Source organism: Lepisosteus platostomus, chromosome 20 (assembly GCF_059453375.1).
Source record: "Lepisosteus platostomus isolate fLepPlt1 chromosome 20, fLepPlt1.hap1, whole genome shotgun sequence".
In the NCBI taxonomy this organism is placed as follows: domain Eukaryota; kingdom Metazoa; phylum Chordata; class Actinopteri; order Semionotiformes; family Lepisosteidae; genus Lepisosteus; species Lepisosteus platostomus.
In genome coordinates this window covers 14,581,675-14,725,853 of record NC_142630.1, presented here as the reverse complement: position 1 = coordinate 14,725,853, position 144,179 = coordinate 14,581,675, and the positions used below count along the sequence as shown (strand labels likewise).

General features: G+C 41.8%; 3 protein-coding genes and 1 long non-coding RNA gene across 7 annotated transcripts; 3 read left to right on the top strand and 1 right to left on the bottom strand.

The window, feature by feature from the left end:
• Positions 1-43,326: 43,326 nt before the first annotated feature.
• irx6a (iroquois homeobox 6a) lies at positions 43,327-50,768 on the top strand. 4 transcript variants are annotated; one of them, XM_088613923.1, is made up of 7 exons: positions 43,327-44,503; positions 45,700-45,963; positions 46,613-46,722; positions 47,335-47,642; positions 48,177-48,622; positions 49,304-49,409; positions 50,201-50,768. In XM_088613923.1, the coding sequence occupies exons 1-6, from the start codon at positions 44,438-44,440 to the stop codon at positions 49,403-49,405; spliced, it is 1,296 nt and encodes a 431-aa protein (XP_088470049.1). In that variant the 5' UTR covers positions 43,327-44,437; the 3' UTR covers positions 49,406-49,409; positions 50,201-50,768. The 4 variants fall into 4 exon arrangements, with proteins under 4 accessions (XP_088470049.1, XP_088470048.1, XP_088470046.1 ...); XM_088613922.1 differs by having other exon boundaries at positions 49,304-49,418; XM_088613920.1 differs by having other exon boundaries at positions 43,328-44,503; positions 48,177-48,812.
• Positions 50,769-63,138: 12,370 nt separating this feature from the next.
• On the bottom strand, positions 63,139-113,158 carry LOC148644598 (uncharacterized). Its single transcript, XR_015928756.1, has 4 exons — positions 113,005-113,158; positions 105,423-105,476; positions 65,378-65,441; positions 63,139-64,707 (listed from the first exon to the last, which is right to left on the bottom strand). It is a non-coding gene; the product is annotated as an uncharacterized LOC148644598 (long non-coding RNA).
• Positions 113,159-113,281: 123 nt separating this feature from the next.
• mmp2 (matrix metallopeptidase 2) lies at positions 113,282-129,765 on the top strand. Its single transcript, XM_088614392.1, has 13 exons — positions 113,282-113,584; positions 114,321-114,547; positions 115,622-115,770; positions 116,507-116,635; positions 117,232-117,405; positions 119,290-119,463; positions 120,924-121,097; positions 121,383-121,538; positions 121,835-121,961; positions 126,484-126,620; positions 127,031-127,190; positions 127,878-127,987; positions 128,803-129,765. The coding sequence occupies exons 1-13, from the start codon at positions 113,429-113,431 to the stop codon at positions 128,904-128,906; spliced, it is 1,977 nt and encodes a 658-aa protein (XP_088470518.1). The 5' UTR covers positions 113,282-113,428; the 3' UTR covers positions 128,907-129,765.
• A 705-nt stretch (positions 129,766-130,470) lies between these two features.
• Positions 130,471-142,752, top strand: lpcat2 (lysophosphatidylcholine acyltransferase 2). Its single transcript, XM_088614393.1, has 14 exons — positions 130,471-130,838; positions 132,386-132,528; positions 134,425-134,642; positions 135,589-135,701; positions 136,021-136,081; positions 136,792-136,850; positions 137,349-137,383; positions 138,368-138,422; positions 139,372-139,454; positions 140,140-140,265; positions 140,985-141,138; positions 141,413-141,511; positions 141,648-141,789; positions 142,476-142,752. Exons 1-14 carry the CDS (start codon positions 130,731-130,733, stop codon positions 142,652-142,654), a joined length of 1,575 nt encoding a protein of 524 aa, XP_088470519.1. The 5' UTR covers positions 130,471-130,730; the 3' UTR covers positions 142,655-142,752.
• Positions 142,753-144,179: the final 1,427 nt, after the last annotated feature.

Genomic DNA, 144,179 nt, shown 5'->3' with positions numbered 1-144,179 from the left:
GGAGCTATTTTGCCAGCTGTACACAGTCAGCTTTGTAGGGTTTAGAAACAGTAAAGCAGATGTATTTTGTACAGAAAACTTGGAAGGTATCACGTTTCTGCTGTGTCTCCTGACGTGAACACAATCTTGATAGAGTGCATATATAGAAATAATGGTGTATTTATGGCCACAACATTCCACATATTATTTTATCATTATTACTACAGTATATTGACCAATTGACCATCCCAGGGTAGTATACCTATGCTCTGGTGCAGTGGTAAATGTTATAAATGTTCCCCACTGTACTGTTGGCTGTAACCTCCCAGTTAATGACCAAGGCAGGCTGTGAGCCGGCCACACCAGCCTGATGCACAGCCCTGACTCTGTGTGCGTGGGTGATTTATGTGTCAGGTGCCGCTGGTATCCACTCTCCATTTTTCTGCTATTAAAGTGCGCGCCCCAGTGACAAACGGTGCCCCCGCCTAGCACAGCCTTTTAAACTCTACAAACTAATTCAAGCTTTTGGGAACCCACTGGTTTGGCTATATAAATCAAATGGGAACTGTGTGCCGGGGCCTGATTAGAGGGTCAGGGATCTGTAGCGTACCTCAGCCATACCTTCCCCTTCGTATTTTATCTGTTGGTGGGTGATGGATCACTTTCTGCTCCCTGCGTTAACCATCATGGAAATAAAAAGGAGAGGGCTGCTTGGCCTAATTAATCACCACACGAGAACCGTGGTGCAGTGGATTCTGACAGGCCTTTTCATCCTTGAGCCCAGACAAACGAAGTCTATGACAAGGTGTCTGAGACTGGAGTGCATGTGGATCGTGGCTCTGGTTACAAACCGAGGCAGTTACCTCAAGACTCTGGGAGAAAATAATCCTTTTCCTAAGGCTTTACTGAGCCAGGCTTAGGAGTCTTTCTGACAACACATAATTCACAATATCCGGTGAGATTTTTGTTCTGATTTCTCCTTTTATTTTTCCTTACAAACTGAAAGGAATTCATTGCAACTACAGACACGTTACATCAGCAAGTATTGAAATGGGCTGTTCTGCCCTGCACCTCGAGACTGCTGATCCACTTAGTGTGTGAGGCTCTGCTTTTCTTTTTACAGCAAATTAAGTACAATAGCCACCAGCTGCAATAAAACCACAAGGTCACTGTGTCCGAAACTCAGCTGCCATCAATCTTCTTGAGGTTTAGGCTAAAACTAATGCTTTCTGGCAAACTGAGTCCTTATGTATTGACACAAATCAGAGCAGGACCAAGGTATGGCAATAAAGCATCTCTAATGACGTAGTCAAAATCCCTGTGGTGAGCAGGACAGGTTGACAGGACACTCAGTGTTGAGGAAAGAAGGTCTGTGAGACCTCGGGACTCAGTAGGAGAGCCAGGCTTGCACAAGACCCAACCACAGTGACAGCAGCTGAAAGTGAGCAGCACTGGTGACCCAGGGTCCTGTCCCTTCTGCACATTTGCAGATTTAAGTCAATAGGAACTCCCCCAATCACAGGAACCCAAGCTGCTTCTGCCAGGTAACTTCCCTTTACCACAAGGGGAGGCTCTTCTGGTCATCCCTATTCAAATAAAATGTACTGTACACAGCTGGAAAATTTACTGGAGCAATTGGAGGGAAGGACCTTGCTCAATGGTACAGCAGCAGTGCATGACCTAGGTTTTGAACCCACACCCATTCTGGTGCAAATCCCAAACCCTGACCACTGCTCCACATTGCGTCTGTCCTGTACACCAGCATGCATGCAAACAGCATTGTACCAATCCCCTCAAAGCTCCAACCAGAGCTTGTAAAGCTTGAAACAATTGTCACACTTGACCTTCTGTCCTAATGTTTAGTAGTTCTATCAAGGGAAGAGATTGAAACCCCTCTCATAGGTCACTAGTATCAGGACAGACTCTTGGCACAACAACTGTCTCAGATATGCAGCTCACATACACATTCATAAGCCTTTAAGCCTGTATAAAGCATCCCTTACCCTACAGAACAGGCTGACAAATGTATTTATGACCCCATATAATATACACAGCTGTCATTAAAGAGAGTTTAACAACACTGTGAGAAATGCAAGGTCCATTAATCAAGAAATCTTCAGGTCAGCGTCTCTGTTGCTAACTGTCACTCAGGCCACACTGCTAGCACTAAAAACACACATCTGGTCATTTCATCTCTAAATTAAATTGCTGCTTTCAGCAATAACAAGTGGACTGAAACATTATTCCACAGCGCACTCTGTGATATCCAAGTTCAGCAAATGCAGGCTTAGAGTAGGCATGGAGATTTATTCAGGCCTTTTGACATTCACAGCGCAGTGAAACAGGTGTAGAATAAAAAGCCCTGTGTGGTCTGAGACAGGTTTTCCAAAAGCAATACTTTTTATATCCTAAGAAAAGCTGTGAAAGTATTCAATACATTACATGAATAGATTGAAAAGCCACTGGCTGAAACTAAACTTTGACTCTTGCTTCCACTTTCCAAATTAGACACATTTTGTAGTTATTTTCTGTCTTAATTGATATCTCTGGTCTTCTGGTATTTTGGCTTTGAATAAATACTGGGCTGTAAAATACAAAGGCTGTCCACTGCATGAATATGCAAATGTATTGACTGTGTTTTAGATGTATATCCTTTCTTCTGTGTTTTATTGCTTCCATTTTCAAGTTATGACACTGAAATGCTTTTCTATTTAATGAGAAGGGAAGGGTTGATAGAAAAGGCTTATTACAGTTTTCACATGTGGGAACATTTTCAGTAGTATCTGCTCCATATGTTGGAAGTTAATACCAAGAACAGGATTCTGTCGTGACTTCTTCTTTACTGGCAAATCAAGACTGAACACCAAAAGAAAGCTGACACTTTTCTGGGAGGGAGCTGTCTTAAAGGAATTTCTTTTGATTGAACAAATATCCTCTCTGAAGTTACGCTGAGGAAGAATCTGAAGGCAGGGCCGTGATAAATCCGAGAGGGAGAGCCTGTAAAAATCGATCAGATAACGAGAATTTCCTATCAAAATCACGATATATCAGATATACCTGGAAAAAATAAACCTAATAAATTCACCTATGAATGTCTATGAAATGCCTTTTAAAGTTCTGGTAACGGCAGAGTGACTCTTTAGCATCTAGTATCAACAAGTACTAGAAGAAAGAAAACTGGAATTTGGCTATCCATAATCCATACAGTTGCAATATTTTTGGTCTTGGAGACCCATGAGGTTTTATTCTGGTCGGTTTCTTTTCCTTCTGTGTGTTAATATTTGTGTTGCCAGACGTAGCAATTCAGCTTGACTGTGGATCTCCATGACAAGCTGCTCAAGAACCTGAACAGAAAAATAAAGAATGTTGTTCAGAGAAGTGACCCTACTTCCCAACCACCTGTTTATATACTGTAATAGAACGATTCATCTTCATAGAATAGGAAAAGGCAGAACAGAAATATTGATTTGCTTTAGTAGTAAGTGTTTGGCAGTATTAGTCCTATGAGTTATTAATTTTTGGATTTGTCTAGTTTTATTTTATCCTTTATTGCCATTTCCAGATAAGAAACACTCTCCCTCCACCTCAAAGAAAAACTTCAAATGTACAGGGTTGCCAGTTTACAAGTGGACAGGACAACGTTTTAAAACAAAGCACAAATACCAGTTTGAGAGGAAGTCTAGACTGGTTTACAAAAGCACAGCGGGAGCTTCGTTTTTCCTCCTGGCCTGTCTTCTTGTGAGCACTACAAGGGCTGAGGCTGGAGGAAATGCTGTCCAAAAAGAAAGCCAGCATTAACCTTTTATCCTGCAGATGTTGAGCACAGCCCAGTGGCAGAAAGATGAGAGGGGAGAGAGAGCAGGAGTCTGGCGAAGGCAGTGAGCCAAAGGTCAGGACAGAGAAAGTAAACTTTAAGAAAAAACCGAGGCTGGGGTGATAGATTTCACCCCAGCACGGATTCCTGTAGAACACTAGGGAACTGCAGCACCAAAGGAGGAAATGTTTAGAAGTCCCAAATTACAGCATGTTTGTATTGACTTCCAAGTCAAAACTAATGTCAAGGCTGAAGAAGAAACGTATACATCATTTGTAAAGGAGAAGCAAATTGATCAGTTTCTCTTGCTGTAAAAATATGATCTGGAATAATTTCAATTACAAAACAACTATATATCATTGGATGCCATGCTACGGTCAGACAACCAATCCATTTTTTCTTCTTTCACAGCTGCTACTTAACAGTAAATGTATACCCCTGGAGCATCCACAGGAAAAGAACAAAGGGACTCCTGTTAAAATAGAACATACTTTCTCTTGATATGAGAAAGAATTTTTAAATAACTCTTAATGCAGTATTCTAGCGACGGCAGAAAACTTTCTACAGCAGAGTTTTTCTTCTTTTTATTTAGGGGCGGTGCGATGGCTCTGTGGCTAAGGATCTGTGCCTGTGGCTGGAAGGTTGCTGGTTCGTGTCCTGTGTCTGGCAGAGGAATCCCACTCTGTTAGGCCCCTGAGCAAGACCCTTCACCCCAACTACTCCAGGGGTGCTGTATAAGTGGCTGATCCTGTGCTCTGACCCCAAGCTTCTCTCTCTGTCTGTGTGTCTCATGGAGAGCAAGCTGGGGTCTGTGAAAAGACAAATTCCTAATGTAAGAAATTGTATATGGCCAATAAAGTGATCTTACCTTTTTTCTTTTGATTCTGTCTCACTTTGTGTTGTCATTCATGGGCACTCATATTAGGAACTTAAAAATGACTTATTTCTAAAAAGTACAGCTAAGTAGAGCTAAATACCTTTGTCATATTCTGTAGAGAAATGTTTGCAATCTTTCAATTCAGCTTTACTGCTGCCTCTGATAATTAAACCCTCCCTGTCATGTTGCTTCATCAGGGCAGACTTTTGTTGTTCTTCATCTTTCCGATGTCCTTCGAGATGTCAGTCAGCAGGAACAAATACTGTATCGCTCAAATATAAATACTTTCATATGTCAGTGTTAATAATTTTACATGTCAATTATATTGCACCATTTGCTACCCCCAAAATGTTGCATAGAAAATAAATTATTTGTTGATTCTGCTGAATAATCATTCCTGATTATTTGCAAGCCACTGGTCGGTAATGATCACTTTTTTATAAACTTGCTTTTGCCAGCTATATGCCTCTTCTGAATTATATGCCCCCCTTTGAAATTGCCTGTGGTCAGTGAATCTACCTTTCCTACCACAACCCTTGTACCAGCTTGGAAATATGAGGACAATGCACTGTCAGAGCCACAGCCATTTTCTCAGTGCTAGCCATGTGGTGTTATAAATCAGTAAGCACTGATGGGAAGAACAATGTTTCACCCACTGACATCATTGCAATTTCACACGCTGCTGCTGTGTCACAGAGGCTGCTTCTGGGTGATGCACCGGTGGCACAGTAGGTTGACCAGTTCAAGCACACCTGGCATCAGCAATACATGATCGATTGAGCCTAGTTACTAGAAGTGAATCCCAGCCAGTTTATGACAAATAGGAGCCTCGTATCAGGGGTGGCTACTCTAGAACTGCCCCATTTGCAGCCCTTCGGATCTTCTGCAGAATTTCAGCACAACCGGCTCTTTCGCTGTCCATAAGCCACTTATTCCCGGTAAGAGTCACAGCAACTCTGAAGCCTGTTCCAGAGGAAATCAGAAAACCTGGAGAAGCCCCACCCCACAATGGGGAGAAAAACACCAATTCCTCACAGAAAGCACCCCAGGCTGGTATCGAACCCGAGAACGAGCTTTGTGCCTCACAGAGCTAAGCTCCGCACCACTTGCCTCCTGGCAGAATGAATGGAACAGTGGAGATGCTTGTAGTTTCAAAGCACAATGGAACAAGAACTACCTGGCCTGGATGGCACTGCTTGGGCTGAGCTCTGATCAAGTGCCTTAACTGGCTGAGCCCCTTGGCTGGTATGTTGTAATCAGGAGCTGAATGAGGCAATCTGTCAAAGCTGTAAATGTTTTCACAAGAGGAGACAATATAATTTCTCATCTGGCCGTGGAATAGTTTTAGTTTAATGTGTGTTTGCAGGGACCGAGGCATGAACAAAGCATCACTGAAAATGGGAATGTGTCCTAAATTATTTGACCTATTTACGTAAATAAAAACACTAATTGATAAGAGTCATGATGAAAGGTGTTATTTCACACAGTTACATTCAATTGATTACATGTTTTAGGCGTGTGAATTTCCATTTTAAGCAATTACTTCTACAGCTCTCAGCATAAAGCCGCGCATCCAGTTTAAAACGAAGCAGAGCCCAGGCTGAGAAGACCAGAGCCCTTTACCAAACAAGAATAAAATAAAAAATAATCGTTTTTTTAATTATTAATAATTATTAGAATAAAATGATTTCTTTAGAAAGATGTCATTCGGATCACCAGAATCTAAAATAGCACTATAAAGGCAAAAAGAGAAAGCATGCGTCTTTCCTGCAATTGCCACATCACCACAAATCAATTCTACCTTGTCAGTGCACGCTGTGTAGACAGGGATGCCACAAGGATGAAGCCACAGTAAATAGTTTAGCTTTTCCGCCCCTCAACCAAGGCACAAAATAAGAGATGACTGGACGTTATCAACTTTGCTAAGTAGGGTCACACAGCTGATGACCTCCTATATACAGTATCCCTGTGCTCTCACCAAGACTCCTCAATCTCTCCTAACCTAATCCCGCTGCAATAACGTTTCACACCAACATGCTCCAGGGTCAGCCCGTCGAACAAAAGGAATGTATAATGGAAAGCGTTTACAGCACAACTGTACTGTCACACTTCAAGCATGCTATTGAAAATACATTTCAACTCAATTCCTACTGTGTGGACCATACACAGGTTCGCAAAAAAGGATAAGGAAATGCAAGGGCTTTGGAGAAGTGATTTTACCACAATGCCACACCAAGAAGTATTTGAAGTATAAGGTCTTCCATTTACAGGGATCCTATCAGTTGCAGCAGGATATATTTCACAGCAGTCTGGGAAAGCTGAGACTCACCTCTTCGATTGTCAGAAAAGCAATATGCCAAGTGACTGCAATTCTTAGAAAATACAGTCACTTTTGTCACACAGCTTCTAACATTGTGTGCACATACACAGGACTGAAGGCCTCACGGTACTCCTCAACAGATTCTAGAAATCCAGTTTGCATTCGTTTCTGCCCATGGGCTGAAGGCAGAATTGGAACCTCTCGGCCTGGAGGACCTCTCTGAAATGTTGTATTGAGTCCCAGCCAAGTCTGAGCCTTTTCCTCTGGATGGAGCCAGTTGTGTCGTTGCTTTGCAAGGTATTGGGAAACAACACCACAGTGAGGGCAAGCTTTCAGTCCTGATGATGGGAAACCCAGTCAACATCCTCTTACAATGAAATGCCGGCTACAGCATTTAGGACCATATTGGGAAAGGAAATAAGGGGAAAGGATAATGACCCTGCAACTTTTACAGTCAGCTGAAACAGAAAGAAAATGGCAGCGTGGCTATTTCTGTGAAAAATCCTCACAAGGCAACATCAGTCCTTAGAACCAAATACATTAAAAGTAAACATGCAGTTAGAAAAATGACAGACATTCAGCCTAGCTGCTTGTGTGAACTATTATGAGAAAGCACCTTAATTCAAGGAAACCTGCAAACTACAGATCGTATCACTTGCTCTCTGTTAATTCCTTCGTGTGGTTTTCAAATTTCTACTGTCGAACAGTGTTCCCAAATAGAGGGTTCAGAATGAAATAGAAACACTGTGACTCACCACATCCCGTACTAATCAGGGAGGAGATCCCAGATAAAGAAGAACTGGGGTCCAGCCTCTCAGATTCCCGCGTGCCTTTGGTAACTCATTTAGTTATAAGATTTTCCTATTTCTGACTATATCTTCCGGTACTGATAAAAAACAACCCAGTACAGACTCAGCTCCATTTTACACTACACCATTTAAAAATGGATTCATTTATACTTGTTGTTGCAAGTTGAATACCTTTGGGAATTTGTAGGAAGTTTTACCACCCTATGTGTCCCAAAGCAAACAGACTTAATCAAATCACAAAGAAATTGAAAGATGGTGGGAAGACAGTGATGTATTAATTAGCTTATTGTGACATTTCAGTACTTACTGTACCTGCTTAACAATGAACAAAACCACAATCCGTGAAGTGTGAGCTTTTCCGAATAGTCTAGATAGAATAAAACTCAGGCTTTCTTTATCCACAAGAACAGAAGCATCTAAACTCAGCCAGAGGGAGTTTTCCAGCCCCACCCCACGCAACACCTGGTGGCCACAGCAATCTGGCACAGCCCACACCTGACTCCCCAGCAGGGAAAGCATCTCCGTCATAAATCAGGATTAATTATTGCCAAATCTCTTCTGTTCATCTATAAATTATTATTCACGGGCTGATTGTGATTAATATCTGGCCTTGATGCTGTTGAGGATAATTATTATTATTGTTTACAGATGTAATTAATAATAAAGTTACATGTGCTGCATAGCACTGGCATATTGAAAGAATGAAATATTTATGTGTACATTTTGATGTTTAATAACCAGTTGAAGGGTTTGGGATTCTAAGCAGAGATAATGTTGCCTGAACAGGATACATCCTCCTTGCCCTTCTGGTGTCCCCAGTAGGGGATGTGGAGTCAGAGCATCTTGCTTGTCTTAGGAAGTGACTTCTCATATCAACAGGGAAGGCAGGAACCTGGCTGTGTTTTCCTGAGTTTCAGAACCGTACAACCTCATTAGGAGAATATGGAAATCTCAGTAAGACATTTCCCCACGCATTTTGGGAAAGAGCAACAGAGAGGGAGAGGGAATCCTAATTAACACAACAATTCCCTTAAAAGAATATGCATTCTTGCTGTGTGGAAAGAGGTTTTTGTGAAAATGGTGTTTGAGAAATGCAGGTGTCAGGGGATGATGGATGATGGAGCCCGTGAGCAAAGCCCTAGGACCTGGCCTTGTCATTACACTTGGCTTGCTCTTCCTTAGTCACTAAGTGCTCTGTCAGATTCATGCCAAGGGAAAAGCATATGCTACCAAATCCCAGGTGTGCAAGGAGCAAGAGTAAACAGGCATGTTTAATGGTACCACGCACTTTCATTCTGGTGTGTCGATTTTCTCTTCAAGAGCTGCTTTTCTTTTGATTATTATTGGTGTTTATTGGGAGGTTGCTGAGAGTGTGGGCAGAGCTCATGCTTGTTTAAGAAAAATAATTTTGTAAAAATACAGTGAAAACTGAAAACGCATTGTTTCCACTTCCTAGTTTAAAATATTGTTTTCTGGCCAGTTATGGGCATGGACATCAGACTGTATATTTTCATTGTGTTTTTCCATTTCTGTCTTTTTAAGTCAGAGGCAGGTTATACTGTTAACATCACAGCATGAAGAAGTACACTCTGCCCAGAAACTCAAAAGGAGAAGAGTCAGAAAATAGCCCCATTTAAATGGGTTAGTAGGAATACAGGATTTACAAATATTCCCAAAGAACTTGTTGCTCCCAGTCAATACTGATCAATTTGTTCAGGGTAATGGACTTCCACAGAATTATAAATAAGGGGCATTTGTTTCTTTAAGCACCGTATCCCTGTAGTGGTTTACACATACAGAAATAATCACACCAAAACTGATTTTCATGAATATGACTACAGTTATGGCCACAACTACATTGTCAACCTGTACTAGGCTGAACCGATTCCTGATGAGTTTAGTGTTTTATATCTATATATAATGCACCCCTGTGGTCTATTTAATTAAATAGAACAATGGTTTTGGCAAATGCAATGAAAGTTCAATTCCTTCCCCTCACACAGTTTTCATGTCAATTGTTATACCAAGGCCTTCCGATATTGCCACAAATTGTAAGGTTTGGGTTTAAATGAATAGAAACATGCTTCAGCTGTCATTATACTGATCTTTGTTCGGCAAAACACAATTCTGAGTACAAGCACAGTGGTTTTATGTTCCATTACACTTCTGCAATTAGTTCCCTTCCCTGCCTCAGAATGCTCAGATCCACAACAAAATATGGACTTATCGCAGAGCCCTTAACCCTGTGATTGGGCTTTCACAGCACAGTGGAAATTATAACACTCACAGAAAGAGAGTGGAACCGATCGGATGCTCAATGGAGCAGAAATAACTTTTGAGGAAGGCTCCTAGTTGTAATGAATTTCTTCTGGTGATAAATATATCTATCCATTCATCCATTTCCTAATTGCTTATCCTTGGGGGTTTCGGTGGTAACAGGCTGAGCAGGGCAGACCAGACTTCCCTTTCCCCAGTAACAGTCTGCAGCTCGTCCTTTGGGACTCCCAGGAGTTCCCAGGCCAGCTGAGAGATTTAATCCCTCCAGCATGTCCTGGGTCTGCCCCGGGGTCTCTTCCCAGTGGGCCATGCCAGTGGAGGCGCCCGAGGGGGAAACTCACCAGAACCACCTCAACCGGCTCCTCTATATCCAGAGGAGCAGCGACTCCGCTCCAAGGTCTTCCAGGCCCGCCAACCTCCTCATCCTGCCGCAGAGAGAAAGCCCAGCAGCCCTACGGAGAAACCTAATTTCCACCGCTTGTACACACAATGTCATTCTTTTGGTCACTATCCAAAGCTTGTGACCACAGGCGAGGATGGGGATGTACTATAAATCGACCTGAAAACCAGTGGCTTTGTCTGAAAACTCAGCTCCCCTTTCACCAGCATAGTTCAGTTACACCACTCTGCTGGTCAATCTCATGATCCTCTGTACCCTCATTCATGAGCAAGACCCCCAGGTACTTCCACTTGGGGCAGCTAGCCCCCACCCCTCCCCTGGAGCAGGCAAGCAACTCTTTTCTGGGAATGCCTTGACCTCTGATTTCCAGAGGTGCTGACCCTCGTCTTGACCATATCGCACTTGGCTGTGAACCTATCCAGTGCACCAGAGATCACAGTCAAACGAGGCAGAGATGCAACCCTCAGGCTCCCAGACCCAATAAACTCCACATCTGTGCTGCTTCTTGATATCCAGGCCATGAAAATGCCGATCAGTAGAGGAGACAAGACACAACCTTGGCGGAGTCTGATGCCCACCTTGAATGGGCTCAATAGTCGAGAAGGCAGACACAACTCTTGCTACACAAATACGGGGCCTGGATAGCTCACAACTGCAGCTCCCACACCACATAATCCTGCTGCACCTCCCACAGGATACTACAAGGTTCAGATGCATAAGCCTTATCTTAGACCACAAAATGTGAAGAGAGGGGAGGCCCATTCCCATGCCCCCTGAAGTATCTGTGCGAGGACAAAGAGTGGGTTAGAGCCGTGTTAACCGCAACACCCCAAAAACATCCTGCACCTTCAGCATTTCTGGATGGATCTCATCCATCTCTACTTAATCCGCAGCTGCAGCCCTCCTGGGATCATGACCTTGTCACGGTGAAGACGTCTGAGGAGCTTGAGCACTACAGGGAGCCTCAGAACCATGTTGTCAGGAGTTTCGCGCTCCTGGTAGGGATACCCTTGACAAACTGGTCTAAGGTGAAGGGCCAGACAAAGAAGGATCCAAACTAGACTACCATGATGGTTCCTTCAAAAGCTGCGAGCACCCTTCCCAGATGAGGGAAACCGAGTTTTATCCCTGGAGCCAGGCCCTGGGGTGGGCTTCACCGGCATGGGCTGGGTGGCTGGGCTCAGCCCGTGGAGCCGTCGTGCAGACTCACCACTTCGCAAGGCGAAGGATGGGGGTCTGGTGCGATGGCAGACAGAAAGTATATCTAAGATAATGCAAAAGGAGTGTGTTGTCAAAGGCTAACACAATCTGTATTCCAGACATCTTAATGTTAATTTACAGCATTGTTCGAACTGGTACATCAGGACCAGCATTTTCTCACTTGGAAAGCAGGCTGAGTGGACCTGGGAGCCGTCTGGAAGGAATTAAAGCAAGCTCCATCGCTTGCCCCTACCTGGGATTAAACCCGGGACCTTCCGGTCAGGAGCTAGACACCCTTGCCGTCTGAGCTACCACGACTCCCCTTAGAAACATTATCTTCTATAAACCTTAGAAATATTTTCTTGTCCTCCCAAGTATGTGATTGTAGAAATCATGGCGAGGCCTACTAAAAGAAATTACTTAGAGAAAAAAGATCCCTTCTTATGCTTTGGTAGCATCCTTAGTGAAGAATATGTGCTTTAATTGCTGCTTCACCTTTCAGAGTTTCTGCTGTTGGAATCACACTGACTAAAAATACAGAAGATACATGTGTTCCTCTGCGGTGTGCTGACACTGGCTGAGTTCCTGGGAGACTGCAGTGCATTTACTTCACAATAAAGTGTAATGGTCACTGAAACGATATAAGCCCTGAGTTTCCACAAGGATCAAACAGACTATAAATAAGGATGACTTGTGGGCCATAGCCAGGCTCTTTGAAAGGTAGTTTCAATTCTCCTATTATTTTGTTTTGCTATCCTTTATTTTATTTTTTATACACATGTATGAGGATTATTTGATACCAATTGCTGAAGAAATACAATTTCCCACAACCTCTGATTTTGCTGAGTATGTACTATATTTTGTATTATAACAGAACATATAATACAGAGTTGTTGTATCCTTACATATAATGCTGTTTTTCTTCGGTTCAAGGATACATAAAACATAAGGGTCAAATTTAATTGCAGGGTAGAGAGGAGAGGAGACAAGACTAATTACTTTTATGGCCTGACAGTAATATTTTATTTAACTTAGCAATAGCACAGCCCAACTTTGCTGGCGGGTGTGAGTGAAGGAAATTTATCCCCATAGGAGTCAAACGAGTTCATGTGGCACCTTTGATTTTCCCAATAGCTAAAACGGCAGAGATAATTCAAGCGCATGATTTATTCATGGTGTTGTTATATTCCGGGCGGTAGAACACAAGAGGCTCAACTTTCTTTCTTTCTCTCCCTCTCCTTTAAGACGTGTTGCGGAGGCATTCAGAGCAAGCCGCGTGCTGTCTTCGGAGCAGGCGCACGGACGCCGTCTGCGGTTCGTGGGGACAAACGGGACGATCGATCCAGGCAGCCCGAGTGGAACGGGGCATCGGCTGATGGGGAGATCCAGCAGGAGAGAAGGAGCGCCGGGGGATGCGAGATACAAGGGCAGTTGGTGCTATTGAGCAGCTAGAGTAACACTTTCCGTGATTTATCAAAGAACACTTGAAAGCACTTCTAAGGTATTAAACAGGCATGAAAAAGGGTTCAGAGGGAGAGGGCCAGGCTGACTGCCATGTGAAGCAGAGGCTCACAGGCCTTCCCCTGTCTGCCTAAGCCAAAGTGAAGCACTTGACAAGCTTCAAAGAATACTTTCAGGGCGAAGGTTGTGAAGATGTGGATAATAACCAGTACTCTAAATTACGAACATATGTAAAACAAAACTGTTTAAAACCAAAGAGAAAAAATACAGCCAAGAGTCTAGTATTACTGGTGCAAGGCCTTTTCCAGGGGAAAACTCTGCCATTTCGGCAAAGCAACATTGGAGAAACTCAGGAGAGGGGTGGGGGGTTCAGAGTATCGCAGATTTGTCCCTAGGAAGCTGAGGGAGGGTTTGTGAAAAAGTGTTCCTCTGAGTTCGTTACGTCTCCTCCTGGGTTATTATGATATAGGGTGATGAGGAACCAAGGTTTCCTGTTAACCATATCTGTTCTTACTGGACAGTATAAAGTCTGGGACTATGTAAGACCCAGCAAACCAACTCTGCTCCTCTGAAGGAAAAGACAGGCACACATGCCACTGTGTTTGGGCTTCTCACATGAAAGAAAAAGAGGTATACTGCTTAAACAGCCAGCACTTTCTTTCATGAGTGTTAAGCCCTCACCGGAGCTGTACCACTGGAGGCTGGTAGAGCTGGGATACTGCAAAGCCCAGAATGAAGAAGGGTACTCCAGATAGCTGTTTTTTTTTCTTTAGGATTCAGCACATTACTATTCTATTTTAAGACGAGCATCTCTTTGAACCCAAACCTTTTGGGGTATTATCAAGCCTACAGCCAATTATCTAAATCCCCACCGATGGGAGGATTCTCAGCTATATCAAAAAAAAGTATTGTCCCAAAGTGGAAGACCTTCACAACAAGAGCAAAGTAAGACCGTAAGGCACAGGGCAGTCTAAACAGCAGCTGATCTAACTCTGCTGTTACACAGGCAGAACGCTGATAAAATAATTCTTCAAGAATTGACATGGATAGAATAGAATTTAGATAAAGCATTTCTTGTTGAGTGAAATCAATCAGTGGAATGAGTACCTTCAGTTGCATTCTTCTGAACTCCTGTGAGCGACAGAATACAATTATTCAGAAGCCCCAATGGCACAAGTGCACACCCCGTTTCTAAAAACTTTAATGAAACTTTCAGAACAGCTTACAAAATCTCTAGTGTTAGAACTTTGTTATTGTCTACCAGCCCATCAGGGAGAGGCATTGGATATTCTGCCAGCTTCAACCAAACTATGTCAGATTTAATATTCAATCATTTCCAAAGAGTTTTCTTTTGAAAAGTTCTCTGATCTTCCACTACTGAACCTGATGACTTAAGTTTTATGCATTTAATTGGTTGAGTGAACATGGAGCAAGCCTAGTCTCAAATCCTTGAGGAACTCTAATATGAAAAAGTATGGAAAAGTCTGTTTGAGTATTACAAACTCTACAAAGATTAGAACCTTTGTTCCCCCTTTTTTTAAAAAATGGACATTGTAGGACATTATGCAGGTTTTGGGATTGTGGGAGGTGCACTTACAGGCATCTGCATTTCTTGATAGAAGGCTTAGTATTGCATAGGGACAACACTCCCTGAGCATGCAATTACTCATTCTTAAAGCACTCCAAATAAATGAATGAATGAAGAGAGTATGTTTTGTTGTATTATTTGATTTTCTGTACAGTGGCAGCCCTTTAATGAGATCTGGTTAGTTGGCAGAAAAGGCACAATATCTCCCTGACAGTAATATTGCTGTAAATAAGAGGCTTTGAACAGTACAGTGTGTAAGTGACACCCTTGAATCTTTATGGACGTTTTGCTCTGTACCCCTGTGTTGCCACACAATCATTACAAATTGATTGCAAAATAGCTAACAATCATGATTAAATCATTAAATTCTTGTCTACGCTTCAGAGAATGGGGAGAAAATTAACTTCCCACCAACCTAATTTTTTCCTGAACATGAAATAATGATTTTCTGCCAGTCTAATTACAAAGCCAACATCTGATCAAGCCAGCATCCAGAGGGGATTATCACATGCACGAGTATTAGACCTCATTACCAGCTTGAGTGCAAAATTATTACATCTTGTAATTGGATGGTGAGATTTATATACAGATCGGGCCGGTTTCTGTAAGATTGTAATTACAAGCTTCGTTGGTTAGCTACTTATCACTCAGCACAGGAGAGAGGAAAATAAGCAACAGAAAGAGCATTTCATTAACCCATAACCCTATCAAGGGAGAACCACTGTAACTTCCATGTCTGCATTAGGGAGAACAGCTAAACTCACACACGAAACAATTTATTACTCTTTGGCAAATAAGGCTTTATTTTGTTTAACCCCTAATGAACTATTTTGGTAAATTGTATAAATAAACCATCCGTTTTATCGTTGACTAGGCTCAATTTTCTAATTATTGGAAGTAACTGCCTGGAATAAATACTCATCTGCTTAGTGCTAGATGATGGTATGTTACACTGTAGAGTGAAGACAGGGACTGGCTTTACACCAGCTATGACACGTAGTGGCTTAAACATATTTCTCTGAATACCCACGGTAGATCTATTAACAACACTCTCAAACGTTCCACGAAACCTAGAGCACGGCACCTCCAGTCTCTGTTGACTCCTAAATACATTAGGTGATTCAGATAAATCAGTCATAAATTACCATTTTAAAATAAGCCTTTAGCTTTCTGAATTATTTACCACATCTTTGGAATTAATTAAAGACTGCTACTTAAGCGTACTGGTTTCATGACACAAATCTGCCAGCTTTTATTAGAAGCAGAAAACGAGTTCTACTTCATTACTAGAGCTGTGAGGTATCCCTAAAAAAAATCTAGAAAAAGGGATCTATCTTTAAGTGCTCGATCCATTAAATCACTTTGAAGGAATATCTTTACCCTCCTTGCACGTATGTATCAGTCACATAGCTGAAGGAAATAATACACAAACTAAAACCATCTTATAAAATAATGATTCCTTGGTCACACTATACAAGCACAGCCTGTAAAGAACATAAATAATTCCCCCTTGTAACTCAAGGCTTCTAAATCTAGTTCAACGGCCAGAAATTATAGTCACTCTCAAGCTCACCCGCCCTTTGGAAATGCAGGACTTACACATGAGTGCCGTTGATTTAATTTCTTTTTTTCCGTGTGCGTGTGCAAGCTGGCAGGATGACATCAGCTCTGCTGTCACCCATCACACACGGGCGCACAGGAGAAAACCTCAGCACCTCTGCGATTAAACAGCATTACAACTTTCCTCCTTCTGCATACCCCTCTCGACAATCAATACTGGCTTACATTTTATGAGACAAGGAGTTAACTTGTTCAATTACGCCGCAGACAGCTCTATTCTTTTGTAACAAGTAATCTGGGTAGTGAAATCGATACTGACAGGCCCGCTGCACGCCAGCTAATTTCATATTACCACCAGCCAATCACAGTGCCTGGAGTAATGGAGCTGTAGTTCCAGTTCATTATGGCAAGGGGGGATCGATATCTCCACAATGAGAGGACTAGCATGCATCTGCAGCACCAGCAGCCTGAAGGGAGGGAAAGTCCCCAATGAAGCAGACAGCTTCTAATTTACATATCCTCTCGGACCAGAATGCTTCAGGGCACTCGCCGCTCTGACCAACAATTAAAGATGAAAATTTCAGAGCAGCGAGGACTGGCGATTCCATTTCCTCTCTCCTCTGCTCCCTCCTTCTTCTTCCTGCTAGCCGACTGGAAACTCCGGACAGGGTAGAAACAGAGTAAAAACCCCATTATCGGCTTTGACCAAACAGAGGATAATGCCGAAAACGTTCCTGCTCCTCCTCCCATTCCTCTCCACAGAACAGGGAATGACTGCAAACGTTCTAATCTCTTTATTTGGAACGTTTTGAGTACTGAAGCTTCTGAAGCAAGAAACAGTTTGTTCTTTAAGCTCAAATAAATCACGCTACGGGTAAATTAAAAATCCTTGCCTCTCAATTAACATCCTCATTGTGCTCAGAATGATGGTGCCAGGTAAACAAACTACATTCTAATTAAAGCCAGTAAACTTGTATTCTTTCATTCATGATGTTCTGTTATAAAATTCAGTCTTATTGCGCTCATTAATAATATTTACTGATCCGTTTAGCTAATTTTGGCAGCAGTAACATTTATTTTAGCATACGGTATCAAGAGGGCTGGCAAATCATGAAAAATAAATCAGGTCTTGCTCAAAGCAAGCTCAATTACACCAGAACGAGTTTTGCAATGAATCATGAACTCTGTGGCATCTGATCCTCTTCTGCGCTCATGTCATATCACAGCCTTTCAAATTATCCTAGATAGGGGCTAGGGCTTTTGTCTTCCTGCTTCTTCTTTATTTCCCTGTGTTCCACTGTAAAGCTGACTCAACAGCTGTCAGTAATTCATAAAAGGTAAAAGATATGTTGATTTTGAAACAAATGCATTTGGAAAAAAATATGCTGGATTAAAATGAAAGTTGTTGAAACAGGACATTGCTGGATTGTTCAAACTGTATGGCTGTTTTAAAGAAGTCGCCCATGACTAAACCAATCGGAGAGTACCATCCACTAACAAGTGCTGGTGAATTGCCCGTCTTGATCAGATTCCTCCCTTAAACGCAGTGTCCAGTCAGAGAGCAAGGGTTTTTTTTGGCAGCTAGTGCAAAGCTGCACTATTTTTTCCATTCATAGCAAGACCCAGAAACAAGCCTGTGACATGAGGAAAACGAGGTGTAACACTGACAGGAGCCCATCACTTCAACACCCAGTCTGACCGAAAACTTTCTCTAGTGAAACAGGGATCCAAGAGACAGGTCACCCCTGGATGGTGAGAGAACCTCAACACAATGTAGCCGCTCCACTTTGAACTACAGTGCCAGCACACTGCAAGTAAATTGTTCAGATCGATGGGACTTTTTTTCCTTTTGTTGTCATTCACTTTTTTACCATTTACGTTTCAGCTGTAAGTCTGTCTGTGTCCCACAGTGAATGGAGGATTGCTGCTGTGAAGAGAGCCGCTATCAAAAGCCAACTTTGATCGCTGAGGGTTTTTTCGAACATCCAGGAAGCAAAACCTCTTGGCTTGAAAGCCCTTCTTTCCTCCTGTTCTTCAGCAGATCTGTGCTGAAAGCTGTTCCCTGGTGTTCCAGCGAACCTGTATCATCTCCACTCTTGCAGGGTGACGTTCAAAGCTTTTATTGCTCTCAACCACAACTCTCTTTTTCTAACTCAGGAGATACTGCAGATGATTTAAAAAGAGAATGTTTAAGTGATAAAATGCTCGGTTCTGTCTTGTATCCCTGTTTATTTTGAATGCTTAAAGATTTTAGAGTTACTTCCAGGAATGCTGAATTTAATTGTTCTGCAGACCATCTGCAAATAAGATACAACACTGCCTATATCTCATTTCGTTATCACAAAGCTCCATCTGAAATTCATGTTCTTCAGCAATAAGGTTTTTTTATTTCAAATGTATTATATACTAAACTGTTCTGAACTCAATTTCAGTAATAGATTTCATTCAAAATACAAAAACAGTTTGAAAAAATTTCTGTGAGGATGATCAGTGTTAAAACTCAAAAGCAATTTTTTAAGAATTGCCTTTTCCACTTCTGAGCACCGCAGTCACATGAAAACCTAGTATTTCCAGCACGTGTTTCTTCTTTTCCTCTGTGAAGTTTTCTCCTCCTGGTGCTTCCTTCACCTATTGATTTATTGACAAATAAATCAACCTGATATAATTGCTCTGAGAGAGGGGAACAAAAAGCTAGCATATTTAAAATTTCAGTTCACTCTTTCTCATTTTCACCTCACATTATGTAATTACCTTCACATTTCACTTCCATCAGCGATATGACCTGAATTTTTCCTGTAAAAAAAACTGTTCGGGAGGGGGCTGGGTAGCAGGACTGGTGTTTGGGGCCATACTGAAGGTGATAAATCAGTCTTCCCATTAGCACTGAAAAGGCTCATCGCAGCAGCTCGAAATCCAGGATTTATAAAGATGTCTAGGCCATATAGCAAACTTGTGGACACCATAATAAATTCATGAGCACATTGCCAAGGCAAACTACTTCATTATGTGGAGGGCTGCTGGCCATTAATCTAGCAGAGAGCTGAGATTCCGGAGGATAGCTGGGCCTTGTGTGCTCTCAGGAAATTTATTCAGGCCTAGAGTTACCCATTTCATTATGGATTCAATCTGTTTTTTCTCTCCTGCCACTTTAAAAAAGAAAAAAAAAAGGCAACCCCTTGAACTGGAGATGTGATGAGGGTTTAGCACAGTTTATCCCCGTGTCCTGTCAGTTATTAGAGTGTTCGTCCAGCGCAGCGCAACCCCGAGGAGCGAGAATCACAGAGCCATCTGCAGGCGCCCAGGCAGAGAGGTGCAAAACTGTGGGCAGGCCGGAGCCTGGCAGCCTCTCTTCCAGCTGAGCCAGAGGAGAGCAGACTACAGGTGGGCTGAGTGAAGTCAGTCGCCACTGCAGAGCCTGTCGATATCTGCTGCTTTTCAAACAGAGGTGATTTCTGCTTACGTGTTACTTAGCACAGGCGCCCTGCTATTAAATTTTTAATGTAAGAAAACTTTGTGAACATCTTAAATACGCATAGATATTTATACACATGTCTATCACCCTGAATCTCACAACTGGCAGCCCACTGAAGCTCAGCAGGTGGGAGCCTGGTCAGTTCCTGGATGGGAGCCCTCCTGGGAAAAACTAAGGTTGCTGCTGGAGGAGGTGTTACTGACGCTCACCCTGCAATCTGAGTGGGTTCTAATACCCCAGTATCGTCACGGGGGACACTATACTGTAAAAAGACAACGTCCTTCAGGTGAGATGTAAAACCGAAGTCCTGACTCTCCACAGGTCATTAAAAATCCTAGGGCCTTTACCAATTATGGCCTCCTAATATTCCCCATCTCTGAACTGGTTTCATCACTCTGTTCTCCTCCCCACTGAGAGCTGGTGTGTGATGAGCGAACTGGAGCACTATGGCTGCTGTTGCATCATCCAGGTGGGGCTGCACACTGGTGGTGGTTGAGGAGAGTCCCCATTACCTGTAAAGCGCTTTGAGTGGAGTGTCCAGAAAAGCGATATATATGTGTAAGAATTTATATTTATATTTGCTGTAATTGGAATCTCAGTAGTGTTTTCACTGGGTAAGAAGAATAAAAGTTAAAAAGGTTAAAAATACATTTTAACAGTTCACCTAGAAAACATCTCCTAAATGCGGATAATAATATGTGCATTTAGCTTTAACAAAAGTTTAATGCAAAAGATATGGACGTCACCTATTTCATGTCCAGCAAAAATAAGAATAATGAATGACTAAGGATTGCAAGAATCCAATTTATGTATATAGTATATACTGTAAATGGGCTTCATCCCAGTGGGCATTCCTAGTTAAACACTTTTCAAATAAATAAATAATTAAAACTGTGTATTCAGTGTAGCAGCAAAATCCTGCGACCTAAAGTCCCAGAGCAACCTGAGTCCTTAACTCGAATAATTTGCTTCAGCCTGGGCCTCGCTCAAGCCATTCAGCAAAAGATTATGGGCCTTTAAGTACCATCCAGGCCTGAAATGTGACTCTAGGGCTTCAGGCTGTCAGAATTCAGAATTACTCAAGAGTACAGAAGCCAAGGCGATGTGAAAGCGCCGTGACTTTTAATCAAACTCCAGCGCCAGGGAAGATAATGCCAGTCTGCGTGGCTTGTGTGCGGTGGGTAAGAGGAACCTGGCCAGTCAGCAGGGCTTCATTCAGCCTGGGCCAGTGGCCTTCAGAACAGATCTTGATAGCCAACTAGTTCTAGCAAGGACCATTACCTGACAGCCCGCACTGCTGCACTATGTGTACACATGTGACAGTCAGAAGCAGGTCCGTTTCTTGCAGTGTCAATTTGTATTTGTCCTGAAGTACACACTTGAGCTCCCAGACTGACTGCGATTCAGCACTTGCCCACCAAGACCCCTGACAAGGCCCTCTGAGGGATGACCTTGTATCTGCACGTACGGTCACGCGGAAAGAGAAATCCGATCTTCCAAATTTGATATGGAAGTATCAGCTAGCGAGACGTGCTGTCCAGTCATGTTGTTGAAGCCGATACCCAGGTGTCTTTCAAGAAGACTTGACTTGTCCAATACATTCATATTTATATTGGGCAATACAACTTTTTTGTGTACTGTTCTGTTCTGGTTTGTTCTTTGTGTGTTCTGGACTGTGAGTAACTGTTCTTAATGCACTTCTCACTGTACTGATTCCATTGTATGTATTGTATTATTATTATTGTATCATTCGTTACACTGTTGCTGTGTTATCTGTGTTAAGCTGCTGTTGCACTGCAATTTCCCTCACGGGATCAATAAAGTATCTATCTATCCATCTATCTATCTAAGAAACTGCTGCATAAGATCATCGTATCAATTAGTTACTAACTACCAAATGGGCTAGGTTGGCTGAATTGCCTCTTTCAGCACCGCCCTCTACTCCCCTGTGCATGACAGGGATGTTGGCCGCCGGCAAGACCCCTGTTGAGTGGCGCCGGAGACCCAGGTCCGACCCTGAGGCAGAGGACGAACTGGAGTGGTAAGGGAAGAAACCCCAAGAACCCAAATTCGCTACAATATCACAGGCAGCCTGAGGGTGTGCTGCCATCATGCACACACAGCGCGACATGAAAGATCAGCCCTTTAGTTAGCTGCACTCATTGATAAGTAAATAATTCGCTCTCAACACAAAACTTGACAAAGGAAACCAAAATGTATAAAACATGCACGTGCAAAGTTAGCATGACATTTCCCCATGTGCCCTGCTGGATAACAGGTGCCCCTGGAACAAGGGCAAGGGTACCAACACCTCCTGCCTGAAATATTGTGCTCTGGAAGAAAACAGCGCAATTAAATTCTCAGAGTTTCAAAACTGTTAAATATGAATTTAACCCTTGAGAGCTTAGCATGGGAGGTGGAGTGGAAATCCTTTAATCTGATAGCAGAGGATGCACAGGGGTGCTCTTAGAGTTAATGATTTCCAGTTTTGCTTTCATGTATTTTTCAAGAATGTTTAACTGCTACAATTACAACAATTTACACTTACGCACTGTGCGATATCAGAATGCAGGTTTGCAGCAGAAAGGCCCCAGCTGAACCAACCATTGAGCTCATGCCCTGTGGGCTCACCATCTCGCTCCTAACTCGGAAGATTGATGATTTGAAATTATAGTGGGCGTCTAAAGGAATTATCGTACATCAGGTTCACTGGAATAGCATCAATTCAGATAAATCAGCACTGTGTGAAAGACTGCCAAACGTGACACTGCTTAACTTGATATTCGGTTTTGGAGGGTAACAATCATTGTGACAAGTACACCAAATGTTATTTTTTTCTGTTTGTGTTTTCAGCACAACCCATGCTGTTATTATGTGCATTGACTTCTAGACGCAATGATTTAAGCTGCAAAGTTGCCAAGCCTCACTACAGGGACCAGATGGACAGACCAAAAAGAGCTTTTGGCCTTTAAAGGTTAAAACTTTGCATCTCCTGAGATTTCAGACTGAAGGATACTCTAATATATGGTCCTGTTAAGGATGACGGAGAGAGAGACTTTAAGTCAGGTCACATGTGAAGCCTTTTAAACATGCCCTGCATCCTGGCTACATCAGCCCCGACAGCACAAGCCTCAGGACTGAGAGTGAGTATTGATTAATCTATTGAGTTCCTTATCGACCTTTTGGGAAAAGAGCTTGATTTCTCACTCCAAGCTGTATCTACCACACATTATGCAAATGAAGAAATGAAGTGTAAGTGCACTAACTGTACATGTCCTTGATCCGAGCTTAAGATGTCTGCAACAGCTAGCTGCTTTTCTTCATTTCTGCTCCTGTGCCACACCACCCAGGAAAATATTGTTTGAAAAGAAGCAGAAGGGAAAATCTACGCCTGCACTGTTTCAGCTTAAGTACAGTAAAAAAACAGATGAACATTGACTGATATACAACATTTTGCAGCAGATTTAAACAGAGAGAAACAGCTTCAGAAGTGCAAGTATTGGTCTAAGGAAATGTAACATACAGTACGGCACTATGGGCTACATTTCTCCCTCAGAGTATTGATAAACTTCTAATGTCAGTAATCTGAACTGCAATAAAGAATGCGATAGTGGCTTTTTAGAGAGGCGTTAGAACTCTGTAACTAAGCTCTGCACACAGATCTAAATGACAATTTCTAATAAATTAATTATTGGAGTCAATAATTATTGCTTTCAAATTTAGACTCATACTTATATGCATTAGCTGTATATAAATTTTAATGAAAGATCATTAAGCACTTTAGCATCTTTACAGTTTCTAGTTAATCAATTAATGGTAAAACACTAAAATATAAATCATGGTCTATTGATATTTGATAATTTTTGAATCAATATTAACACCAGATGTACCTCTTCTTTGATCACTACAGAGGGTATTGAAAAGGCCACTTCAGCCACAGATACAACAAAACTACCTATACTTCATTTAGAATATGAAAACATAGGTTTGCCCAAATACTATGAAATATTTAGCTCTAGTCATGTACTGCAACTTTGTCTACTAATACAGTGCAAAAACACGAAGTAAAATCACAATTAAAATCTAGAAAGTATTAATTGTATATTAAAAATATGTTATTTTACAGCTGAAAAAAGAAATATAAGCCTGATGTAAAGTACTTTCTTCTTTAAACATTTACCAATTGCTGTTTTCCCCATGAATAAAAAGTCCTAATATACAGTAAGGTCATTGTGTTGGAAATGCTGTTACGTGTTTTTTAAATGAAATACCTGTTTCTCCATCCCACTACCAATTCTTCTAGATTGTGAAAGTTCCTAACTTTATAAGCTAACAAAAGAATCAACTTTAAATAAATGTTAAAAACATTTTTGAGAACAGATCGTTAATACAGGTGGCACTAACCCTTTCTACAAGGAATTTTATTGTAAAAAAGAGGCAGGAGACAGTACTCATATTGTATTGAAATGAGCTACAGTTTGAAGCCCGGAGTGATATTCTTCTCTAAGTACAAAGTTTCACCACAAAAGCATAGGCTGCCTCTTATTATAGGCTATCAATTTCCCTCCTCCTCCAAACTAATTACTAAAACTACTTCTAATGAAAAAATGTCAATTTTGTGAACTCAAAATAAGACAAATATTTATCACCATACTGTAATTGGCGAGTCTGGCAATATAATTATTTTAGAAGACTGAGGTGATGTGTACAGACTGCAGCTCTAGGAGCAAATCTGTGTAACTTTGAATAATTTAGGTTTATTGAAGTAATTTCTCTTAATATCAGACTAAAAAGAAAAGATTAAATATATTGCCTTAGCCTTTCAAATAAATAAGTCATTATTCGGTGGTGTGCCAGTTATGTGTATTTCAATGGGATTCCCTTTACTTTCCCTTGAGGGAATACTGTCTGGAAGATTCAGAAAGACTTCTAACAGACGCAGACCTTTTTTTAATTTAGTGCTACGAATGATAGTGGAAGGGACTGATAGCCAGGAGCTACAAAAGGAAAAGCCAGATTCCACCTGTCAATGAACAAACTGTCCACATTCAATTACTATATAGTGAAACAGGCTCTTTTTGTCTGAGAGGAAGGCTGTGTTTCCAATTAAGATCAGTACTCACATTACATGGCAAGCAGTGGAAAAACATTTAAAAAACATGAGTATCATTTGAAAATAACAAATTATGAAAGGCAATATAGAGTATCAGATGTATTCCCTTTTTTTGCACTGCTGAAAGTGTGATGATGGGGCAACACTGTTCATTGGCAAGGCCTTGTAGTAGCCTATATCGACACTTACAACACCAACGCTTACTGTACAACTACTGCAACACACTTAAAAACCTGTGAAAAACAAATTTATGTATAAACGCTGTTTGTAACTTGTATACATGAAGAGAACACACCGTAAATGAAGTGTCAATAACGTGGGAGGAAGTGATCCTTACTAAAAATGAAACACGTTGCTATTGTAAATAGGCTTATAAATAATCTTTTATAAACTTCTATTTACTTATCTAGAGGGTCTTTATGTTATCAACTGCAATTGTTTGGCACTTATAAAGTGTGTTTTACTCATTTGTCAATTTCTTTTGAAATCTGTAAGATTTGGCCATTTTTTTTATTTTTTAAAAAGGTCACATACACTTTGACTATTCACAACCAATAGTGCACACCGAGATTTTTTTTTTAAAGATTACTTTTTTAAAAATGTGCTGGCATTCATTTCATTTTCTCCTCCTCTTTCTTCAGACTGCTGACAGAGAGCCACGTTTATGCCTACCGAGGGCAGCGAGGGCATTTCTTCACAAGGAAGAGGGGGTGTGAAATTGGCACTGTGCTGGCACACTGACAGGCTCCTCCCATACTGACTGAACCCTTTCAAGGAAGTGAAGGGCAGCAGAGCGCCCATGTGACACCCAGGACCAGGTCTAAGCGCCAGGCTCTCTGGCACATTCTGGATGCCTTGTATCGACAGTAGACCTCTGCTGGAATGGCCATACAGGAGAGAAATTCGGAGATTCCGGAGAAAAGAAGGATGACACAACAGGCAATTGAGCCCTCCTGCACAAAGAGCTCAGAATCAAACAGCAGTAGCTCCCCCTGTCACAGGAACACCAGAGATCACAGCCCTGTTTATCCCTGTGGCTGTCTCCACATATCAAGAGAATGTCCACCTGTTTACAATGTCTGCTGTTTTCTTTTACATCATTGAGTGTTCCAATCTAGCCAACCAAATCTCAAAGCCAATCTATTTTGGGAAATACAGGTTAAATGGTATATACCTACATTTATTACAGTAAATACAGAACATATATCCAGGAAATTGCAGGACAAAGCAAGTGCATGGCAAATATTTCAATCCCACCTCAAATAGCACGTAATATGTGAGGAATGGCACTTAATCCCAAATACCTCATGAGATGATTATGTACAGTATGTGTTAAGATTACAATATGTAATTTGTTATTTTGTCTTTCACAAAGTAATTACAGCCAGCGTTAAAACGTTTTGACATGCAGTACCTACCGCAGTTATACAAGCTGGCTTATGAGTTGTAAATACAGAGAGAGAAATCAATAGCAGGCAGTGAAGAAGAGATGAAACAGATAAATATGAAATACAGCATTACAAAATGGTATAGATTTCCAATTACATCACATGATTGTGACTGCTTTGAAATGCAAATATTAAATTATGCACATTGCCCTTTTTTATGCAGGAGTCAGTATTGATCTGCTGAAATGAATCGTATTGATCATTGAATATTTAATAGAAATAATGAATTCTTCCAAATGTTCAATACTTTGGGCACCTAGAATTACAACATGCCCCATCAGGCTTTTTGAACTTTTTGTAAGTCAGTGTCTATTTCTCCAATTTCCTGGTCAATTATAATTTACCCTCCCCAATCTAGGTGTTCAGGTATCAACTTGCTTCAGAACTGACAGTAAAGTGTGTCATAATGTGATCCAGCAGAATGGAAGAATCAAACCAGTGGAGTGCAGCTAGTCAGTGGGTTGTAATGTGCCAGTCTGGTAAAGGAACAGCAGAGCAAAAGGGCAAACTACCTGGGCAGCACATGAGCTGCTCCAAACTCACCCCTGCCCACAGATACACACTCACTTTATATAAGCATACACATACAGTTGAACGCTGGAGTTCTGCCTTCATAAGTTATTCACTAATACTGTATGTGTTGTAAATATGTGTTTTTAAAACAACACATACAAATGAATAATACATCTTCTAAACTTATTGAAGACTCCTTATCTTGGCAAATATTTATTCTAGTGGATTAACTAATTCAGCATATAGTGAGCTTATATTATGCATAAAACTATAGATGGCCATATCTGTGTGTTTATATGCATGTTGCAAATATTGCATAGTTAATGCAAATGATTACAGAAGGCATCTGCATTAAAAAACAGTGCTGCTTTGTGTGTATACTGTATATATACTGTATATGTGTGTTTCAGAATGTCATATGACACTGACTTTCCCAAAAGACAGCTTTTTAAATGGATTCTGGCACTGGAATTTTAAAAAAAAGCAAACGCAATCTTCTCTTTGTCAAGTGACATAATTTATGACGTTAAAAAGCTTGGAAACAGGAAAAGGTTGCTGTAGAAATAACATTAGAGTGAACTGTAGACTGCATAGGCCACTGTTAAACAAAGTGCCAATCAATAGCCCTTTTATTAGTGGCCACAATCAATGTACAGTTGACAGAGCAAGCCAATTAACGCTATCGACCAGCTGAGGAGCAGCAGGAAGCATTTTTTCCTCGCTTTTGTTTTCCTTACCCTGGGTGAGAAATGAGCTCCAGGTTTTTATCACTGGATTCCCACAAACTGAACCACAGGGGGTTCACAACGAAAGACACGCTGACAGAAAGCAGACACGCGCTATCTCCTTCTCCAGGAACCCTGGGTCAAGCCAGCAGAGAGACAGGGTGAGAGGTTCAGCCTGCACACTGAGTGGTGAAGGTGGCCTGAGCTGGGATCCTTGCCTGTCTCTCACCATTAGGCCAGAATGCTAATGAGGTTAGTGCAAGGAGCTGCCCTTTGGAGAGGGGACTGCTGTGTTGCCTGCGCACTTTCGAGAAAATTTGTTTCTTTGTTTGTGCTTTCTCTGGCTCCTCAGTTCACACCTTTCCTATCTCTGTTATCTTGGCTTTGCGTCTCACTTTTTTCCTAGTCATCCTGTTCACAGGCTAGCTATCAGAGGAAAGTAAAAAAAAACATAGGGACAGAAAAAACAGGGTCTGCATCGTATCAGTCCATTTTGCCTAAGGTTATCGGGGTCCCATGATATTTGACCTCGGCTAGACACGTATCCAAATTTCCTGGTGAAAGCTGCGATAAAGCCCGCTTGTTGTGAGTAGTGTGCAAACAGCGAAAGGAAGTGTAATCTGGGATTCCTGGATGTGACAGTGTTCTGAGCGCAAAGATAAAGCCGGGCTTGGATTCTGAGCCACCCGCCGAAAAAAAGAGGTGTGTATGGATTGTGTCACCACTTAGATTCCACCCATGACGGAAACTGCCTTCCACACACAGAAGCACGGAATGTGACACAGTTGTGACGGCCGGGCGCAGGCTGCCGAAGAGGAAGTGAGCACGAGCTGGCGTCTAATTAGGAAGGCGGTATTTCCTTTCCATGAGTGCCGAGCTCATACGGTCATGCGGCTTTCAATCGGGAGCTCCTGCCTCAAAAACCGGACTCACAGGCCAGCTGGAAATGACAACACCAAGAGAGAAGAGTGGACATCTCAGTGTTTCTCCGGCTTGTTGATCTTGTTTGCTTTTAGGACGCAGCGCGTACAGTAGGTCCATTGAGGCTGAGATATCTGCCTCCAGTTTGCAATCGGGTAGTGAGGCTTCTGCGGCAGGAACCAGCGAGCTGGCCAGAGAGTCACTGGGTAAAACGTTTCCAAGTAGCAATGGACACCTGTTTCTATTATTTGTGTCTGAATAAATAAGGTGGGAAGGTCCCTCTTGACATCACGCATGTGCAACTGTCCATTATATGGGCCCAGGGAGCCTAGGAAAAGACTGTCCTAGATCCTTGTTGGCCCAGCTAGACAGGTTTCACATATGGGAGGAAGAGTGCTTGGGAGAATATGGGAGTGCTTTTCTAGGTCGTGTTAATAATTTTAATTATGTGCCATCAGCGATATCACCCTGCAAGTCATAACTGGCAACCCATTGAAGCTCAGTATGAGCCTGGTTCGTACCTGGATGGGGGGTCTCCTGGAAAAGCTAAGGTTGCTGCTGGAAGAGGTGTTAATGGGGCCAGTAGGGGATGCTCAGCCTGCAGTCTGTGTGGGTCCTAATGTCCCAGTATGGTGATGGGGACACTATATTGTCAAAAACAAGGCGCTGTCCTTTGGATGTGTCATAAAACCAAGGTCCAGACTCTGTGGTAATTATAAATCCCAGGGCACTTCTTGAAAAGAGTAGGGGTGTCACCTTTGAGTGAAGCTTCAAGAAAAGTGCTATGTAAGTGTAAGGAATGATGATGATAATGATTATTATTATCACTAATACTATTACTATTATTATTTTTTTCCCCAAAAAATACGATGAGGCTTCTAGTTTTTCTACCTGATGTAAACAGAAGAAAGGTCTTTGAGCTTGCTACCTGTGGAATATATTGCTCAATCCCCATAAAAGTTTAATTTACACCTCATTTAGGAGGTAGCTTTGATTAATTAATGACGTTTTTTTCAAAGATTTCAAAACCCCATCTAAAGTTTCAGAGTTCATTAAAAGTTTCATGTGCAGGACCACTCTGTTCTCAAGCAGTATATGTACCAGGGGTGTCAGGCTCAATTTTATAAGGGGCCGCTCTGTAATCCGATACTGGATTTGTGGTCCACCAAGAAACCATTAAATGGTATTAGTATTTACTTATTTATCTTCTGTATGTCTTAGGGATTTTTAGAGGCACATTGATTACTAGTGGCATGTGGAAAAACAAAATATGTAGCTCCAAGAGAAAATGCAGATTTTAATTATATTCCACTCGCACCCAACACTATTACAGCACCGGATCTGATTGTACACCTCATCTGAGAGCCCATTACCTGCTGGGATTCCACGCGCAAATATTTGGAGAAGAACTAAAGGAATTACACATACTAGGAAATCAATTTCTTGAGGCGGCAGAAGACTTATTCCAGTTAAAGTTCCAAATAAAATTCCATACATTGTCAGGATTTTGTATTGTAGTGTCGAGGCTCAGATTTTAGCGGTGTAAAAGTTCTTAGCTACACGCGCAGGCCAAAATATGACACACCCGTGCCAAATAATTTGTGTTTGGCCTCTTTGATCTGCAAGACCAACTTGAACAAAAAGTGTATTACGCAAGGTTCTCCCAAACTAATTCCTGGGATATTCCTTATTCTTCCTGGATAATCCCTTTCAGCTGAGGTTGTGTTGAGGGTAATAGTGTGTGGGACAGACCTGTATATTCCACCAGTTTTCAAAAGGACTGAGATCTAGGGGTCTGTCATGGTCATTGGAGGAAAAGGGAATTTATTCCATGTTTCTGGCCTGACACTGGGAGAACCTTTTTTTTTTGGGGGGGGGGGGGGTCTTAATATTTTCCTAATAGAAGGAGCTTTGGAGGAAGATAAAATCTAAACATGTTGGCAATCAGAGACATAGTGTGATTTCCTGACTCAGATCAAATATTCTGACCTTGGTCATGTTCCAAGGTCAGCAAAGTTTCCATAGCCATTAAACATAAGTTGATGTTGTTAAAGACTGGTGATTCTTCTCTTTTAAGGTAAAGTGAAATTAATGAGCTTTGTTTTCTGCAGAAAAGGGTATCCACCTGCTCTGTACTCTACCTTTCTCAGTACCATAGTAGCTTTCTTGTCTTTTCTTTACAATGGAATTTTAATAGATATAACTGAACAATCAAATGCAATTAAAATTCATTTTAAAATTAAACACCAAAAGACAACAACAAACTATGTAGGACGGGAGCAACTTTTTGGGACAAAGGCTTGCACGTGTGTGGAACAAGCTGCCCAGCCATGTTGTTGAAGCCGAACACCCTGATTTCTAACAAGAAACAGCTGGATGAGATTTTATGTTCTTAACATGTTTGTTCAAAATGAGTACATAGTGTCCTGTACTTTGTGTCTAACACTTCATGGTACAAATCTGATCGACTATTTGATTTAAAAATTAACCAAAATGTAGTTTGGAATAGCATTTAGAAATACAAGTTTAATTACAGCATTTTTTTAACCTGAGGCTTGACTTCCCAGACAAATGCCTCCTGCTTATACTGTATCAATTCTAGTGCAAGAGCACTGCATCCACTTTCAAAGTTTTAATTAGCGGCCTGATTTAGTATGCCTGTGGTGCTGCTCCTTGTTAATGGCAAAGACAGTCCCCAGGAATGGTGCAGAATTAAAAACCTAATCCATGGTGTCAATTTCTAGCATACTTCAAAGGTCACCCCTCATTTTCCTTTTTTTTTTTAAATGGGACACAGAGAGAGAAATCGTCAAATGTTTCAGGCCTCTTTCTGAGTCCGCTCCCATTTTCCCCCATAAATGTGAATAAATACAGTGAAAGTCCACATCTACATAACGGATGCCCACAAATGATGTGGCTGTTTCTACTGCAGCCTTAATACCCATATAGGCAGAGTTATTCATGCTCATGTGATCCTTCCTGGCACAAGTTCCACTAGATGCACCTGTGCACTGCTAAGTGAGCAAACAGTCTGGCCCTAGACCCAGTAATTCAAGTGTCTTCAAATGTAAGCACTACCCATTACATAGCAGTACAGTACAGTACATAGCAAAGGTATCGAAAACATCAATAAACTCATATTCTTCCTAACACAGATGTTACATGAGCTGCATTTCCTAGTCTAAAACCTATAAGCGTCACAGCCTTCTTTCTCCTTTTTATAGCTCACAGTGACATTATACTGAACTATACAGAAGTGTCCCCTATCCATTTCTTTAATGTTTTTTTTTATTTACGTTCATTCAGTATGTTCCTGTTTCTGAAGCACTTCTGTATAACAGTGAGGGGCCTGCTGTACAAAAGGATTGTACATGCTTTACGACTCAAAAATGTGCTGAAAGATGAAACAATGGTGGGGGTGATGTACTAAATAAGAGCAGTGAGAGGAGCAATTTCCATTTTTCAATGTAAATTTCGCAGATTCGTCTTTGCATCTAATCCTTTGAGGAATAATTAATTCTGGGCATTCTTTTACAACCAACGCCGGTCCTGGATGATCCAGATATGAGTATCCAGCCCTGGTCCTTCTTATCCATTTAATCTTATAGTTTTTAAAGATCGGCAACACCTTCAAGCTATTGAAGAATCAAGCAAGTAATCTGTTCAATTAAGAGAATTCTGACCCTTGTGAGCTGGAGAGTACTTATATTTTCGTCCTAAATGATCTCACAATACTTGTTTTTAACAAATCACCCGTTTAATTAATCGCAAAGGAATTATTCTATGGCTTTAGAAATGGAGGAGTTAATGGTGACCAGCAAAACCTGCCAGATTGAGGCTCTGCATGACCAGGGCTGGTGAGCTCTGATCTAGAAGGTGAGCTGGAATCTCTCACCCAGAGAAGCTGCATCATCGTTGCGATGGTGAGACTCTGCACGTTTGCCTTCGAGGGGGACTGTTGCAGCAGTAGCTCCAAGTCAGCACTGTGTGCACCAGTTGTGTGCAATGCTTCTGTCAGATGAATGCACCAGCTCCTTGTCTCCATTAAAAGCAGGTTTGACTTCTTTGGCATTTCTGGTTTCCCCTGTGTACTGTGAGCAAACATGCTGCACACATGTGCTGTGCTGCCATCCTGCTCCTTCTGAGCATGTGTATAGAAACACGAAACACACCTATGCTGTGAACGAGCAGGTGGTGTGTGGTTTACATTTAATAATTACACACCCCTGAGTTCAGAATCCTGGGTTAACCAGCTGAGGGAATATGGATCACTCCTCAGGAGAAAATCAGAGCTGCGTTTTCCTGCCTTCCACTTCACTGCCAGTGCCAGGCTGTTGCCCCAGTGAGGCAGACTGGGACAGTGTTCCCTAACACTTGTGCTTCTGTTCGATTACACCTGGTGCTGCAGGAGTACCCCAGCGTGGTAGACAAACCACAAGTCACCTACCCCTATTTCGAAAGCTATTACATCGTGCACACACTGCGATTGAAATGTTGCAACAGATGCTTAAAATAGCATATTGCAGCTTAGTTTACTAACATTTTCTCATAGTACATAGAATGCAACGTTTATTTTACAAAGTGTTGCAACACAAACGCTGATTATGCTGTTTGTGCTGCGATTGGCCTTTCTTGCTACATCTGGCCCTGAGGCCTCTGTCAATTTGCTTTATGCTTTGTTGTTTTTCCTCTTTCAGATGAGCCTTTAAAAAAAAAGTCATTGCAGATTAACCGGGGGATCTAGTTCATGGAATATTTTAAAGGAATACATGCAACAGCACAAAGGATGCCATCAATCACTGCAAGATCTCAGTGCATGAGAGATCAATCTGTTCTAGTGCTGGCTGCACTAGCTGTAGTTGACCTCTTGCATATGACAAACATTTTAAAAAGTCAAACACAGTATCACCTTTCAAAGCAAAAATACAAAGACAATTATTTTGATTTGGCTATTTTAAAATAGCGCAAGAAGCCATGAAATTTTATACAAGCTAAAAAAGAAAGAACCAGATATTCACAGCGTCTCTTTCCTTAACATCAAAAATTAGCACTAACAATGATAAAAGCCGATACCCATTTTGAAATTTAATGATGTAATTGGCATTGTGAATGAGGGCATAGGTCACACTGCAGCAATGTTCGGAGCTCGTTTACAATAACCAGTAACTAGAGCAATCAAAGGTATATGATTTCACCTTTTATGCATTTAACAAGACCTTTGATGTTTCAGACTCCATAACATCTGCTTTCGAGTTCAGCATGCTAGACTGAACAATATTTTAGGCAGATCCAGACTCTATAAGGGGGAAAAAGGCATTGGTTCCCCACAGGTAAAGTCCACTTGGTTTAATGGACCTATTAAGTTAAGTATGAATCTCAGTAGTTTATAAAATGTTACCACAGTAAATATGCAGTCTTCCACAAATTTCCCATGCTCCTCCTCGGCATTTGCTTCAATTCATTATTATTTCCTGCCAATTGCATCATGTTTTTCCTGTCTGCCTTTTTCTTGGCTGTGCTTTTACTGTAACTTGCCTATGCTTTATTATACTTTGTTATTACTTTTATTACAATATACAGTACCACAGTATATGAGTGGTGAGCTGCAGCAGTGTGCAACTGAACCTAACATGGTATTGGTCTGAAAGTGTATTGCTGGCAATCTAACACTGTTTAAATCGTGATTAAAAAACTAAAAATCAGTTGTTTTATTTGTAAAGACTTCACTTCAGAGCTCACTAGAAGTCCATTCTTTTCCGGGAACATGACAGGCTTGCGAGACCTCTGGCTTCGGGCAAGCAGAGAAAAAGAGAACCAGCTACACATGGACATCTAATTCCTGAAAAGATGGTATGAAAAAACAAACACTAGATCTTTTCTGTTCAAAGCCATAACCACTCCTATTTCCTCCACAATTAGCTGGAAGTGATCTGGGCTGCTGCTTGAGGCAGTAATAAAAATATACTGTTTCGAATAAAAATGATTGACATACAAAACTCAGCTTTCGTTTAAGGAAAGTAAATGCGAAGCATGTGATTAGCTCATCCTGAGTGCCTGACTCCTTCTAAATCACAGCTAGGATCAGCCATTCTGTTATCAGGTAAAAATGATCTTGTCGTCCCGAATGGCTACAGATTTAGCCCATTAGTTTAGGACAAGCCCTGGAACGCAAAGGTTTCTACCAAAACGCGGTAATAAAATATCATTAACATACTGCAGCCTGACGTGACAGAGAGAAAGCTGTGGCTGGAGAGGAGGGAGAAGTGTTTGAAACAAAGTAAAAAGTCACAAAGGGTATATTGAAGCACATCTGGGCTGCATTTGCAGCCGGTCATCATAAGACCCTCAGTGTCTGTGCAGCAAATGAGTAACAGAGGCCGCAACAATCTAACTGTCATCAGCGTAAATGCTTCAACCGACAGAGTAGTGTAAGGCTCCAGGTCTCTTTGCGAATTTGCTTAAGTTGGTCTGTTCCGAATTATCCTCTGCCAGCTGAAATACCTAGAGATGAAAGCAGCCAGGTCAATTTACTTAAACCGTAGAATAACCACGGTTAAGCAATGATGAGTAGCAATTGAGTACTTTAATTTTTGGTTTTCAATTTGGAGTTTAAAAAATGGCAACATGTGCACGGTAATGTTAGATCAATCAGCACATTTTCCTTTCTCTCTTTCTGTAATTCGTTCCTAATTCCCGTCCCACAATGACGGTTTGCCCCCTGCTGTCACCGCGGCCTTTACAAGAAATGCTGGAGCGGAGCAGGGAGAAGACCCGTGCCCATTTCAAACATCGGACTGAATTCCTTCTTGACCCAGAGTAGGTTTTGCATGTTCCGAGAAAGCTGAGTTTTGCTGTAATGGAATACTTTTTAACTTAATATTGTGCTTTTCCTGGGCCCTTCCCCTCTTGAATTGCATCTAAATTGAAATCTAAAGGAAACGCAGCAATTTCACAAGAATTCACCACCGGCTTCCCAAAATTCACGGCGTCCCCGCACACTCGCACGCCTCCCTCCGGGGGAGTCATGTGCCGAGGATGGCCGCGTCTACTGCACGAGCACAAATTCGAGATGGGGAGAGGGGGCCGAAGAACCTCTGCTGTAATTTGCGCCCCACACCGCTGTCGGCTCGGTGAGGTCCGATCTCCATCCACTGGCTCCTGCCCCTTGCGAGAAATCCCTAAAAAAAACTCCTCACGAAGCTTTCAAAACAATTTATGCAAACAAACATCAAGTGGAGCTATTTGTATTGGCACCACTTTTCACTTAACCACCCTGAACAAGGAACAGATGGTCCTCGTTCTGGAAGCAGCTACAAAGAAAACAGTAGGCACAGGCCCATCAGAAGCACTTCTTCCAATTTAGCAGAGATTACAGGCTCTCCCCTGTTTATTTATTTAATTATGTACTTGTTTTATGTCACCAGAACACATCTCCCTACCCACTTTTGATTTAAGGATTCCAACTGAAGTAGCTTAAAGGACAAGAATCCTGGCTGAATGAGCATCCTGCTCTTAAAATAGACACTGTCCTTATTGTAAAAATCAGACATCTGCTATCTGTATAATATTTATAAAATAAAAGGGCACCAACGCACCATGGGGGAAAACTTCTCTTTTTTTTCACACCACTGAAGGAGGAAGAAATACCCCGGAGCTGGTTGGCTGTGGCCGAGGCCTGGGTGTGGCGTCAGAGTGCAGGGCCTTACAGATACAGCACAGCCCCACTGCGGCGGCCTTGGGGTATCTCGGAAGGGAGGCGACGCGCGGTCTTCACCCTTCTTTCTGGGGCAGTAGAGCAGCTGCTAGTCATTCTGCTGGACGGCCACCTCTCTGGAGGACTGCAGCAGAGAGAGCAGCTCCCCTCCTGGCCTCACAGGAAGTCTGCGCGGTCCACATGAGCACCACTGCCAACCCCCCCCCTGTGACATGACCCGCTATTTCTAATGGCCCTGCCAGCGTGTCACTCTGACAAGTTACAAATCCCTGCCACTCCCCATGAAGCACGGCTTCAGATGACTCCTGCCAAGAAACATTCCTCTCCAGGTTTAGAGCAAAGCATATCTGATTACGCTCAAAAGCCCTTCACCTCGCACAACCAGAAGCAAGAAAACCCATATTGAACACTCCCCCAGCACCTCATACATAATCCTTTTTCTTAGTTTAAAGGGTCTTATTTCCCTTCCAAAGTAAGGTCATTTGTCATTTACCTTCTAATTTTAACCCTTCTGTTTTCTTTCCTTTCACTGATTATCCAGGTGAATGAAATTCTCTGCCACTGGAGTGCTGTGACATTTTCCTAAACTGTGGATGATGGGAGTAGAGGGTTATATCCTCTGTGATAACACAATTATACATGAATTCACAATGTAATGATGTTATTGATAACTATTATTACAGCATTTGGTTTCACTTCATACTTACTGATCTACAGTACATAATTGCCACGGAACATCCACAGGTACTTTGCATTATGTTTAAAAATGAGTAATAATAAAAGAATCTAAAAAAGATATTTGCACATCGCTTCAGTGGAAAACAACAAGTAAGCAAAGCATATCCATTTTTTTTAAAAAGGGCAAATTATACACGATATATTCTGGATATAAATCATCAATTTGAGGGACAGCTTGTCACAGCTGAAGACCCAGCATGAAGTCTCAAAGGCCTTTATTTCACAGAAAAACGTATGAATTTAACGATATCTGCAGTTATTCTGGTACAGTATATATGTTTACACTAAAACTACCACTCCAATTCAGGCACACCTCGAAACTATCACAAGATTTAATACTGGTTTCAAACTGATTGCAACAGCACGTGACAGCGAATGTGCTTCCCTGTGTCAGTGGGTGAGGGCTGTCCTCCATTGCGAAGCCAGCAGGACACACAGCGGTATCACATGAGTCCACTCTACACACTCGCTGGACACAAACAGAAAAGCACAGATCCTGCAAGTTCCCGCAAGCTGGAGTCATACGCCAGGAAACTCAGTTTTCTCTCTCTGTACAGAGGACAATAGGCGATTCAATCATTAAACAAGACCGTTTTTCTTAGGAAAACCGACTGCACCGCCTGCAATCTTGTGAAACAAATTCGTTATCACTGCACATTTCCTGCTGAAAATAAAGGAAGGGCCACTATTCAATATAGATGTCCACCTCATCAGATGAGTGACTGAGACTCGTCCGTCCAAACAAACTGGGGGTGACTGTACACAGCAGGGATTTGGACGACTTTGACAGCTGCCTACAGTTCCTCCTGCTCCAACACCAGTTTGGAAAATAACTTGATCTCTCTCTCATGTTTTTGTTTTGTTTCAGGATCCTAGCATTCATTTCCAAAAATTCTATTTATTTTCCTCTCTCCTCTACATTTATTTTCCATCTTTGGTAAGCTCATCAAGGTGAACAGCGTTCCAGTAATTTGCAATTAATTTTAAAAGTATTTTTAAAAAGTATTTGCAAAATTCACATACAAAACAAAGGGGAAATACAATATAAAACATATCTTACCAATGGAAGGATAGGAGGTGGTGGGAAAATGTGAGAAGAGGAAAAGGAAAAAAAAGCAACATAATCTCCTATATCATTATCAACAACATTATTTGTTTAATTATATTATATGCTTATATTCCTTATTTTTTCCCTGCTCCACATCCCAGACCTCCCAGACAGGTGGCTCCTTGGCCAGAGAAACAGTCAACAACACACTTAGAGGAATTTGGCTTTGTCTCTGGAAGTCCAGGGAAAACAAGATTGGAAAGAAATGGAATTTGTTTCAGTGAAATAAAACTGCCAGGCTGGCAGCAGTGGTAAATTACAGGTTCTTCCAGGAAACAATGAAAATGACCATTTCTTTATCAATATAAAAAATATCCCAAATCAGAAATAACATCAATAACAGTAATAGGCTTAGTTTTATACTCATATGAATATAACAGCTTTTGCAGGTTTTGTCTTTTCATTGATCTGCTCCTATTCACAGGCTAACAGAAGTCTGTATTAAATTTAATTTGGCAGTAGCAAGGCAGTGCTCATAAGACGTATTAGTATTGGGGAATATTAGGGAAGTTTTCATTAAAATATTTATTACTTTCACTGAATTTCTGAAATTTTAACAGAGAGATAAATCCTTGCTAGTAGGACACCTTCTTGAAAGCAACCCCTGCAATAATCCAGGATCACTCACAGGAATATATCAATCCACACTAATGAGATTGTTCACTTCAACATTTCAGCACATTTTTTTCCCTCTTTCTTACTCCCTTTCTGTCGGTCTTTATTATTATTTCATAAAAGCCCTGATCTATTTTATGAAAAACCAGGAAACCTTTGTGAAATTCATTACATCAGCATGAAAAATGTATTATATAAGTAAATTGTGCCCAGCACTTCTTTCATGCAAATGGCCTTTAAGCAAAGCAGGAAACTGTGTTTATTTAACCTTTCAGGAGCCCTGTTTTCAGTCATCATGGTCTAAATAGCAGTGAGACAGTAGCACAGGCACACAGCCTACCACAGCAGGAACAGGCACGCAGGACCAGTTCTCCCCTTTAAATGAACCATTAGATTGCACAACTGGTAAAAGCCTAACTTGATCAGACTATTGTGGCTGTATAAATGTGGTTGAGGTCTCATTACCAGATCACATAATAATCCACACTCTTTCTCATCCAGGTGCTCCATTTGTTCAAGCACATTTTTAAACAAGAGAGTATTTATCTCTCTTGAATTTAAAGACTCTTAAACATGCCATCCTTCCCAGCCTTGTACAGTACCTGCACAACCTCATGAGACACTTGTCTCACACATCTTGTCTGATTTATCTTAGAGATTTTTTTTTTCATTTTAACAGCAGATTTTGTGAAAAAAGCCAGGACAAATTATTTTGTTAAACTGTAATGAAAAAAACTGCAATTACAATGTAATTAACCCTCTAAACCATGAAATATCACAAAGATAATTCCTCTGCAAAAAAGGAAACCAATATGACTACACCTTTCATGAGAGCACTGCAGAGTCTTTTGGTGACCCTTTATTGTTGTAATAAAACTGTAATGCATAATAAGTACATTTTAATTTATTTTTTACTGTTGGGAATAGTCTTTCCACTAAAATGCTATAGCACTTAATTTGTGTATGAGTTGCACAACAAATAGAATTGACATGTTCATCACAGCCATGGGTACCTGAGTCTCATGATTGAGATTAGGACGACTTCAATGACAATATGTACTGTTTGTAAAGTACAAGGAGCAGGTTCAGGACCAGAATGGAGACTGGGGCAGTTGTGTAGAGACGGTTGTGAACTGGAAACTCCAGTGCTGGAGAGATTATCCCCTGATATCAACTCCCCATCCAAATCAGGATGATGATTCAATTTTAATATTCCTTTTTTTTTTTTTGCATTTACTAATCGTTTCAAAAGATCACAGCTTAGTTTCTGGGGTGTTAAATTAAACAAACAACTTGTTTTTAATAACCATTCATAATGTAGGTGGTACCAGGCATGGGAACACTACCTCCAGCCCTATTCCTTTACCAAGGTTTCTCACAAAGGGCTTTAAAGCTGCAAATCTGGTGCTTTTTCATGCTTCGGTGTCTTGTACATCCTTGCCTTGCCATTTACAGCTGGGCAGGCACTTTGACACATTATTATGTAAAGAAGGAATTCTGGGGCGAGACAGAAGAAAACAACAGAAGATTCTATACATTGCAGAAACCAGAAATCAGGTATCAGAAAATGATTTTCTTCCAAATTGAGTCTGCTGTGGGTGGACTATGGGCCTTTCAAAGCTGCACATTGGTTATTAACACCTTTTAACTAACCACAAAATGCCAGAAGTGGTACAAGGGTGCCCGGCCTCACTGCCGGTCTTTAAAACATTCGGGATGCCCCGACAGCCTGCAGATTGTACAGGGCTGCAGTGGTTAAACGTCATGGACTTTAACCAGCTGAGACAAAACTGTGTGCAGTTCTCATGAAGATTGAATAAATACAGGCAATGCTTCAAAATTGTTACTTTTAGACTAAGTGATGCCTCTGGAATTAAAAAGTTCCCTAAGCCTATGTGTTTATTAATCATAAAGTACATTTTCAAATGACAGAAATGACTTCCATATGTTTTCTGACATATTTCGGTGACATTTTATAGACTAGGCATCTTGCATGCAATGTCATGAGGTTAGTTTTAGCAATCCTCCTCTCTAGATGCGGTTTTTGTATGTCAGCTATATTCCACATACAGTCTTGCCATTTAAAGAGACGTGCTGAGGGGATGGCATTGTGCTCTGTCAAATGTTTGGAAAAAATGCAGATATAGTAAACGTTTATTCATGTTACAGGCACAGAATTACTGTTTTAACGATTAGTGATTCATGGTGCAAAGAAGGAAAATATAAAACAATTAGTTATAATGTTATTTCAGCATACTTTTTTAAATTTGTGAACTGAAGGAATGAAACAGAATTCGTATTTTGTATTATGAATATTTATAATCAACATTTTTTGAAGTATAAGCAAACTTCAAAGCTAGACAATGGTTGTGAAAATTCCTTGTAATTACAATGCTTTTTGCAAGTACGGGATAGCACATTGAATTTGTAAGATACCTGTATATCACACTGAATTTCAACATTAGGACGCTGGATAAAGGTCCCTGATGATTAGTAATTAAACAGCAATTAAACCTTTAATTATAACCACAAGTTAATCAAATATTTTATTTTTAATATATATTTGTTATAAAATTCCGTCTCATCTCCACACAGAAGTACTTTACCAATAGTGACAAACTGCATCCTAACAGGTGAAAAGACAGTACGCGGAGAACTGTGTAAAACGCAAATAGCAGGAAAACGGCAGGTTAATTTTTCGGATGACACCTACAAATAGGTCAGTTAGGTTTGTCAAAACAATTAGCGTTAATTTGAGATTTATTCCGTTAGATCTTCAAGACTGTTGTATATAAATAATGCATTCAGTCAGCCCAGATGAACCTGCGCAATCATGCAATCACTTGACATTTTAACAGTACACACTCCGTACATTTAGTCTATATACTGCACAAGGAACGCGGAAGACTTCTGCTTGGATAAAGTGTGCATTTCGGTGCTTTAACTCACTTTAACCACGCTGGTGTGTTTTTTTAAGAATTGTTTTAAACGTTTTAAATAAAAAAAATAAAAAGCTTTTATTAGGATTTAAAATAGGTGTTAATGTGTATTGACTCTCCGATTTGCGGTAGTTCAGCGTAATCTAAACCTCTATTTATTAGTTCTTTCCACAACAATTAGAGTGCAGTGCCAGGCCCCGGAAGCTATACAGTGGCTTTAGAAATGGTCTGAACAGTTTACAATCGAGTGTGGTACCATTACCTGTTACAGGCTGTTTCGGTGTCCCTTATCTCGTGCGTGCGAGAGGCCAGAAAACGGCTCCTGTAATTTAATCTTACTCTACCGAAACTGCGGTACACTTATCCAACTTTTCCCTCTTGTTTGCACAAGAGATCAGTTTGAAAACGGTCTGATTTTACTCTCAGTTTAGTGCAGGCCGTATTTGTAAATGTAAAGCAATGATTACAATTGATCTATCCCATTGATTCTTCCTTCAACCCTTTTCTATGGAAATGAAGTACCGGTTCATTTTTTTTCTTCGTGTCGGAATTTTGCTCCTGCACACGAAAACTATCATTTCATGTGGCTTTTTTTTTTTACTTTCTACCACGTCCTGTACTTGTTATACTATGGGCAGTTATCTACTTAGCTATGAGCCCTCGATCTCTGTCGGAACCCGTCCACACGCAACGGGATTAAACCGCTGTTTGGAGAGCTGCGGCCATTATTTCACATCACTATTAAGTTTTAGTGAGTGACAAGACGTTTACACTACAGGAATCTAATCTTGCTTTTCCATCTAAACATGGGATTTCTCCTTTACTCGCAGCTCTCTGGCGCCACTCTAAGAGAAATCCTACAACCGCAGACGAGTCTCTAAGGATTTATCAGGCTTTTCATCAAGGGCTGAGGAGTGAAATATTCCCCGAGTTTGATCCGCCTGTAAACCGACGCTAGTGCTAAATTAACTGATTCCAAAAGCGTGGTGTCGCCAAAATAGCTAACGCCCTGGGGTTACCGACATTATTATTATTATTATTATTATTATTATTATTATTATTATTATTATTATTAATAATAATAATAATATGTTGATATTGTGGTGTGACTATACATTTGTAAAGTTTATTACTACAATTATATTTAGTTATGTACGGTATTTCTGTAAATTGTAGAGCAAAGTGTTAATCATTTCGAACTAATTCTGTGTACTAAATAATATTCTATTTATATCCGCGGTGATTAAGTAATGTGCACGGTAATTTCATCTGGTTTATGTAAGAACTAATAAGAAGACAATTATAAGCTCCCCTCCTTATCCTGCGCACTGAATGAAGGTAAAAGACGTTTTGTACTGTCTCCTTATTTAAAATTCTCTTAATTGAAACTTAATTCCCATTGCCTGCTTCTCCTGGCGCATAATTAGACCACAGCATTCGGCTTAAAGCGATATTTTTTTTTCCCTGGCGTTTCTTCTCAAAGGCAAATCTGCCGTGTGTAACTCGTTGGTTAAACAAGGGCACATCCATTTGTTAATTGATGCAATTACGCATAACTCGTAATGGCCACGTTGGTCTCGAGGCAGCCATCAATCACTCTTCTATCGACCTGCCAAACCATTTACATTCATTCCTGTTGGGACCGTTTCTAGCTCTAATAGAGAAAAATGGGTACATCATCGTCATTAATTAGGGGCGGGACCTTTGGCCAGAGAACGGACGCTACCAGAAAAAAAAACAGGAGGAGAAATTGGAAGGTTCGCTCAACACCCCAGAGGGACTTCGACAGTGTTAAATAAAACTTATTTATTGCTTTCATGAGGATGTCCCGAGTCTTCGGCGAAAATTAAGCGCGCTGTTTCTCCTAGGCTACTCTTAGCTGCCTCCACACGGGCTCCGCGCCGATTCATTTGAACAGCACCGCAGTCTCCACACTTTCATCTGTACTTGATGCGCCCGGATATCTTCATAAGAAACCCCCTCTCCCCGCCGTCTTGAAAAACAACAGATCGATCCCGCTGGCGTTAAAGTACGCGTCGAGGAAAGTTTGTGTGCCTGCGCATGTATGTACATTGATTGTTCACCTGCGTCATTCCCACTGAACAATAAAGCCAGAAAACGCGCAGCTGCTTTCATATAATGACCTAAAAAATTAAAAGGATTAAAGGACAGGTTTAAATGGGTTGAGGGTGTACATCTCTATTTTCCCGCACACGAGAATAAACGCATACAGGCTGACCAGTTTGGCTGTGTCCGTGTGCTAACTTAATTTACTTAATTCAGTACAAAGCACACCTCAGCTATAATTACTTCAGGGTGGAAAGAGACCGTCAAAACCCTTTTACAGATCCTGTCTTTTGTGCTGCAATGTACCACAGCACAACCGGACACGGGCGTGCAGAGCACACCTAAGGAAAGGCGATGTTAGATATGATTGGCAAAGACATTATTCTATCCTTGCTATCCTGCCGTTCCGGGATTACTGTGACGTCACATTGATACCCTTGCATGGATGAATGCTAAAGAACTATAGAGGCACAAATAATAGCACGAGAAGAGCCCATATCTTGCAAGACTTACGTTATCGTTTTAACCCTCTTCAGCTAAAGCACAATATCAGTATTTTTTGTTACCGTTTTCTTTTTTTTTTTAAATTCTACCTTTTATTATTTCCTTCGGTGGATCAAAACCTCCTTACTGCAGTGAACTGTATACTACATGTCATGCTAAGTCTTCTAAGTGCAATGATGTATTATTGAGCAAAAGGCCGTAGGTGGAAATGTGTGTAAGAAGGTGCTTTTGAAGTAGATTTGGTTACAATCGATCGGGGGAAAATAATATTGCCGATGGTCACGAAAGAAGCAGCTATGTCTTTCTCTCAATTCGGATATCCTTATAACGCAACTTCTCAGGTAAGAGAGTCATCAACATTTATCTTCCATTACCTTGACATCTTTTTCACTGTGTTTTTAAGAACCAGTTCAAGAAATACAAATCATGTTATTGCTATTAATATAGAGTTGTAGCATAGTAATCTAGTAATCATTTCAAGTCCACTCCAGCCAGTGTGGTTCAGCTGCAGGTTTCACTTATATAGCTTTAAAAGCTCGGCATCAGATTTCAGTGAAATATGTTCAATACATATTTAAACTATTTTTGTTTTGAGAGTGGGACATCTGTGCAACGTGCGCTATGTTCTGTTTATTGCTGCTATATACAATATATTTTCTTATTTAATGATCTCTCATTGCTTGTATTATTAATAGTCTTATTTTAATATTATGGCTTCTGATATAAGAACGATTTGTTTGGCTAAAGATGTACAACAGAGATGTAAGTGACCACCAGTCTTTCGAAGTTCTTGTTGGTCTTCTTTATATTCGCTCGACTTTTTCCAGTAAAATAAAATAAAAGATAATGCCACAAAGCTTCCATATCAGTTTTCCAGAGATAGGTTTCGAGCCGTGTACACTAAAATAGTTTTAAGTACGGAGCAGATAGTGTTTTGAGAAACTATGTTAAAGACATGCATGTTGAAGTTTCTCACAGTTGATGTTGAAACGAGGTCCAAGCAGGAACGAAAATACTGTATGACTGTCACAATAACAACACCCCGAGATTAATTTGAACAGGAAAACGGTAGAAAAGAAGAGACTTACTTTTTTCCCGAGTTTAAGTCTCGGAATAACTTGCCCGAGTTTAAACGTTACACTTGTTAAATCTCAGACTGGTTTCATTCAACAAGATCGCATTCGCTGGGTCGTTTATTTCCAATATTCTTTGACTTCAGTTTCGCCAAAAGTCATGTTGGCTTAGTATATTCTGTTATTTCCAAACTACCGTTACACTTTTACACGCACAGAGCTCATAACCAGGCCATGTTCAAATACATCCCAGCTCACATATTCATACAGTTCTCTGATACACTTAAAGTAGCCTGTGTATGCATTTGTATTTCATGCCCCTTCCTTTTCATGCAATGTAAGTCAAGTACAAATCTAAATACACTGTATTTGATAGATATATATATATGTGCACAGTTCTGTGCAAGACTGTTATACAAGCCTATATCTGAATGACAGTTCTGTCCACACTTCTCTCCTCGCAGTTTTTCGTGTCAGCAAACTCCAGTACGACTTGCTGCGATTCAGTTTCCAGGTCGGTATCGGAAGGGTCCACCAGCTCAGCGCAAGCTGCGGCGGCTCTCTGCTGTCCGTCTTACGAGAACCGGCTGCTGGCGAGCACACGGACCGAGCTCAACGCGGCTCTCGGTGTGTACGGTTCCCCTTACGCCGCGGCGGCTGCCGCCAGCCAGAACTACGCCAACTACTTCTCCTACAGCCCGGACCCCGCTGCTCTGTACAGCACGCTGGTACGCTCCGCACCGTCTCATAAAGCCAGCGCTCAGCGATTTCGATCGATCACTTCAAGCCAGATGTTTATTGATCCTCATTGTTTTTCCGCGAGTCTGTTCTTCACATGAGCTACAACACAACTAGGCATGCATGATGTCTGGAGCGCTGTCTTCTCGTTTTCTACCCTTTTTTGGTGGAAAATTCCAGAGTACTTCAGTTTACCGGCAACCCAAAAGGCACAAAAGCTAATTGTACAAATTTATTATGTCCTTCAGACTTCCCTAAGACTGCTGTTCTTAAGGGTAACAACTTATATGGTGTGAAACAACTCTCGCAGAGTTAATGCTGAATAACTACAGAAGCCTATTGTATTTTACATATCTAAAGGTCAGTGACATAATAAACTAAAACGGTTAAATAGACTCCAGATGTATTCTGAAATAACACAAACGTATGTTCAATACCACGTTATATATAAGAAAAATATATTTATTCCCCATAAGTAATATATTGAAAAGATACATACAGTTAAAGTCATAAGATTAACGGTATGCATATAGGAACACCCGGCTCGTGAAAGACGAGTCGTTGTGCTTTGTATATCTGGACAAGTTTTTCGCTCGTCACGCCTGGGTATATTCTGACTGGTGTCATTCTTGTTTCCAGAACCCTCAGTACGACATCAAGGAAGGAGCTGGAAGTTTGCACTCCGGGATCTCGCAGTCTGCCGCCTATTACCCCTACGAGCACTCCCTGGGACAGTACCAGTACGACAGGTACGGCCGTCTCACAACACAGGCGACCGCACCGGCTGCTGTCCAGCTGCTTTTTCCGCCCGCACCCCACTACAATACTTCTCCTTAATTGTGTCAGGAGGATTTACATTTTGAAATGGAAATAAAACAGTCTCGTTTATTAATTTCATTCAGCGCTGTTCTTTAACCTGAAACTCTAAACAATCACCCTCTATGGTGTATTCATCGATTCACATGGGGCGATATTAATATGCATGCACTGTATATTTATTTACTGGTATTGTCCTACTACAAAAATCCCATCTCAAATGACGTGACGTGTTGTTAAAGATGGATTTTGTGCAGACACAGAACTCCAGTAAGCCCAGATTCGTGCAATGTTGATTAATGCCCAAACAATGACTTTTTCAAAGTACTCAACGTTAGAGGAGTCCTCACAGATTTAACAGACTCGTTCAGTTTAGGTATTTCGGATGAAGCACTTTATTTATTTATTTTAAATCGCACACTTGGTTCCTCGAAGGAAGAAGAAAAAAAATTGTGTTATTATTCCATAAGGAAAAAAAAACATGCGAGTATTTTATGGGAATGTTTTTCTGTATGACAATTAATATTCCTTGCCTTTATGCCCAGGTACGGGCCTGTGGATTTCAATGGCACAGCCAGGCGAAAAAATGCCACCAGGGAAACCACCAGTACCCTCAAAACCTGGCTGTACGAGCACAGGAAAAACCCGTACCCCACCAAGGGGGAGAAAATCATGCTGGCCATCATCACCAAAATGACCCTCACGCAAGTGTCCACCTGGTTCGCCAACGCCAGGAGACGGCTAAAGAAGGAGAACAAGATGACCTGGTCTCCCAAAAACAAAGCAGGAGATGAACGAAAAGAGGAACTTGAGAAACAGGACCATGAAAATGACCTGGACTCTGTCAACAAAGGTATCGGTTCACTTCGCTATGGGTCTCTGCATCTGTGACACCGAGAGTGATGCGCAGATTAAGAATAACACACTAGCAACACCAAACATCAAAAAACCTCAGTAATTGCATTTTAGCGGATTTTTTCTATTTTAAAAAATTATACTTTACCCTGTCACCCCACATTATTTCACACTCAACCCACACGGAGAAGAAGAAAACCTTTCTGAGAAGGGAAGCTGGGAGCTGTAACTAAAACTTGTCAATGAATAGAAAGGTCTGATTTTTTTAAGGTGTGGTATTTTACAGACTCCAAATGCAAGACTCTTATGAGTGGTAGTAGCATGGGGCTAAAGAAAACACTATGAAGCTTTCACGGCAACACAGTGGGATGGGGAACTCAGGATAGACTCTGCAATACCAAATACTGTATCCAAGGAATAACCAGGTGCCCCGAGGGGGGTGGGGGGCTGTGAAAATGACAGTATTGGCGCGTGTACTGGAAAGGTGTGCCGTCCGTCGTCTCTCTTGTAATTCCTGCTCTTTCAAACGCAGATGCCAAGGAGTGTAAAGAGGAGAAGGATCTGAGGCTGAGTGACCTCGAGGACATGGACGACGAGGACTGTGACAAGCTGGACAGCGACTGCGAGAAGGCGTCAAGGGGCGAGCCAGGTCTCCGGAGAGCCCTGGCCGCCGAGCCTCCAAAAAGAGACTGCAGCCTGGCCCTGGCCATCCCCAATAACCTTCACGCATTTCCGTGCAATAACAAGAGCCTCGGAGCTGTGGCGTCAGACTTCTTGGAAAGTCCTGTGACTAAACCAGCGGGGGTCGTCCCCACCACTGGTGTAGCCCTGTCGCATTTTGAAGCATCGGAGAAGCCCAGAATCTGGTCTCTGGCCCGCACGGCGGCCACCAGTGTCATACTGGGTCCCACCCACAGCAGTAGCGAGGCCAGGACTGGTGGCATGGACTGCCAGCTGCAAACCGGAAGACTTTCCATGGTGAGTGGGGGTCAGTACAGAGAACTGCGGTGCCTTCAGGACCTGCCGAATTCTGAAACGTCGTTTCCAGATGCACCTCACTCCCACAGCAAGATGTACAGAACTCCAGGGCTTAATTATAAGCCCCTGCAGCTCCACTGCTCCTCATACCCAGTGCTACCCGAAACCTGCCAGTACTCGTCTCTCGAAGGTACCCGAGCCTTGCTAGGCGTTCTTAATACACGTAGCACACAGGAGGAAACATGCTGCCTTTGCAGTTGCACTGTTGCTGTGCATATACTGTGCATTTCCACTCAATCTAGTCTTTTTTCTTTGCTCATTAATTGCAATTACAATTTGGGGATTAAAGCCATGTTCATTATACATATAGGAACAAGTTAAACTTCATAGACCTGCATGAAATGAGTTCGATTTTGTATGCAATTTGTAGACCATAATGGGGGAGAGTGCTACCACACAAAATAGCGTGCAGCAAAAAAAACATTTCCACAGTCCAAACAGACACACATACCCAGATGCAAAAAGAGAGATGGGGAATCTCCAGTTAAGTCTCCTTCCCTACAGAAACAACAGAGTAGTGATTCTGTGTATGCTTGACGTGTCTGTAAGTGAACAGCTGTGTGCTTAATTGTTTGTTTGCATTGTCTTGTGTTATTTAACACAGTCAATCTCTTCATCCAGGCTTTGGAAGAAGCGCAAAATCGGAGCCAGACTCCACAGACCTCAGAGACGCGTGCTCAGTGCAGCAGGACGACAAAGTCACTGCGTTCAGGCCTGTGCTGAAGAGGTGAGGAAGGTGAGAGCTGCTGTCCTAATCGCTGCGTTCGCCAGACACCACCCCCATGTGAGAAGTGCAAAGATATGGAGTCTGATTAAGACTATGTGAGCATTCAACGTCTGAGCATTGTCTCGGACTGGTGCCTGGATTTGCAAACACACACACAGAAAGATCATGTATGAATCAATTAGGTCAGATAGGGCAGATATAAATCAATTCAACAGGGTTTAATGAAGCTTCTTTCTGAGCTCTGCTTGGTTGTCAATGTACCCCAGTCTTTTAGACCTGTGCAGAATAAAGATAGATCCTTAGTCTTTGTTAGAATTAAGCCAAACTCAAGAATCACTTTAAAACAATCCTGTTTGGGGCTATTTGTTTAAAGTTATTATCGCTTCTCCGTTTCGTCTACTGATAATTAGATACAAATGTATTTTGTACATTGCAAAGAAATAACCCCCGGCCATTCTTGGAGGTTTGTTTAGCTGCAGTATCAACTGGGGATTGCCAATTAATATTTTTTTGACCATAAGACGTTTTTTTTTTGTTAAGTTTCAAACTGCCTGCTAACAAAAAAAGTGCGAAGTATTTTTATTTAATACCATGGTTAATGGCCATGTGAAGATATTAAGTTATTCAAGCCGTTCACAGGCTAAGCGCTTTGTGCGCCGGCATTAATTCTGTTATGTATTTTGTAAGACTGTGACTTAAGATTTGTATCTTTTCAACTCTTTTATCTTTGCGAATGTGCTCAACAGTCACAGTTAAAAAGCTTAATAATATGTATTCTTCTATTTTATTAGGTTGACAGAGGTGTAGCCGATAACCGCTGGGAAAATCGTGTAACTTCAATAATGCACTAAGAATCTGCGACAGAGAAACTAAGCTCCGAGCTGTCAGCTGTGACTTCTGCGACTTTTTTAGTCACCACAGAGACTCTAGAAACTGTGAATGCAGCCATAGAATTTTTGCACAATATTGTTTATGCTGAGGGCGTCTGTATGCAAGTCTTAATAAGAATGCAACGGTTTCGGAACTAGAACTAGTTTCTTATTTATGCACTGGGCAATCGTAGCGTAGAATTATAATTTATTTATTCTTTCGTAATTCATGTGTCTCCTCAATGACATCATCTGATTATGTTGCAAACGTGTTATATGTATTGCTAGATGTCATATTTTTATGTTCAATTAAAAAAAATGCTTAGCGTTTTTATAGGTCGTTGCGTCCAGAGAGGAATCTTCCGGAAAACATTGCGTGTCGTTACTGTAAAAATACAAAATACACCGTGACTTTTCTCCGAGAGTTTGTGAGATTTTTCTGTCATGTATAAAATATTTTATAAGAATGCAATTAAAAAATGTTTCTGAGTCCCGATTTCCAGTTTGATATACATTCAAACGGCGAATTAAAATGTTGCTAGTTCAGCTCTTGATCAAAGTTTATCTTTTTGACTCGATTCATAAAAATGGAGCATTGTTAGTAGGTCATAATTCAGTCAAGGGCATTAATGAACTTTACAAGACAAGGAAGAAAGAGGACAGCGTCTCTCCATTGTCTTTATTTAATTAGAAATGGCATCAGACACTTTCCTACTGTTCAGACTAAAAACGAGGCAGGAATACGGAATGAATGCATCTTTGTTCCCTGTGTCGAGGAGCCGTTGCAATAATTCAATAATTGTGGTAACTAAGAGGTCACTTATAGATCACACCGATAAGGACCATTCTCGTGGTTCATCTGGGTCAACAACCGCTTTAACTATTTTGTGGTCTCTGCAGTCTTACCCAGTAACTGCCATTATAAAACTGCTGTAAAATAAACCCACATTAGTATGCCATTGTATGTTCGTGTATTTGAGGCTGTACGCGTAGTCATCGGAGTTTCACTTGTGGAGGACAAATGAGAGGAAATGGAACGTTATATATATAACATTAAAAGCATGCTGTAACCGCACACTAAATGTTTTTGTTTTATGTATGGATAAAGTATGAGGCGCGGAGAGGGGGTTGTTTTCAAATCTCTTCCATTTTTCTAGATTTTAATTAAAAAACACCTATGCACAGATTTTGAGAAACAACGATGCTGCTACGCTGATCATATATATCAATTTTATTGTCTTGCTAAAGACAATACGGAATAGATGATCCTGAACTGCAAAGTCTTCCCGTCTAGTAGTTTCTAGTAGTAGTTAAGCTCACGTTATAGAGGCCTGATGCAGGTTAATTAATATCAACCGTACATTAGTGCACTGAACTATTAACAAAAATTGTGTTCTCAAGTACCATCTGACTGTAACAGACCTGTTATGGAAATACGTTAGAAGTCTACAACAGGACATTAGCTGAAAAGTTAAATTTTACAAACACAGGGAAGCAAAAGAGGAAAAAAGTAAAATAAAGACATTCGTTTTACTCTAGCAATTAATTTCACGTGAAGCCCAAACTAATAGCGGCACAGCATCTGAACTCTCTTGGAAACCTCTGAGATGCCTTAGGGCGGTGTTTGCTCAAAGTATACGAGGGGCTTACTCAAAATCGTGCCCTCCTTAATTGTTCTGAACACCCAGAAGTCCCAGCTCTCGCGCCTCAATTTTAACACCACCGCACAGTTAATGCACTTGGAGCAAGTGCAGTGGAACATGTCTTTCACTGGCCTGGCACACACGTTACTCTTACAGTTACAATTCTGTAATTATTCATGAGGAAGAGAAGGTTTTTGCTTATCTCGTAGAACGTTGCATCACAGGCTACGGTAGCCGACGTGATTATTATTTGGCATGCGGGGGTCATTCAAGGCTTACGGTATATAAACCTTATTTCATTATCGCTCGTCCTAAGAAAAGGCAATCTTTTGTACCAGCATTTTAGAAATGGCACAGTCTGTTGCGAGTGACCCGCAGCTTAGAGGCAAAGAAATTAAGCTACCAAAAGATAAACATTATTTCAGGTCGGATTTAAAGGATTAGTGCTTGTAATAAAGAGTATTAGGCCCACTCACAGGTGTCCTGTGCTAGTCTGCTTGTGCCTTTTCTCCTCAGGGGAGTCTCGACATAGATAAAAATATCAAAATAAGATACGCTCCTTATTTTGCATTGCAGTAACTTTTGATTGTGCACGGAATTCCCTGCAGTTCTCCAGAAGATCACAATAACAAGCGGACAATCTTGTATTGTATTTATTGCAATAACTTCAGTTTGTACTGGCTGATTATACAGATAAGAGCGGATCCCCTCGAGCCGCCGGCCCAGCAGTGAAATACTGGCAGAGATTCTATCAGTAAGAATTTCTAAAGCTTCTAAACTAGGTCACCAGGTGTTAAACTGCAGAGACAGAGAAGGTAGTTTAAAAGAAATGGCCCTCTTGTAAATATACTATCGCAGTTGTCATCGGATGTTTTTTTTTTCCCGCTTTCAATTTTATTATTAAGTTGTAATTCATGAAAAAGTTTAATTTTATTTACGTTTTTTCTTCGTAAATACAGCGCTTGTTCGGAATACAACCAGGCATCCCCAAATGTAACAAAACAAAGGGCCTTTAGGTATTAGTGGAAAAGGTGCTATTTATAACGTAAGGACTATTTGTTTAAATATCTAAACGAAATTAGCAAAAACCCTTCCATGTGTAGAAATCTTCGCCTCACAAAAGACCACACCACCCATTTTCACAGCTTGTCTCACCTGTGTTTGTCTGCCTGACTGCTTCGCCACAGGTCTGCCGTGAAAGGGACAAAGACAAGGTGTCTTTCCAGATCAGTAACGACTACTGTCCGCCACACACAGAACAGCAGCAACCAACACAATCTGCCGGCACGCAAGTTATTGAACAACCATTCATTTTCATAGTGTTTTCCGAGATTCTAACCCCGAACTGTTGTTCTCATGCACTTTTATAAAGATATCCAAAAAAGCAGATATTTTTATTCACGTATTTCGGCAGTCAATGCAATTGCACGAATTCTCATTTTCAACGACACCACCAAAGCATCCATTTACACAGCAGGACACCGGAGGAAGTGTCGTGAAAGTACAGCACTCGCGTCCCGCCCCTAACTAGAACCGGCAACAGCCCGATCCGAAAGCCCATCCACCACTCCACCTTTCACTCATGTTTTTCAACAGCTAATTTTAGGTTTTTACAGTATAATTTAAATACATAAAATAATATTAAGACTGAAGAACACAAATCCCATTTTAAAATCGCTTTGAAGAAATAATATGAATATAATCTAATAATAATAATAATAATAATTATTATTATTATTATTATTATTATTATTATTATTATTATTATTATTATTATTATTATTATTATTATTAAACTTCAGCCTTATTTATCTCCAAATCGTACAGTAAACATTGATTCTCTTTATGCAAATATGTCCTGGACCGTATGCAGGTAAAGGGAAAGTTCAAAAAGCATTTTCTGTACAGCTGTTATATAGGTCTGTATATGTCCTCTCACACCCTGCTGTTTTACCTGGGAAACATTTCTTGCAAAACGAAGGATTAAATTCTACTTTCTATTTTCTTATGAGCAAACAACAAAATTAAGGTGACACGCTGGGCATATTTTAAGAGTTATGTGGTTTTTCTTTTTATTAAAGGTCAACCGACCGTGATTCAAGATTATCCGTCTAGATCAGCAATTCTACGCAATCTGTCATACAGGCAAGATATGTATCGCAAATCTCTCCTAATATAATCTTTTGGAATCGTATTCTGAATACTGTTTTGATTAAAAATCAGAGCTGGGCATGATGGCGGAATAATATGAAAAAGGAATTTAAGAGCACAGTATTAACATTTAATGAAAAATTGGGTTCATCCTGATTTAAAATAGCAAAATCGTTGCAGGGAATTGAAGGGAGGTCTTGGGTGATCTTTATTATGAATTATACATCTAATATTAAGAAACTGTTATGACAATGGTCTGTTCGTTTGTTACACACTCCTTAACAGCAGAATCATAAAAGGTGTGATTACATGAGGTCCAATGAATCAATTATATAATAATGATATTTTAGAGGCTTGTTATAATTAACATTTTTAACAAAACAGTTTTGGAAGCTAAATTGATACTTCAGGAACCGCCGCATCAATATTTTATGATTCTTCGAGATTGTCCAGGACAAGCAAAACAGACAGTAACATCGTGAAAAATAAGTATATTGAAATGCAAGATCTAAATAAATATGCGACGGTATTAAAATATACTGTATATTAAATTTAATGCACTTTCCCACACAAACCTCATAAATTAGTTGAGTATTGTCTCACATTAATATTCAACAAGTTTAACTGATATTTCTCACTGCATGTCTATAAACTCTATGTGCTTAACACTTTTAATATGTTTTTCTAGTAAGAAAATAAAATACCAACTCTCAATCCTGTGTTGTTAATGTAGCATTCAGTGTTCCTGAGGTACACGGCCGTTTTCCGTCAATATTAAATATTTATAGTTGGAAGGTTAATTAAAAGTTCGATTACAAAGAAAAGATGCCAACCACTGAAAGTAATGGGGAAAACGCAACAGGATTACAGAGAAACACGATACCTGAGGGGAACAATGTCGTGGAATTCTGCCATTTTTCAGCACAGTTGCCGGGCAGCTATGAGATCAATTAGAAACCTTTTCCTCGAATCGTCCTCCAGGACAGGCGAAGTGACTGCTTGCAAACACTTCCAATACAGCAGATGAAAATTTAAGCAGAGACCACTACAACAGTTTGCCAATTCTATCCCCTCCTTACAAAAGATGCTGTGCTGTACTGTATGTCTATGGCTTGTAATGACACAGACCTAGATGTTACAAACGTGTATGAAAAATGAAAATTAAACACCCGAAGTTACATAACATATCATGGATTTCTTTGATGAGAGTTGCACCAGTAGGCCTCCAATTAGCTCACAGTAGACGTTCTGTTGTATTATTTTATTAATTTATTTTTTATGAACAGGTGAAAAACATGCAATACAGTAAACCAAACCATTCTGTTTTTAAAATGTAAATCTTTGCCTGATATTTTTTTTTTTTCAAATGCATTCACCAGTCAAACACTACTACAGTAAACGTAAGAAAATGCAATTCATTAGAAATAGGTCAGGGAAAATCACAGATTTATCTGGGTTTGGATGGTAGCAAAACCAGTCACTTGTACTGGAATAATCCCTTATAAGAGAGTCTTATCTCTCAGTGTCAAGAGGGGCGAATGTTTCAGATGTAGCACAGCCTTCACTAACAAGCAGATTAGATAGACTTCTCATCCACAAGTGTACAGTCAGACCTCCTGCTGTCAGGTCAATGTGGCTGTAGGGACTTGTAATGTCAGTGCTGTGTAATGACTTCTTAAACTTTTGGGTAGGGATGGGACCCTGTGCTCTAAGAAAATCACAGCCATTATTATAGGACTCTTTTTGCCCCATACCAACTCCGACAAAATCTACTAGGAAAATAAAACAAATCATTCTTAAATCGTTTCATGCTTTTACCCAAAACAACTAACATTTGGATGTTACCCAAAGCAACCACAGAAAAAAAAATGCATTGCTTAAGGCTACAACGCCAGTGACCCATCTCTGATTTGAGCCCACACCTTTCCAATTACAATCACAGAGGTGCTTTGCTTGCTTCACAACAAAACAAAACCATTTTTTCAAATCGTGGGCAAAATCTGAAGGAAGATATGAGGTGGAAGTTATGCCAAAGTAAAATTTATGTTCTGCTGCTATTTACTTTACAACTTGAAACTTTAGTGAAAGCCTGAACCTTTTACAGTATGTGGAGCTATTTTCTTAGTTAAAAAAAAAACAGTTAAAAGCAAATGACAAGATGCTGGTCTGATTTACAGAAACCTAAATGATATTTGGTATCTTCTTTAGGTTTATGTGTGTTATAATTTAATAGCTTCAAAGGAAAACTTAAACACTTAAACGCTACTGCTGCTGCCACTACTACAGTATGACAAATCATCACCAGAACAACAATAAAAAATAACCAAATTAATACAGTGCTGCTCATCTAACAAATGAGACTAAATGAAGTTGGTGACTGATGTGTCCCACGCTGAGCAAGGAAGTTTCTAAAACAAAGTTTTCATGCCGATGCCTCAGGGTTCAAATGTTGATGAGGGGACAATATACACACTTCATTACATTTTGTCAAAAGGCGCAATGAAATGTGTGTAGGATATTGTTCCCAAGCATGTATTTTTCCCTGGTATTTCTGGTCACTGATGTCTCTACAAGTCCCTACTAATGAATTTTGTCAACGATAATTATCAGTTCCAAAGAGCTGCCGCAGTGTTGATGAAGAGCTGGCTTTGTGTGTCAGGGGGATGTTGTGTTATGACCCTGGTGCTTCCTTTGGCCTTGCAGTGACCTGCGCGGTCTCTGCTCTGATATTCCTGGGCTAGTGGCGGGCTGTGTGGTGTTGGGGGCTGTCCTGTCCCAGCATTGCCTACCCTCCTCCAGCGGCCCACAGCCGGGCAAGACTGCTCCCCAGCCTGCTCCAGATCTCTCCATGAGACCATCGGTTCTCCAGTCTACTTAACAAAGGGGGCCCTTCATTTAAAATAATACATACACAGCACAGTTCATACTTCAAAACGGCACGCTCTTACTTCTGTCATACCAAGAGCAGACCTTAATTACCACTGCTTTGAAAAGCTCTCTCACAGGACAGCTGCACTTTCTTTCTTTTAGAAAGTTATCCATGCATTCATCCAGGATCATGAAGCGTCGTGGCCACCCAAAGCCTACCTCAGGGACGCAGAGCTCTAGGCAGGACACAGACAGACACTCAGAAGCATCTAGGGACACTTAGGTTGCACCAATTAAACCAGTCAGCATGTCTACCTTGAGAAGCGTGAGGAAACCAGACCATCTTGAGAAAACAAACACAAAGGGAGAGCATGCGAACTCCACACAATATCGCTCCAAAAACTGCAATGACTTTTGCTTGTAAGCAAACACAATGTTGAAAGAACTCTTCCATCTTTAAAGAGAATTCTCCAATGACCTGGAGCAGAGTTTATTTGTGCACAAAAGGCCTGAACCTTCAGATCTCCACAGCGCACGGGCAGTTATCTTTATATTTAAATATCTTTATATTTAATATTAAGAGTATTTCCCTCCTAAGAAAACAGATGTGAGCTTGTCTGTATAGAACTATGGTGGCCCTGCGCTGACCGAAACTCCACGCTTTACAGTATCCAAATCAGCAAATGCCTTCATGCATTGTGCAGGGGCATTCAAATAAAGTTGCTGTTACAGATCCACTTTGACTGGCTTACCCTTGAAATCAGCAGACATTTAACCTGAGCTGCGGTTACAGAAAAAGACTAAGCCGAGAGTTGTAGTTGTTTGAAAAAGACTAGTTTGTGCCTCTGCTGTCCTTACCCACAAGAAAAAAAGCTCTTCTCTGTTGTGCTGTGAATGGGCTATGAGAACTCATGGATTCCACAGCTGTGTTCCTCAATACTTCTCTCCCGTCCACAAAGCACTCTGCCACTGTTTAATTGTCTAAATGACACCAATCGCTGGACAGAAATGACACCATTAAGGTGAGGGTCAACCATGTAACAAATCCTAATAACTTCACTTTCATCTCCCAAACGCTGGCTCAGTCACAAGAACACCAGCCCCTGTCCTGACTGTGTGCTTAAATCCAATGACCAGGGCTGGAGTGCACTGTGAAATGAGCTATAGTTTGTCCTTCACTCCACTGTGGAGGGAGTCTCAGTGAAAAAAAAACTGTTTGGATAACTCTTTCTAAACTGTAAGTGATAGAATTTTCCAATGAGATAAGGAATCCCAATATTCTTAGTTGTAGTAAAGTGCTGTGCAATAGGTTGAATTAAGGTAATATCAAAAATTTTAATTGACTTAAAGCTTTTCAGGCATGGCATACCTTAAAGATCCATGAGGCTGCTAATAAAGAGAAATCAGCAGAAGAAACACGAATTTTTTAAGAGGCATCTGATGGACTGCAACATTACTCCTTCAATGGAAAGAGGGTCAAAGTAATGATCAAGCTGTGAAGAATTTCACAGCAGGCCAACACCCTATGCACTGTGCTTCTTGTGGCAATTGTCTTTCAAAAACACAGGCAGCATTTGTTTTTCGGGAAAATATGAGTAAGCCACATTGCTGAGAAGAAAGGACAATGAGGTTCTGTCCTCTTATAATGAAAAGATATGATCACATCTGTCAAGCTCACTCTCCTTTTTACTTCACCCCCCTGCTACAGTTCAAGACTTAGGAACAAATGCTTGTTCTGGCTCAGGAGTGTAGTTCTGTACCTGTGAAAGATTGCGCACATCACCTTTTACATGTGTCAAATATCTTCCACATTCTGTTTAATAATTGCACTGGAAAAGACTGGAAAACGTGAATAAGAAACAGATAACAGGCAGAGGTTTAAAACACGTGTGAAGTCTACACATTCTATTAGCAGTTCAGAGGAGAGGTTAGAGCTTTGGGCTTTGTAACTCAAATGGGCTTTATAACTTCAATTGTGAGTTCAAATCCCAGGTGAGACTCTTGTACCCTTCAGCAACGTAATTCACTCAGACTGCTCTAGTAAAATACCAGCTCCATACATGGGTACAAATGTAATTCACTTTGGATACAGACATCAGCTAAATAAATTAATAATAATGGCTCTATTATTGATTTGCTTAGCATATATTGATATATATATCTGTTGTCTCCTAATGGCATATTTTACAATGTGACCTTCTACACACATGGACAATGTCTATATAATCTTTTGAGTCATTTTAAGAGTCATTTTAATCCTCTCATCTCTTATTTAATCTTCCCTTCATGCCTGCTTTTCTTCCCTTTTATTAGTGAGGGTGGATGTATTCTGATCAGACAGTCATCTGTTCATTTAGTTCAGTGCCCACTGTTAACTTTCCCACAGATCATGTGCTCCGCAGGAGCATTACAGGCGATTTCGATATAGCCTGACAGTGCCACACTGCAGGACTCATTCACGCTTCTGTTCAGCATTTAAAGCCAGGCCCACACTGTCAGTTGAAGTCTGACAGAGCTCACGAGAGATGCCAAACTCGTCGGTCTATCTTTTGATCAACTTAAAAAAACTAATACCACCCCTAAACCTCAAAGAAAAACACTTCCTCTTTTACAGAGCTGACCTCTGTACATGCATTTTCATTGCATTCAGTGAAGCCACTAAAAATCAAGCTGGTCGATCACTGAACATGTGAAGTTCTCCCCACATCCTTTTTCTAAACCCTTCATCACGAACCACAAAATGGACATTAAAAAAAATTATTTCTAAAGCACAACCCGAACAGAGACTTAAAACACATCTTAAAACCCACTTTGTGTGTAAATCCTATAAGAGAAACTGGGATGCTGTGTGATGAAACCCTTTTTAAACATGACTGCAAAATGTTTAATGTTAACTTACCCTTAGGTCTCTGCATTTGAAATGTAACTCTTATATAAAAAAAAATTAAGTATGTATTCTGTCACTTAGAAAGGCAAGAAGTCAACACATTAAAGAATTTGTTTTCAGATCTTAACCAGATACTGTTGCTATGTTTAGCAACTCTGAACTGAATTACAAGCTTTTTTCAGCTATATTTGTATAAGAGGCAGCCAGTTTTAAATAGCAGAAGACAGTAGTTAATGAATTGCCATGTATCTGAGCTATGGGGATAATTCTACTGGTGTTCAGCATTATTGTCATGTGTATAGAACCACCATCTATTGGCTTTTGATAATATAATCAACACAGAAAGGCCTAAAACATCTGTTTCTATTGCCTATGACATATACTGTATTACATTACAAAAATATATCTCAGACGCATTAAAAAGTGTAACTGGCTTTGTCATAATTCTGTTAAATCCTTCTCAGAGACTACATTCTGTATTATTTTCTGTGTTTGAGCATCTTGCAGTCAAGTTTTTAATTTACAACAAATGCAAGGAAATGTTAAAATATTGTTTCTGATATGCTGGATGTACATTTCCACCAAATCATCAAATGAATGAAAAAAGAACACAAATTCTATGCAACCACTCGCTCACCAGTGCATGTATTTTCATGTAAAGGTATAATTGTTACCGCATAATATGTAGATCCTGCCATGACATATCAGCAAAGGTGCACAACAAAGCACTGCTATAGCATTGTTAAAGCGTTTCAATGTAGTTAGACCTATTGTATTTCAGAGGGTGGTGCAGATTAAGGAAGTTATTTACCACTGTTCTGAAAGAGGACAATCATGGTCTCCTGTTTAAAAAGGAACTAGATGCCTCATTTTAAAGTGTTTCTCTGCAAACTTCTTCCAAGGCTTTTCTTTAAGACAGAATGTTTCTGACTGGGGTTTGGCACAGTGAAGTAGGGCTGGGGCCCTGGGTTCTGTTCCAGACCTGGGGTGCTGTCTGTGTGAAGTTTGGATGTTCCAGTGTTGCGTAGGTTTCCTCCCACATGGCTGTGTCTTTGTGTGCCCTGCAATGGACTGGCAGCCTGTCCAGAGAGTTTCTTACCTTGTGCCTGTTGCTTTCCAGGATAAGCTCCAGCTCCCCTCGACCCTGTACTGGGGCAAGCTGTTAGATGTGTAAGGTATTGATTAAAACACCCATTCATCCATTTTGTTTTATGTTAATTTTCTCTTTGGGGGGAAAAAAAAGGATTCCTGGAATCGCATAGCCCACTGAGGGCAGGAGGTTCTTCAGAGGACAAACGTTTTTTTGATAATGAAGTTCTTTCTTACTCGAGATAAGGCTGTGTTGCAATGCTTGCATGCCAGTCATGACACAGCTGGGAAAATATCTACTTCTGCACAAGAATCATCTAAGGACGGCCGTCATAGCTCACATGCTCACATTCTAAAGCACAAGGGTAAACACAGGCCACAGGTTTTCAATCTTTGCTCTCAAACACTAGTGTCAAGCCACCTTTATTCTGGTGGACAGTTTTTTTCTCAGAAAAACAACAGACCCCCATGCTTCGTCTGCTAACAAAGTGGCACAATAACTGAATTTTTTATTCAAGTGGGGACTAAATTCAGTTTGTAACAACACGCGACCCTTATCAATTCATTTGAACACATTAATGTGGAAAGTGGGCTGAAGTCTGACTCTTTTGCATTTTCAAGAAGGCCTGACAAATATTTCCCTCCTGATTCCAGCCTCACCTCACACACACATTACTGTAACAAGTCATTGCTGAGGCTGCTGATAGGGAAACGCTCCATTTCTCCTGTCTAGTTTTCTCTGTTGAAACTTTATTTGGCAAAAACAAATCTGATAAAAAATCAACAGTTCCCACACCTGTCAGTCCATTCCAGTGTTAGATGGGCCAAAAGAGTGTACCAGCCCTTTACTGAAAGATTGGCCCTGCCTCGGGCCTCCTGGTAATCTCTGCAAACTCAAAAAGAGTGAGGAGTTTTTTTCTATAACAAAAAAATATTGAAAGAAACTGTCCTTCTCTAATCTGATCAGTGCTTCCCGTTGCCAGAAAAAGGAATGTTAAAATGGATACTGCCCTCTGCAGGACTGAAGTGGTACTACAGCCTCCATGACCTGAGCTTCTGCACTCAGTGTTAAATTTGGCTTTCGAGTTTCTCACAGATTGGATTCATTAACGCTTCCTTTTTCATAAAGAGATATATAAAATCGACTTACATTCCCTTTTGCTTCTGGGTAGTCTGCCATTCCTGGTGTAGAATACTTATGAGCCAACAGCTTTGACTGGCTGTCCTGTTCCACTGACAGCGGGCAGCCCTGTGTGACTGACGTGGCCGTACAGATAAAGCAGAATGGGCAGGGGGGTGCAGACTGGGATTTTTTGGGGTGCTTATCTAATTTCACTGCTAGCAAAGTGGCACAAAGTGGCTTCAGGCAGCTTCCTGGAATATTACTGTAACACACACTTGCCTTAAGGCCCTCTGAGATGGTCAGCAACTCAAAAAGGCTTGTTAAAAAACAAAAAACGACTGGTGGAGTCACGGCCAGTAAGAATCACCAGCGGGTTCAACATACAAGGCACAGTGAGGCAGAGATCTGAGGTTTTCGCTTTTGCTGTTATCTCCTGTCATTTGTTTCCGCATTATGGACCTGGTGGACACTGCACTCTGTTTCTCTTTACATACATGAATACAGGGGCCAAAAATAATGAAACAGTTCAAGTAGCAGTAGGTCAATGTAGTGAACTATGATTTAAAGCTCGTGAGTGAGACATGGGGCAGGATAGTGGGGCAGTGGTCAGCATCGCTTCCACGCGGTGCTGGGGCCCTGGGTTTCATTCCAGGCCTAGGGTGCTGTCTGTGTGGAGTTCATATGTTCTTCCCGTGTTCAAACGGGTGTCCTCCAGGTGCTCTGGTTGCCTCACACAGTCCAAAAACATATCTGGAGGTTAATTTGCTTGGGGTAAAACTGGACTCCTAGGTGTTTGTGTGTCTGCCCATGTCTTGCCGTCACTGCTTGCTGGGACAGGCTCTAGCTGAACTGACCCTGAATTGAAAGAAGCGGTTAGAAAAGGGATGGAAGGATCTAGAAGGATACTGTATCTCCAAGTGCACCCCGAGACCATCAGGTGAAGGCTCAAGCCCCCTAAACTGCACAGCAGACGTGAAAACCTGCGCTCATCTTGTTCAGAGCGACGCACACGGCATCCGGAGAACCAAACCGCGCAGGAGAAAAAGACACTTCACAAAATAATGAGGAAAACTGTTCGCAAGGAGACAAATTTGCAAAGTAGAGATAAAGTACTTTTAATAAAATTACAGGATTTTATATCAAAGGTAGGTCCTAATCCTTCTCGTTCATTTGAATGTTTTGGAATTTGTCTAATTCTAATCCAGTGACTTGTTTCATGCTGTCTGTTTTTGCAATGTAGATTTATGACACCAATATGTTCTTTTCCATGGTTTAACAGACTAGAAGGCATCATGGGAGGGTAAGTTATTGCAAACACACATTTTCCTGTATTAGGAGTTATGAGAATAGCCATTCTTAAAATGAAAGCCATAAATCATATTTCCAACTATTATGCCATTAACAAGAGCATGGTTCTGTCGTTTAGGTCATGCTAATAGTTTTGTCTGGAGTTGTGGGTATTTAAAAGCAAACATAAAGAAACGAAAGAAGGATGTGTTCAGTTCTCCCAGTAAAGAATGCATTGTCTGAAACATTCTGCCTCACTGGTGGTCCCTGCACACTCCCCTCCTTGGAGCCAGCCTGCATCTGCTATACATTTCACTCTCCTCTTATTCCTGCCTCTCAATTTGGATCCTAAATTCTGCCTCGTTGCGGTTTTCCAGAAAGACCCCATGACAAACTAGTGCTGCATTTCTTCACTCTTTGTGGCATTGGATGCCAGTGCAGAACATATTAAATTTGTTACTAATTTTAAACTTGGCAGAGCAATTCGTATGTTAGCAGCGGAGTTAGTGAAGGAACTAAGTTCAACCCCAGCTTGACCACAACCACAATACAAACAAAGCACAAGGAACAGTAGCTCCTATTTTTCAACCGACTGTATAGACAGTACACAAGCAGAACATATATATACACACAGAGACACTTTATCAAGAAAGTGAAATTGCTTTGGAAAGTAGCTGTATATTTTGTAAACGTGGATTTAGATTTTTTTTAATTTAAAAGAATTAACACTGTAAGGCTGGTGTCTCACCAGCATTTGATGAACTGCACCAGGCTGTAAGGTTCCAGCTGAGGTCTGGAGCACGGGCACCTGTATCTGATCAGGAGTTTAACACCTCCTGGCACAACGTGTCCAGATAAAGACTACAATCAATGATGTGGTTGTGGCATTATTGACAGCAAATTTATAAGCTTACACAGCCAACAAGGAAAATCAGGTTGGTGCAACTCCTGTTCAGTATCTGTTTAAGAGAGGCAAAATGGGCATTTTAAAAAACTCACATGCACTCAGGGTAGGTTGTCGGAGTATGGCGCATCTAGCTGCACAGTAATAACTGCTTGCTCATTCTGCTGAATCAACTACAAGCCAAGCATGTGCAGTGGTCAGGCCCTTCATTTCAACTCGTCCGTGCTCATCACAGGAACATAACCAGTCCAGCCTCCCTGGACTCATCATCTGCGAGGAAGTCTGTGTTGGTGCTCTCTGCCTCCCTACACAGTGCATGGTGCCAGCCAGCATGTGGTTTGCACAGCCACCCGGGCTTGTTCTCCTCCGCTGCCAGAGCAGCTCCGGTGTCCTGTGGGTCTGTTCTGGGGTGTGTGAGGCACCGTGATGTGCGCCGAAGTCCCACGCCAGGGACTCCAATCAAATTCTATTAAAATCCTGCAAGCAAAAAAAAAAAGATGTTCTGGCTGCCCCCAGCTGGATTCGGTGTTTACTTATTTATCCTTCCAGCGTTGTGTTTTCGGAACATTTTGTAAGTTGCAGATGTTTTCGCAAATGTTTTACCACAACTGCGTGAGTCTGAGCATTGTTTTCAGAAGTTTTTCAAATTGCAGCTTCACATGTTGTTAAGAGAACTACTAGCACAACTGGCAGCGTGCCCTGAGGATACCACAGCCCCCTCTTGAAGCACTTCTTGACAACGAGAATTGATTTTTTAAGTTGATTGTTTTTTCTTTCATTTACAATTGAGCATTATCACAAATGAAGGGCTTTGTCAGTTTGTTCTAATTGTATTTAGGACAAATTCTCTTCTGTTCAGAAGCAGTGCTTGCAGGGCAGAGTGAGAGGGGCTCTGTAAGGGCAGTGGGTCTGCTCACTTGGATCAACACTGTTTTTTTTTCCTAAGCAGTCACTGGTTTCCTCTATTTTTGTTGACAAGGTCAGAGAGATGTTCTTGTTTGCTTATTCTCTCTCTCTATTTGACAGAGTGCTGTGAAGAAACTGTTGTTTTTTTATCTTCCAGAGTTTTTTCTATTGTCTCAATAAATGTGTTCAACTCAGTGCTCCTGGCTCTGACTGTATCTGTCACATGTGGAACTGCACTGACCTCTAGAGACCAATCCATCCACACGCGATCTGGGAACTCCTGTGACAGCTCTGGCACACTGCACCTAGGATGACAATGTGTAATTATGCCCAGGTTGAGCTGGATCTCTGGATAAGTGTATGCTCTGATGCAAAAAAGGGAACTGCACAGCTTTTCTACAGGCAGTTCAGACTAAAACCTTTGTAACCACAATGAAACAAAAGAGCACTACAAATTATTCAGAGCAAGATATTTCAGCTTCATCTTGTACCTTTACAAATGTTAACGTTTGTATGTTTCACACTACATATACACAATATATCCATTGTAATACTGAAAGATTAAGTTATTTTATTTGCTATTTTCAAGCTATTTATAGACCACCTTTGAGAATATTGATATTAACCATGACAGTTGGGTAAATATGTGAAGTACCCTGCTGTAATCAGCCCTTAGTTTAAAAGTAATATTCCTGCTCAGTAAGAAATGTATAATATCTGGCAAATCTGCAAGTATATATTTCAGAAATTCTAATTCTAAGAATGTCTGCAGGTTCCCCACCACCAATATGAGCAGGAACCGGGATGTAAAAAATGTTTTTTTTTTTAAATATCATGCTCTGGAAAGCTTGTTAAAAACCATTGCATTGTGCTGTGTGAGGTGTAATATGATTAGCACTGAGCAACAAATACTGATATTAATAAAATATTAAAAAATGACCAGGTCTGATAGTCAAGCAGAATTACTAAGAAAAGACTTTAAAAACACAGCAGACATGCTAGCCGAAAGCCATGAGTCTTCTTCAGCTGGCTTTAATGTTTGTTTCACAGACCTAGGATGGTGCCCAATTTAGCTCGGTCAACATTGCAGGAGCATTTGGTGATACAAGCTTCATTTAAAAAAATACTTAGATCGACAATTATTTTGTGTTAAAGGTTCAACGGATTTGGAATCGGCACTTGTGTTTCAGTAGTTTGGTTAGATCCTGATTCCCCTAGCTGAGGGAAAGGCAGTCTAGCTGTGAGGATCAGGCTGCCCAAATCCCCCTCGCTATTGAGAGGAATGAGCCAGGGAGGTGCTCCAAGAGTGTGGTTCGGGAGGCAGGGGGGATGCAAGAGTGATATGAGAAGGGCAGTCTTGGGGCGTGAGGCTTATATACCTGGGCGAGTGGAAGAGTGCGAGAGTAGGATCTGACCTTCCTCCCAAACGTCTGTCATAAACTTAATTTGAACGTTTCAGCACATCGCTATGAGTGCTGTGACTGACCCCAGGATTCGGCCAACGTGGGGAAACAGAATCAGAATCGTAATTGGAAATCCTGGTGGGAGAGTAGCAGGACCAGGTCAATCATGTGCATATCACTAGTCGACTAGGAATGGGATTGTAGAGGTGTTGCTTGTGCACGGACGAGTGCCTTCACTGTTTGATCCACGCAGGAGCCCCGCTTCTTTTGTTTCCTGCAAGGCTGTAGACTTTTCTCGTCCTGGGCAGTACAGGACGGTTCATGTTTCTTCCTTAACTAAAAAGGCTGGGATGCCAAACATTCCTGAACCAGGAAGCAGACACATTACACGAAAGTACATTACAAACTGAGAACAACTGGGCACGTCTTTAGCTGAAGAGTTGTGGGAGTGTGGCACAATCTACCGAGCCATGATATAGAACCAATACCCTGGCTTCTTTCAAGAAATGGCTGATTGAGATCCTCAGATCATTTAACCACTAACTACCAAATGGTCCAGATGCCCCTCTCATTTCTAATTCCTCAAGTTCCTATGCTCTTATCTTCATCAGATGAAGACTTCAAAGTGGCAAGCACACAGGTGGATGTTACAATTGAACTGTGAAGTTCTGAAAACATGTGTGATGTGAAACTTGGCATTGGAACTGATAACTGCCACAGGGTTTCAAAATAAGCACTTTAACATTTGGGGACCACAAGCAGAGAAAAAATCAGGACTGGTCAGCAGATGTGCAAACGTATACTGTAGGGTCTCACTCTTCTTGTTCAAATTGAAATAAAAATCACGCGTCAGTATATCCCTTGCACTGAGTCATATCCTTTTGGGTTGTTAAGTGATTATTACTGGCCAATGCAGGAAACTATAAAACTAACATCACGCTATTGCTGGTAAAATAAATATTGATAGGAAATGTCTGTAATCATCTGATATAGGAACACTGCCCCCACAGCATCCCATTAATAATCCCCAGGTGGAAAAAACATTTTTCACCAAAGAGATGTGGTTCAATCAGAGATGAAGGCATCTTTTATATCAGTGCATACTGCTTGAATTTTCAAAAAAATGTTCTTACAATGTACTGGGTTTTCACTTTTGCCACCCTTATTTATCAAGACAAAATAGAAAAAAGAAAGAAAACTCATTTGAAGATGTCTGTCTTGATTTGCAGATGCTTCTACAGGAGGGGCTAACAGGATGTGACTGCCCAGAATCCAACAATGTGCCAAGTGAAAGAAAAGAGACTTCTGTACAGTGGAATAAGGAATAAATAAATTGTTTGTGCCACATTTAGAGAGAATTATGCCTTGCCCATTTTCATACTTTTTACACCCACATTGAAGAAAAGCAAACAGAGACCTTCTACTAGAGAGTCAAGCATCACTTTGGAATGCAACTCTCGTCCCCCGTTCAGTACAATTTAAAATTTTTAAAAGTTCATGTAGACTTAAAACCTACTGTAGGACATTTTATCACCAGCTGCTCTGTAGATCAGCTCAGCGCAATGTCCTTCACTGCCTAGTACTGCTCAGTGAAGATGAACAATACTGCATTTTATAAAATACACATGTAATGTTTTACTTTCACAGTGCAAAAGTAGTCTTTGAAGCTTCCCACAGAGAAGGAATAATACATCACAGGCATTATGTTGTAAAGGTCCATTCAGGAGAGCCAATACCAAAATAAAGCTTGTATGAATCTCCTTTTTTATAAACTATTTAAGGCGTATTGGAAATTTTCCCAACTACTTTTTTCATGCAGCTCCTCAAAGCAGAACACAGAAAGATCATGTTTTTTTAGTTGTAAAGAGACGATTAAGAATGATGTATTAAAATACACACAATTGTTAAATTATGACAACATTTTTATGCACACATACTGTATATCTTCAACTGCTCTTGTGCATGAACTATTTGAAAACATTGTCACTGTTGTATTTTATCACACAAAATAGTTATTTTGTCTTCCGTCGGGATGTGTGTTGAGATGACCTCTACATCCTGGAGGAGCAGAGTTGGACAGTGCCTAGATCACACCTAACCTTGTCTTGGTTAGCCAAGCTCTGTGGAGACGGTTCTTGCTTTTGATCCATATTAGTTAATATATAATTCCCTGTATTTCTATCGGGATTTTCCTAAATGATCCCAAAACGCTTCACATTTCACAAACAGGGGGGCATTTCATCCGTCATTGAAGGGCAGCACCCACCTGTGTGATGAGTAATGTTCTACTGTATATGGTAGTCACTCTGCACCAGCAGTCCCGCTGTAAAGCCAATCAGGTGGAGAAATTAAAAAGTTCTGTATAAAAGAGAGAATTTAGGGTGGGCAGATTGTGCAGCCCAATGGGAATTCAAATAGGACACCAGGAATAACACCCCTACTCTTACAAGGAGTGCCAAGGAACCTTGGACCAAAATGACTCAGGATCTTCGTTTAACTTCTTATACAAAAGAGATATTTCTCCAATAGTACATTGTACCCAGTAACCACAATGAGGCCATGGTTTAGAGATTCCGGTCTAGAGGAAAAAGTATAATATCCCATATTGGTCCAGCAAACCCAATAGTTGAGCAGAAACCTTGCTGTCCTTAGAGATCTCTCTTCCCAAACTGACCGGACCCAGCCTTACTTAACTTTGGGCAAATCTGCTAATGGGATGACAATATTGGTAGATGCCTTCTAAACCCTCTTATGTATTCCACAAAGGTTATAGACCAACAATAAAAAATGAATTGTGCTAAACAGGGTTTGATTTAAACTGGGTAGTCAAAAATTACTGACCCTGCTCCAAGGATGATATTGAAAACAGGGAGTGTTTCAACAGTGTTACGAAACATGAATCAGAACTATCACAGCTTGTGGACATATTTTTAAAATTGCTTAGTTCCACAGAAGTCCCTTTAGTGCTGAGCGGACTTTAATAAAATTGATTTTCTGAGTATACCCTTTTAGCAGCTATAAGCTTGAAATATGAACCCTTCATTGTTGAAAGTGTTTCATTTTTGCCCTGTAACTAATGATCAGAGGAAGGAGTGTGTTCAAAAATTCTCCACGGCTGCCATTTCCATAATTAAATACTGCTAATAATAGAGCTTCCACAGACTTTCAACAAACTGGCACAGAATCGGAATGTGGTTTGCTCTTTTCATTTAGAGAAGTTTACAATTAGCGCTTAATGAATAAGTCCACAGCTGCAACGAAGTCTACATTTCCACTTCTGGTTCAGAAAAGAACAAATTGTGGCATTTATTTTAATGCAATGTTTTTTTTACCTGTTTCTTTGCTCAGTCTACTAATTAAAGGGATATTATATGATACAATGAAATGCTCAGATGATGCAGTTTAATATTTTTAGTAGAATTGTTTTTGTGGCAAGACGAAATAGATGCTTATGTGAAAAAACACTGTCAACTATTTTAAACCACCACTTTGACATATAAAGATTAGATCACAGAGATATAATTAGGTATTCTGTACAACAGCTTTATGACAGCGCATTCAAAGAGAATGTGAGTTTCTCTGTGGAGCTGTTCCAATGGGAGATTTCAATTTAGTTTTAATTCAGGCTTCCAGACCTTAACGACATCACCGTCTTCCACAGATCAGCATGTTATTGTTTAGCCCTGCCATGGCAATAATTCTGTAACGACAGAAATGAAGCCGATAAAAATGTGTCGAGGAAACACTTCTATTTGAACTTTTATTAACCAACGGAAGATGTTGTTCATCATCTCAAATCGCGAGTGCTCCCAGTTGATTGTTTTAAAAGGTGAAAATATCAAATGAGGTTTAATATTATTATTTCTTTTACCTGGGACTTTAGCAGCTCAGCCTCTAATGCAGGTTTAGATGTCAAGTACTGTCTTCCATACCTCTGAATAAGATAGGAAGAGAAAGAGGGGATGGCTGATATTTTGCTATCCTTAAATTGTGCACAGCCCATCGTTTGCAAAAGGCAAGCCTTTGAAGGTGATGGAGGATTAATCCCTCACGCACTCTCCCTGAATAAAGTCTTGCAGACGAGCTCCAGGCTGAGCAGTGCCTGTTTCTGTTCAGAGCTGTGCAGCCAGAGCTTCAGGACACTGATGTGAGATGTCTGTTTATTGGACTGGTCCTGGTGTTGCTTTAACACAGAGACCTCGGCTCTATTGTTTCCTGCGCCCCGACTCTCCTTGTCCAATTCGTCAGTCCACGACAGCAGGCTGCCGCAAAAAATAATAAACGAGGAAAAGGAAAATTATATATGGAAATCGGCACTGTAACGAATTTGTTGGGGAAAAAAACACGGAAATGAACGGTCCAGTGAAACGCACATTTAGTGTCCGCAATTTACACATTAACAGCTTTTAAATTATTAAATAGATTTGAAAGAATAATTGACTATATACTTTAGCTTTTCTCTTTTTTTTTTGTTCAACAGCTAGCCTGAGGTATTTGACATTCACAAATGATTTGTAATGTAAATGACATAATTGTATTTTTACATATTTTAACATCAAACAGAATGATTGACTACAGAATTTCAGATGCCTACAGGTGGGGGTCAATTATCATTTGAATAATCGTGCTGCCACAGTAGAATCGTGTGGCCGTGAAGTGTGACATATTTTTATCTCTATGCATTTCAATGAAGTCAGACTGGTACATAAAAGGTTATCACCTAGGAAACATATTTTCCTAAGCACAAGTTAAACATGCAAGTGAGATCAGCATAGATATTCAATTTAGCCAGTCAACCCTAACCTATAAATATTTTAACAAAATCCAATGAGGGGATTTTATTTTTCTTCTTTGATCCCATTTCATTTGAGCAGCATGGAAAAAAGGGTGGGGGTGAAGAGGGAGAAAAATTAAAAACAAAATAGTCAAAGCATACTGAATGAGCTTATATATTAAGTGGGCTGTTTAATGTATCTGGCATTTCTTCGCCCAGGGGAAGACTAGGATAGATTTAACAATCAAGAGCTCCGCACTTGTGGCTACAAAGTTCAGGAAACATAAAATAATCTATACTTCTATGCTGACAAATCTCGCCTGACACCCCGCTCCATCTCCCTGAGACTCTGAGATCAGCATTAATCACACGTTACATAGAGTAAAATGAAGGTAAATCGGGCCAGGCTGAAAGTGGAATGGAGGTTATACAGGCATGGAATTTAATCAATAATGTACCATATAATACCCAACATCTATCCACTCCTTAAACCTCCTGTTATATAAGACACGCAGACACCTTAGAGAAACCATACAGGACAAATGCACAAACAGACACAAAGGTGCTTCTCCTTCCCTCTTGCTCTCTCACTTAATTGTCTGTTAGTGGCAAAGACATAAAAGCAATAGCTATTTCCTTCAAATTGCTATCTGTGCAACAAAAAAAAGGTACACGAAAATGAAAAGACAAGCCCAGTGAGTGCAGTAATGACTGTTTTTGCTTTTTGAAAGCTGAGGCATGAATGACTCCTTGAAATCTGAGGGTGTTTAAGGAACAAATATACACAATCCCTATAATTAAAAAAGAAGAATTATATGCGGCAGGTAAAGAATGTATAATTATGTTGTTGTTTTTTTCCCCCCCAGTGAATAACGTAAAAGTGACAATATATAAAAGGCAGGACCACTGAGGTAAACGATTTTCAGCAATGCAATTTGACAGGAGTCATGACCTTCCACTTCGTACAGAAATATACTGGGCAGAGGGCTGAAGAAGGGATTTATAGGCCGAGTTTGTCATTAACTCATGAATGATTGTTGTGTCTCCTGGTTAGAGAAAAACCGAGACCCGTCATTTGGGTCAATGTAAAACACAGACCTGGGATCATGTACTGTAACTCCCCTCAGTCGGACGTTTCCTAATCTGGGCATCACTAGCAAATTCCACTCTCACCCATCTTGGCCAAAAGGTGAGAACATATTGAACAAAAACCCTGCTGGAGTGCTGGGGGTTTAATTGGAGAATTGACATTGCTTTCTCAACAGCCACTCTGTTCCCCTCCGAGCTCTGTCAGCACAATGGAAAGCAACAGTTTTGTGAAGCAACGCCGCACAATGCTTTTGAACGCCTCATCTCCCCATCTCCCGTGACTTGCTTGTAACAGGGCAATGAAGTAATTCAGAAACACTACACCAACATACAACTGACAAGTTGCTCAACAGGGACTTGCATATAAAGAATTTTCAAAAGAAACTAAGAGCCAGATTCTCCAGGCCTTATTTTTTTTTGTTGTTGTTCAAACAATCCACCCATAGAGACCTCAATCAGCACTGTGGCCTGACAGTGGAGCTGTCACTCCTCGGATACAGTAACTGCGCTGAATTACTGGTAGTCTCACTGTACAGGCAGGCAGCATGGCTTGGGGTAAAAGCTCTAGCTATTTGTCAGTGTGCTACCCGTGTCAAAATGTCAAGCCCAGGGACAATCTCAGCAGAACCAGTGTGCAGGATGAAAGACATGGCTTGTGTTCTTACCAGAAATGTGTTGTCAGGGTCTTACCCAAGCTGCCAGTTAAGTGTCTCAACTGTGTAACTTTTACTGCTCCGGCCTCCTCTTCATTCACATCAGACAATCACACCATGGAAACCGAAATCTAAAAGTTTAGTCTGCGCTTGGCAGGTCTCTAATTTTGCACAAGCATTTATAGTCACGTAGTCCAAAGAAATATTAGCTTTACACAGATACAGCGGTATGCAGCACATATTGTCTTAGAACCAAATTTCACTGTAACAAAAGCATGTCATGTTACGCAGCTGCCATTTCCTATGTCTTAGTCGGAAATATTTATTTCTATTTTCTTCATCTGAATCCAGCATAGAAAGGCAATATTAAAAACAAGCTGAAAACAAAAACTAACAGAACAAACCTGTCAAGTGCAACCTACTGAAGCCATTTCTGCATATTATTTAAGCAATTGAGACTGAGATTGACTCCCACTGAACAAAAGCATCACAGTGGAAAACTCTCTATACTGTAGGTCAGACTCAGAGCCAGTGGTTAATGGCAGATTTAGGTCTTTTCCCCAGAAAAATAAAAACACACAGCTAGATAATAGTTGATTTGGTCACATTTACTGAGTCACCAGAGATTTAGGGATATGTTGATGTTCTGGTGGTGCTGCCATTGTCTGCCGAGCTTTTATTTCCCTTTTCAGCTCTTGGTCTTTCTTTTTTTTTCCCCTCTCAGCGTCCATCTGTTACCTTTGCTCTCCTCAAAACAGGAGCTCTGAGAATTCCCTTGACTAATTACTGTGTCGACACAGAAGGGTTCACACTTCTATGCACGTCTGCCATAACACATACAGGCTCCTCAGATCCTCCTGAGGCCTGTTGTTGACAAAATAAAAAATAAAAACAACTGCTGGACTGGAGGGACAGGCAGAGGAGCATGCTTTGGAGGGTTCGTAAAAATGTACATCTCACGTGCTCCCAATCAGCTCTTCATTTTAGTCTGGCTTATCGGTAGGCAAGACGCACAGTGCGTTTCAGAAAAATTCCAAAAATTCTTTAACAGCATCTCAAAGGGAAAATATTTTGAATTGTTTATTTAAATGACAACCGTTTATGTTTATTGATCAGAAGGAAAGTCAGCATTAGCCAGAGAAATAACAGACCCCACACTCCAACTCTTACTGGATGGATTAAACAATTAAAATGACACAAGTGTGGAAAAACTGTTCAACAGCTGCTAAAATTTTAGCTGACAGTTTTTCATGCAACATTCAGTGAAGTGTCATTTGACTGGAAGCTAGACCTTTGGTTGTTGTTTCAACCTATGCAGACAAAATAGACTGTATGCAAATGTCTGTATAATACAATCAACATCGATTCCTCTGTCTCAACATCCTGACCACCACAGAGACAGAATTGTTATTTTCATTTTGTAGTTGTGAAGTCTGAACATTGCCCCCATGCCACAGCTCGTCTCAGCACTTCCAAGAGGCAAAGGCGCAGTGTGGATGGGAGGTGAAAGAGTTGTGCTCAGTGGAGAGACCCCAGTAATCCACTGAGGTTTGGGGACTGTGGAGGGCAGTGCTAGAAGACCACCCCCAGATGGTTGCGTTAGTGAGCCTCTACAAGGGGGGGGGGGGGGGGATGCTCTTTGATCTGCCAAGCCAAGACCCTTGAGGAACAAACCAGTTTAAGATGTTAATACGGACAGCCTTTCCGGTCACCTCCGTCTGGGCTGTGCAGGCCGGTGAACAGCCTCTCCCAGCAGTTCTGACTGGCCAGGCCACCAAGGCATCTCAGAAGAGACTCGAGATACAAACCTGGTTCCAGGAAACACTACCACGCTCCTTCAGTCACTGCTAATAAAGCAGAGTCTTTGAAGCCCAGATTGATGGTGTAGGTACAAAGAGTCCATTATCATTGCATCTGCAGAGAGGGTGGGCTCTCCTGGGAGTGTGGGAAGAGCAGAGTTTAGGAGCCCACCCAGGCTGTGGTACCTGTGAGAGCTAAATGGAGTGTTTCAATCCCCAGCCCTCCAACTTGTCTCCGCCCTCCCCAACCCCACCTTCTCTTTCCTGCACAGCAAGCTCTCTGCAAATCTTTCTTCTTTGCAAGTTTACGATGATTATTTGCATTTGACAGTCTGTCCAAGCAATAATTGCCCATGAGCAAAGAAAACCGATTGCAAAAATAAAAACAGGATGCATGGAGAAAAGAAGTAGTTCAATAACTATCCCTCCCACCCACCACCACCACCCTCTTTTCACTACTTGAAATACAAACCCAGACATCAATCATTAACGAGTTAATGACAAACGCAGCCCATAAATCTTTCAAGTCCTGGTCAAAAGAAACCAAGGCAGTTCCTGTCCAACAGCTGGTTAAGCAGAGCTGCGAAGTGCCTATGTTCCTATGATGTTCCTGTGATGCTTGCCAACACCAGCACTTTGATCTCTGCTTGTGTAACAGATAGCTCTGGGCCCAGGTCCTTACTGCAAACTGATCCAAATGACTTTACAAAAACAGGAGGCTTGCCTGAGCGGTGCCGCAGGAACAGCCTGAAATATTTATCACACTCAAGTGGCATTGATGACACACATTTCTTGTTAATAAGGACACCTACAGGTTGTTTCATCCCATGTTTTTATGTAAAAAGGAAGCTGAGGGTTTCAACAGTCAGCTCAGTGGCTCTGCCTGTGATTGGCATCATGGCAGAATCCAAGGGCTGCCTCATTTCATCTGTTGGCAGGGTTCTGAGCTCCAGTAGCAAGTTGGGTGGCAGCACTAGTAAACCGAGAGGATGTAGCTATCAAGGTCAAACTGCAAGAAGCCCTCCTTTCCTGCTTTTCCTGGGACACCTAAATCTACCGAGATCACCCCTCATCTTGTGGACCATGTCCTTTTAGGTTCAAAATGAAGAGCTTCACAAATTAAACAGCAAGGCAATTTCTAGCTGCGAAGTTTTAAAACACCATTCAGACTCTCCGAGTTTCATAGCGCATGTTTTTGCTTCACCTGCTCAATCCAGGTGTGGCCTGAGCATCGTCCACGTATCCAAAAAATCTCATGTCACATTACCAGACCTTCCAATTCATCCCAGCATCCCAAGGAGAACGACCAGCGCTTTCATGTTTTAGCATAATAATGAAGCCAAGTACTGTATGTACAGTGCTTGTTCATCTCATGCTGGAAGAGATTAAATTCTCTCTGCATTGACTGCCCTGCTTTACATCAATCAAATGCAATCGCTAGTCAATAATATCATATAATATCAATGTTAATGCGGCAATGTAGTAGACTGAAAATAATACACTATTAACATGTATTATCCTGTAGGATGATTTTTGCAAGCCTAGTTTAAATACTAGCATCTACATTTTTTTTTACTTTTGCAATGTTATTTTTTTTCTCACCGAATATATATATATTGGCCCAAATTGAACAAGAGAACTATGTGCCCTCTGCCTCTGCTGATGAAAAGCAAGCAGATTACCTCTTTGTATCTCTGCGTCAGACCACATTCAAGCTGCTTCTCTCCAGGGCCTGCTCAGGCTGCTGGCTGGGGGAAGCTACTGTGCATGTAAATACTGGATTTTCTTTTTCCTGCACAGAGGTCACCAATTAGGAAAATAAGGGCATTAACAGTGACGAATCTCAGAATGGCTGGTACCTAGGGTATAATTTGCTTAAATATAAACTGAAACGGTTAAAAAGAAGGCCGGAAAAAAAAGAGAGCAATCCTACGACAGTCAACCCAGCCCTGGGGAGGAGGAAATTTATGGCAGCACTTTGCTCATTACACTGGGGAATAATCAGCCTTAAACAAACCTATAATTTCACAGCCTCTGAAGTCGACTAGAAGCCTATTCATATTATTTAGCTTCATCCTTTGACAGTCTGAACCACCCACACATATACCACTAACTGACCTCCCGGCACAATAATAAGGTACTTATCTCATAGAAACAGATTTATAAGGACAAGGCACTTGCTTAGCGTGGCCAGCAGAAATGACAGAATTAAACAGATCACCTGCCCGTGAGACCCTGGCAGCACAGCAGGCCTGTGCAGCTGTCCAGCCCACATGTCAGCCCTGGCTGACCCCACGGAATGCCTTTGATCTCCAGGGCTGCCACCGGCAGGCCTGACTGTCAGCGCCCCTCCATCGCCGAGCTGCGACTGTCTCGCACCTGTCCCCCAGTACAGGTGTCGGCTGCCGCCCCCTTCCCCAGCGGATTCGACAAGCTGATTTATTTCCAATTTACAGAGCCGCAACATCCCAGAGAACAGCTGCAATTACTCATGTGACAGCCTTAATGTTTTCTGATGATTCTTTCTGAGCTTCTTCTTTCTCAGTTCTCTGCCTGGTCTTCCCGTCATAAGCCTAGATGGGGCTGGTGTAATCAGCCCAGTCTTATAAGAACTATGGTATCTGATCAGTCTCATATATCTCCTCTCTGGTGAATGGGTGGGTGATAACGATTAGTCCGCAAGGTCTTATTTTTAATTACAGCTCACAAATAACCTACAAAATATTCATTTATTTTTGATCAATTTAGAAAGCAAAGTGCTACTGATATAGATGGCACCAACACTATAGAACTAATTGAACATATCCTCTGCTTTTGCCTAAATTTTCCTTCAATGTTTTTGCAACTTAATCCATTGGCAGAGCAAACGAATGTTTATTTAGATAAGAACCAGTGCCCACATATCCTGTACAAGCCATTTGAGAAAAAAATAATTGTATCATTAATACTTTTATTATCCTTATTTTCATAAGGAATCTCAAATGCACTATATTTTGGGATAAGAAAAAAAATCAGCATTGATGAGTGTATTTCAAACCACAATGAAAGTAAAATGTGCACAGTAAATTGTAAAACCTCCAATTTTACATCACAAAATGCACAGCGCCATGTTCTGGGATTCAGAACGAGGCACAAAACTTTCCAGGGACGTGAAGCAGCTTGTGAATGCATCACTTTTAACCCAACAGAAATATTGCTCTTGACTTGGAGACTCTTGCAAATAAATGGAACTTACTTTTTAACTGTTTACGCAGATCACATTTCTGCAGTGAAATACATGTAGCACAACCTGTACTTATTCACTCAAACACTGCATTACATTAGTGATTACAGTGACTAGTGAGCAGGAAGGGCCACATCACATCACAATTCATGGGAACTCTTGCTCTAGCCCATGGGGAGACCAGGGGTTTGTGACAAAATGGCATCTTATGGCACTTTCACAAAGTTCATGATTTGGTGCTTAATTCAAAATTTGTTAAATTATTCTGTACCATCAATAAACTGTTACCAAGATTTAATAACCTGTCTGAGAAATTGGGACTGCAGTTTCCCTTTAAAAAAATAATTTACAATTCTGCCTTTATACTGAACACATTTTAAATGTTTTTGGCATTATTTTCATTAATTGAGAATTCGAGACTAACCATGACACACTACAGTGACTCTGACACTACTGCTCAAGCACTAAACCACCTTATTAATGGGAGAGGGGATTGGGAACAGGTGAAGAGGGGATTTAACCTGCTGAATGCAAAGTCTGATGAAAAACAAGAAAAATACTGAAAGCCACCAGTAAACCCATATGTGTGGTGTGGTGAGCCACCAGTAAACCCATATGTGATGTGTGGTGAGCGTTCTGGCGCACTATGGCTGCCGTCACATCATCCAGGTGGATGCTGCACATTGGTGGTGGTGGAGGGGAGACCCCATTACCTGTAAAGCGCTTTGAGTGGAGTGTCCAGAAAAGCGCTATATAAGTGTAAGCAATTATTATTATTATATGTGTCATCAGGTTGTGTAACCTCAGGTGGGCTCACCAGTTGTGGAGACCAGCTCAGTTTTGAGATTAAATCAATGTTTTTTTGTAGACCAATGTGATGGAGTGAGTGTGTGGCACAGACATGCAGAGAGGTTTGCTAAATGTCATGTACAGCAGACTAATCAATGTGATGGTCTGGGCAGGAGAGTCTGGTCTCTACATGGCTCCTTTTATAGCAATCGATACCAACCTGGCTGCACGGCACTGCATTCACCAAGATCGCTGCCCTTCCTGTGGGCTCATCCTAATATGACAGCACACATCCTCGTGCTGCTTGTGTAACATCAACACCTTCCTGTACTTCAACATCAAGATTTACTTTCCTGTAAATGAGAAAGCTGTACTTTCATGGGATGACATGTGGCATCTTGGGCTCAGAGACCAGTGAACATGCATGTTATGAGAGGAATGCTAAGAATTCCAAGACACATGATGCATGAATCTGATATAAAGCTTGTTTTGCAGATGTATGGTTTGCATTGCTTCCAGTGGTGGCCGCACATGCTACTGGCCTGCGACTTTCACACAGTAGGTCCCCTGTTGATGACAAATTTTAATCAGCATAACAAATTGACCCTTGTCATGTCTTTTCAGTAAAACGTCTCTGCACCTGCGACAAAAACCAAGTGCCGCGTTCCTGATGATAGTTGTGAATTTCCTACAGTTAGATGTGATTGGTGTCTTTCAATGCACAGTATGTTATAAAAGCCCTTCACAATCTGTTCCACAGCCTGCCCCTCTGTTGGTGAGGCAACCCCAGTGAGAAGAGAAAACCCACACACATTCTTTTAATTCATAAAGGAAATCCGACTCTGGATTCCAAACAAAACAGAAGGAAACGGAGTTAAGAGCAAATCAAAGGGCGAACGATTCTGATTCAAGGGGATCAGATGTTTCCTTTATTGCAGGTTGCAGACCCTCAATCAGGCCGATGAAAGACTGATCTGTGTGGAGGTACCTGGCAGGCAGCAGGAATAGCCCTGATCAGGTGTAGCAGGCTTGGGTTTCACCATTTTTGCTGACAGATGAGCAGGTAGCCTATGCCCAGCCCCCTTCACCTGGCAGTCTGGGGGCTTTGCAGCACACAATATAGATATAAAGCAGAGCAACTGGCTCTTATACTGACACCACGTCCGTGAACCCTCAGAAAAGGTGTAAATCCATGCACATGAATAGCAGTATTATTATTTTGTAGGACTGATTTAATATTATGACAGTAGCTATAGGGCAGATACGTGGAGTATGTAGATTTTGAAATCATTTTATTATAATATTGACACTGAGGTATTTTCTTAGTCTTTCAAGATTAGGACAATAGCTCTGGTCGCCTATGCAATCTGGCAATGCCATGTTTGTATGTACACAACCGTATCTTCCCAGTTCGTGCTTTCGGAATCGAGTACAGTAAGGGCAGGCGCAGGGAGTCAGGAACAAGCGCTCTTTTCAGGCCCATTCGAGCGACACGATTCATGAAATCACAAGCAGAAGTTTGTGCCAAAACCCCGGCTGGTCTCCTGTTTGAGAAAGCACAGGTACACAATACATGGACACCAGCTATAATCCATACACAGAGCTCAACACTAATCCTTTCAAAACACACAATAGTATGAATTACATCTTTTTTTTCTTGGCTCTTTCTTTTAAGTTGCGTTTCAGAGAACAAAAGCATTTGGTTACGCGCTCAAGGTTATTTCTCATTTCGGCTTGCCAGTTCAGTTTATGATGGAAGCCAGGACAAATCATATTAGCGTTTATCTAAAGAACACGAAACCTTTTGGCTACTTTTGAATGTGGTTGTGCCAACAAACATTATTAAGAGGGAAGAAAAATGCTTTTAGAAACCTCTGCCTCCGCTGAGAATATAAATTAGTTCCTTCATGTGGCCTCCATCATGGATGAGCTGTGATTTGGAAGCTGTTGGCATTCTGACAGACGATTACTACTTTAATGTAAAACAAGCCCAAGAAGGCAGCTCAAATGACTGCTTTGTTATGAAATAAATGTCACTGGTAACAAAGTTTACAGAGATGCATTTGTCTACAGCTTCACACAGTCAAGGGTCATAGCTGCAGCCTGTCAGGAGTGACAAAAGCCGAGGACGGAACCAGGGTGGGAGTAATTAAACAAAAAAAGATGAGCTGATCTCCTTGCATCCGTTGTTCTGACCAAAAGAGGACCAGGAGGCAGATTTTCATGACTCCACCCGATCCACTGTGTAGAGAGGCTCAGAGAGCACATAGTCGGTACTGTGCTTCACCCAGACTGGTGCTGTACTTCAGTGGGTCTCATCCTTTATACTGTACATGATACACTCTGGGATTCTTAGAGATCAGAAGCTCTACATAGAGACTAAATAGCTTGATATGCTACAGTGCCCATTCACAATGACAAGTCACTCTCAAGGGTTAAGTCACTCAGGTAAAGCACAATATCAGTTAAATTGGATAAAAACTATGAAACCTCGACATTTGCATTTCTTCTCGAAATGTTTACTGTTGTCATATAATCTCCACTGCAATACCATGCGATTATGAATTACATCATCTCAGAAGCAGGGTACTGCTTAGTAGATCGTAAAATTGTCTATCGATCCAGTGAAATGCCCATGTTACCACTTTAAGATTTAACTCATGTTATTACTGTAGTACACACTGAAATTAAAGGCTTGAAAACAACATCTTACAAAAATGACAAAAACACCCATAGCAGTTTTTACAGATTTCTTTTTTGAAGCTAACAGGGTGTGAACGCCCCAGGCAGCACTTGTGTGGGACTGAGACTTATTCATCAGATGCTGCCTTTTATTCCTGCAGTTGATTCTGAAGCCGCAGAGAAGAATGCTTCTCGGTTATGAAGGGATGAATGAAAAGGTGCCAAAATAAAAATAAAAAATTGTCCACCTCGTGCTTGCTCAGTTACATCACTCAATCGTCTTTCAATCGCACGACACCAGCCACCTAATTGTAAGTTTTAAAAAATGACTTTCCTTTATTTAACGTGATACCTGGCAGGTTTATGCATACCTCCTCAAAAGGCAAGTAGAACCATTAGATCAGGCAATTCAGAAACAGCATTAATCTTTCTTCTTTATCTCCTGACACATGAACCGGGCACACCCAGGCCTTGAACCAGCTCTGCTCTCCGCTGATAATATCTGTGCCAGGGGACAGGCCTGCCCAGAGCTCCCTATTAACACAGATATCAGAGCTCTTTGCTAAAAGGCAACAATTTGGACTGACTGTGAACTGAAACCCTACTTCTTGCTGACAATCTGCCTGATTGTAGTCAAATGCCAAAAGAGAGAAAACAGCTCAGCAATCACTGCAGACAAGCACCCTGAGGCACTAGACAACAAAGAGATGTGAACTGGAGCGCTGAACGGAGAAGGTAGTCAAAATCATTGTAATGTCAACAAAACTCAAATGGTTTCTTCATTTTGCGTTGAAAATAACAAGCATTTAAAAAAAAAGAAATCCATTGATGTTCAAATTTATGTTATACACAAATACAAGGTACAAAACAATCCCTGGAATATAAAATTATATCCCAGGATATGAATACATACCATATTATGAAATAGAATGGAGACTAAATGTTGGTTGTATTTAAAAATACTATTTATACTCTTTTCATCTCTTTTCATTTCCTATATACTGTTGTGTAAAAAGCTTAGTCGCTGCCAAATTCTACTCCTTTCACTTGTGTTTGCCTAGTAACATTTTCTACTGTGATTTTAACCATTTTCTTTTATGCTAACAGTTCACCCGGACAAATCTGTATCTGTGCAGTGGAGAAAGTGATTTTCACAAGTGTAGAGAGAAACAAATGATGTCAATGAGTCAGATAGATCTGATTGGTGATATTGATGGATTTACTACTACAGCTCTTCTTACTGGCTGCTCCTGTACATTTTACCCACAGATGCTGTGTTGGCATTTTTGAAGACTGCAATCCATGAAACAAATCGTTGGCTAAATGACAAGCTGAGTTTCTGCTTACCCAAACCAAGCTGTATTTAATGGAGTTCATAACAGAAGTTCAAGAGGAACATTTGAACCTCATATCGCACACTCCCCTTCTCCTAAAAGCTCCCACCAAAGATTTCTGTTCACATATCTGTCTCACTGCGATGGACTGCCATTCCCTCAGCTGGGTGAGTCACACCAGCTACTCTCTACATATGTCATCCTTCTGTAACAGTCTAACTGAAGTGCTGAAATATCTTTGTAATAATAACAGGTCACTCTGTGGGATACTGTGAGTGAGTCTGTGATTCACATATATATACTTTAATTCTTGATTGTATCTATGCAAACAATGTATATGCAGTATGTAAGATGTGTGTTTCCATTGGCTGTTGCTGGAAGTAAAAGTTTGAGAAAAAAAATTACACCTCTTCAATATTTTGCTCTTCTATTTCTGAGGAATTTCTCCTGGTATTTTAGCACCTGCACACCAGAAGCGGAAAGCTGCATACCCTAACAATTACGGGGAGAAGTCAGAACCCGAGCTAAAAAACATCTTTCCGAGTTCCAGGATCTTCGGTCCAGGGCACAGCGCTACAGGGGAGCCCTGAGCAACTCTGGGTCTGAGACATTCTGACGCAGAGCACTACTTCATGATCTGCAGCGAGATTTTCAACTGCCCTGAATACGTACATCGTGAAAGATCATGACTGCTATACCACACCATGGAAAAAGCAGACTATTCCCATGCCAGAAATATTCTATTAAGACATCTTATGGATAGGATCGAGAGTTTAACATGGAACCCAAATGAAAGATCTCCGTACAGAAGGATCCCACTCCATCCATTGCGTCTGTCCATCTCCTTCCTCACCTAAACATCATTGGAACCTCAACCTCATTCCTGCGAAACTATCTTTACAATAAGCTTCTCTAAGGAGGGAGGGAGGTGTCACTCAGTGGGATTTAAATGAAAAGATAACGCAGAAGCCATAATAGACAACAGGCTGTGAGCACAGTCTTTTTCTGGTGTGGTGATGAGATGAAGGAGGGGTGAGAGTGGGGGGGTGGAGCACCAGTATATTTAACTAGGACTTAGGGTGCTTGTCTCCCTTTGCTTTTAATCAAACCTGTTGATCGGGCCAGATTAGTGCATTCTGCGCCGGTTGAGCACATTTGGTGGTTTATACCCTTGATCTCTGTTTAAGGAGGCTTACTTGTCTCTGTTTGAGGTGGCTTACTGCCACAGATTAGGCGAGCCCCTATTTTATTCACATCGTTCCAGCCCTGTGGAAGCGACACCCCACTCTGCTCTTTTCCCAGTGAGGTTGCCAGTCTTGACATTACAGCCTGCATGAGCAGTGATCTCATGCCCACCCCAATGCACCTGTCCTCCGATCCTGAGAGAGCTGGGAGCTCATTGCTGAGGTCCAGATAAACTGCCACCACCCATGCACAATCGTCCAGAGGCACTATGTTTTATCAAAATGCACCAAGATACCAGATAGTGTCGCGTGTTTTAAAAGTCTGCCTACACCCTACGTACCCATGATAACACCATTGTAGAGACTCAAACTCAAGTAATACAAGTGCTTCAGACTTTTGTTCAAAAAGGTAGAAGAGGTACATCAGTACTCATTATAATATATTACTTTTGTCACAGAAGAGGTGACAATATGCATTCCGTTTTGGGGTACTATCATCAATACATACGTGCCTGTTGTTTTGGGGAAATGGCTGCGATTATGAATGCTATTCTGTAGTCGTTATTTAGCCTCTGTGAAGACGCTATGCTAGCTGTATAGCACTGCGTTCAAATAAATGGCCTGCCGCCATTTTGCACGTATTGAAATGTAAAAACAATAAGAAGTGCTGCTCATATCTTGCGTACCTAGCTACCAAGCAGTTATGCAGAATCTGGGAGCATCAGTCATGCCAATGAGTAAATCATTATCTTAATCAGGGGTCTGCGCGCGTTGCATTTGATTTATCTTTTAAAACAGGGGCAGAGTGAGAAACATCAAAGGGGAACTGGGATGCTGCTAATTTTCAGCCCGGGCGAACGTGGAGGAGTGTTTGGATTTGCGCCTCTCTGCACTTCAAAGGGCGGCGCCTTTAAAGGTCTGGGTTTATTTTGACATGGATTTGCCGAGGTGAATGAGAATCAAGCACCCGCTCCAGACACTAAAGAACTCCGACTCCTTCCCTCACAAAAAGAAAGAAACACGAGAAAATTCAATAATGCCTCCGAGAGGGAGGATTACCTGAGGAGATGGTGCAGACATCTACAGTGCGCAGCTCAGGGCAAACTCTCAAGTGCCCTCTACAGAAAAAGTCTAAAAGACGGTACTCAAAATGCACATCAAAACGTGACTTTGAAGCAATGGGAGGCAATTAACCCCGTGAGCTCAAAATTACCAATTGCTGCGATGTGGCACTTTAAAAAAAAAGGGAACATCTTTAATGAACTGATGGAAATGTGAGACAACCTATTTATGTCAGTCTCTGAGTTAAGTAGGATAACCCCCACGAGAAGCGTCAGCTCCACCGCAGGAAATGTTTGCGATACATTATTTGTTCTTCTTCCTACTTCTGAAGAACACACGAACAGCACAGAACAAAAAAAAAAACAGGCGTTCTGGCTCCGTCAGAATTTTAATTAAGCCGCGCAGCACAAAGCGTGATGAGGTTTTTCCCAAATTTTAAACGGGTTGCAAATACATTTTTCTCACACTTGTGTTTTTTTTCTGGGGTTTTATTCCCCTAAATGCAACTGAAGCAAATGCAATAAAACGTAATTTTGAAATATAAACCCAAATCCAAAACCCAAACGAAAAAGGCCTTTCAATTTGACGTTGCACATATGCATACACCTGTGAGCACAGGTGAACTGGATTTCATTTTGATTCCTATTTGGTCAGTGTCATTCGTTTTTATCGTTCACTTTTCAATATTTGCGTTTTTCAAATACATTAATTCTTCCTTGCTGTTGTAAAAAGCCTTTCTGGTATTTTACGGAACATAACGTAAATTCAAGAATCTTATTTCGCCACTTCGTCTAATCTCTTCAAAGAATCGCGCTAATTGGGGTTACGATGATTGCAGGACTAGCGGTACACCTCCAGAAGTAGCTCTTAAAGTCTCAGAAGGACTTATCCTCCGGAAGCACAAATTCACTCTGCTCCGGGGTGATATTGTGGGAACGGTAGCTCTGCTCGCTCAGTCAAAGCTGAACAAGCAAATGGAAAAGCAGACGTGTGCCTTCACTTGTCTTTGTTTATTAATCTGCAGGTGTTCGACAAAAAGGAGTGTTTCCATACATAATTACTTTTCCACCGTGTCACCGAGGCGAGAGCACACCGTCGTGCCGTGATCACCGTTCACACACGACTCCCAGCTCAGCCATCAATACCTGCCTGCTTCCGCGACAAAGACCAAGGGAATCGTGCTCAGTCAACACCCCGGGCTGTGAGCTGTACAATTATGAGGGAAACATTGTTTCACCAACAATTTTGTATCTTTTACTGAAAACCCATGATTCATTTCACAGAAGATTTATCACGCCTTAATCCTGCAGGATAAAGTTAAGATTCTGATCTTTTCAAGATATTGTTTTATGGAGGGATTTAAACCAGTTCTCCCACAGCAGACGCCAAGATTACACAGTGATTATAAGCAACTCAATATTGTATGACAGCCCTTCCGTGTGAGGGACTTACAATCATGTTTCATTAATTCGGCTTGAACGAAGCCTCATTTCAAGCCTTGAGAAGCTTAAGATTTATGTGAAATTAATAACATAACAGATGTCTTCACAATTTAGTTCCTCTGAAAAAAAAACTGATTACCTCAAAAACTTCAATGCTTTAAAATGCAGACAGAGGAAAGCTATACTCCTGGGCAAAATGTTATTCATTTAAATCATTCATACCCAAGGACTACCAGGAATTAAAATGTCAGATTTATATTAAAAGTGGTATTCAACCCTGTTACATTGTTATAAACAGAAGCGCGCTACACTTTCATATTAATAAGCTGTGTGTTCGATATTTAAGCTTAACGTGTACAAAGATAAAATCTATCTTTTGATAATCACTTTGAGAAAAAAAGCAAGGCTCTGGGGAGCATAGAGGAGAATATGCAGGAAGCTTTGTTTCTGATAATTTAATCATTTTTTTTTCCTCAAAGGAAAACAAAATGCATCTTTGCTTGCACAAATTTCAACACTTTATAAAAGATCTGGGGCTGTCTCCACCGCACAGAACAGCCTCAGGCCAAATGCTCTTCTTTCTCTGTGCTGAATAAGGTGCTTTAAGCACTGACTTATTTCAAAATTCAATTCCTTTATCTTGGCTCTGGCAACACTAGGTGCTTTACAAGATGAATTTTAACGCATGCATGAGTAAGGTTTATCTCTTCCCAGATTGTCTCTGCTATTGCCTCTGAAAGTAAGAAACAATAATTGAAAGAAAAATTATCTCTTAGCTTGCTTTTTGATCCGATATGCTGAAGGGCATGAAGCACAATACTTTCTTTCTAATTTTTTTATTATTTTTTTTTATTCAAACATTCAAATGCAGGCGATCGGGCAAGCTCTGTAACAGTTTATGTATGCAGATTTATCACATTAATTCTGGAAAATTGACATGACATATGCCTATTACAAGCAGTGGATTATTAGAATATTTGCAGCAATGAGCTTTTTGATTGCAGTGGAGATGGTTCACTTAACATCTGAAATATGCAATTCTACTCCATTTTTAAACCAACAGCTTTGTGTTACTTGTTCTTTTTTTCCAAACTGCTGCCTTTGTACCTAGCTAGCAGCTTTTTGTATGAATTGTTTTAAGAATGGATTACAAAGAATTAGGCAAGTCCTTTAGTTTAGGCACACTGCGAGGAGGCAAATATTTTCATTTGCACTATGGCTGTATCAGCAAGTGGCTTTATAAAGGCAGGAACCATTTATACAGCACCAACGCATGGGCATTCTCTAAAGTGATGGAACAGGGACCGATCTGTAAGCCCTTCTGTCTTTGATTGTTAAACTGAGCTCTCCTGCAGTTTGTGGTTATGAAACGGAGAGACGCTGTTCAAAGGGTGTCTAAGAAAAGTGAAAATATCCAGATGGATGTTGAGCTTGTGCCCTGCGGACTGTCTGGAAGGCGGGGGCTCGAACCATTCCAGCACACTGTAAAAGCTCCTTGGAAAGAGTTAAAATGGGGAGCCTCACCCCTGAATTGGACTCGACGGTGCATCACTCATGGGGCCCTGCCACTCAGTGGGTCCCCTACCTACCCTCATTCATTTCCTTTTTTTTTAATTATATAATGTTAGCATGCCCAAAGGGGTTGGGCAACCAGTTGACCTTGGACCCCTAGAGGATTTCTTTCTCCTTACTAAGGAGTTTTTGGTTCCTCTCCTCCGTTGTCTTCTGGTCTTCTGTTCTGTATTGACAACATGTATGGTTACTTGCGTTGTTAAGCGCCTTGGGGCAACCTTGTTGTGAAAGGCGCTATATAAAAATACATTGAAATGAATATGTAACACTCAGAGGGACCCTTTGGGATAGAAAAGAGCCGTAGGGATGCAATGGAGTGCTTCATTTCACTACTCTTCATCACATCTGGATAAGCTAAACTGCTCCATTCAGTCAGTGGGTTGAGCTGTGGAACAACCGACACTGCTTTGCTTCCAGTGTAAACTGGGATATAACAAAAGTACAAAAAGATTCAACTAAAGATAAAACTAAAGTACATCAAAATAAAACTGCTCGTGTAGGCATATGAATACAGAAAAAAAAGAGATGATCCTCTGTATAATAGACCTTACATGTACATTTGGAACATGATCATAAAAAGGAGAAACACCTCTGAACTGGACTCCGTTGCTAGCTGCTAAATAAATATCACTACATGTGCCTTTGACTCCTTTAGTTCATTTTTCTATGTTTAGTCATTTGTCAAACATATTACATACAGTATCTTTAGTCAAAATCTGGATTTGAGTTTTGAGTGGCCCTCTCTGTTATAGCTCTACTGTAGTTCTTTCCTTCAATCGGTGGCTAGATAGAGCATTTTTGATGTTTAACACGCTGAAAAATGATTCACTGTTGTATAAAAGGGCCGTTTTAAAAAGTCTAATTTTCAATAGTTGCTCGGTGGAATTCAATTAAATATTCTCTCTTCTTTCCTGTCGTCCAGCTGTAGATTTCTATTTTCGCTGCCTTGTTTCAGCTCGATTGTTGGAGCTGATTCGTTCCGTCAGGCTGCCCAGCGTCTGAATGACGAACAAAAACCACCATTCGTCTTTTAGCAAATGAGAGTTGCTCTGAAATTTAAAATCTTTGAGAGGCCTAGAAAGTCATCTATTAGACGAAAACAAAGAAAACAGAGGGATTATTAACATGGATGTTGCTGTAATGCATAATTTAACTCTTCTCAATAGCTCATCTGGGAGCACGTGGTTCTAAGGAATCCTAAGCACTCCAATAATTTGAAAATGAGACAAAAGTTTTATTAGTTCATTGTCAATTCAAAAATGAATCAATGGACAGATAAAGCAGTGTGTCATTAAACATTTTTATACATATATATATTGAACTCTATTTTGCTTTCAGTATGAGCCCTGTGTAAAAATAGGCAATCCCTTCTGAATAATAGAATCCAAGTTAATAAGCTAATAAAATAAAAAAATGGCTCTGGGACATTACAGAGCATAAATGAAAAGCCCTGAAATAGTTTCTAATTCAATCAAAATCTGAAAACCTTTCAAAGGTCTTGTTGCTTTCTTTTTTGCTGCTCAACACTCCAGTGAGTCTATTATCCAGGAAACTCGCACTGAAAACTGCCCGTGTCCTGTGAAAGTAATGCATGTGTTAGAACGACCTTCAGTTCATTACAACTGGTTTGTCTATTTTTTAAAACCCAAGAATGTAGGAAATCATGGCGACAATGTGTTGTACAAGGCTTCACACCACTCACACCCAAGTCAGGAGGACCTTGTGGTCCCACACTTCAGAAACTGGGCAGATGTCTGTGTTTATTTTATTGTTCATGAGGAATATTTCATTTCTCTGGCTGGTGGTAACAGTGTTTTGTAGTTGATGTTTTGATATTTCTCCTAAATATTTATTTCTGCGCATGTATTTGAAATTTAAACTTACTGAAGAAAGGAAGTTTCGGAGCAACAGAACTGACAAAGCTGATAATCACATTCCAACACTCTCAGCTTCCCGTTAAACCATTGTTATTGATTTTTATTGATTATCGACTGATTATTTCAGGCCGTAAACATTATTGGACCCTTCTGAGTCTAGGATTTACCTACTGCACAAAGGTTCTGGCTGTGACGAACTCATAAGTATTTGTATAAAAATCACCAAAGAATATTCCACTCCATTACATTAAACAGGACAAGAATAAAACCAAAGCTCACACAAAAACCCAGTCCCTTATCATCGCAACTGGCACGATCTTTAGAAATATAAGACAGGTTTCCAAAGGAAAGGAGAAAGATGTTAAGGGGGGCAATTGAAAAAGTAAAGAACGGTAAAAAAATGCATCCTTCATGAAAGGCAACCCAACAATATATTAAAAAAATGTTTTGCAGTCCTAAAAACATTTTGGCAGTCATGTCCTACTGATACTTAATTAGTTTCTATCCTGGAGGCTCTGTGAACTGTTTTGGAGAAAGGACTGGGGGGAGTCTTATCTCTGTCAAGGTGTTCATTTACTAATAAATGGAGGGTAAGAAGAGAATTATATTGATGTGATAGCTGTGGTCAGGGCCTGAGGGGAGATCTCCGCCACAGAGAGTGGAAGGGCTGGCCTCTCTCCAGCGTTAACTGTAGTTATTGCACTCATCCCATGAAGAGAACATCCATCTCCTGCTCTGCTCTGACACTTCATTTATTCCCACATTCATTTGTCATGTCCCCAATCACGAAAATGAATAGAAACTTTCTGGCATGATGGATAGTGTTTCTAATTAAGACTAAAGAAGAGATCTGGACTCAAGTAGAGCTGCGATCTTTCTCCTCTTTTTTTTTTTTGTTCTTTCTAATAAGAAAGCGAGCATAGCCAAGTTCGTGAGTAATGTCCCTTGAAGACATCCGCTGTCTGCTGGAGGTCATTTGACCTTGGCTGGGGGGGGAGGAAGAAAGGGGAGGCAGTTTTAAACCCAAGATGTTTTTTCTGGTTTGTTTGTTTGTTTGTTTGGTATGTTGTTCGAAACACAGACCACATGGTGCTGAGAAATGTTTTTGAAGAAATCTCCTAAGAGATCAGCCATTCAAATAGGACAAATTAAATGACCATGTGAGAGAGGATGGGGCCACTTTTCATCACGAAACTGCAGCATTGTTTTACATTAAAGAGCCAATGAAGATTTTCACTGGTGTGGCTTACAGTTAATATACAACATATTTCCCCTGTGCCTAAAGTGCTTTGAGGATTTCTCTTTCGCATTCCAAGTCATTTTTGCTGACGTTTTGGTCTTCAATTTACAACATATCATAGACCCAAAAGTTTTTAACATAATATGTTAATGGTTTATAATATCATTACCGCGTCAGCTTCCATGTTTTGGAATGAATCTGTAATCGCTGGGAAACGTGCAATGTGTCTCTCTCAAACAGCGGTTTCAGGTGCAGTGCCAGGCACTCACAGCAGAAGATACAGGCCAGGCCCAAAGCGACATCTGAGAGGTAGTCTGTCCTCTCTTGGCTGCGATGAAAACAAAAGAAGATGCTGAGGAAATGCAGTTCTCGTTCTCATCATTAAACCATATTATCTTAAGGTGTCACTAAAACCTTTACTCGATTCCAGGAGTGGTACCTCCTTGCCACCTTCTAACACGAGATCTCAGGAGCCCAGCCCAGCCCAGCCTGGTCAGTACAGGGATGGGAGAGCTCTAAAGAAACCCAGGTTGCTGCTGTAAGCAGTGGTGGTCCAGTAGGTGGCGCTCTTCCCCCTTCCAAACCAATGCACTAATATGGTGACTGAGGACAATGTGCTGTCCTTTGAATCTGACATCTTAACTATTTGATCTTTAAAGATCCCATAGCACTAAACATAAGAGTAGAGGTATTAACCTCAGAGTCCTTGCCTCAATATACTGTATTTTGGGCTTGTATAATCTGGCTTTAACAAAGTTTCCCATGCAATTTCTTACATCCCCCACCTGATGGTCTGTGCGGTGGGGCTGCTGATGCAGAGTAGATGTTGTGTGTCACCCACATGAGAACTGCACTGCAGTAGTGGATGAAGCCCCTTATTCCATGGGTGAAGAGCTCAATGTAATTATCAATAACTAGGTACACTACATAGCCAATCTGCATTGCCAAACCCCCTCTCTTTTCATCTGGCAATTAAACTTCAACAGCTGCACTTTTTTTATGGATTCACAGTCAGCGTTACACAGTATGTAACTCACATGTGTTGCACGTGTTATTTGCCACGGACAGGATATCAACCGCACACCGTATCCACAGGTAGCAAAGATTCCACAAGCCTGTTCCTGAGCTCATCTTTTCCCAAGCCTCACAGCTGGGAGCCAGGAGTCTGCGGGGGGAGATGATGCTCCAGGTGTTCGGCAGGGTCCTCAAGCAGACCAAAACCAAGCAAAAGCAGCAAACACAAGCCTGCTACTTATCTCTCCCTCCATATGGTGCATGCTGCAGATCCAGGAGAGGTCGTTATTGAATCAGGCAGAGGTAATAGGCCCGATTATACAATGTTAATGTGCTATACTGGGGAATATGTAGAGGTTTTCTTGAAGACTGGAGGTATGTGTGGGGATTAATAGAGCTCAGAAATGAATGAAAGCATGAACTCAAGCATTAGCAATGAGAGGAAGAACAGGCAGGCCCAGAACTTGAAAGTTAATCATTTCAGAAGGTATGGAGAGGCAGGATAATATTAGAGAAAAGAAGAGTATTTACGGAATTAAACAGAGTGTGACGCGCGGGCTTTGTATTTTCAACATGCCAGAAGAGGGGAAGAATTGACAGTATCTGGGACATTAACAGCAGAGAAAAAAAATCAATTACTGTGAAATGATCCACACTACTCCCTGGCCATCCAATCCAAGCAATAGGATAAACAAGCCTTTTAGACTTCTTTCCATTATTGCATTACAGATCATTACAAATAATAAAGATAATTATGTGTTAAAAGATAAATCTGCGCATTCTGTCAAAATTAACAAAGATGGAAATTACTCCTTTAAAACTATCTCTAAGGGCTTGCCAGTCAAATATATATATTTTTTTTAAATATCAATGCTGAGAACTGACCTCCAAGAGCCTCATTTTGAGATAGAGGTCGCAGATTACAATAACATCAACCGCTTTAGGTTAAGCCCCATCCTTATTCACAAAGTTCATGGCTATAAAATGCAGAAATAAATATGACCTCTACTGAGCTGTTTTGTAACCTGCTATTTTTCCTCTGACGGAGCATTCCCTGAGCAATTGTGACATGATGGGACAGGAGCTTGCTGAGAGTGACACATGGAAACACTACGCTCGGTAAACTAGGGATCAGAAGGGCAGGTGGTGCAGTTTTCAACACACACCTTCGGTCTGCTTTTTAAGTTAGCGCTCAGATCTGCTGTTACTGCTACAGAGGGCTTATCACATATCTTTACATAAATATTTATGGGCCAACCTAATGTCTATGTTCATAACTAGTCATTTTCGAATTGTAATAAAATAACACATCCACAGTATAAAATCATTGCACAAGGGTATAAAGCATGTCAGTGAATCCATTTTTTAAAAAAATATCTGCCATATCGCTCTGCAACTCACAACTAGTAACCCCCTGAAGTTAAGCAGGTGTGAGCCTGGTCAGTACCTGGCTGGGAGACCCCCTGGGAAAGCTAAGGTTACTGCTGGAAAAGGTGTTAGTGTGAACAGCAGGGGGTGCTCACACTGTGGTCTATGTGGGTCCTAATGCCCCAGTAAAGGTGCCGTCCTGATGATCTGTGGTTGTTAAAAATCCCAATGTTTTTTTCTAAAAAAAAGTAGGGGTGTTACCCCAGTATCCTGGCCAAATTTCCCCCTGGTCTTTACCAATTATGGCCTCCTAATAATCCCCATCTCTGAACTGGCTTCATCACTTTGCTCTCGTCCCCACTGATAGCTGGTGTGTGGGGAGTGCACTGGCGCACTATGGCTGCCGTCACATCATCCAGGTGGTGCTGCACACTGGTGGTGGTGGAGGGGATCCCCATTACCTCTAGAATTCTTTGAGTGGTGTGTCCCGAAAAGTGCTATATAAGTGTAAGCAATTATTATTATTATATTTTCGTTATCCTTTTTGTAATTTCTTAATGCTTCATAAAATAGCATTAGGCCCTAAATAAACTATGTAAAACACATTAACAAAGCCTTATAACCCAAAGAGGAGAGTTACATTGTTTACAAATGGTAGTATATCAGAAAAACATTTAGAAAGTATAATAGAGGTAATGTAACAAATACAATATCTGAACACACCTGGCATTCATTTAAAGCAAAAACTGTATAATTTACTTTTGGTGGCTGACACATGGCCTTATTTTTTGTAAAATGTTTTAAACTTGACAGAAGTAATAGGAACTGAGGGTTAGAGAATTTCTTCTGCTGAAAGGCCCTTTTGCACTTTTTATCTTGAACACCACCTAAAAGAAACCACTTAGTAAAATAAACTATTGTAAGGTTCTTTATAAAGAATGCCACTTTTCTTCAAGTAAACTGTTACTAGAAAAAAATTCAAAGGGTAACTTTCCAGACCTAATTTGCATAATCATTCAGTAATTCAGTATATTGCACATAGCATAGTACAAGAAATGCTAGTGTAAATTCACTTTGTAGCATGCACAAATCAGCCCCATCTTTCTTTGTTTAGAAGCCAAATAAGAATAATATGTGTCACATTGAAGCAGCTGTAGGCAGCTTACCTTTGGACCTAAAAGTTCATTAAATATGTCCACCATAGTAAACCACAGAATTGACCTCAATTGGAAAAAAAACCATTTCAGCAGGTTTACCACCAGCACAGCCCCCTTAATCCAATGTTCTGGCAGATAACATGGAAAAATGTACAATTTGTTTTTCTGATGACAATCTGTTTACTTTACCACAACAAGGATACAACAAGGATAAGAACCTTCTGTCGCAAATATCCAAAGAATACGTGACTGCCCCGAATAATTCTTGAGTGTTTACAGCTTGTAAGCTTTGATTTGCATCAGTCTCTTTCTTTAACACTTGTTTCTTTGACACTACTTGGCCTGATCAAACACAAACATCGCTGTTACACATCTCATACATTTCCTAATGACACTGTTTGTGCGTGTACTGCAGATAAAGAACAGTGCCCTTGTAATACCATTGATAAAAAAAAAGATTTTTTTGTAGATTGTACAGATACACACAAAAATCTTGTCAGAAATCTCACAGCTGTAGCATTGACCACAGACTGCAGGCCTGTTCTCACCATTTTAATAACACAAAACAGGAGGTTGCGGTTAAGAGCAGAAATTCTCTTGGAGGCACAAGAATGGGTGAAATGTAGCCTCTGTATAATAAATAAACACACGCTAATGTATCAACACCCTTTAGATGAAACATCAGCACAGGGCATTATGGAGGATAATCCTTCTCTCTCCGCTACATAATTTGATCATTCTTATTGGCTTACCTCTGTCACATAAAACAACGAATAGACTGCTCACAATTGATGACTGTATAGAAATGCATATTAGCAAAAAGGTTTCCATTTAGTGCCCTAGTCTCCGTGTTAAAGGTGACAGACATGATGGATATGACACTATACAGTAAATTTATCTTCAAAATGGGGTAATTACACACTGAATGCATGGATGACAGTCTGCTTTTACAATGATAGCTTATAGGACATTATATATATAGATGTCTTATTTGCCTGCTGTGGAAGATCCTAGCTTCTGGGAGCAGGGTCAAAGGACACTCACACACAAACGCTTATTGTGAAATCCTGGAGGGTTCCTTTTCTTTATTTAAAGAATGACACCTCTCATCAAAAACAAAACACCTCAACATAGGTGTTTAAAAAAAACGACTTAGAGCAAGAACTACCCTTCAACTACCACAAAACCAAATATTTTAAATTCCAAGTAAGATTTCTGTCAAGAACTAAAATTCCGTGCTAAAGTACTACAACTTCCCCATGGTCCTGAACAGCCCTCCTCACCTCACTCCCCCTCCAATAAGGAACCCATTCAAGAAGGCACATTTCAGCTAATTGATCAATAATAAAATTAGTCAGTTTAACACACCACCAGGTGACACAATTTGGACGCCAATTTCTTCTGGCTTGCAGAGGCAGGGTCATGGTTATTGCAGTCTTACCATGGGAGCCCTGCCACTAAGCACCAGTGGCCTTCTTACTGCCAGTTCTGGAGCGTTCGGAAGTTGGCCTTTGTCTGGAAATCTGCATTGGAAAGGCAGAAATGGAAGTGGGCTTGAGAACCTCTCAATGCTTCAGAAGGGAGAGTTGAACTAACGCAGTCATCTTAAGGTTATTGTTCCAACCAGGTTCTCAGTCATATAGTCATGTAGCATATTAATTATACAACTAATGAATTAGTTACATGATACACCTAACCAGATTTACAGGTAACCATTCCTTGAGGTGAAGCGAATGACTTGTGTAATCAACTGTAAATGACCCTAAGTAAATCCTATGCAAGTTTAATTTAAAAAAATAATCAGGTTAATTGTTTAATTGACAGTTTAGGTCGGAACGGAAATCAGAAGATAAGACTCTCCTGGAACTCCTGAACTGGTGCTTGTCCTCATACTGACAAGTCTTGCCCTTCAGAAGAATGAGCACCTCTGCAGGAGAACCCCCTACACTTTGATCAAGAGCCAAGAGCCAATGTCAGTGCTATGATTTCGTGTGAAAAGGTCACACACAAGCAACTTCCTGTTTACGTAAAGAAACCTATTGAGAAAGGTTATTTAAAACTATAGTAGTTCAGGTGGGGAGCTGCGTTAGCATGCGTACGCTGCAAAGGAACAAGTAACAGGTTTATTCCATGCTGATAAGAGAAGAAAGAAAACACAACAGAAACGTTCCTCTTGTTCCTATATAAAACTATATATAGTTTTATATAGGAACTATATATAGTTCTTAGGGTAAGAGATGCTTAAGTAATCACATTCTTTCTTCTTCTGACTTAGGGGCTAGTCAACCAACCAGGAATGTTCTGTTTAAATCTGACCTGTCTAAGAGACAAGTAGACACATCCATGAAATTTGCTCTATTTCTGTGGGTTTTGAAGGGACATCATGTTTTTAAAACTAAAAACAACCTACCTAAATATTAATTTCTCATTCATTTTATTGCAGTTGTATTTCCCAAACCAATTTGATAGATACCACCCCTGGAACTGCCACCGATTGCATGTTTTGGTTTATATTTGCCCCGAATCCATCTCATTCCCACCTGTCGCAGTCCTGTGACCCTGCTGGAGATGTGGAAATTTCACAGCTCGGGGATGACCTGATGGTGCATACATGGGGCACACTAGAGACTGCATCCAATTTCAGCCTCCTCACACATTCATTAAAACCTCTTTAACAAATCCAAGAGGGGAAACTGTTCATGTGATTGGGGAAGCTGCACTCTCCCACATACATGCTGCCCATCGTGCTATCAAAGAGGAGGCGAAGTCCACTTGTGCATCTATTCACATTCATGGGCATGGAAGCAGCAGCTTCCACTGAAATAAACAAGTGAGGAAGACTTACTTCTCAGAGAGTTTCAGTGTACCATTGGCACACCATGGTACCCCCCCCAACAACTCCATCGTCACCTGTACCTCCTATCTGACTGAGCCTTTGAAATCCTCACTTAATTCCTTAAGTGACAAATATGGAAAAATGGTCTTTTCCACACAGACAGCACCACAGCAAAGGAAGCTGGTACACTCACCATATAAAGTACATACAAGTATGTCTAGATTGAGAAACTTGGAAAATACAGCTTTCAAGCCTCATAAGAGCACAAGGTGAGAGGTGAGAGGAGGCCATGCCACAACACATAACCCAGAATCAGCAGGTTAAGACTGTGTTTCAGTGGTCTGTCCCTGCACCTGACCCCTCCAGGATCTTGTGATGTACTGGTGGTCCCCTTTCAGAGAGGCCTGCACAGTCTGATTTAAAAAAAACAGTCTATCACAGAGGTAGCAATTAACAAAATATCTTCTGTTCCTCTTCATCTCCCATTGAGCCTTCAAGTCCTCCGTGATGCCCCAGGAAGAACTGGACCTGCAGAGCTCCTGAAAACTCCATTATTCCTCCTTAGAAACAGCTATCCACAGTACACCCAGAGACTCCCTAAACCAGGCTCATCCTTCAATAACAGCCAGGCTTCCCCTCTGATAGGAAGATAAGTCCCTCATTTCCTCAGAGACCTACTGGCACACTTTACACAACTTAACCCTCGACACCAGGTTACCAGCTATAGTCAGCACTACTTAACACATTCTCCATAGGCTCTGCAGACTCAAGTTAAATCCAATAATACTTGGTAGTGACAAAATGCTAAATTCAATCTGGATCTATCATTGATTGACTAAATCTAGTCCATAACAAAAACAATCCTTGCAAGTTTCTTCCATTGACTCTCTTAAATTCCTCAATATCTGGAAATAGTAATAAAGGCTGACCAGTAATGTTTAAGCACAGGAGTAAAGGATTTAAAGGTACTCTATCTACAGTACACTCCTTACCGATTGTTTATTCCCAACTCCCTCCCTGTACTGCAGGATCTTAGACACAGCCCCCAGCCCTCTGCACATGACTGCTAATTGCTATCCCAATTGCTGCTCCTGTGGAATGTCCCAATGTCCAGTGGGCCAATCACATAAACCCCATTTTCACCTGTGAAATCTGCCCATCAGCCAATTAAAACAGTTGTGTCCAATTGATTTCCACCAGGTGGAGGTTTCAGTCAAGCTTCAGTTGGCACCATTGCACACTGATCTTGCACATTTGATTGATAAAAGCTTATTGATTCAAGTGTCTCGACTCCCTAGCTGAACATACTTAAAGTGTGTTCAGTACAGGTGTAGGTCTTTATATCGAGTGTAAAGAAAATCGAACCCAGTTGGAGCACGATATTGCCCCAACTGACAGCTGTAGATTCCAGTTTTTCTGCTCACTGCTAGATATACGATATTATAGAAAATGCTGTTTCCTCTGATTTTATTTTCAATGGAAATACAGCTTTTAAACTTCCTCAGGTTTGAAACGCTTCATCATATATCTTCTGGGATTGTGGATTCTGCGCCTGCTGACTGAAATTACCTTTTAACAGCTTTGTCAGGTTCAATGTTTAGGTAAATGTGACAGTCAGGATTTTTTTTTCTGCACTGTGATACTGTATGTGCCAACAGAAGATTGATCCATAAGTAGGAGAAATCTACCTCTCAATGAATCCCTTGTAGCACATTTAATTCCCTAAGGAACATGCACTGGAAGAAAGCCTGATCTTGGAGAAAAGAAAGAAATGGATGTGCAGATTAATATTATAAACTGTAATATTCCCTCTGCAGCATCTGCAGGCTCAAGGGATTATATGGTTCCCCAGTGATTACTCAATGGGACAAGAGGCTGCAAGTCCAAAACCTTTTAATCTTCACAGAGGGCACCCACCACACCCCTCCTTCAGTGGGTATCTGGCGTTGCAAAATGCGAAGAAATATCTGTGCAGTCAGATCTGCTCGTGTGAAAGGGTTCATTCTAAATTTGCTCTTTGCAGAGAGATATCTGTTGTGACTCTCAGTGTGTGGAGTAACTGCAAAAATGGGGATAACCACTGTCAATAATGATGTGCCATGCGTGGAAATGTTTGTGTGAGTTTTAATCATATGCAATGATCCCTCCTGGATACCCATTTATGTCAACACCAGAGACTGACCAAGGTTGGACCCAGGTTATAAGAAGCCTTTCAGGATGCCTGAAAAACAGGAAAATGCACTTTTGAGTTTTATGGAAATTGGCTGTTTTGTAATAAATGAAAACCCCTTTCAAACCTTCACAGAACTGCGCAGTGACTTCATGCAACCCTTTACACTTCAAGCCCTCTCCTAACATCTGGATGTTCTGGAAATCCTGCCCAGAACGTACATTCAGCTCCATGATAAAAAAAATACAGACATCCAATAAAGAAGCTTCAAAGGAGGAACAATGTGACTAACAGAGTGAGACATTTTTTAAATCAAGATCCAACTAAAAACATCCTGAGTGGAAGGCGGAAAACTGTTTCCAAACGGCCCGTGTACCTTCATGTCAGAAAAAGAACAAAGCCGAAAAGTCCAAACTGATCAGCGCACGGATAGGCGCCAGCTACTCGCCATAGTATTTTCTTGTTAGAGAAGCTGGTCACCTCACCCTCACCATTCCGAGATCTCGAATGCAAATGAAAAAAGGAATCGCACCCCCCCGGGCAAGAAAGGGTATTTTCGGCCGGTGAAGTGTCTTTAAACAAGTTAGGGTTTATTGAAACAAGTGTGCCTGACAGATACTGGGGTGCAAGCCTGAGGAATGGACACCGGGGAACCGGCTGAATTCAGCCACCGCGCTTCCGCTGGCAGCAGGCAGACGCCGGCGGAGACTCGGGGGAGGAAGTTTCAGGGAGAAGTCATTTTACGACGGAGGACGTGGCGATTTCCTCGGCACCTTTCGCGTAACAGAAAACAAACCATTGACTTCGTCAGCACGCGATAGCAATAAGGAGAGCTAATTAAGGACAGACCGTGGAGGGAAGCAAGAACTGACTTTATCAATGAGTTAAAAAAAAGTGAGCTGAATCAAGCCTCTCATGTTGAAAGTTATTAAAGAGGAATTCGCCTCCGACATGCTGTGCTGTTGAACTTGACTTCTTTTTTTACATAAAAATGTAGCACTGTTTCCATTTCTGCCTCAGCCAAACTCTCACACAGTGAAGGACTGAGCACATTTGTATAAAAATCAGCGGGGTGTTTCCCTGCTTTAAAAATAATTGTTGCCTTTGTCGACGGCCATGGACTCCGGGTTGATCTGAACACGGAGCAGGAAGGACTGCTTAGCCCCCGCAGAGCTGCAGACTGGAGCCGATCCTGGTTCAAAGGGGAAGGGAATTCTCTGACGGGATGCCCCTAATGAATTTTCCAGTGGGCTGCTTCCGATCTGCGTGTGCTAATCGTCAATTAAGCCCACGATGGGTCGCGTTCAGTCGCGCACAAACAAGCGAACGCACTGTTCAGAAATATCAAACGTCAAAGGGCATTTACCTAAAATGAAACTGCGTTTCCAAGTCCAAAAACGGGCCTGTTGTTCTCATTAACTTGTCTCATTCGGTTCAGATATAAAATGTGTACACTTGAAATCATTAATAAAAATACAATCTAAGTCTCCTGTTACATAAAACCCAGATCTTGCAGTTTATTCCTGTGGGTGAAGTTTGTTTTATACCACCAGATGTGCTCCTTGCAAATGTCTTTACCTTATAAAGGTCATTTTGCAAAACTGTCAAAGATAAAATGTTAGTCATGACCCTTTAAGATTGATAGCAAAAAAATAATCCGTAAGATTATATTTGTGTTATTGAGAACTACGAAGGGCGCAAGTGACTGGCTAACGTGTACAGAGAAAGTGAGACTCACTGATCTCTTCTCCTTGCTTCGTTAATGTTGTTCCCAAGTTTTTGAGTTAATCTAGTCAAGTACAGTACAACACGAATCTCCATTAAAATCTAGCATCCCGGCCTGTGATATATAGTTACTTCGCTACAATTCAGAAAGCTATTTTATAATCGTTTTAAATCAATCTAAAACCTTACAATGTTTTTTTTGCTTTTCCATTAAGAAGAACTCTGCCCTTCTCCTCATTTACATGAGTTCAATACAATTATTGTATAGCCCTGTTATGCGAGGAAATTTAAAAACCGAGATGAAGCAATCAGTTCCTGCATTCTTACCAGACTCTTTTTCACCCTTTAGATTTATTCATGATCTTTAAGTTGCGTCTAAATGAGAAAGTTTTTCCTAGGCATAATGTTGCACTGAATGTCAGAAATCCTGTATCGTACATTTAGAAAATTCCTCCAGATCACATTACTTCCTTTTCGATTCTTTAATTCATGTATTTGCCATGAAGTGCATTCCGTTTTTGCTCCTGCTATAAAATAACGTTCTCAGTAAAGCGCGCACTTTGATTGGAAAGTGCCCGTTTTCTCTGTGTGTAATAGCCATCTTTGTGATTATGCGTTACAAATTGCCCTTTACTGTTCGAAAAGATTTCGTGCAGGTGGCAGGACCCGTCTGGAGGATTAAAAAGGGCAAAGCGATTTGAATCACTTTCTAAATAACATTTAAGCACCATCCAGGAAACATCCCAATTTATAATCCTTGAGATATATCATTATTGGGATAATACCGCAGATGAATTACTTTGCATACACTCGCCGTCAGAAGCTGACCCGGCACTATCCAGGATGACACCTTTCTGAAGCCTGAAGAATTCATTTTCATTTTCCAACTCAACACCTCTAATCAACATGCCTTATTGTGACAAAGAGTTCATTGTTGCTGTTCAAATTGCTGTTACTGCTGTGCTCCGCTATTAGAAATCAGGGACACAGTCAGTGAATGGGAACTTCGGGCTCGTAACATGAAATGTAAAATGAACTACATAAATTAAATCTATCATTATATAGGGGAAATTAATAACTTTGACAAATCACAATGTCATCTTTACACCTATTAAATGCGAGCTTGCTATAGCCAAGAAATGTGAATTAAGTTAATTGCAGATTTTTGCTTGATTCATTTGTGTCGTTGTTAATATGAGACCCGCAGATTGTAAACTATCGCCGAGGAAATAAAAACATTTCTTTGGGGGAATAATGTGTATTTCATAGACTAAACTTTTATGAGTTATACCCGTAACACTGTCATGCTTTAACCAAGTGAGAGATGTTTTTCAATCAACAATCTTTTTCAAAGCCTGAAAAGAGCTTTGTTATAGTGTTTAAAAGAAGCTGTTTATTTCAACAAACTCTAAACGAACACACAATTTTCGCCACTGATTTCGGGTGTAATCAAAATACGCGTGTATTTTTGTGCTTGGTTTGCGAGAAACTAACGTTAAGGAAGAAAAGAAGATTAGTTTCACCTATATCTGGAACATCAGCACTGTTCTCAGCACACTGCTTTTCCCCAAGCCTAAAAATGCTTCTGGAGAAAGCAAATGTAGAAACACAAATATTAATACAGAGAGGAAACACGCGTCAACTACCAGCCACGCATCACTGTTCTATAAGGCAAAACACCACGGATGTGAGCCGGGGCTGTGTTAATGGTTAATATGGAAAAAGCCCAGCGATTCTTGGAAAAGTAATCACCACAGCCTTGTTACCAGGGACTGAATATGGGTCAACAGCTGCATTTTGGATGGGTATCACTTCTTAAATGATTTAGCACACTGAGCAGAGGACACGATGCAATTTCATACGTCAGTGACATTCAGAAACCAGTACCTGTCCAATTTTTATTCTGCACAGCTCGCTGTCATAATCACACAGCAAGACAAACATTATTCCTACTGGGAGAAATAAATGTCCCTGATATATTACAGAGATATAAAAATAATGCACGGGATTATATTTTGATACTAGTTGTTATTTACTCATACTTGTATAACACAAAACACCTGCCTCCCTTTCCAATGCAATCCTAGGATTAATCTTACTAAGACTTAATACATACAGATGGTCAAACAGGAAAAATTAGAAAAAAATATGAAATATTAATATATTCTTCTTGTATAATATGAAATATGATTCATCCACTAAAAGATTATAGCTTGATGTATTACTGTACTTAGGAAGGAGACAAAGTTAATTTCTTCCTAGGCCAAAATGTTATTGGCAAGATCCTAGGAATAATAATAATTCTTCTGAGAACCATATAAATTAAACTAAAGGCCTCTGTTCTCTTTGCATATTAATGGTGTAGGTTAGAGGAGTCACCCATTCACACAGTCACATTTTTTACACCGCAGATACAATACCAGAGTAACAAAACCCCTTGCATCTCAGTGTGACTGGCATCTAATTTTTTTCTTCTGAAAAGAAAAAAGGAGAATGCTCAAACTATATCTAGTAAGAATAAAAAAAATCAAATGGATGCATTTCAGCAATGCAGTGCATGAGCACTCTGTATCTTGTTCTTCTGTGGTCCTGAAAACTCTCCAACCGCAGTTCAAAAACCTAGAAATGCCACCGGGAATACATTTTATTTTAAAATTGTCCAAATTGTCAGCTGAAAGGAAAACCGATACTGTAATTTCGTGCAGTGATTCCCAGGTCTCAAGAGGGTTAAGGTGCCCCACTTCCTGACAGGGGTCTTTTTCAATATCCTGGAAATGTGCATTGCTTCAAGAGGTAGTTTGTTGTCTGGCACTTAAAAGCTAAAAAGCACAAGACCTCTAGGCAACAGGTCTACGTCGCAACAAGACCCAAGATCACAGGCCAGAGAAATGAGGAGAGGCAACACAGTAGTCCAGCAATCACATGACTAACTCAGGCTGACTTCCAGACCAGCACTGGTACTACCAGGGCTCTGCTACAATGTGCAGTGCTGTCAGCTACAATAACACTAGGGAGGGTTTCTTTGACAGTCCTATTTTGTCCCTCTTTGTCAATCAAATGTAGCAGAGAGTCAATAAGAAGCGCCAATACTTTTTGAGGAAGGTGAGTTGACTCTAGGGCATGTTTTCTTAACATGACTTCGACATAATGAAGCTGAAATATTCCCCTTGGTGTACAAGATCAGGTGGCAGAGATTATTCTTTTTTGGGGGAACACATTTAAACTCATGGGAGACCAAAGGCACTATAATAGCAACATTTATAAGCTGTACATAAGCATTTGGGATATGTGGAGCCACATTAAATCACAACCTCGACCTATCAGCTGAACATAAATCTCTAACCAAATAGTCTGTTTTTGTGTGATGAATCTTTTTGTCACTGATTAAGCTCCAGGAAGGCATTTATAAATTGAGAGGACACAGTTTCTCTTTTCCAAGGATAGAGAATTTTAAATATATATTGCATATGTGAAATGTTACGTTAAAGTATTAAAAGCCTGTGGTCAGAAACTGAAACATCTCATTATTTTATGTATTTGATCATTTCATTTTACTTACAGGATAAAAAATCTGGCCTGTTACGATCTGAAGACAGGAAATAAGTATTTATAGGGATCATTCCCTATGTAACTCACGGGGCTGCCATATTTAGGATTAAAAAAATTCCTCTTTCCAGGAAGTGGTTTAATAAAGTGACTGGTGGAGCTTGCTTTAAACACTTCACATTTCGGTAAAGAGATTTAAGTTTAAAAAAACAGCGTCAAGCTCATATTGAACCCAGCTGTTGAAACTTGGCATTTGATGTAAAGCGGATGTGCTATAGATACACATCAAATCAAATCAAATTTAGCCCACATTGTGTTCACGTCCAAAGCAGATTAGCAGTGCTTACCTGAATGTATTACACTATCCCTGAATCCCAGCAATCCAGCTCAGCCGCAAGACTCTGTAAGACATTAAAACAACCTGAGAGACAGGCAGCAGGTCAGAAAACACTTATTTACTCTGATGAACTCATCTAAGACTTAGGAGAGACAACATGCTATTAAGCTACAGCTTATGATTTTAATAAATTAGTGCCAGGCAGGTAATAAGGTGGACAGCAAGGACCATGTTTCCCAGACAAACTCCATTGTTTTCCACTTAGGATTCTGGCTCGAATGAAAAGGTCCAGAGAAAATCCCTCTCACAGAAATGAGGCCAGCAGGACCTGAAGTCCATATTTCAGAATGAACGACCAGCAGACAGGAAGTGCCATTTTTCTTACTATTGGCTCTAGAAAGAAAACATTCACAAGATTACAAATGAAAAATGTTGCCATCGTGTGCCAAATTAGGCTATCTTATTTTGGGTCACTAAATATGTAGCATTTTCATTAGGATGAATTTCATTAGGATTAAGACATGAGTACTGCATTTGGCTTTTGAACCTTATTATAATGGCTCTGCTCTCCTCCCCGCTGAGAGCTGGTGTGTGGTGAGCATTCTGGAGGACTATGGCTGCCGTCGCATCATCCAGGTGGGGCTGCACATTGATGGTGGTTGAGGGGATCCCCATTACCTGTAAAGCGCTTTGAGTGGAGTGTCCAGAAAAGCGCTATAGAAGTGTAAGCAATTATTATTATTATTTAATTACTGATATATGGCCTTAAAAATCAATTTGGAACTTATTTCTTATTTTTAGGTCACGCCATAAGTGTCTAACAAGTGTCTTTTTCAGGGCCAAAGAAAAGTAGAAAGAATAATAAGAACAGGAACAGGAACAAGAACAAGAACAAGAACAGCATTCTCCCTTATGTATGTAGAAGTAAGGACGAGTTGTCTCCCTTATCTATCACATATACAATAAACCTATTACTTGTTCCTTTGCAGCCTACGCATGCTGATGCAGCTACCCACCTGAATAAATATTGATAGCCTCACCCTCAGTTTCCAAGAAGAAGATATTTTAGATATTGGTATTCATATCTAAAATAAAATAATAATACATTTTTTTTTTACTATTGCCCAGAAATAACTCATAATCTGAACTACCTTAGATCTAATTGTGTAATTGGTTACTGAACAAACGAGGTGAAATTCAGCTGGGGTTCCTATAGAGAAATAAGTGTGTGAGGTTTTGTTACCGCTAGGAACAAATCCTGCATCCAGAGAAGAACAGCCCATTCAATGTAGGAGTGTGTTAAGAATTGGGGTCATGCATTTCTGTGATGAAGATAACATGATGGTAAACCACACTGAAATAAATGATTACTTTTATACAACCAGTTTCCACAAAGCCATAAAATGTAATGATTTTTCTAAGGTTTTTCTTTAATTCCTGGAAATTCCTAATACAAAATGAGCTATCATGTGAAGGGTAATCAGATATTGTGAGAATCCACTTCAATATTTCAAGGTAGCTAAATGCAATAGTCTGGAGTACATACAGTATATAGTCTGGAATATATATATATATTTCATGCCAGCATGTTTAAATAGTTCAAGATACTCTACCTTGAAACTACCAAGTACAAGATGTCTTATCTACATAAGACATCTTGAAATATAATCAAATTTTAGGTATAATGACTGAAACAGCATATACTGTAAGTCACATTTACTCCACTTCATTTTTATACATTGGGTTTTTAAACTGTGGATCAATTCAACTTCTATATATTTCCAATACATACTTTTACTATATATGACATATTTACTTTTTAGATAAGTAAAAGAACAAACCTATCTAAAAAAATGCTACTGCTTTTATCCAGAATAAAAATCTTATTTTTTTAAAAAGATTTTGGCTCCATCTTAGACTGAAAACCATTCCTACCTATTGCTTATGCGATTTGAACTCCATCCAAGCATTTCTTTTATTTTCCCATTCAAACTAAGGACGTTATAAATACCAATGCATTCAGATACAGTAATGGTGCTAAACGAATTCACGAACAAAAGCACATTTACTTTGCATTTCCAGTGCGCTGCCACTGTGTGGTGCCACCAAATTAAACTGCAAGTGCATCTTATAAGACGCACAAATCATTTACATGCTGTTCTCATCAAAAGCATTTCTTTTCATTCCCTCCGAGATTTTCTGCTGATCTGAGTTTCCAATTGCATTTTGAAGTACTACAGCTAACCTTTTCAATTGCCAAGAATGTGATTAATTTTTTAAATACAGCTGTTGACCTATTATTGAGAGAACGGAGCAGTGCCACAGGAGACATGAATCTCTTCATAGAGTAGAATGGAACTAGTTATTTCATCTGTGTTTACAACCTGACATTAAAAGAAATCCAAAAACATAAATAACAAATAATTCGGCTAATCTTGTTTTGGGGCAGCATTCTTATGCAAATGTCACTCAAAACTTGTGCTTCCAAAGCTAAAATCGTCTGCTGCCTCTTCTCTTTCTCTGTCACTTCAGAGAAATAAGATACACCACAATCTAGTATTGTACCACGAATTACAATGTACAGCTAATGTTGTGTTTGCCCAGATTCCTAATGCACTAATAAATAAAATATGCTAAAGATAATGGATTTATGTTCAATATTTTATCATTACATTAGTGAAGGGTGATATAATATGCATCATGCCAACTGGTAACAAACTACTTAGGAAATGTAAGTTAATTTTTTAAATGATTTATTAGTGGAGATAATGCAGCCCGTCTTTCTTTAGCAATTTCCATTCTGTATTTTCTGTCATGCGTTATTGCACACTTCTTGTTAAACCTGCTGGCATTAAAAAACTGTACGACATAATGGCTAATTACCATAAATGATGCTTTGCTTTGGCTGTCGCTGTGCTAACACACTCTATCTCCCCTTGCAGGTGGCGCGGCTCATGGCATGTCACTCCAGAGTTTAAACACTCACACCTGCTGTGCTTTTGCACCGTTTCTACTGAACATATTGCACTCATATAGGAGACCTGCTGTGATTTACATAGCATTCCCAGGGACTCAGCGTCCTGAATCCAGCCCTGCTAGAGAGTGAAGCAGCAGACACTGGGTGGCGTCATTATGCAGTATTAGCCTGGTTTGTCCTTATTTTCATTCTTTCCCCCCATTGCTAATACTTGTGTAATTTTACAGCTGATGATCTGGTAATGTTCTCTGAAATGGTGGTTTAACTCCGCAGGCTGTCCTGTGTGCCACAGCTTGATAAACCAGGCTGCATCTCACTCGCAATGGATGGGCAGAGAAAAGGAGAAACAACATCCAGTGCTGTTCCCAGCATTCCCAAAAATACCCATCATACCCTAGGGAAAATACCCATCAAAGCACTGGAGACCAGACCATTCGCCTGGGTATCAAGCCTCTCCTATCTCCCCACTGTGCGATCACTACACAGTACAGGACCAGGCAGAGCTGGGATACATGGTCACCCATCAGTGCTCAATCGTCCTGTGAATGGAGCACTTCAAACTGCAGGCAAGAGCAAAACAGAAGGGTATAGTGTAGTGGGGAAGAGGGGTTTGCAGACAGTGATTAGACTGAGCTTGTAAAATCCAGGTGTGGATGGGCATCTAAGGGCTGACCAGTCAAAGCTCTTGGACAATGACTGCAGAGTAGGTCTGGGTTTAACTGCGAGAAGCTGGCTAGAAGCAGAGTCACACACAGACAGAAGCACACACACTCCAGAGCATGTAAGTCAAGCCTATCTAAAAGATTCCAGGCAGTCAGCAAAACAGAATAAAGGAACAATTTACATGCAAATCAAAGTTTACCATTTCAATCTCTTTATGTCTGTTCTCTGTAAATTTACATTCATACCCACACAGACATTCACTTAGCGGGAATCAACTTTATACATTCTAACATTTTCAATTTTAAATGAAAGTATAGATGTACATTTAATCTGCAGCTGGCCTAGCTGCTCTCTAAAATCAAGAAAGATTGTTCTGTGTCAGTTGAAGGAAACAACAGCATGTATCACAGCATGAAATAAAGCTATTCTCTGCAGTGACAAGTCTAGGATATTATAGTCAAATAGATATTACATTTATTTTGAAGTTGCAACAGCCTGCTATAAAAAATTAACTGTTCTCTAAGTCAGATTGGGAATTAGGTCTTTGAGAGATACTGCACAATCTTGTGTTGCAGTCATTCATCTTCCAATTCTTTCTTATTTCCATGCTTTTCTAATTAAAAGCTCACATCAATATTTTATCAAGATTAATCCTCCATAATAAAAGAAAAAGAAGACAAGGGGAGTCCAATCTGATTTTTTTTCTACCTCAATAGATTCATAAACTGAACAGTAAATACAACAGTAAATGTCATATTCTACCACAGGAGGGCAGTGTGTTAGATCTGGCTAGCTCTCTTGATCAGAGTTTATTTCCAGCATTCACTTTCTGAATCTATTGACTTATTTTCTGGCATTTGCCCTGTAACTCTCACCACAGCTGGATAATACCTCATTTTTGGGATGTTCTGTGAGCATATTAGACATTTAAAGAATTGATTAAATCAGCTTTCAGGTGAAGAAGCTCTATTTGATCAGCCCAGTGCGGTGGGGATTATACTAAAGCAATTACTGTGGAGCATAAAGACATAAAGCTGTTATGGCGGCAAAGTGGCCAACATTGCTGCCTTGCAGTGCTGCGGCTCTGGGTTCAATATCTAGGATGCTGTCTGTGTGGAGTTTGCATGTTCTCCCCTTGTTCGTGTGGGCTTGCTCGAGGTGCTCCAGTTTCCACCCACAGTCCAGACACACTGGTAGGTTAATCGACTACTGGGAAAACTGGCCCTGGAGTGTGTGTGTGTGTGTGTGTGTGTGTGTGTGTGTGTGTGTGTGTGTGTGTGTGTGTGTGTGTGTGTGTGTGTGTGTGTGTGTGTGTGTGTGTGTCCAGGGTGTACTCGGGCTTGTGCTCATTGCTTGCCAAGACAGTGTCTGGCTCGCCCACAAGCCTGAATGAAGAAGGGGTTCGAAAATGGATGGGTGGATAAAAACATAAGATAAGATCACTTTATTAGCCATATTCAATTTCTTGCATTAGGAATTTGTCTTTTCGCAGACCCCAGCTTGCTCTTCATGAGACACACAGACAGGGAGAGAAGCTTTGGGTCAGAGCGCAGGGTCAGCCATTTATACAGCACCCCTGGAGCAGCAGGGGTTAAGGCCCCAAGGAAGGTTAAAAACAAGATACCTAACCATGACCTAACCGATTCAGTAGATAGTAGTTAATTCAATTGAAGATCTCTTCCAGCCTTTTCTCGAAAGCAGCTCATCTCAGCAGCCATATCACCTTGCAACTCACCACTGGCAGCCCAGGTGTGAGCCTGGTCGGTACCTGGATGGGAGACCTCCTGGGAAAAAACTAAGGTTGCTGCTGGAAGAGGTGTTGGTGGGGCCAGCAGGGGGCGCTCACCCTGCAGTCTGTGTGGGTTCTAATGCCCCAGTATAGTGACAGGGACACCATACTGTAAAAGAGGTGCCGTCCTTCAGATGAGACATTAAACTAACGTCCTGACTCTCTGTGGTCATTAAAATTCCCAGGGTGTTTCTGGAAAAGAGTAGGGGTGTTACCCCAGTGTCCTGGCCAAATTTCCCCCTGGTCCTTACCAATCATGGCCTCCTAATAATCCCCATCTCTGAACTGGCTTCATCACTCTGTTCTCCTCCCCACTGATAGCTGGTGTGTAGTGAGTGTACTGGTGCACTCTGGCTGCCATTGCATCATTCAGGTGGGGCTGCACACTGGTGGTGGTGGAGGAGAGTCCCCAGTACCTGTAAAGCACTTAAAGTGGAGTATCTTTAAGCTTTTGTTGAAAACTCTAAGTTGTCGTTTAGTACAGTAGTTGTCTAGTAGTTGCCGTTTAACTTAGTAGTCACACTAAGTTGTCGTTAGCTGCAAAGGAACAAGTAATAGGTTTATTCCATTCTGAAAGGAGAAGAAAGAAAACACAACGTTTCGGCCGTGGACCATGGAATAAACCTGTTACTTGTTCCTTTGCCGCCTACGCATGCTGACGCAGCTCCTCACCTAAGCTGTCGTTATGCAGCTGCTGAGATTTCGCTGGTAATGATGCCATAAGGCCGCCAGATGGCACATCTGCACTTTAAAATATTTTCCTCCAGTTTTAAGTTTTAGCTTTTGATCATCAGGACATCACCAAGCCCAGATCCTAATTATATTTTGAAATGCCACAGTACAAAAACGTACTTATTTATTTTAGAAAGGGCGGGTGACAATTGTCCCAAATTTTGATGAAAAAAAACAATACGCGGCTAACTGCTTCTGTCAAGCTTGCTAACAGATGCCAATTAAGCCATTTCATAATGGGCTCACCAGACTATCACTGGAGATGACTACCTGATATGAGACTAAACAGTTAATTGGTTGTTTTCAATATTGGTGCCGATGTCGGCGGTCAGGATCGTGTTAGTGGATGCTGCACATTGGTGGTGGTGGTGGAGGGGAGTGCCCATTACCGGTAAAGCGCTTTGAGTGGAGTGTCCAGAAAGTGCTACATCAGTGTAAGCAATATAGATTTTAAACTTTGCGCAACACTAAGTAAACTGAAAAAAAATCAGAACAAAAAACGAATTAGGAAAAAAAAAGTACGGTGCAGAAAAACCGAGCCCGCTACGTCCACGCTGAAATCTGATCCACTTCAACGCCTGAAGCCAAAATTCAATCAGTAACACATTTTTGGAAGAAAGAAGCTTAGTTTTTCTCCATGACAACAGGCTCTCCATCAACAGCAAGCAGAAACACTGAAGACTATACCAGGGGAAAATTACTGGGGAGCTCTGGGGAAGAAATCTAATAAGAACGGTGTTTAGAGACGCTCTGTTTCAACATTTGAGTTGCCCACTCCTCGTAGAAACGCAGCAGCATTCCGTGTTCAGACATCAGTACTCAATCCTACCGGCCTGGTGTGAGTTTCATAACGCGGACAGCAGTAAAACAAACAGAAACAACTGCCGCAAAAAAACTGAGAGAAACGTCTGCGGAAACTAGTTATGCTCTTCTGTTATTCCTAATCAAACTGTCCCGATTCCCAATTTTACTTCATAGCTGGGTCTTTGTTTATTTTTACAGACATTTCTCTTTGTTTCCAAGTGCCTACACAACTCTTCCTGAGACATCTACTAGTAAGTGCTCTGAATGTTTAATTAATTATATTGTAGGGCGAATGAAACTGTATTCCAAGACCACAGGCCGAGTCGAACCCGAAGTTTCACGACTACATATCCCAGAACACCGCCTGACGTTTTCTTTAAAAATAAGGCTGCTGGTGGTTACGCGTTGTCAGTGAATCACTGCGGCCCGAAAAAATCTCCATTCAAACGAATCATGAAGGCGGTCTATGATATGTTTATTATTTGACAGGATAGTAAAAGTAGTTACTGATGTGTGTGGGAGGGGTCACAATTAAAATTTCCGCCGTTTTTGTTTGGGGCTCCTTAATCAAGTCATATGCTCACCCTAAATCGTCTAGAAAGACATCGCTTTGCTCTGTATTCTTGCCTTTTTGTAGTTGGAGAAACGTCCTGTTTCTGAAGTCATTTTTCGGCGGTCAACAGCCGCGGTCGTGCGCTGGATGCGCTGCAGTGCAGCCTGGTTTTCCTCAGATAGGCACTTTTCTTGGCCACGGCTGGTCTGCATTCCCAAATCTCCCGTCCCTGGTGGCCGCGTCTCCGATTTCATTCCCCAAAATTTTCTGGGAACTGGAGACTGCGCAGTGAGGGCATACTTTGTCAAAGCTTGCACAGCGGGGAAAAAAAACTGCTAATGCAAGCAGAATTGGGTCAAATCTCGCAATAACGCAGGATGAGCAGATAAGGAGAAAGGGCGAAAAATACAACTGCAGAACCCGAAAAGACCGTCGCCCGGAGCGCACTGCGGAGCAGACCAGCACCCCAGACACGGTCAGAGTCGCGGACAGGCAAACATGAGGCGCGGGACCCCCCTCAGTAACAGAAACTGTCTCCTTTTGGTGCTTTTTTCCCTGTTCATCGCCTTTCAACAAACTTCAGCTGCGCCTTCGCCAATTATCAAGTTCCCTGGGGATGACACGAGCCCGAAAACGGACAAAGAAGTTGCGCTGGTAAGTTTCCTTGGACAAAACTGAACAGAATCCTGGCGTTTTTATCATTTATGCAATTCTAGATTAAATCCCAGACGTGAACTGTTTGAAACGAATAATGCAATCCTATCTTTTCTAATACGATTTAACCCTTAAATCAGTTTAAATAAATGCTTAATAAGTAGTACTTTTACCAAGTGGGGAGTGACAAAATGACATTTTTCCAGTCAGCTCCCTGTGAATCTCTGTATTTTAAATACTTCATCTCTGTAATGAAATGTACAGAAAGTTATGGTTGTTTTCTAAGCTAGTCTTTTAAATTATGCTTTCCGAAAACGCGCAGGCTTCAAAAATAGCTCGTTATGTTAAAGCTCTCGGATCAAGGCTTCTATAGTTTGAAAAGGGAAGAGAGGAAAAAAAAAACACGAGGAAAAGAGTTGACTGCGATTTCTACTGAGAGGCGAGTGAGGTCGGAAAGCTGTTTGAGGCAAGAGGTCTAATCTGTGCCGAGCACGGGCTGAGCCTGAGTGACGAGCATCGGGTACGACAGCCAGCTGTGCGTAATGTAAGGGACGTCCAGATTTTCCGTAAAACGGAATTCTTATAATGAAGCAGTAATGCAGTGTTGGCAAGCCTTACAGGAGGTGTGCCATAGCAAACACTCACACCAGAGTGAACACGGAGTGGAGGGTGGGGGGGTGTTGGTTCTCCATTATCCAAAGTGCACCAGGGCCAACAAGTTCTTCTTCCCTTAAAGCACTATCTGAACAAGTTCTATGGATGCCCCAAAGACCGGTGCAACCTCATGGTCCTCAAAGACACGCTGAAGAAGATGCAGAAGTTTTTTGCCCTGCCCGAGACCGGGGAGATCGATCAGAAAACTCTGGAGGTCATGAAGAAGCCTCGCTGCGGAGTCCCGGACGTAGCCAATTACAACTTCTTCCCCCGCAGGCCCAAGTGGGAGAAGAACACCGTCACATACAGGTAGGGGACCCCCGGGCTGTCCAAGCTCCTGGACTGGGTCTAAGACTCACAAGGAAGGAGGTGGAGGACAGTACTGCCTTCTGGCCCCCAGACTGAGTTCCCTTAAACAGTGAAAACCACCCTTGCTTGCCGAGCTGAAGTTCAGTTAGCTCTGAACCCTTCACATGAATCTGGCAAAGTATCGTTCCCTAGTTTAGCGTGGCAGCAGAACTCTACAGCCCGACTGTACTTCCTGCTTGAACAGTCAACACTTCTACTGCCTCCACAGCTGCTGTTGCCAATAGACACTACAGTGTGCCGTGTCCTGCTTTCCTCATTGGACATGTAACCACACGGGCCTCCCAGGGCGGGACGTGTGTTTTGTTGTCCAGTCTGTGGCCAGAGTGGATTCCTTCTGGCTTGGTTTCCAAAGCAGCTGAGAATTAAGTGAGCCCAAAGCCCAAAGACATTGACACGTGGAGACAGGGCAGTGCTGGCATTGTGTGCAGAGTTGCTCACGCAGGACTGAATCAGAGGCTGCAGCCAGACTGTTTCCTGTGCTCTTTACCAGCATCGCCTGCAGCTCGGCACTCAGCACACAGCCAGCTGGGGTGGTGAAACAGCCTGGTTAGTAGCAGTTTTACAAACAGTCACTTAATATATAGTGTGCTGATAAAAACTTCATATGGCCACATCCCTAAAGGGGAAATCAGAATTAACCTCACATCTAATCCAGCAGTTTCTCTTCAGCTAAGTGCACCACTCTGAAAGTCGTTAACTGTCCACAGTCTCCGCACCTGGTGTTATTGGGTGCCATTACTTAAACTGTTCATGTTAAACATAAGAACCACCTAAACATATCTCTACAAGTGAATATTCTCTTGCCTGTTCCTTTCCAGTGTCGTTTGAGTCAGGTGAAGACTTTGTTTTTGGTTTTCTGACAGTTTGTATTACACAAATGCATCCCCTTCTCCAGTGGGAATTCTCCCCCTATGAAGTCATGAAATCATCGCAGTCTTGCAAGAAAGTGCCTGCTGGAGATTTCAATTTCTTTTTTTTCTCCCTCCCCCCACCCCCCCACCATTAACCCCCTAGAATCTTAGGTCACACTCCAGATCTGGACGAGGAAACCATAGACGATGCCTTTGCCCGCGCCTTCAAAGTGTGGAGTGACTTCACCCCCCTCCAATTCAACCGCATCATGGACGGAGAAGCGGACATAATGATCAATTTTGGGCGCTGGGGTATTGTTCCATTTTCTACACGTGTTTGTGAAAGCCAGCTCCACATCTGAATGAAACGTTAAGAAGAGGGGTTTGGGGCATATTTAAGAATGTGACCCACGGAAGGTTATCGTCAGTAGACCCTTGCTGCTGCGGATGAGGTCATTTTGTATCATTTGCATGCTGTGTTGCTGGGGTCTGGTTGGTTTCCTATCAGAGAATGAATAAGATTGATGCAGATTGTGGTTAGTATAGAAATAATGAAACTGTACAGACATGGACAGCTGTCGGTCAACTGTTCACAAAGCAAACACATTTATGTGATATGTCAGACCTCATCAGACCCAGGGTGAGCTTAATTCGGTCAGTAATTCAGCTCAAAGAACAGGAAGAAAAAGAAGTGCTTATCTGCCAGCTGTGCAATTCTCTTTTTAAAAAAGTGAACATTGTTTACTTCCTGCTGAACATTATCTTCCCAACACAGCAACGGGTCAGTCACCCATAAAATCTCTGAAACTCTTTGCACGTTAGTTTGAGCCACCCTACATTTGCATTTTCATATCAGATGTTGGCATATGGCTTATTCCTAAATAAATGCTTGTTTTATGACTTATTTTGTATTTTATTATTTATAGTGTTAAATGTATAATTTCTTGGTAAATGAATGCATGCGTTAAAAGATCCTGCAGCCACTCTGAAGGGCCGGAGCTGCTGGGATGCCAGTGTGAATGACGCGCGGGCCCTGTGCTGTTTGCAGAGCATGGCGACGGCTACCCGTTTGATGGGAAGGATGGGCTGCTGGCTCACGCCTTCGCTCCAGGCCCTGGCATCGGGGGCGACTCCCACTTCGATGACGACGAGCAGTGGACCCTGGGGGAGGGACAAGGTGCTGGTCACGGTCACGTTAACATGTGCCATGTTTTAACATGTGTTTCGGTGTCACCATGCGTCCCAAAGGGTAGCTGTCTCCCCGATTTGGCAGTTTTGATAGAGAGACGGGTTCTCTGGGTGAGATCTGGCTGTTTGAAAAAAACTTGTTTCTCCAAAAATGAGACAAAAACCTTGAAAGGTTCTGGATGGCGCTAAGCTCTTTTTCCCTTCGCATTGTGGCATTTATGCTCCATGATCACGGGATATGAAGAGGTACTGTATTGTACAGCAGTCATACTTCATCTCCTTGTGTTGGAGGGCTGCCTTATATATCCTTGAAGAAGGGCACCCTTAACATTTACTAACTTTATCAACTTTTACAGTACATCTGCAGTGAAAAGTTACCTTTGCTCCTTGAAAAACACTGTCTGCCAACTTCAGTGAATGGTTTACAAATATAAACAGCAATTTACTGTACGCAGCCCAAGCTCAGTTCTCCAACTCAATGAAATGCCTCTGATGAAGCTGATCAGAGCCCGAAAGTCAGATATCACAGCACTCTCGTCATCTCTGTTTCTCTCTCCCCGACTCGCTGGGTTGTGAAACCTGCAGTGGTGAAGGTCAAGTACGGGAATGCCGAAGGGGAGTTCTGCAAGTTCCCATTCCTGTTCATGGGGAAGGAGTACTCCACCTGCACCTCTGAGGGGCGAGATGATGGCTTCCTCTGGTGCTCCACGACCTACAACTTTGATGAGGACGGAAAGTATGGCTTCTGCCCTCATGAACGTGAGTCCCGCCTGGCGTCTGATGTAGGACTACATCAAAGCAGAGATCTATAAACCTGGTGCAGCCCAAATCCAGTAAGACTCACGGGCAACCTTAAATCATTTGTTTCTAAAGATTGTTAACACTTGCAAGTACTTTATTGAATTCAGGACCTCTGGTCTTTGATTGAAGAACATACAGATTTATGTACCAAATTAACTTTAGTTTAATCACTGTTACAATTTCCTTGCTTCATTGATTATAATTTTATTCTTCCACGTCGGTATAAACTGATTTAATGGGCTTTTCGGGACCAGGATTGGAGACCTCGGACTTAGAGTGCATCACCCTCAGAAATAGGAGCAGTCTGATGTATTTGCGGCTGCATGTCTTGTAGATCTAACAAAACTGTCCAGTAATTTCAGAACTTTTGTTCACATGAAACTTCAGTTAAATCAGCATGTTACTGCACTTATATTCAGCCATGAGCGGGCACTGCGGGGCCTTTCCTTGAACAAAGCTGTCGTTTAATAAACACTCTGAACCCGTGACTTTCTCTGTTAAACAGCTGTAGCCCTTAACAGGCTTTTCAGCTCCATTTGCAAAGACAGTTAAGAAGCTGCTGAAGCTCATTCGGCGGCGGTTCGTGCCAAGACAGAATCTCCATCTGAAATCCCAACAAAAAAACAACTTTTATATTGACATTATAGATGGGAGACTCCTGTGTGGGATTCTTCCAAAGAAGGCAACATTTCTTTTAGGCTTCTGAAAGAAAGAAAAAAAAACAGGAAGAACTCATTTCATTGGTTTATTCAGATCCTGCGGAATGAGGCACAGCAGTTGAAGAACAAAACCCGAATCTCGAAACATGAGCCAGCGTGACAACCTTGCCTGTGTCCAGAGCTGTGTTCTGTACTGAGCCGAGTGTTGTGTTAGAATTCAGACGGCGCAGCCAGACAATCTGGAGCTTCCTGTCTGCACAGCTGACAGAGCAGCGAGCAGCGAGGAGAGTGACTAACGCTCTGTTTTCTTCCTGAGGAACGATCAAAGCCAGAATTTTGCCTTCAGCTTGAAAACAAAGTCATGAATGTTTTGCGATATGTTTTTTTTTTTTTTGCTTGCACAACCACAGGCATTTCCTGAAAGGATAATAGTGATGGTGGTGGTAGTGGGGGGAGTGTGGGGGTCACAGAATGGTAAACTTGTATTGCTGAATCCAACACTTTAGTGTTTCTGACAATTCAGTTGTAAGAATTTGGGGACCTGATAGGCCAACATAAGCTCCCAGTCTTCCTTGTATTAACATTAACAGGAGAAGGGGAGCCTTGTAACTCCTGTTTAAAAACTATATTTCACAGATAGTTGACTTTAATGTGACAGAAATAATATCCCGCATTTGGTCCCCTGTGGGTTACAGAACTACAGCATCCAAGCAGCTACAAATCCAGGCAGACAGCTACAGATCTTCGGAATCGTGTCTGCTAGACTGCTATTTAAAAAAAAAACACTAAAAATCTAAATACCAAAGGAAGATGTTTAGAAAAAAAGGTCCATTCTGACAGCATACAAAACACAGGGGTTCATAACTGTGACTGAAAAGAGCTTAGGACTAAGACTGACTTACAATTTATGAAAACAAAAATGCACACAAAATATGGCAATAAGCAAGAGAACTATATGCGAGAGCTCACAGGCCTGATTGGTCGAGGGGAATTCACAAATTGCCCGTTCCAATGTGTTTGTTTGTTTTTGTTCCAATGTGGCTTTTCATATTTTACTCAACCATTCGTGAGAGGCAAAGTAGCTCTTAAGTGGGATTACCCCCGTCTGCTTGTTGTCTTTCTCGTTTCGGAGGCGGCGGTAGGCGAGGGGGCTGTGGGCTCACCGTGTGCTTTCCCCCTGCAGTGCTGTTCACGCTGGGCGGCAACGGGGAAGGGGCTCCCTGCAAGCTCCCCTTCACCTTCCAGGGCCAGAAGTACGAGGCCTGCACCACAGTGGGCCGGGAGGACGGCTACCGCTGGTGCGCCACCACCGAGGACTACGACCGCGACAAGACCTACGGGTTCTGCCCCGAAACCGGTGAGCATTTCAACAGGACCACAGCCCGAAAGTGCGCGTTCGCTGCCTGCGTTCTTTTATCTGGCTCATTCTAATTTAAGGGATTTACTCTGCGTTTTGTGTGCTCTAATAAAGAAAAAAAGCACAAGCACAGCAGTTACTGGTAGGCCTGTTTAGCCAAACAGGCTGCTCCTTAGCAAACTCTAGGACCTAATTATAGTAGTCAGTTTTTTAATAAATACCAACATTGATGTCTGTTCATTGATGCTGCTTTTTCCTTTCCTTTCTTTTCTGGATCAGTTGAGTCAGTGTTTCATACCGTGGGTGCCACGTAAATCCTATCCCTGCCACGGCGTCTTTGTAGATAAAGCCTCAACGCTTTCCTCCGAACGTCCTTGAGAAGGACGTCTTCAAGGCTTGCTTTAAAACATTTGAAGAATTGGGAAACGTTTATAGCTGTACTGGCTTTTCATATTTTCCACCCCATCGGCCTGGCTGTTTTGGGCCAATATGTAGTATTGGGTAACAAAAGCAATGAGGCTGCAGCAGTCATCTGTTTTGAATTGACTGAGAATGCAAGTCTTGCTCCAGTGTTGCTCCGAGAGTGATGCCCTGAGAGCTGACAGTTGCCCATTTCTGAGTGCTGAATAAAATGCAGGCAGGCTGTTTTTATTGCAGTAGGAAATACGTTAGGTTTAACTCGAAGGAGGGAAAGGATTCTGCCAAGAATAATAATGCTCAGGGTTAGTATAAGAAAGTAATGCTGTAAGCTAACCCATTTATGTTTAAGTGGGTGGATGTAAAGACCCACTTAACGAAGTTTCAAAGTTAGTGTCTTTGAAACCCACATATATCCCACCATGCATATGATTATTATTATTAGAATTCTTTCTTTTTATTGATTTTTATTTTTAAATCAAGCTACACCTCGGTCTCATCTGTAGATATTCTCCTTCTGAATGCCTCAGTTTGTAATCGTTGCGATGTGTTTTTAGACTTATTTAATTTTGTAACATGACATGCTTAAAAAAACATCTTATTTGGAACATTTTCTGGCTGGCCAGTAGTTACAATTACAAACACACTCCCGGAGAATGCCAGTGAAAAGTGAGAAACATGCTGGAGTCCAGATCTAGTGACTGTGAAGTTGGCTGGAGACAGTCGCTTCTACTTTGTTCTTCAAGAAAGCACCTTAGGAATCAGCTTATTGCAGCAGATTTTTCAGATTTATACTGTCAGTCTGGCTCTCACAGGCCTGTTCTTGACTAATAATGACTTAGTTCTTCCACTATGTTCCTTGAACAAGCTGTCCTGCACTGTGTTGCTGTGCCAGAACTCTGCTGCCCTGCTGAATTATGGGAGATGTAGTTTTCTAGACCAAATGTGCACATAATCAAGTTGGTGTGTCTCTTTTTCTGCTTTCTTCCTTCCCCCGTGTCCGTTACATGTGTCACTCAGATCATCCCTCTGCTTCCTTCCAGCTATGTCGACAGTGGGAGGGAATGCAGAAGGCTCTCCCTGTGTTTTCCCCTTCACCTTCCTGGGTGACAAGTACGAGTCCTGCACCAGCTCTGGACGCAACGATGGGAAGATGTGGTGTGCCACCAGCAGTAGCTATGACGACGACCGCAAGTGGGGCTTCTGTCCTGATCAAGGTGGAGTCCGTCTGCCCCTGGCAGCTCCCTAGGAGACGCATCTCAGTGCAGAATGGAGATGTTAACTTTATTAGATAGCCACTAGTTTGTGCGAGGTGATTGTGATGTTATGTGTAACATGAACAATGCACGTGAATGATCTGGTGTGCGTCTGTGTAGTCTTATCAAGTGGCGAGGACCTCTTGCTGTATTGCATTTTAATTGTATTGAAGTACAAAAGCAGCTGTTTGGCATACATTGTGGGAAGTAAGGGAGTCCTCTTATTCCCTTTTTGTGTGGCTACAGGTTACAGCCTTTTCCTGGTTGCTGCCCATGAGTTTGGACATGCCTTAGGCCTGGAACACTCACAGGATCCAGGGGCATTGATGGCCCCAATCTACACATACACCAAGAACTTCAAGCTGTCCAACGATGACATCAAAGGCATTCAGGAGCTCTACGGTAGATCAGTATTGCATGCAGCTACATGACATTTACACGGAACATCTTGACATTCTCTGGCTTGTACTGGGCATTCGTTGACCTAGATTTCTTAATTATCACTTAATTATTAATTATCAGTCAATCATTTCATATATCATTCTCTTCTCTTTTGACTTGCCATTTGTAAGAACAAGTAAAACGTTACAATGGACATTTAATAGTGATATTGGTCTAGTAGTGCAATGTCTTGCAGTGCAGTTGTGAACATTAAGTTGCTATTAAACATTAGTAAACACCTGTACTCTGTGACGCAGGAGTCCCAACAGACAAGCCTCTGCCTCCTACTCAGGGACCAGTCACTCCAATGGACCTGTGTCAGGAGGACATTCTCTTTGATGCAGTTTCTCAGCTCAGGGGAGAGATGTTCTTCTTCAAGGACAGGTAACAGTTTCTAAATTGCTTACCATATCTTTTGAGGATCTTCAAAGTATCAGGTCTTTAATACTGTGATGTGGTGATGCAGAGAAAAGGGCAGCAATTGATAAAATTGGGCTTAAGGCTTCCAAGTGCTGTCTTCCAAGATACTGGAATGGCTGCACTGATTTAATTCATTCTTTAAAGGAGTTATGAACGCAATCACATTTTATATTGCTGAGAGCTGCCTAATGGCAAAAGTACAGAGCAGGCTATAGACTATAGAAGGCTATGGTGCCTTGTGCATATTGTCATACAGATCTCCTACCCACTAACCTACAGCAGTACCCAATGTTGAAATTCCTGCTGATACCAACAGTTCTTGCCATTAAATCTATTTTTGCACTTAGTATACCAAGCAAGCAGTCAGAATAGAATTCAAAATATTTTGAAAATCTTTGGCACCTATTCTGAAACACTTCTTCCAGCCTCATTAAATAATGAGCGTTTGACATTATGGTCTCTGCTGTAGTGGAACACTAATCAACCTCTCGGAAAAGAACTGAAAAAGTGTAGAAAATCCTGTGCAGTTTGTCGAGTGTTTGAAGAATACACCACTAACTCACATTAAGAATGATCTAATACAGTATAAACTCAAGACAATACATTGCATTCCCTGGTGGTAAGGCCATCAGCAGTGTGTAAACGTTTCCTATAACAGCTGGACTTCTGAGACATTCTTTTAAAATTTTCTTTATTTGGTATTTAGCAAGCAATACAAGCAGTAAGGAGAAATAAGCATTCACTAATGCAATGAGACTTGTGCCATATGCAAAGAAAAATGTTTTTCCTGTTTGTGAATTATTTTTTAACTTCAGAGTTTGGCCTTTTCTAAATTTTTCTCTGTCACACACACAAATTGGAGCAAAGCTTTACCGATGCAGTGCCCCTCTGATTCGATTTCAAAAAGAAACTTTTGCTTGTGTAGGTTGGAAGGCGAATGTACCACCCACTGGTGCCACCTGTTAAAATAGCATCCTTGTGTAAGAAAAACAAAAATTTCAAGACTGATGAGAGAATGCTTGGAGGAAAGGCTTTTGTTGATCTGTTTTGCTTTATGGTTTATTTGGATTTCTCACTATTTTTTCTGTTTTGCAGAAAGCCTGTGTCTGTATTAAGACACAGAAAACACAATCATTTCTCTAACATCTTTGCTGTTTTAAATCCACAACTTGAATGAGTCTGATTTATCGGTGAAATTTCTCCTTCCCCCTGCTCAAAGTTTCTTTGTCAAATTCTGGAGCAAAACTTCACAGCTTTTAGTTAACGATGGGATTTTTGGGACTTGATTTTTGGCACCTATTCAGCCTCTTTAAATAGTGAGCATTTGGCCTTGAAGTGTAGTGGAACACATACAACTTCATATTCTGAGCATACACAGCCTGGTTGTCTACATCAAAGCCAGAATTGTAAAACATTGTTGATTTCTCGATGCATGCCTCTCTTCCACAGAGCACTCTGGTGATTGCACACAGCTGTTGTTGGGTCAGCTTTGAATGAGTCTCTCTCAAGAAAAAAAAATATCAAAGGCTATACAGCAGCTCCTTGACATGATTCTCTGATTTATCTTTCCTTAAGGCATGTGCTCTGTGAGTCTCTCGTAAAGCTGATAGATACACCGAACACGGGATCGATTTTGCTCTTATTAAACTTTAATGTGTAATCCCCTCCTGTGTGTTCTGTCCTGTGGAGAGGCATGAACAGTGTGATTTCTGTCTTATTTTTACAATTAGTTCTTTCGGTTAAAATATTGCTGGGGGTGGGTGTCCCACCAACACAGCTGAATTTTGGCATTTTTTTTTAATTGCATTTGAAGAATAAAATGCATTGCTTCAAAAACTGTTTGATTAAAAAAAAACATAGTGTCCATGAAACACTGTCGCCAACAAGTCTGTTTATTCAGATATTCAGTTTCACATCCTGAATGACTCCAGCATTCAGCAATTTCCAACTGCTCCTTTTTGCACCAGATTGAACCAGATGTTTTAGTGATGCTAAGAGACAGTGCTCTGAGACAGGGCTGTCTGCTGTAACTGAGGAAGGCAGAGCCAGGGCTCAACACTCACAACATGGGAGGAGGCCCTGGCTAGATGGTCATTGCTCCTGGTCGCAGGGTAAGAGTGAAAAAGAGTGAGAGAGAATGAGAGTGCTTTGCTTGCACAAAGCAACTGCACACAGTAGCCACAAATATGACCAACCAGATTCCAAGATACATAAGATGGTGTTAAAGATCTGGAACTTTGCCTTTTGTTACACACATTAAAACAGCTGTATTTCACGGAGCATGAATTCTCAGATACAGCTGTGTTCAGCTGTCCTTCCACCTTGGCTGAACTCTGATGGGATTTTCTTTTCTTGTTACGTGTGCTCCCAAAGACCCTCAGCAGTCTTGCTTAAGTGCAGATCAGTTCACAGCATCTTTTACCCCATCAAAGCACATTTAAAGAATCAATTAAGTTACCTTTCATATGGAGAAACTCCCTTTGATTAATGTGCCGCAGGGGGAATTATACTAAAGCAATTACTGTAAAGCAGGGGTGGGGAGCCTTTTTTCTGCCAAGGGCCATTTGGATATTTATAACATCATTCGCGGGCCATACGATATTATCAATTTAAAATTAGCCTGCTATATTTGGTCAAACATTTAATTAACTCACCCCTAATGTGATGGCTAGAACTGCCTCTCTTTGGTGAGGCGTGTGATGTTAGCTGGTATTGATGATGTTGCTACTTGCAACTGCTTTTCCAGGTTTGCGTCGGGCAGTCTGGAGCGCAGTCGATCAAACAGCCACTTGCTATCATTGAGTTCCCTGACAGGTTTTCCCTTCATCTCCATGAACTGCTTGACTTCATCCCGCAGTTCGTAAAACACAGTGTGTTAACACTTTCGCAACGTATACACTCCCAGCCTGCCTGGCACTGACTGTCCTCTGAGTCACTGCAATACAGGCAGACGGGCTGTGTGCAGCTGACGAGAAGCATGCATGTCTGTCCCGTCATGTTATCACGATATCACGATAAAAATTTTCATATTGGTCAATATCGATAATTATCCCGATAAATGTCAAATCATTATTTCTTTCAAGTTTAAAGGCAGATTTTTTCTCCTGAGTGAAAGTTGAAGAAACCAGACAGTTAATTGGTAAATTAAACAACTCTTTATTTTAAGAACACTTGCCAAACAGCAGAAACATTAAACAAATCTGTTAGCTGCTCGGTCTGCAACACACACGCGGACTCGCGCAGTATTTTGTGTGCATGCGCAAAGCATAAAAATATATATCGAACTTTTGTTAAAATTATATAGAGGAAAATTATATCGCGCTAATTATCGTTATCGAATTATCGCCCAGCTCTACGCCTGCGGTTGCCTTGGCAGGGCCAGACCAAATGATTTCGCCGGACGTTCCCCACTCCTGCTGTAAAGCATAAGAACAGTTAACTAATATTACATTATGGTTACAAAGGAGCCCATTCAGCTGGTTTGTTAGTAGCTATTTGATCCAAAAATGTTATCTGGTTTTATTAAGAAGCTAGGATGTCACCTTCAATAGCACAACAGAGTAGCTGGTTCCATGGTCCCACAATCCTTTGCAGAAAAATGTGCAGCCTATTTTCAGTTCTCTATCCACTGGTTTAACTCTGTCAATACTTCTGAGGTTGGCATGGTGCACTTTAGTCAAAGAACTGGACAGATTGCAGTACTGTCCTGTGAATTTGTCACACCTTACTGTAATTTTGTTAGTATAGTCATTGCTTATGAGCAGCTGTAGTGCCCAGAGCAGGTCTCTGATGGTGAGCCCCACAGGGTGGCCTAGCTGTTTCACCACGCAGCCTCTCACCTGCCCCTGAGGCGCCGGCTTGTTTTTCCAGTGCAGGGATCTTAACCCTGTCCAGATTCCACTTGAGATTGACATGGAAACATCAGCTGTTTGAATTTGCCCTCCTCGGGGCAGCAATTGGAGACTACTGTTCTCAGTCTGTATGTCAGGAATGGGTAACCTGGACACAGTGGCTTATTGATAGCATTCCTGCCACTGTTATACCAGAAACAAACTTAGAAAATGAAGTGGATCTAACTAAGTGATTTGAACTTTTTGTGCATGGCATATTCATAACCTCCTTAAGAATCCAAAATTCCAGGTGTTGAGTCAGGAATTCTCTGCATTCATTTTAATGGGGTTTGGCGGCCCTCCCACATGCCCCTGCCTTTGCTTTCTGACAGTTTAGTAGGTTCCCAAGCCTGTCCATATAGAGCGTGCCTTTTACTGCTATGGATATATGTACTATGATGACTCGAAATGTAGGTCACCTGAAGGGAACAAGAGAAGTGGTATTGTCTCACATTCTTGCACATTCCCCATTCAGGCAAGCACAAGCTAGCACTGCTGGCATCCGGGCGTCCAGCTGTAATGAGAAACAGATGTGCCGATGAATCAGCCCATTGTAGATCTGCACTGATGTCTTGTTGTTTCGCCGTTGTCCGCAGATTCCTATGGAGATCAAGCAACCCCAGGTCTAAGCCCAAGGGACCCACTCTTGTGGCCACTTTTTGGACAGAGCTGCCAGAGAAATTCGACGCCGTGTACGAGAACCCGCTGGAGGAGAAGTCCGTGTTCTTTGCAGGTACAGCATGCGGTCTCGCTGGGGGAAAGGTCGATTGACTGGGATACGGCAGGGGACCAGGGAGGCTCCAGTAAGAAACCATTGAGCGGGCACATGGTGTACTGGGTCAGGTGAGCCGTGCACTCCGGCAGTGCCAGCTGAAGCCCAGGTGTTTCCAGAACTGCAAAGAAGTCTTACCTCACATCTCAGAACCCGCTGGGCTGTAGGCAGGTGATGCAAGAGATCACTCCGGAGGGGATAATCAGGCAGCCGCAGGATTTAGATCAAAGAGAGAGCCAGCGTCCATCCGTCTCCAGAGGGCCGTCCCTCAAACCCAGGAGAGAAACAGAGCCTGCACCATGAAGGTGAGAGGAGAGGACTGTGAGGTACAGTGCAGCTCTTCTGATGCTCTTCTGTGTTTCCTGTGCCAGGTAATGAGTTGTGGGTGTATTCAGCCAGCACGCTGGAGAAAGGGTACCCCAAGAAAATCGCCACTCTGGGACTGCCTGCTGACCTGCCTCGTGTGGATGCTGCTTTCTCCTTCAACAAAAACAAGAAAACCTACATCTTCGCTGGCGATAAGTTCTGGAGGTGATGTTTATTAGCTCTGTACACTCTTGCAGCATCTTTCAGATTCATATGTTGGCAGTTGTGGACAAGGGGAGTGCTGCAGTGCAATGTCAGATTTACACAGAAGGGACTCACTACGCTCTTTTCCTGCAGTCTTCTCTCACGAGTTAGCCAGTATCACTATAAACCTCATGCGCCACAGTGGAGATCTAAAAGGCTGCTGCTCCACCACCTTCTCCAGCAGACCCACTTCCATTTGTTGAGCATTTTCAGATCAGTCCCTCAATTGCAGTCCTTTCAGATAATTGTGCAAGTTGTTATGGCACAGGGGGTGTGACTTAAGGAAATAAGAATGGTTACAAATGAGAGGAGGCCTATTTATCCTGTTTGGTAGCCAGCAGTTCATCGGTCCAGTGATCTCATCCAGCTGCTTCTTGTAGGAAGCCAAATTGCTGGCTTCAACCACATGGCCGGACAGTTTGTTCCACACTCCCACAACCCTTGGGGTAAAGACACGCCCCCCCCCTGCTCACGATTATAAGTGCCCTTCCCCGTAGTTTTCAGTCGTGTCCCATGGTTCATAAATGGGAAAACAAGTCTGGCACGAATTCTGCTAGTTTGAGAGATGCTTAGTGTTTTAGCAATTTGTGGATTTGTTTTCTAACCATCTGTTTTCAAACCCATCCGGAACATTATCGTCTCCTGCAGGTACAACGAAGCGAAAAAGAAAATGGACCCAGGCTTCCCCAAGCTGATTGCTGACGCCTGGAATGGAATCCCAGACAGTTTAGATGCTGCTTTCCATTTTAATGGAGATGGTAAGCTCATAGGGCAGGCTAACTCCTTAATAAGGGCTGCATTTAGATGCTGGTTTGCTGTTGTCTGCTCGGAGGCTGACTGGAGACAGAGCATTCCTGGTGGTTAAGGAGGAGGCAGCCAACCCCTGCTTATGTCTGGCACCAGGCCTGCTAAAACAACATCAGCTTGAAGATAACTCTGAAGTCACTTTCCAGTGTTTGCTCTTTGCAAGAGAAGGAAAAAAAAAAGCGAAAAATCCCAGTAATAACATCAAGTTCTCTCTGACGTCACTGATGTCCTCTAAATGCGTTTTCCTTGCTGAGTTTTCACCCACCAACCCCCTCCCCCACCCACACTGTCACACCTACCCACATATACTTGTCCATACAGCTTTTTTTACATCCAGAGAAAACAGCATTTAATAGAGCGTGTCTGTGCTCTTTTACAAAGCTGCCTGTGTCTACCTGCTAATTAACCAGCTAGAAACATTCTCGGCAGGAACGGCTTCTCTGGTAATGTTTGATGGGAGTCTTATTACCCAGTAAGCACATTTTAGCGCTGCCTTCATCCTAATTTCACCCAAGATTTAATAATCGCCTATTATTGTACAAACTAGCGAAAGAACTGTGAAATAGTACGATGTAATGAACTACATGAAAATATCTAAAAACATAATAATTTACACCCTGTGGTGGCTCCTCGTGATACACAGTGCTCAACGCGTGTAGAGATTTACTGTGGCAAAGTGCCCTGAATTAATTTGGACCTCGCTTGTTTCTCTCTTGTGAGGAAAAAACAAAACAAAACAATTGTGTCTTTCTATTTTCTTCCCTAGGATACAGCTACTTCTTCAAAGATGGGTACTATCTCAAACTGGACGACCGGAACCTTAAGATTGTGAAAATCGGGGATATTAAATCGGATTGGCTGGGATGCTGAAGAGCTGCCTGTATAATCCGGCTCCCCTTGTCAGACCTGAGGGACGCGGACAGACGGTCCAGTTTAATTCCGATTCCAATTCATACCTAACAGAAAAAAAAAACTCTTCACAACTCCGTATACTATCTCCTTTGTTATTGGACAGACCATGTCTACGATGCAACGCGCACTGTATTTCTGTGGTGAATACATTCAAGTGAGGTTATTCAACTGGACGGGAAATGCATCGCTTTTCGTAATTCGTATTGTCGGCTATTTTTGATCTATATTTTTCTGAAATAATGACGCACATTTAGCTCTGGGACTGAAGCCTCTGATAAGCAGTGACTTCATCGGAATCTCAGAATTAAAATAAACGACGTCTTTTTTAACATCATTAAAAGAAATTGACCAAACTGTACACACCCGTTGTTTCTTCCCTACATTTAGTTACGTATAAATCGAGATTTGTCCACACTGCTATTTTTACCTCTGGCGGTGTTGTACTGTAAGTTTGTATTCTTCCTGTTTTGTAAAAGGACATTTTTGTAGCACTTTGGATTTTTTTTAAAGAAATAAGCGTGTTTATATGAAACGCTACGACCAAACAACTGTCAAATATCAGCTCAGTATTGTATCAGTTGCTTTAGGAAAGTTACCACGGCACGGGATGCCTGAAGGTTGTAAGTATGTTGCATGATGGAGTCATGACAAAAAACAAAACGTATCATTAAAATATTGTTTAATAATCGATTTTTTTTATTATTGTTACTGGGGTTTTTGTAAAAAAACTTGACCGTAAGTAGATTTGTAATTTGCTTTGTGCACTTTGTCGCTGTACTTTGTTTTAAAAAAATAAGAATAAAAGGAATGGACACTAGGTTTGACACTGAAGCACGTTATTTCATATTTTAGTTTACTATCTTGCAAGTATGTTTTATCTCTCATTTTTATCGTTAAACCTTGTTTCTGTCTCGTGGCGTCATTTCCCCTTATTTTACCACAGGCCGCTTAAATACACAGTGTTGCGATATGTGGTGCCGTGTAGAGAGGAAAGGTTTTTTTTTTTTGCACAACCCCTTAAATACGGGTTGCCAAAGCTGCTCTGTAGTGGAATATTTAACGAGCTGCATTTTCTCGGACTGTTTAAACGACTCGCCCTCAAGCCAGCAACGATTGTTACCATATGTCCAGTATGTGCAGCACTGCCCTGCTGCTGTTCTTGTGACTGTGTAGGAGGACAGGCAGAGCCACTCTCCGAAACTCGAAAAATCAAAGAGGCCGAGACCAGCCGTGGGTTTTGATGATAGGGGTTAATATTCCATTTGGCTTATTAAGTTGAGCCAAATACGATGAAGTCGTGCCGTCGCTGTGCGCTTTTCTTCAGTTTCCCTCGGCTGCTGCTGCTCTTTCACGCCCCGTGTACTTCTTAGGGCTCGGAGTTGGACAATTACCTGTTTCAGCGTGGCTTATTAACATGTTAAAAGTGTCAGTGCTGTATAGGTCGTCCTGTGACAAATGCATGACCCATTCACTTTCCGGGGGGGTTATGGTAGGAAGTAGTAAAGTTTTTAGAAAAGCAAAATAAAAAACCCCTGCTGACACCTGCCGTTCAATAGGGAAATAGCGCTGAGTAGAAGCGCTTTCGAAGACCGGGGGCGGGGCGGAGAGAGCCGTCTCTCACCAGGCGAGCGCTGACAAGGTGAAACTACCCGCAGGGTCTCTCAGAGTTAGCAGAGATGGGCGACGGGCTTGGCTCACCAGGAAGTGAGATCTCGGCGTAAACCGTGTCTGTGTTCCGGGACGCACTGACCGCTCCGCTCCCAGCCGGAGATACCAGCCAGGATGCCGCAGAGAGTGTTCGCCCTGCCGAGACAGGAGTCCCTGCTCCTTCCGGCGGTTCTTAATCCCTTCGTGAAAGAAACCCGTTTGGTCACAGCTGACAAAATCAAGGTAAACTATAAGCATTTTTTGTTGTTGGAGAGGACACTCAGGCGTTACTGCACTGAATGATTTCTGTTTTGGGTTTATTCTTCCCGACAAATCCAATGATTGTCCTGTTGATTTCCACTAGGTTTTACACGGGTGGTGTTATGCAATCCTAATCCGTTCAAATCTGCCTCAAACAAATTACGTGCTTTAGTTTTCTCTTTTCAATAATCCGAGCAGAATGAGAAATGTGCCGTTTGACTCTAAAATGATTAACACCTTACCCAGGTGTCTTGGATAATGAAGGAAAAAGTAATTTTACTTCTAAAAAGATAAAAAAAACACCGTGCAGGTGATTTTTGATAGCTTGTGTGATTATTGTCACTCATCTTTTCTCCAAACTCATTTCACTCATTTCTACATCATTACAACAGCACTAGATAAAATCAACTTTACAATTGACAAGGAATAATTAAAAGTACCATCAGAAAAAATATCTCAGTCTGGGATAATTATATTATCATTATAATAAATAGTAATACTAATTGAACAATTCATTGTCAGTGCTGTGTGTTCTCTCTCTGCAGTGTGTCAGAGACAGTGTCAGTGCTGTGTGTTCTCTCTCTGCAGTGTGTCAGAGACAGTGTCAGTGCTGTGTGTTCTCTCTCTGCAGTGTGTCGGAGACAGTGTCAGTGCTGTGTGTTCTCTCTCTGCAGTGTGTCGGAGACAGTGTCAGTGCTGTGTCTTCTCTCTCTGCAGTGTGTCGGAGACAGTGTCAGTGCTGTGTGTTCTCTCTCTGCAGTGTGTCGGAGACAGTGTCAGTGCTGTGTGTTCTCTCTCTGCAGTGTGTCGGAGACAGTGTCAGTGCTGTGTGTTCTCTCTCTGCAGTGTGTCGGAGACAGTGTCAGTGCTGTGTGTTCTCTCTCTGCAGTGTGTCGGAGACAGTGTCAGTGCTGTGTGTTCTCTCTGCAGTGTGTCGGAGACGGTGTCAGTGCTGTGTGTTCTCTCTGCAGTGTGTCGGAGACGGTGTCAGTGCTGTGTGTTCTCTCTCTGCAGTGTGTCGGAGACGGTGTCAGTGCTGTGTGTTCTCTCTCTGCAGTGTGTCGGAGACGGTGTCAGTGCTGTGTGTTCTCTCTCTGCAGTGTGTCGGAGACAGTGTCAGTGCTGTGTGTTCTCTCTGCAGTGTGTCGGAGACGGTGTCAGTGCTGTGTGTTCTCTCTCTGCAGTGTGTCGGAGACAGTGTCAGTGCTGTGTGTTCTCTCTCTGCAGTGTGTCGGAGACAGTGTCAGTGCTGTGTGTTCTCTCTCTGCAGTGTGTCGGAGACAGTGTCAGTGCTGTGTGTTCTCTCTCTGCAGTGTGTCGGAGACAGTGTCAGTGCTGTGTGTTCTCTCTCTCTCTGCAGTGTGTTCTCTCTCTCTCTGCAGTGTGTCGGAGACAGTGTCAGTGCTGTGTGTTCTCTCTCTCTCTCTGCAGTGTGTCGGAGACAGTATCAGTGCTGTGTGTTTTCTCTCTCTCTCTGCAGTGTGTCGGAGACAGTATCAGTGCTGTGTGTTTTCTCTCTCTCTCTGCAGTGCGTTGTGTTAGGAGCAGTGCTGTTTCCCCTCCGGGTGCTGTGCTTGACGGTTCTCCTCCTGCTGTCATGGCCTGTTGCAGCCATAGCAACATTCCTGCACCCTATCAAAGGAGCCATCGAGCCCATGGCAGGGTGGAGACGGTAAACTCTTTTAATTACTGTGTTTGGCTCTTGTTACTGTGCTGTATCGCAAAGGATAGGTCCTGTGTCTGTTTTCTGTGACATTTCTGTGTACCTGTTTTGGGATTTACTAAGGCATTAAAAAAATAAGATAAGATCACTTTATTGGCCATATGCAATTTCTTGTATTAGGAATTTGTCTTTTCATATACCCCAACTTGCTCTCCATGAGACACACAGACAGGGGGAGAAGCTTGGGGTCAGAGTGCAGGGTCAGCCATTTATATGGCACCCCTGGGGCATTTGGGGTTAAGGGCCTTGCTCAGGGGCCCAATGAAGTAGGTAGGATTCCTCTGCCGGCCGCGGGATACGAACCGGCACCCTTCCGGTCACAGGCGCAGATCCTGAGCCACAGGGCCACCGCACCGCCACTGGCACGTCTCATAGGTAAACATGAGGCGCACTTTCCTTTGGCCAGTTCTTTATCTTTGTTTTTTATGCAAATGAATAGAATGAGGAGAATGACATCCATGGAAATTATTTTTGAAGTCGATCTTCATTGCGATCTTCCTGCAGGCAGCCAACAGTACTGCATTGTTTTGGTGACCGGTTATGTGCTGTGGGTGTATACTACACACTAATCACTCTGGCGATGTCTAAGTCTCCAGGGTAATCAAGCTTACGAGATTAGGATCTGATGAAAAGAACGGGGTTCTGCACTGGCCTTTCTTTTCCTTTTCATAATTAAAATTTTAAAAGTATAAATCGGTGGTATTTTTTCCCCACAATTAAATATTATGTAAAATTGTGTGATATAATATTAATTTTCTCTTACCATTTCACAATTAAGAAAATAGACCCATCTAAACAGACTTGTAATTTTGATTTGCATATGTGTACTTCTGTAGTCAGGTAGTGCCTACAGACTAGCTAGTATTTTGTGTAGTCAGGCTAAATTCTGTTTAAAAATAAGTCATGGTCTAAATTTTTAAATGAAATGAGGTTGCACTCACAGATAGATAAAGTGATGATCTCTTATCACTGATATGCTTTTGAGGCTCTAAATAGAAGCCTGTGTACAGTTCGAAGATAAAGGCTCAGCCAGGGTCTCATCAACAGAGCAACACACAAACGCTCGTAATGATATGAACTGATCACTATGATAAGAGAGACTCTTGCCTTATAAGTTGTGTTAATTGCTTTTGCAATGTTTTGCACTTTTCTATAGCTTGGCCTCTCGGGGGGGGCTGTCAAGGTTTTTTTACTGAGCACAAACGTTGCTCTATGTGTTGTTCCGAGTCAGGGTCACAATGTGAAGTGTAAGGGCACAGAGACTCTTTGCCAAGCGGTGAGATGAGTCACTGACCAGTGTTCAGTTCTTTGCCAAGCAGTGAGATGAGTCGCTGACCAGTGTTCAGTTCTTTGCCAAGCGGTGAGATGAGTCATCAACCAGTGTTCAGCTCTTTGCCAAGCCAGACACTATTGAGTCCCTCCGCAGTGTTCAGGGCTCGGCTATGTGGTGAGATATGTCCCTAACCAGTGTTCAGCTCTTGGCTGTGTGGTGAGAGCAGTCACTCCCATCACTCCCATAAGTCACTCCCCAGTGTTCAGCTCTTGGTTGTGGGGTGACAGAAGTCACTCCCCAGTGTTCAGCTCTTGGCTGTGTGGTGAGATATGTCCCTAACCAGTGTTCAGCTCTTGGCTGTGTGGTGACAGAAGTCACTCCCCAGTGTTCAGCTCTTGGCTGTGTGGTGACAGAAGTCACTCCCCAGTGTTCAGCTCTTGGCTGTGTGGTGAGATATGTCCCTAACCAGTGTTCAGCTCTTGGCTGTGTGGTGACTGAAGTCACTCCCCAGTGTTCAGCTCTTCCCTAACGAGCTGCCCCACGGTTCTCGCCCTTCTTCACCTCTGCTGCAGGCTCCTGAGCCAGGCCGTGATGAGCTGTGTGGGGCGTGCGTTCTTCTTCTTCCTGGGGTTCAGGGTGCAGGTGAAGGGTCAGAGGGCGAGCAGTGCCGAAGCGCCCATCCTGGCTGTGGCCCCCCACTCGAGCTTCTTCGACGGGATTGTCTGCATCGTGGCCGGGCTGCCCTCCACTGTGTCCCGCTCCGAAAACCTGGCCACGCCCGTCTTCGGCCGTGAGTGGCAGCTTTATTCCTCTGGCCTGTTTTATGCAAATAACACGGCTAAAATTGAATGAATTTAAGTAATTCAGCCAGCCTGTGTTTTTGTGTTAAAATAAAGCAGTGTCTTTATGGGGATTCATTTTGCTGTGAAGGGTAATACTTCCCACTGTCCCACTGAAGAGTGTCTGAGTTGCTGTGTCCGTCTTTTCAAACTGGCGTGTTTCCTCATCTTCTGCAATTAGTGCAACAGCCATATCGCCCTGCACCTCACAACTGGCAGCCCCACTGAAGCTCAGCAGGTGGGAGCCTGGTCAGTTCCTGGATGGGAGACCTCCTGGGAAAACGAAGGTTGCTGCTGGAAGAGGTGTTAGTGGGATCGTTAGGGATCGCGCACCTTGTGATCTGTGTGGGTCCCAATGCCCCAGTATAGAGACGGGGACACTATACTGTATAGAAAAAGGAGCCATCCTTTGGATGAGAAAACCGAAGTCTTGCCTCTCGGTGGTCATTAAAAATCCCAGGGTGTTTCTCAAAGTGCAGTGGTGTGAAGCCCAGTGTCCTGGCCAAATTTCCCCCTGGCCTTTACCAATCACGGCCTCCTAATAATCCCTATCTCTGATCTGGTTTCATCACTTTGTTCTCCTGCCCACTGATAGCTGGTGTGTGGTGAGTGCACTGGTGCAGTATGGCTGCTGTTGCATCACCCACATGGGGCTGCACATTATTGGTAATGGAGGGGAGCCCCCAGTACCTGTAGAGTGCTTTGAGTGGAATGTCCATTAAAACACTATATACTGTAAGTGTAAGTAATTATTATTATTATTATTATTATTATTATTATTATTATTATTATTAGTGCTGATGGAGAGCCCAGACATGGAACAGTAGAAGCCAGAAGCTTTTTAGTCATCAGAGGTGAGTGAGAATAGAAGTGAACCTCTCCCGTTTCTCGTCCCAGGGTTCCTGCGCTGCCTGCAGCCTGTGCTGGTATCCCGCCTGGATCCTGATTCCCGGAAAAACACCATCCTGGAGATAGAGAGGAGAGCCACATCGCAGGGGAAATGGCCACAGGTGCCTCTTCACATCCTTACCAATGTATCACCTCGTCTCACTGCAGGACATTGACAATGCTTCACCAGTCTGCCTGCTCATTTGTGTCTTAGTTACGACAGCTGGAAGAGCCCTTGAGGATGTGCCTGTGTTACTTCAAGTTTTTCATTCTGTCTAGACGGAGTTCTCCCTCTCCTGTAGCCATGGACTGCACATTTTTGTTATCTCCGTGTAGAGTTGTGGTCCTTTTGTCTCCTGACTTCATTTTTGTTTTATCAGATTGTTACATGCTGACAGATTCTTAATAATGTTAACATACGTTACTGTGTTCTGCTTGAAGGTATTAATTTTTCCTGAAGGGACCTGCACCAACCGGTCCTGTCTCATCACATTCAAGCAAGGTGGGGAAGCTCTACATTCCAGAGAAGAATTGAACTAGCCCTGTCATCTCTGTGCATGTGTTTTGTGGAGTAGTATTTGGCCTGTTTTATGCAATTAAACAGTGCACTGAGGGGAGTACATTGAGTATTGCTGCAGTACAAGGAGGAAGGAATTTCCCCCTAAACACTGCACTTGTTCAGGGATCAAATTTCACGAGTAGCTAAATCCGAACTGTCGCATCAGTGCGCAGCTGTAAACAGAAAATGGAAGAACCAATGTTTCAAAACGGAGCCTTAAAAAAAAAAAACCCTGCTGATTGCAATGATCAGCAACAGGAAACATTTACCTCATGCAAAAAAAAACGGTCTGTTAATTATACTGAACGAAATGCAGCTTTAAGCGGAGTCTGGCCCTGTTGATGCAACATCAACTTCCTTTTCTCTCTCATTTCCTGCTAGCGTGGAGATGGCAGTCCACTGTCGGCACTTACAAGCTAGGCTGCAGTGCACTGCCAATTACCTGACAGCACCTCTGTCACAGCCTGCAGCCTCACCAGAAGAGTCAGCACTATCTAGTTCAAGGGCAATGAAAGAAAGGGCTTTTCCTATAAGGGCTTTCCCTGCAGTGACCTCATGGACAGTACATCATCATAAACCCATATATATGATCTGTAATGATATGTATGTAGTGATTACGTTTCTCAATAGAAGTCTTCCACTTCTGCTGTTAGGTGCCTTCATTCCTGGAGTCCCTGTGCAGCCAGTGCTTCTCCGATACCCGAACCAGCTGGTCAGTATGAACGCGATCTCAGTCTTGTGAAGAAGTACAGCTGTCAGCTGCAGCACTGCATTCATTGTAAAGCAGTAGTGCAGCTTGTCTGTGTTGTTTGTAGTGCAGCCTGCTGTTTTCGAACGTTAAACTGGAACCACTAACCTGCCTTTTAGAGGGACTGTGTTATGCAGGAGATCTATATTGGCAAAAGAGCATTGATGCAAACATCATTTTAGTAGGTACTGTGCATAATAAAAACGGTTTCAAGAGTGATTATTTTGTTGTTCAGTAAGAGGATAGTTTTTGTCCCCAGTGCAGATTTTTGATGTTTCCTTTATCTCCTAAAAGGACATTTTAAAGAAAGTGTAAACTTAATATTATGAAACGAGGGGTGAAAGTGCAGGTAAAAATATTTTTTTTTTGTCAGAGTGTATTTCCTTTCCTTTCTATCTGGGGAAAAAAAAAGCTTTGAGTGCTGTATCACCAAAAACCTCACGAGAGTTTGCTCCGTTTCAGGACACTGTGACGTGGACCTGGCAGGGGCCAAAAGCGTAAGTCCACTTCTCTGAAAGATCCTCCGTTTGCGAATGTGCCTCATGATGCATTAAGCAAAGTGTTTCATTCCAGTTATTGCTGCTGTTATTTTTTTTTATTTTTAGCAAACCTTCACTGTGTTTTATTCAGGCAGATGTGCATAAGGGTGTGGAGTTAACCTGTTGACCTTACTATTTTATCAAACCGGCTTGTCTGTTACTGAACGAGATGATGAATAAGAATGATCTAATTAATAAAACATGTGAGCACAGGCAGTGATCTAAATATTAAAGGATTTTAAACCTTGAACTGATGACATAAGAGGTTGTTGTTAAAGGTTCCCTGAGAAATTAAAACACCGCCTGCTTGGTTATGGGGGAAGAACCCGTTCATATTAAATTTGTCAAAGGGAATGAGGTTTGGATGCTTGAGTAAAGGTGGACTTCATGGATTCTTATGCTGAGTGAAGGAGCTGACATGCATAGTCTGGAATTCAAGAACTACAAGAAGCTGCTGTGTTTGTAATGATGGGGGGTGAGGAAAGCTGATTGTGCTAACAAATAAGTCCAGTAAATATCTGCACAGTTGCAGGATGTACTTTTGCTCTACATTTGAGTGGCTCTCCTTTTCATGCAAAGGGTTATTGAATTTGCAATAAAACGAGAAGTAGTGTAGCTTGAAGGGGTTTTATTCCATTTGCTGTGCAATTTCTCAAACCTACCGCAGTAGAGTTTGACCTGGGGAGTGTTAAGGCACAGCCCAGTGTTGTGAAATACGAGATGACATCTCCTCTTCCCCCATTCTCTGTGGTTTGCATTTGCAGAAGCACTGCTTAATTGCTACCCATCCCTAGTTCAGTTTAAAACAACCATGTAAATTGCTACTTTTGACCTTGCTTGGTTTTAGTGACAGGCGCTTAGCTCGTTTTTTCTTAAGGAGAAGGCTTCCTTCTGCTGCAGCCTGGAGTGACCTGGTTGTGCATTTTGTTTGTAACTCCACAGGCGGACTCTCCTGTTGCTGACACTGTGTCAGTTATACACCAATGTAGAGATTGAGGTAAGATGTGTAATAACTCAAGGTTCGTGAAATGTTTAACTGTTGGGAGACCAGCACTAATGCTTTGGAATGTGAAGGGTCATCAGTTTCTGCTCTTCAGTTTTCCCATCCTTCCTTGACAAATAATCGTCACCGCAGGACTGACCAAAGAGACCATAGTGAAGAGGATATCCGAGCCATTAAAATAAAACCGCCATCTTGTCGAAGTCCTCCGAGTCATTGACAAAGTTCAGAATGAATAATGAAACACAAACAAGAGGTACCAAGTTTTTTAGCTAAAATGTGGCTCCTTTTAGAACTGAGCTGCATGAGATACTCAGTTCCATTAGCTCCAAAGGCCTCTCGCTGTTTGTTAACGTTCTTCTCTCCCTGGTCCAGAAGTGACATGGACTAAGATGACATGTGAGCAGATGTGTCAAAGCAGTTTCTTACACATGAGCGATACTTTGTATTGTAGCTGAATGAATTCGCTGTAACATCCTCAGTAGCACTTGTTGTGGAAAAAAAAGCAATTTGTCATGTGTCATTGATAAATCTTTAGACTTTAAAAACAGTATTACACATAATTAGTAAATGATTTTATTTCAAGTACTGGGTGCTTATACTTTTTGTTCTGTTTCTGTTTCACTTTCAAGGTAACTTATTAATCAGTTTCCTTAGTGACGGCTTCAGTTAATTACAAGACCTCATTGTGCAGTTTGGGCTTTAAATTTCAAAATGCACATGCACATCACAGCAGACCTGGGCTGTAAGTTCCCACAGCTGTGCAGATACAGTGAGAGATCTGTTCTTAACCTGCAGCTCTATTGACACAGAACCCATTAAAGAGTGTCAATTCTCTGTCCTCATTGTGGCATTTTCACACATGAGATTTTCTGTCATGCGCAAGTTATGCTTTCCCAATACTGGATGTGAATTTGTGTGTTTGTACGGATTTTGTCTTCTTCAGTTTCTTCCTCCACACGTTCCGAGCGAGGAGGAGAAGAAAGTCCCCATGCTGTTTGCCAGCAGAGTCAGGAGCACTATGGCCAAGTAAGAGTCAGACCCAGTGCTAGCAAACCCATTCTGCAGAGCAGCAGAGCAGGAGCTCTGCTAAAGCTCAACAGGACACTCCATGCTCTGATGATATTTTTGCTATATACAGTGTATATACTGTATTTGTTCTCCTTGAAAATGTGTCTGGGTTATGAAGTACCTGAGGTATAGAACATTCATTCCCATCCTTTTTCACTTGTTTCTTTTACTTTTAAAAATAAGATTTTGGAAAGCCGGATTCTCTGTTAAATATCATTATATGCTTATTTAAAGAGACCTATTTCAAAAGGCCTGTGCAGTAAAATGCAGGCTGCACTTTCTGTATGTCCACGCAGTGAGATCTCCATTCCTTGTGTCTTTTAATTGTGCCTTAAAGACAGACTATAAGACAGTGAAGACAGGTGCATGTATCCTCCCTGTCAGCTGATGTTGGTTAGGTGGGATGATCAGCACAAACTCTAAAAGAACTGTGATATTCAAATGACTTTTTTGTTTACCAGTTCTGTTTATCTCAGTGTAAATCTTCATGCTCTTTCAGCCTCCCCTGTGCTCTTGACACCATAAAGGCTACCGATTCTCATCTCCTGCAGTATCCTCTTAGCCTCGTAGTGCAGGCTGAACCTGGAGGAACCTAGCTCTCTGTCTGCGTGCTCAGCTTTGTGCATCTGTATGTGTGTTTCAGAGCGCTGGGCGTGCCTGTGACAGACCACACCTATGAGGACTGCCGGCTGATGATCTCAGCAGGCGAGCTCACACTGCCCATGGAGGCCGGGCTAGTGGAGTTCACTAAAATCAGCAGGAAGCTCAAGTGAGGATCGTGCAAAGATTTCAGGGGTTCGGCAGGTTTTAAGACGCTTGTTCCATGCACAAGTGGGGCTCCAGACTCCTGACGTCACAGGCTCGAGCCCAGCTCTCTTGTCATTGGCTGACTGTGACCAGTATTTCCTCGAACAGCAGCGAGCGATTGGCTGAGTCCTGCCAGGGTGTGGGATTAAATGAAGTCGGCAGAGGCTGCCAAGCAAAATAAACTGTCATGACTTCCTGGTTGCCTACAGGCTTGCAGTGGTGATAGTGATGGACATGCCCCTTCACCAGCTGGTGCTAAGCTTCCTGTAAATCACACAGCCTGAAGCATGTCAAGACTTGGATGGCAGGAAGGGTAGGCAGGTTGATGGAGCCTGTCTGTCCTTCCTCAGTCTCGCCCTGTGGGATACAGGAGTTGGCACTTTTAGCCAAAATAATTGGCAAATCTAATTTGTCTATCCGTGTTTCAGAAGGACAACTGTCTATTCAAAAATTGGAAAGAGAATCCAAGAAACATCTTATTAATAAAGTACCTGCAGTATAATTATCATCCCTGGGAGACAACTGGGATTCTGTGTTACAGCTGTGCAAATTCCAAAGCTACAGTTTCTAAAGAGGCCCGAGTCTCTCCTGGTTCTTTTTAAGCACTTTTTGCTGCAGGTGATTTTTTTTTAAAAAGTGTGCTCCTGATTGTTGGGATCTCCTCGCGTTCTTACTCCACAGCCTGAAGTGGGACAATGTGAGGAAGCAGCTGGAGGGATTTGCAGCGATCGCCAGCTCCTGCAAAGGGGGTCGGATCGGGATCGAGGAGTTTGCAGGTTTCCTGAAGCTGCCCATCACGCCTGCCCTGCAGGAGCTGTTCGCCCTCTTTGACCGGGTAGGTGAAGGATGAGAGAAGTCGGTCCACTAGATTATTCACACCACTCTCGGTTTACGGTTTTGTGTCATCCTTCGAATGTTTTTTTTCCCGAATCATACAGCCCAGGATTTCAGTTATTTATGGTCCATTCAAAGCAAACAACCATCAGTGCACCTCAGACCGTTGGACCAATGTATCGGTCTTTAGAGAAAGCGTATCTTGGCCTGGCTTCAGTAAACACCTTGTTTGGGATGTGTTGAAGATGAGGTGACCCCTCTGTGCTCCTCTGCAGAATGGGGATGGCACGATAGACTTCAGAGAGTACGTCATCGGTCTCAGCGTCCTCTGTCGACCCGCTAACTCGGAGGAAAACATTCAGATGGCATTTCAGGTACAACAAATACCATATAAAAACTGCCGTTCGGAAAACAGGAAACTAATCTTACGCGTCAACGTGGTGCTCCGAAAATTGTTTTCACTGTGGCTCTGCGAGTGGAGTTATTTCACCTGGCCGTTTCTGTGCCCAGCTGTTTGACGTGGACGAAGATGGGAACATCGACCAGGAAGAGTTCTCCTCCCTGCTGCGGTCCTCCCTCGGCGTTCCAGACCTGGATGTCTCCCGGCTGTTTGGGGAGATCGATGCCGATGATTCCGGACACATCACCTACCGTGAGTCCCCTCCGTCTGCCCGTCTCCGGATCCGGAACGAGAGGGCGACCTGTGCAGGCTTGCAGCCTCATTGAGGTGGAAATGCAGCCGGGTCGATTCATGCTGCTTTATTTAAAAATCAAGTTTTTAATACAGGTTTTCTCAAAAAACAAAACTTGCAGCTTTGAACTGGCAAAAACAAAAGATGAACAGTCCTGTGGATCGTTATCCTCTGGATTATTCTGCATTATAATTTAGTCCTGACTCTCTGTGGTCATTAAAAATCCCAGGGCGTTTCTCGAAAAGAGTAGGGGTGTAACCCCGGCGTCCTGGCCAAATTTCCCATTGGCCCTTACCAATCATGGCCTCCTAATAATTCCCCTCTATGAATTGGCTACATTACTCTGCTCCCCTCCCCACTGATGTGTGGTGAGCGTTCTGGCGCACTATGGCTGCCATCGCATCATCCAGGTGGGGCTGCACATTGGTGGTGGTGGAGGGGAGACCCCATTACCTGTAAAGTGCTTTGAGTGGAGGATCCAGAAAAGCGCTATATAAGTGTAAGCAATTATTATTATTATTATTATTATTATTATTATTATTATTATTATTATTATTATTAATTAATGCAGTTGTATAATTCAAATGGCATGATGTGGAGACAAAGCTCTAATACCAGCATTTTGTTTTTGCTTTGTCCCCCTCAGCCGAGTTCAAAGCCTTTGCCCTGACCCACCCTGAGTACGCCAAGCTGTTCACCACCTACCTGGAGCTCCAGCGGTACCACGCCCTGCAGGGGGAGGGGCTTGTGCCGGGCCCGCCCACCAGCAGGGTCAGCCCTGAGAGCGCCGGGGAAGACGGCGCCTCGGACAAGAAAGAAGACTGATGTGGGGACTGCCACTCCCCTCTGTACATATCGATCTCTTTTTTTACTGTTTTTAAATGGGCTGAAGCAATGTTTTTAATAAACAGTTAAATCATTAAGTGCTTTTTTTGTCCCCCGAGTGATTTCCTGTGCTTCAATTAATGAAAAGGGGCAGCTAAAAATATCATATCCATCTTATCTTTGCACTATGAGACATTGCTATAAATAAAATATAGGTATTGTTGGGATGACATGGTTTTTCAGTTTGTACAGGGAGGTTTGAACTTCTATCTTGATTTTGCATAACAATGCTTTACTACAAAACGATTTTCCTTAAAATGTTAAGTTGTTTCTTTATAGACTATAAATGCATGGGTACCTAACTCACCTAGAGCTTTGCTGGAGGCAGCCACAAGCAGAACACCAGTTTAACAGAGTTCTTAGCCTAGGCTGAGTACAGAGAGATGCAGACTTTGACCTCTTAGTAAGTAACGGGCCTAACTCTGTACTGCACTGCCTCTTGCAAAAGCTGTGTTGGAAGCACCTAGACTGAGCCCTGGTGTTCTGTAGTTATTGATGTGCAGACAGAAATGAGAGAATCCTTTGATTTTTTTCTGTGCATGTGATGTTTTATATCACGGATGTTGGAGGTCACCGGATGCACTGCTTCTAATCAACTAATCCATAGTAACGTTGATAAATACTGTAACCACGAATGCAGGCAACGATCATACCCTGACATGTGGAGATGAGACTTGCTGCTTCAACCTCCTGATGATCTTTGTCCACCAGGTGGCCCCAGTGCATGGCCACTTGCTGCAGGAGTGTGAACCGCAGTGCCTGGTCTGTGGTGAACACCAGATGGCAGTGGATACTAACACAGGGGGAAGTGTCTGGGGAGCAGGTTCATTCTGGCTTGAACACTTTGACAGGCTGAGTGAGTCTGAGTAGGGCACCGTTACCACTCTGTTCCTCACTTCTTTCCCCTTCCTGGGACTGGCCTTCAGGATACAGCCGGATCACATGGATACTTGCGCCCCACCGGCCTGGAGAGTTGTGCTCCAACGCAAAGGGGGAGGAAGTGTATTATTAGCGTATTATTACAAGAGGCCCCTGTACATCAGGAGCCTTGGTAGCTCAGACGGCAAGGGTGTCTGGCTCCTGACCGGAAGGTCCCGGGTTCAATCCCAGGTAGGGTCAAGCGATGGAGCTTGCTCTAATTCCTTCCAGATGACTGGTCCACTCAGCCTGCTTTCCAAGTGAGTACCGGGGGTTAATCCTTCCAGGGGTAATGATACAGGAGCATGATACTGACCACATCGCTTCCACCTCCAGTGTCAGACTGGCCAAGGTAAATGGTGGCTCTTACCCCCCATACCCCATGGATTTTCCCTCTACATGAGCCTAAACCATTGTGTCCTGTTCGGTTATATGCGATGCCATCTGTGTGCACTTTCCTAAAAGCACTGGAAAGTGGTGAATTAACTCCAGAGCACTGTAATAACTCTGTCTGCACTTTTACTACCATTAATCTTTCATTGTATTA

Coding starts and splice junctions, on each gene's coding strand:
- irx6a (XM_088613920.1), top strand. CDS start 44,438: ATGGTCACGAAAGAAGCAGCTATGTCTTTCTCTCAATTCGGATATCCT. Junction 44,504..45,699: donor CTTATAACGCAACTTCTCAG/GTAAGAGAGTCA, acceptor CTCTCCTCGCAG/TTTTTCGTGTCAGCAAACTC. Junction 45,964..46,612: donor CTGCTCTGTACAGCACGCTG/GTACGCTCCGCA, acceptor TCTTGTTTCCAG/AACCCTCAGTACGACATCAA.
- mmp2 (XM_088614392.1), top strand. CDS start 113,429: ATGAGGCGCGGGACCCCCCTCAGTAACAGAAACTGTCTCCTTTTGGTG. Junction 116,636..117,231: donor GACCCTGGGGGAGGGACAAG/GTGCTGGTCACG, acceptor TGAAACCTGCAG/TGGTGAAGGTCAAGTACGGG. Junction 121,098..121,382: donor GGGCTTCTGTCCTGATCAAG/GTGGAGTCCGTC, acceptor GTGTGGCTACAG/GTTACAGCCTTTTCCTGGTT.
- lpcat2 (XM_088614393.1), top strand. CDS start 130,731: ATGCCGCAGAGAGTGTTCGCCCTGCCGAGACAGGAGTCCCTGCTCCTT. Junction 141,512..141,647: donor ACATTCAGATGGCATTTCAG/GTACAACAAATA, acceptor TTCTGTGCCCAG/CTGTTTGACGTGGACGAAGA. Junction 141,790..142,475: donor TTCCGGACACATCACCTACC/GTGAGTCCCCTC, acceptor TGTCCCCCTCAG/CCGAGTTCAAAGCCTTTGCC.